At 45.0% G+C, this 144,179-nt stretch overlaps 2 protein-coding genes across 5 annotated transcripts; both read left to right on the forward strand.

Moving 5' to 3' along the window:
* The first annotated feature begins 8,168 nt into the window (after positions 1–8,168).
* LOC135244955 (uncharacterized) lies at positions 8,169–58,334 on the forward strand. Of its 2 annotated transcripts, XM_064317654.1 has the most exons (16): positions 8,169–8,317; positions 14,199–14,306; positions 40,632–40,720; positions 41,172–41,301; positions 41,507–41,580; positions 42,628–42,733; positions 43,932–44,090; positions 44,955–45,072; positions 45,756–45,817; positions 46,145–46,270; positions 46,712–46,800; positions 50,383–50,460; positions 50,782–50,978; positions 52,999–53,128; positions 55,832–56,016; positions 57,847–58,334. In XM_064317654.1, exons 3-16 carry the CDS (start codon positions 40,709–40,711, stop codon positions 58,061–58,063), a joined length of 1,683 nt encoding a protein of 560 aa, XP_064173724.1. In that variant the 5' UTR covers positions 8,169–8,317; positions 14,199–14,306; positions 40,632–40,708; the 3' UTR covers positions 58,064–58,334. The 2 variants fall into 2 exon arrangements, with proteins under 2 accessions (XP_064173724.1, XP_064173725.1); XM_064317655.1 differs by lacking the exon at positions 8,169–8,317 and having other exon boundaries at positions 14,193–14,306.
* A 42,367-nt stretch (positions 58,335–100,701) lies between these two features.
* btbd3b (BTB (POZ) domain containing 3b) lies at positions 100,702–109,554 on the forward strand. Of its 3 annotated transcripts, none has more exons than XM_064317685.1 (5): positions 100,702–101,242; positions 101,475–101,724; positions 103,552–103,642; positions 105,604–105,722; positions 106,563–109,554. In XM_064317685.1, exons 2-5 carry the CDS (start codon positions 101,588–101,590, stop codon positions 107,593–107,595), a joined length of 1,380 nt encoding a protein of 459 aa, XP_064173755.1. In that variant the 5' UTR covers positions 100,702–101,242; positions 101,475–101,587; the 3' UTR covers positions 107,596–109,554. The 3 variants fall into 3 exon arrangements, with proteins under 3 accessions (XP_064173755.1, XP_064173756.1, XP_064173754.1); XM_064317686.1 differs by having other exon boundaries at positions 101,064–101,404; XM_064317684.1 differs by lacking the exon at positions 100,702–101,242 and having other exon boundaries at positions 101,313–101,724.
* Positions 109,555–144,179: the final 34,625 nt, after the last annotated feature.

Raw genomic sequence — 144,179 nt, forward strand, 5'->3', positions numbered from 1 at the left:
TCCAATGTACCAGTGCTGGTCCAATTCATTTTAAGGATCTAATGAGTGGGGAATTGTTCATCCCTACAAACAACAGAAGAAAAAAATGCTCTGTAACATATCAAACATATCGTGTTAACCGCTCCTTTTCAGCATTTTCCACAAGAATATTTTTTTTTACATTTCTAAATAAGTACACTTCTATTTTAACTTCAACTTAAAAAAGAAAAAAAAGGAATTTCACAGTATAGAATAAACACAATTTTTGAAGAGGCATTTTAACAAATGTAGTTTACCCATGGGCACTGTTTTATTTCTCAGCCATTTTATATTGGTGCAGTTGGTATAAATACTCTCTCTCCCTGGCTAATGACATTTCTGCGAGACAGCATCATTGACACACATCCGTGGAGGTGCAACAGGAGTCAGACTATGGCTTTGAAGACTGAGCCGGTGAGGTAACTCAAAAACGTAGCACAGAATGCAGCTTCTCTCATCTTCTGCTGTATTAAGATGGCGGCAATTTGGATTAAAGCATTGGAGAATGAAGAGAACACACTGAGAATGCCGAAGCATCCGTGTGTTCAACACACGGAGATGAAAGGCCATCTCAGATACTCACTGGCACCTTGTTCTTAACAGGACACAGATCAGGTTCTCGCTATTTTCCCACACGTCCCTCAAAGCATTTTCAATAGCATGCAAAAATTCCTGCATTCCAGAGTGAGTGAAAGCTTTCCAGGGATCCAGTATTCCATGAAATCTTTTCCACACACCTCATCCTACTGACCTTGTAACAGGTTGTCACCAACCAAACACACTAAAAGATGTTTACCATTAAGCTGATGAGGATTTGAGTTAGCGTTTGCAAAGTTTAAGCGGTGACTGTGAGTCCTCAGTGCTACTTATCTCGGATAAACAGATATATTGACTCCATTCCAGGCTTAAGCATCATCTAATTCACTTCAGTTTAACTGCTTCACTTATCTTCAGGGCCACGGTTTCGGTCTGCCACGGCTGATTCCCTATTACATTTTTCTCGACATCAATTTGCTGCAGTGATTAACTTGACGTTTTTCGGTTTTGTGTATTTCAGAACAATCTGCCGATGCTGGGAAAGTGGACGATGCCTCCGCGTCCTGCTTGAACCGCACCTTTCCCTGAGCTGAGCGCTCTGTTTATTTATTGTAAGGTATTAAATTAACCAAACACATTTAACCGCTAAGCCTGAAGCATTCGGGCTATTGACCTGTGGAGATTATGGCGGTAACGTGATACCAGGCTGATAGGAAGCAGGTCATTTGACTTGCAGCTCTCTGTGTTTTCCGTCAAATAACTTTGTGGAGCGGTTCACATTCCAACCGCAGGCCTTCCGGACCATAGGCTGGATTTCTCATCCTCAATCTCCCTGTGTACTCTCATCGACTTCAAGGCTCTTTGTCTTGTACAATAAATCAGTTCACACAGTTGCTCCAACCAATGTCTTTGGCCTCATTCTCCACATCCAACTGTTCATGCAGGCTGTGGTACTCTATGGCCTGTAGGCTGTGAAGCAGCCATGGACTGTGTGGCCAGGTATCGTCTCTTCCTGTACTGCTGCATGGCCAGTAGGGTACATTTACACATCCCTACATGGCCTGTAGGGGTGTGTAAAACAGTCACACGTTCTTTCTCAGCTGGACAACCCTCCCAGTCAGTAATTTAAAAGCAGGATTTTAAAAACTTTTATATCGCTATTGAACTGTGTCTCGTCCTTATCGCACTGAGAACTGCGTTTATCTGTATCTGAGTGTCAGTGATTAGAACTCCCTCCCTGAATAGCAGGATCTCCCCCTTTACACAATGGTGTGATCTATATTTACTGTCACTCTGAAAAGCATATATTTGGTGAACAGCACTAAATGCATTATTATTATTATAATACACAGTACATAGTCTTATAACCTGGGGATCGTATATATATATATATATATATATATATATATATGGAAACTGAACTATAAAGAAACCAGTATATTTTAATTTAATGTAAAGCCCTTTTGAGGAGTTGCAGATGTTCTGTAAGTCATTTAATGTCAGACATCTCATTCCCCTAACTGCATGTCCTAAACAGAGGGCTACACGAATGTCTTTTCTCAGAGTTTCCCGGGCCCCTGCGGAATGCGGAATGTGCTAGAAGCTCACGGTGACGGGTGAGCACCAGTGAGCAATGCTCTGGCTCAGTCTCCCACAACCATGCCGCTGTTTTTGGAGCAGTTCCACAGTCTCGGCCCCGGAGGAGTGGACAGTGGACACTGAACAGGCCAAAGCCCCACATACCCCAGAGGCCAGGGGAGGGGAGGGTTAGGGGTGGGGGTGTGCGCCGGGCTGTTGGGGGATAATGGTGACCTGGCTATTCCTGCTTATTTACTGGGCACATTTTTCTACAGGGTTGACTCAGCCCTCCAGTCCACGTGCACGTGTAGTCTGGTGCAGTGTGGCTGGAACAGAGCAGTGCACGTGTAGTCTGGTGCAGTGTGGCTGGAACAGAGCAGTGCACGTGTAGTCTGGTGCAGTGTGGCTGGAACAGAGCAGTGCACGTGTAGTCTGGTGCAGTGTGGCTGGTACAGAGCAGTGCACGTGTAGTCTGGTGCACTATAGCTGGTACAGAGCAGTGCACGTGTAGTCTGGTGCAGTGTGGCTGGTACAGAGCAGTGCACGTGTAGTCTGGTGCAGTGTGGCTGGTACAGAGCAGTGCACGTGTAGTCTGGTGCACTATAGCTGGTACAGAGCAGTGCACGTGTAGTCTGGTGCAGTGTCGATGGAACAGAGCAGTGCACGTGTAGTCTGGTGCAGTGTGGCTGGTACAGAGCAGTGCACGTGTAGTCTGGTGCAGTGTGGCTGGAACAGAGCAGTGCACGTGTAGTCTGGTGCATTATAGCTGGTACAGAGCAGTGCACGTGTAGTCTGGTGCAGTATGGCTGGAACAGAGCAGTGCACGTGTAGTCTGGTGCAGTGTGGCTGGAACAGAGCAGTGCACGTGTAGTCTGGTGCACTATACTGACAGAGCAGTGCACGTGTAGTCTGGTGCAGTGTCGATGGAACAGAGCAGTGCACGTGTAGTTTGGTGCAGTGTGGCTGGAACAGAGCAGTGCACGTGTAGTCTGGTGCAGTGTGGCTGGTACAGAGCAGTGCACGTGTAGTCTGGTGCACTATAGCTGGTACAGAGCAGTGCACGTGTAGTCTGGTGCAGTGTGGCTGGAACAGAGCAGTGCACGTGTAGTCTGGTGCAGTGTGGCTGGAACAGAGCAGTGCACGTGTAGTCTGGTGCAGTGTGGCTGGAACAGAGCAGTGCACGTGTTGTCTGGTGCAGTGTGGTGAAAGTGCAAATACACATATGGTTACAAATTCTCAGCTTTTACTTAAGACACAGAACCTTAGGCTAACCAAAATCAACAGTTTGGAACATTATTAAAAAGGAAAGATAGCATTGTAGAGCTTAGAAATCACAAAGAACCTGACAAACTAAGCAAAGCCTCTACAGCTGATGAATGAAGAATCCTCACCATAATGAAGAAAAATCCCCACAGAGGTTTTTACAGAATACCGAGGCCACACTGCAAGATGCAAACCACTAGCCCACTGCAAGCCGTTTTACTGCATAGATGGTAATGGAACTGAAAGCACCTGGGCAGGCCGGCACCTGAGATGGGAATCAGTTGTGGCTGGCCTCATTTGCATAATTTAATCAACAGTTTTTCACCATTTGTCTGCATAACCATTATGTCTACATTTTATTTTTTTAGGAATTTGAATATATTTTCATATGGTATTTGATGTAAAAAAAATTGCAGCACACTTGAATTTTGTATGTTAGGTTTTGAACTTAAATGTAACAGTTTATATGCAAATACTTGGAAAATGGGAAGTAGATGCTTATAGTGCAGTTTTGCTGGTGGTTGGGTTCGCGTGAGAAAAGAATGAAAGAATTTTGAAAGCTGCGGTCATTCGGTACATTTAGCGTCAGAGAAACGAACAGTCATTCACAGTTTGGTCCACGTAGACTGCTGTCGTGCTGGCTGTGTGAAGGGTTTTCGAAAAAGTGAACTCGGCGTTGAGAAATGTTTTGTAACCGATTGTAAAGAGCTGAGATATTGCTGGCGTGGTGTCGGGGCGATGATGTCATCGGTCAGAGAGGCCTGTGGGAAGTGGAGTCAGGCGTCACTGCGGCCTGGCCCCTGGCCTGGGGTCCTGGCTGCGACCGCTCCCTCCTTTTGTGACGGAGGGGACGCGAGTGCAAAAAGGGCCCTGGAGACGGACTGTAACACGAAGCACACTACGTTAGGATTGTGTGCGTGGGTTTATATATGTGTGTGTGTGTGTGTATGTGTGCAGTGTGTGTGTTTGTAGGTCTCTATGTTTATACAGTATGTGTGTGGTGGGAGTTTGTATGTGTTTGTGGATGGGTGTGTGTGTGTGTGTGTGTGTGTTTGTATGTCTGTGTTTTTACAGAAAGTGTGTGGTGGGAGTTTGTATGTGTTCGTGGATGGGTGTGTGTGTGAGTGTGTGTTTGTATGTCTGTGTTTTTACAGAAAGTGCGTGGTGGGAGTTTGTATGTGTTCGTGGACGGGTGTGAGTGTGTGCGTGTGTGTTAGTGAGAGAGGAGCTGGAACAGTATCTTTCCCTTAACCGGCCTGTGGGATCTTGTCCCCCTTCCCCTGTGGTGCATTATAAAGTGGACAGGTCTTCACTTAAAAAAGAAAAACTGCACCTGCATGTCATTTGCTTAATAGACTGTGCTCATTCAGCAGCAATTAACTTGCTCTCTTTCTCTTTCTCTCTACCCCCCTCCCCTCCTCTCTCTCTCCCTCTCTCTCTCCATCCCTCCCTCTCCCTCTCTCCATCCCTCTCTCCATCCCCCTCTCTCTCCCTCCCTCCCTCCATCCCTCCCTCCCTCTCTCCATCCATCCCTCCCTCCCTCCATCCATCCCTCTCTCTCTCAGACTGTGGTTGTGGGACGCACAAGGCTTCTCCTCGTCAGGAAGCAGTCTGCGGGACGGCGCATGACTCACACCCCCGCCCAAATCCGCTCTGGCGCTGGGGCGATCTGGGCAGGGCGGACACGCAGGCTGGAGCGCGTGAACGCTGTAAAAAAAAAGGGGAGAGATGCCTTCTTTTCATTGTGTTCTCGCGGCGGGTCGAGAATGCCGGCTTTGGACTTCCTGCAGCACTTCCTGTCTTTGTGCAATGACCTCATCTCAGCAGAACTCCGCATGTTCATGGTGTATATACAGTATCTTACATAAATTGTATTTGTAGTGTAATGCCGATTGTATGTTCATGACATCAACATGTTTTAATTTTTAAGTATTACTGTTGAAAAAAGTAATTTTAATTGCAGTCGGATAATGATTCATAAAGAAATATGACATTGCCAAGTATCTTTCCAATGATGCATGTTTTTAAATTGTGTATAAATTTGTGGATAATTCAGCCAGTGGGTTGGTATTTCCATTTCCATTTACTGTGCTGAACAGCTTTAACCAAAGTGCCAACAAGATAACCACACAATGTGCCAAGCTCTTACAGATTCCAGCATCTGCTCCACGCAGAATAAATTCTAGTGGACAGAACTGCACATTGATTGATGGAAGCACCAACATCATTTTTTCACCTCTCTCTCCCTCTCTCCCTCCCTTCTTTACAAACTGTCTGGACGTGAAAAATCAAATCAGCACGGCGTTACAATTTATCATTTTTCCATTTCTTAATTTTTACCACAGTCTTGTGTGTTTTTACTGGTGCAACCCAATATTGCCTGAACTCCAAGACCCACCACAAAGATCTCTGTGTAAGCCTGTGGGGAAGGAGGTGGACAGACGGGAGGATGGGTGTGTGTGGAAAAAGAGCGCATTTTGGCTGTGTCATGCCCTTAAGTAACAACACATGGTGATTCTGCGTTCAGGAACGGCTCGCCTCAGTGAAGAAAGCCGTCCCACCGCGGCTCTGTCCGTCTGGCTGCTCCGGGCCTGTGCTGATAAGGGCAAGTTGACCTGGCTCCTCCCCGTGTTCTCGTTCACGGCGTCTCATTGGCCGGGATTCAGAGAGCTGTACTGCCAGCTGCTGACTGTTCCCACCCACAGAGAGAGGGGATTGTGACATCACAATCCCTGCCTCCTCCTGTTCCCGCCTCTTTCTCAAACATACCTCTGCTGGCGGAACCGGAGGGGATGAGGAAGAGGAGGGAGATGGCTGATACCGCCACCCCCGCGATGCGTGCCAGAAATGGCCATCGGTGCCTGGGATGCAGGCTTGGCACAGCCGCCGACTGCTGCATCTGGCCCATCATGCTGTTCGTCTCATGAATGCATCACTGCAGACCCTGACAAGCATGGGGGGGTGGGAGGTATTAGGTGGGGTTGGCCATGGGGGGTATTTATATCTCCATCTCTACATATTAGTGTTCACTGCAGTTTGCATGTTACATTAGCCGCAGTCAGTTGAAGCACCACAAAGCTCTGAAGTTGGCCAGGCTCAAAGTAGGTCGAGCTGCATCTGGACATGCCTGTAAATCAGAATACTATAACACAGCCCTCACCCTGTCCAGTAATCCCTTCCCTATCACAATTATCATTGGATTCACCGATCATTATGGTATCGTTTGATCTTTCTGATTACTGAGCACGTGCGTGCTTCATGCTTTTAAATTTGATTATCTGCCGAAATCATAATTTTGGCATTGTGTTATACAGTGGTTCCCAGCCCTGTTCCTGGAGATATACTGTCCTGTAGGTTTTCATTTCTACAGGACATTTTTAATTAGCAGCTCAATGAGATCGTTAGCTGTTGAATGAGGCGTGCTTTGTTAGGGTTACCGCTGGTGTAATATATCGTATGACAGGTACATCATTGCATTCGTCAAATGTGTTCATCTTAATCGTCTTTTGATGTCCGGATGACAACATGAAAAAGTATACACATGACGATGCAATACCGACACCCTGTGACAGATGCTAAAACATTTCACTTTAATGGAATACTTTTACATCGAACTTTCATAGCACATTCTGTGACAGCAGATCTGTGTGTGTTTGTGTGACAGCCATGTCTATGCCTTTCTGGGAAAAAAAGAGCAAACCATGAAAACTCAATTTGCAAGATATTTTGACTCCTGTTCGCACTCTCAGATTTTCAGAAAATTCTCATGAGAGAAACTCAGCTGACACAGAAATAACCCAGTATGTATTTTTTCTTATGTTAAAGGAAAAACATTTTTCTACACCAGCTTGAAGTATGTGGGGAAATATTCCCCAAAGCTGAATTAAATCATACTAAGGAACGCGTTCAACCCAGGCCCTACAGGGTTTTTTTTTAGGCGAAGACAAGACCATGAAATGAATGTTGCCTTTTCTAAACCGGTAAACCAGTGAAACAAACAGACAGACGGATGTCAGATTTACAGACGGTCGTGTGACCTCACCGTAAAAATCGTGAGATCTTGCAGTGCCAGATTCTGACCAATAAAAGCCCCTCTTTGGACAGCTCTCCACAGACACTCACAGGAGGAGGATAAACTGTGATGTCACAGAGCTGGCCCCGTCTCTGACACAGCCCACTCCAGTGAATGGGAGGCAGACGTTACTCACGACAAGAGCGGAGACCGCTTGTTCTCCAGGGCTAAAGCTCTGTGTATTAGCGTTCACTCTGCCAGCAATGTTTCTGCGTTTGTATCGCTCCCCTCTCTATCTCTCCCTCTCTCTCTCCCTCTCTCTCTCCCTCTCTGGCTCTCTCTCTCTCTCTCTCTCTCTCTCTCTCTCTCTCTCTCTCTCTCTCTCTCTCTCTCTCTCTCTCTCTCTCCTTCTCTCTCTCTCTCTCTCTCTCTCTCTCTCTCTCTCTCTCTCTCTCTCTCTCTCTCTCTCTCTCTCCCTCTTTGGCTCTCTCTCTCTCTCTCTCTCTCTCCCTCTTTGGCTCTCTATCTCTCTCTCTCTCTCTCTCTCTCTCTCTCCTCCTCTCTCTCTCTCTCTCGTCTCTCTCTCTCTCTCTCTCTCTCTCCCTCTCTGTCTCTGTCTCTCTCTCTCTCTCTCTCTCTCTCTCTCTCTCGTCAGCCCAGATGTCGACAGTGGGGCGAGCCGATAGCGCCCGGGCCCCCGCGGGCGCCGGGGGAGGGCCGAGGTGTCAATCACCTCGCGCTGCCGCGGCGACGACGGCGAGCGGGTCCAAAACCGCACGCGCCGCGCGTCACAGCCGACCCCCCGAGTCAGAACCGATCAGGGGCGCAATGTTTCGGCCGAGCCCCATCGTCTCTCCCTCGCCGCGGCGCAGGCTTGGCGCTCCTCTGTGAAGCCCCAGTGATTTATGGGTAAGCAGCGCAAAGACCGGGTTCACCGTCTCACTGAATCTGTCTTTAGTCTTTTTTTTGTTTTGTTGTTTGGCAATAATTTTATGCGAGTCTGGGATTGTGTTACTCCGTGTTATTCAGGGGAAGGGCTGTGGAAGCGGCTCAAAGCTAAACGATCTTTTAAAAGAGATATCTGACTGGACTAAATTGCATACTCATTCAAGCTTTGTTATTTTTTTCCTACACTTCAGTGAAAAACAAAACTCTCAGACGCTTTGGGCAGACAATATGCTGGCAGTAGATAAGAGGGAGTGCTAAAATATGAGATCCTGGGCACTCTATCAAACACACACAACACACACACACAAGCACACACCCCACATAAATGCACGCACGCACGCACACACACACACATGCACACACACACACACTCACAAGAATGCGCACACGCACGCGCACAAACACACAGGCAGACAACTCTTTCCAAAATATACATGTCAGAACAAGATTAATTAGGAAAGCAATATACTGGTTTCTTGCCTAAAATTCAAAAGATATATTTTTGTATACCAGCCCACAAACCCCCAATATAGACCCTTAATACAACATAATACAATATTTAACTTATTTCAGTTCTTTGAAAATGTGAACACATTCATACATCGCGTACACAATGTCACGTGAAAAGCAGTGGCAGGACGTCGCATGTCCAGATGTGTTGCTTGTAAGGAGCCCTCCGTGTCTGTTCTGAGTAGCAGGGCTGTTCTGCGTTGTTCTGTCCTTCCTCTCTCAAAGCTGAGGTTCATGGGAAATGTAGGGCCTGGACAGGTTGTGTGCTATACGGTTTCTCCAAAACCTGCTGCCCATTTGAAAAAGAGTGCACTGCCCATAAATATGATTAATTAATAACTCATAATTTAAATAATAATAATAATAATAATGTGTTTAATTACAGTAAATCATAAAATCTTTGTGTACTTTTGTACTATTATTATTATTGTCCTATTTGGCAAAAGCATCTAAACAGGGGAAGCCCATTTGCTTAAAATGGAAAGCTGCAACTTTGCAGGGCTCAGCTCAACTTGAATTGCCCAGAACCCCTCATTTTAGAGAGGGCCCCCTATTGAGTGGGGCAGAGGGCAGCAGTGGATCGCCACGCCGACCGGCAGCCTAGCTCCCCACTGGCCGCCTGTGACCCAGGAAGTGCTGAAATCAAAAGGAGCATTATGTCACCCAGTGTTTCTGATTGGGCCATTTCACGAAACTCTGAGGAACAGATAAACCTAGCTCACAAAGGGTCTGCATCTTTTACAGGACACGTCTCGTCCCCGTAATTGTTCTAGCCATAATAAGGCATTAAGCTGCAAATGGGCAGATTCTTCTCCGTGAACTGGAACTACACTGCATTAAAGCATTTGCTTAACCAAACTCACCACAACTTACTTCATGGCTGGAAAAAAAAACAGCATTAAAGCATTAAAGACATTTTAGGGAATGCGTTGTGCATTCAGTGCCTTAGACAAGCTACACACACTGAGCGCTACGTAAAACAATGCACCCTTTGTTTTCAGGACATAAGCAAGTGTGTTACATAAATCACCGGAGACTGATGTTGACATTTTCATTTCCTAGCAACTAAAAACATATAGTAAGTGGTCTCCGTGGTATCGTCAAGCGGTGGCGGTGACGGCGAAAAAAAGGCAGTCTGGGGTTTGGGGGGGCTTTTGGAGATGTTGCTTAATCCCTACGCCTCCTACGCCAGAGTTGGAGATGTGCTCGCACTGCGGTGACTCTGGAGGTGACAGAGAGTCTGCTGCATCGCTTAGCGTTTCCACTCCCCCCCCCCCCCCCCCCGTTTCCCCCCGCTGCTGCTGAGCGAGCCTCAGATCCCAGCATCCTCCTGGGCCTTATACACTCCGTCCCCGCCCGCCCGCCCAGAACATCCCACCCAATAAGGAAGACCCGAGGAGCCGAGGAGCTTCCTGCCTGTCAGCAGAGGCTCCAAATGAAAAATGCACTCGTGAAAACACAAGGTGTTAAACAGGATGCTTACAATGGGGCTCCAGAGAGTACAGAAAAAAATACTGTAAATCTGCTGTCATCGCAACACCTTGAGATCAGGGGCAGAGTCAGCCTGTCATACATAAGACATACAGTCCATTGTAAAGATACGACATCAACATCAACTGTGATTGGAAAAAAAAAAAATTCATTTGTTTTTAACACAAATAATTCACAATGACACTTGTGAACAGTCATTAAAATAAGTTGATAAGATTTTGTGCTATTGAGAACCAGCAAGGAATCCTTGTCCCATCTGACCAACATCATTCCCAAGTACATAGAAAGAAAATGCTATAACATTCTACGTGTTGATCATTAGCCTTAGGGTTATGGTTAGTGCTTAGACAGGGAATGCTGTAACATGCTACATATTTAGCGTTAGCCGTAGGGTTATGTTAGTGCGTTGACAGGGAATGCTATGACATGCTACATGTTTAGCGTTAGCCTTAGGGTTATGTTAGTGCGTCGACAGGGAATGCTATGACATGCTACATGTTTAGCGTTAGCCTTAGTGTTATGTTAGTGCGTTGACAGGGAATGCTGTAACATGCTACATATTTAGCGTTAGCCGTAGGGTTATGGTTAGTGCATTGACAGGGAATGCTATGACATGCTACATGTTTAGCGTTAGCCGTAGGGTTATGTTAGTGCGTTGACAGGGAATGCTGTAACATGCTACATATTTAGCGTTAGCCGTAGGGTTATGGTTAGTGCATTGACAGGGAATGCTATGACATGCTACATGTTTAGCGTTAGCCTTAGGGTTATGGTTAGTGCATTGACAGGGAATGCTGTAACATGCTACATATTTAGCGTTAGCCGTAGGGTTATGGTTAGTGCATTGACAGGGAATGCTATGACATGCTACATGTTTAGCGTTAGCCGTAGGGTTATGTTAGTGCGTTGACAGGGAATGCTATGACATGCTACATGTTTAGCGTTAGCCTTAGGGTTATGGTTAGTGCATTGACAGGGAATGCTATGACATGCTACATGTTTAGCGTTAGCCTTAGGGTTATGTTAGTGCGTTGACAGGGAATGCTATGACATGCTACATGTTTAGCGTTAGCCTTAGGGTTATGTTAGTGCGCTGACAGGGAATGCTATGACATGCTAAGTGTTTAGCGTTAGCCTTAGGGTTATGTTAGTGCGCTGACAGGGAATGCTATGACATGCTAAGTGTTTAGCGTTAGCCTTAGGGTTATGTTAGTGCGTTGACAGGGAATGCTGTAACATGCTAAGTGTTTAGCGCCCGCCCAAGCAGGCCGAGCAGGATGCGCACACGCCCGCCCGCCCAACTGTGCAGAGGAAGCCCCACACCCATCTGGCCCACTTTATAATCAGCTTTGGCGGAAATCTGCGAATGCGCTGCTGGCCAAGTCCAACCCAGCCCATCCGTGTGCCACGTGCCAGATGCCACTATGGTCTCACACATGACCCAGTAGTGACTAAGTGTGCGATTGGGTTTATACAGCCACACTGCACTATGCCCTGAGTGAGTGAGTGAGTGAGAGAGAGAGAGTGAGTGTGTGAGTGAGTGAGTGGGAGAGAGTATGTGTGTATGAGAGAGTGTGTGAGGGAGTGACTGGGAGAGAGAGAGAGTGTGTGTGGAAGAGAGAGTGATAATATAAGGTTCAAAAATATATTTTTTAACTCACGTAGTTAAAATGTCATCTTTCAGCATTTATTTATGTAATATTCAGGGTTTGCGCTCTTCTGTATTTAGTTTAAAGAGCAAAAACCATAAATTAATAAAAGAGATGGGAGATGTTGGTGCCCTCAATTTATAGGGGACATGGTGCTGAGGAGACACACCCACTGATTGTCCCTCAGACAACAGGGCATTGGTGGTTCATTCCACAAAAAAAGGAGTTACAGAGAGTCAGGATTTTAATTTGGTTTAAATCAGAACTTGATGGTCAAAACGTGTATCTCTGTACAATCTCACCCCCCCCCCCCCCAATAGAATCCCCTTATTTTAATGAAAATATCTTCCCAGGCGTCGAAACAGACATCAGCTATTTCCAGGCCCAGGGAAATTTTCTGATCTGTGGGGACCTAAAAAAATGCCAGGACTGGTGAAGAGCCAGACCTCACCAGCACACAAGGAGACAAATTTATAACTGGCAGCCACAAACCACAACCAGAACTAAAACCACAATGACAAAAACAAACAACATTCATACACAGCCCAGTAAGCTATATTATAGCAATGAACTCTACTGATGGTCTCAAAACAGCATAGAGGAATACCAGAATGTAATTGCCAAATCATAAATCCAATATCTCTTGGATTCCTTAAAGTTCAACACATCTTCACAATAAAAGAGTAAACTTTTCTGGACACCATATAAACAACATATTTGACAATTTGGCATCTATATCTCATCTGACAAAGAATGAATTGCAAAATAATTAAAATAAGGATAAAAATGAAAAAATGGTTTGAATCAGATTGCAAACATGAGAAAAACTCCAAAAATGATCCAACCAAAAACATCCACAAAGGCATCCACAAAGTCAGGAGCCATGCCTTGTGAAACACTAAAACAATATAAAAACACTCAAAACCAAAAAAGAACAGCATGTCCAAAACCAACTACATGGAGATTCATTGAAGAATAAATTAATTCAAATAACTTCTGGGACAATTGGAACTATTTAAGCAAACCACACCATGATGAACTGGCCTTCCAAAATGGATAACTATGGAAGAATCATTTCAAACAATTATATAGTCAGACGATGCAGAACCCAGAACATAACAGTCTTTCACATAACATGTCAAAAATTAAACAACCTAATGAAAAAAATAATTAAAGACAATCTGAACCCTCTAGCATTACTGAATTTAATTAAGTGAGTGGGAGAGTGAGTGAGTGAGTGGGAGAATGGAGATTGAGTGAGTGAGTGAGTGAGTGGGGGAGTGAGTGAGTGAGTGGGAGAGTGAGTGGGAGAGTGAGTTAGTGAGTGAGTGAGTGGGGGAGTGAGTGAGTGAGTGAATGAGTGGAAGAGTGAGTTAGTGAGTGAGTGAGTGGGGGAGTGAGTTAGTGAGTGAGTGAGTGAGTGAATGAGTGGGAGAGTGAGTTAGTGAGTGGGGGAGTGAGTGAGTGAGTGAATGAGCGGGAGAGTGAGTTAGTGAGTGAGTGGGGGAGTGAGTGATAGAGTGAATGAGTGGGAGAGTGAGTTAGTGAGTGAGTGTGCGTGAGTGTGTGCGTGAGTGAATGAGTGAGTGGGGGAGTGAGTGAGTGAGTGAGTGAATGAGCGGGAGAGTGAGTTAGTGAGTGAGTGGGGGAGTGAGTGAGTGAGTGAATGAGCAGGAGAGTGAGTGAGTGAATGAGTGAGTGGGGGAGTGAGTGAGTGAATGAGCGGGAGAGTGAGTTAGTGAGTGAGTGGGGGAGTGAGTGAGAGATTGGGTGAGTGGGAGAATGAGCGAGTGAGCGAGTGAGTGAGTGAGTGAGTGAGTGGGGGAGTGAGTGGGGGAGTGAGTGAGAGATTGGGTGAGTGGGAGAATGAGTGAGTGAGTGAGGGAGTGAGTGACTGAATGGGGGAGTGAGTGAGAGACTGGGTGAGTGGGAGAATGAGTGAGCGAGTGAGGGAGTGAGTGGTCATAAGCTCTTGAAACATAAAGCTGTTAATGTGGCCCTGGCTCTCCTGCCCCATGTCTGAGCATGCCCCATTGAGTTCAGTGTATAACAGGCCTCTGGATGACCCATCTGTACATGCTCCTACATCTGTATGTTCTTAATACTATAATCCCTCCCCCACCTCTGTGCCCACCCCCCACTCACACACTACTCACACACATACACTCACACTCTGCTCTGTTATCCTGCAGAGTGAGGACCACTTTCGCTGCTGTGGATTTTCGTGGCTGGAGACCCTGTGGATGCACTGGAGAGGGGGCCAGGTACCCGCGTGCAGGATGGGCACAGGAAGTGACAAGGTAGGTTGGGAACTGAGCATTGTGGGTTTTGCAGGCGTTCCTCATTCCAGTACATTCCGCCCTGCGCACTGCGTACTTTACGTGAGGAGAGACCCTTGTGTTCTAATTCACAAGATACAGACCGCAAAGGGCAAACTACCTTTACTTTATATTCGTGTTACTGTTGTTGTACTGTTAGATCTACGACTGGAAGTGGCATTAGTAGACAATACCAGGAGATGGATGAATGCTAGGACATTCAATGGTGGTCAGAAGGGTGGTTGGGTGATTGGTAATGACTGGAGAGGAGAAGACATGTATGTGGTTTTTCCTTCCAAACTTAAGATGAGTGCTTTGTGAAGCTTTCTTTGCATGTGCCAAATTATTGAATGATTGGAGGCGTGAATTTCTGAAACCTGCCCATGTGACATCATCCAGATGAGGGCTATTTGGTAGTGTTGTGTAGTAGTGCTCTTCATTACCAGGTATGGCTAAGAAAGTGCTGAAGACTTGCATGCAGAATCAACTGTGCTGTGTGATTCAGTCTTGAATGAATTTTATAGACCACCTTTCGAAATAAAATCTTTCTTTTACTAATCCTTTTGTTAATAAAAATTGAGCTATTCCATAATCAATGCTAAATGTGCTCAGAATCTTTGAAAAAGTTGAGTTATTTGTTAAAGGAAGACTCATAATTGTCTGACACATATACAAGCAAAAATCCTATGTGTGGATGTAGGTGTAAAATGTAGATTTTTAGCAATTTCAGAAAAAATGTATGGAATTCCCCACTTGAAATGAGCTAAATATTGAATAGCAATGGCTTGCAATTTCAACTAAATTCCCTAAAATAATTGTACTAATTTAGAAATAATTTTTCATCCTGAAATTATCATATTTAAATATATAACCATCATAGCATAGTGTTTCAGATTATCTGTTGGGTTTGTTGTATGAAAGCTTGTGTCCCACTGAGGGACACTCTCTCACTCCATTTCAAAACAGATGATACTGCAGACAATGGCGAGCACCTATGTGGGGAACGAGGAAGAAATGAGCTTTGAACCTAACTGAAAGAAGATTACCATCTTTTGAGGATTATATCTTAAATATTGGAAAGAGGGAAATATAGAGACGCACAGCGACAAAGTAGACTGAAATAGTATTGTAAGCAAATGTAGCTGAATGCGTTTTTTATTTTTTAAGAAGAAAATTCTCAACATTGCTACTTTCAGGTAGCCCTTGTTCAGCTTTGTTCAGGCCTTTTGTATTCAAAAATGACATTAGTTAGAATAGCAATCCATTTCTTTTCAGTAAATGTACGTGTATTGTCATTGTGTGGGTGCGTATAAGTGTATGAATGTGCCCATAAATGTGTGTGTGTGTGTGTGTGTGCAGCTCTATTAGATTTCATAAATCTCTCACAGACCATGCTCGTGTTTAGTGTGAGTCACGAACCTCGATGCAATGCCTGACAGGCTACTTTTGGTCAACCGCACCACTCCGCGATCCCTCCACATGCCTTCCAGTGCCGAGCTGGTGTCATGTGACTCTGTGTTTATTCGCAGGGCAGTCAGCCTGGGCAGGAGACAGCTTCTCTCCTGGCCTTGCCACAGAGTAAAGTGCTGTCAGACTCAACAGTCTCTCACAGGGTAGCATGAAATATGAAAGCACTTCCTGAGTTTTGTCCCATATTAGTGTTGATTTTTCCATTACAAGAAGAGCCAGTCCTGTGTAACAGCCCTTGCTGTCTGCCTAGCTTCTGACGATATGATATATTGACTGATTTGCAATGGGCTAAGAGTTATTTTTGATGATCAATCTATCCAAGCTTATGTTGATAGGTTGCAGCAATGCTGGTTTGACATACAAAACAAGTGCAAAATTTTGTACTTCATAACATAATTCAGACCCACAAATAAAAGACTGTAGGATGTGCATATGGTTAAGTGTATCTCCCCCGTTGTGGGTAGAGCATCAAATGCAAATGCAAAAGTATTTCTAAAGTTACCTTCTGTATTTCTATAAATACCAAACCAATGCCACCATTCAATAAACAGTTGGATGATGTATTTCTAAGCACGTAATGCTGTGATTGAAATCACTGATGTGGCCACCGTTTTGTTCAGGAGTTGCAAATACATGCACTGGCATGATATTTTAACACTCTATTGCAAATCTGTATGCATTTGAGGGTATTTTCATCGATTGTTTCACAAGTAGCCAACAAGAAGCTACTGTACAGTCAGCCCAATCAGCCGTAACATTGGTGATTGTCTGAAAGGCTAAAATAAATCTTTAGAAATGCATCCTTAGAAGTGCCAGGAGGTTCTGGGATGTGGGAAGGGCTCTAGACAAAGTGGCCCGCTCACTCTGCGGTCTGACAGAACGAGCTGAGGCGCACACGGACACAGACGGCGGGGCGAAAGGGAGATTTGCGTGAGGAGATCTCTGCGGCTTCCAGCCAGGCAGGGCTCACGGAGGTCAGGGAAAATGGGTGCCAGACCAAAGCGAAGAGTCTGAGCGGTGGGCCTGTGGAGCGTAAACAAACAGGAGCTGCCATGCGTAGCTCAGGGAGACGGTGCGCTTCGAAGAGAGATGCCATTTCAGAACAGAACAGCCTGAACAGTTTAGAGTCCAGCTGTTGGGTAATGTGAAGAACAGCCTGGCCAGTTTAGAGTCCAGCTGTTGGGTAATGTGAAGAACAGCCTGGCCAGTTTAGAGTCCAGCTGTTGGGTAAAGTGAAGAACAGCCTGGCCAGTTTAGGGTCCAGCTGTTGGGTAGAGCGAAGAGCAGCCTGATCAGTTTAGGGTCCAGCTGTTGGGTAAAGTGAAGAGAGCCTGGCCAGTTCAGGGTCCAGCTGTTGGGTAGAGTGAAGAGAGCCTGAGGTAGGAGTTGCTGGCCGTTTAGATGGGCAAGGCGCCCGACCGACGCTAGGACCCCAGAGACTCAGCCAGAGGACTGCAGAGAGAAAAGAGACGACAACACACTACACAGGAGGTATCAGTGATGGGATCGGCCTAAAATGCATCTCTGCATTCCACACTGAGAGAAAGATGAAAAAAGAAAGCGACAATGAGACTAGTTTTTAATCCCTGCCATCAGTCTGACAAAAAGCAACCACAGTTCCCTGATTTTAAAAAGGAGCCAGTGGTAGGCTAAGCTGTAGAGCTACAAGTGGCAACAATATCATTCCCTCTATTGTACTTGGACTTCAGTCCAACTGGCCGCAAAGAACCGTCTCCCCCAGCCTGTGCCCAGCTGAAGCGGTTTGGTCCTCATCTGGAGCAGTTTGCATCTCTCTGACTCAGATCGACTCGATTCTGGGGAAGCGGATGGAGGGTTAGTTCCAGTCAGAGAAATTGCTTTTGTGTTGTCTCCATACAAATGTTCACATTCCAGAGAGGGAAGCAGAAGATTAATCCTCTGCGATTTCTCCCAAATCTCAGTGTGCAGCCACATCTCTCTTTAGAGAACTTCCTGTGGTTCCTGTGGCTTTTTCTATAGTACAAAGTCAATGGGACTGTGACTGTAACACATTCTCTCGCTCTCTCTCTCTCCCTCTCTCCCTCCCTCTCTCTCTCTGGCCTGACTCATTCACTTCCATTTCATTTGCTGAGGTCATGTCCCTTTTTTCCTGAAGGTGTCGATTCATTCTTAATATTTGTTTTTCAGTAATTTCAGTCAAACTGGGAAATTCATGTTTAGCAAAAACTTCAACCGCCACTAAAATTCACAGTTCAAAGTGAAGTAGACAGAGCATTTTTGTTTTCATCTTCATTTACATTTTCAGTAGCACATATGTAGCAATGCACTGTCTGCACCTCATGCCACAATAATAGGATGACAGAAGGGATCATAAACTCAAGTCCCATAAAATAATAGAGAAAACATACACTGTACAGCCAAAAGTATGCGGACACCTGACATCCAATGTCTCGTCTAAATTATTGATATTAGTATAGAGTTGGTCCACCCTTTCCTGCTACAACAACCTACACTCTTCCGGGAAGGTTTTATACTAGATGTTGGATGTCATCTAGATGTCTATACTAGATGCTGCAGGGATTTGCTTCAATTCATCCAGAAGAGCGTTAGTGAGGTCGGACACTGATTGGGAGATTAGGTCTGGCTCACAGTTGGCTTTCCAGCTGATCCCAAAGGTGTTGGATGGGGTTGAGGTCAGGGCTCTGTACAGGCCAGTCAAATTCTTCCACACCATTCTCGACAAAACAATTTCTATATGGAACTTTCTGTGTGTCTGGGGGCATTGTTATGCTGAAACAGGCAAGGGCCTTCCCCAAACTTGTGGTCATTTAGTGTACCTGACAATCATGATAGTAAAATTAGAGTTTGATTATGCTAATAATTCCCCAGGCCACAACAGGAGCAAACCTCACGCTTTCACCATTGATTGGCACTGGCCACCTCCGCCTGAGAGCATGGCTGAAGCCGTAAATTTATGCAGGTGCCTTCTGCATAATGCACCCTCCACAAAACTCTGACAACTGACTCAACAAAATGGGCGCCGTTAACTGTTTCAGAGCACATCAAAAGGCCTCTCTACCCAAAACACAGCTGTATTTTTATATGCTGCTACATATAGCCTGTTAGCCCATCCGCTAGGAATGGCAATGCTACTCTGCAGGTTACTACAGAGTGGCAGACACGGGCAGCTATTAATTGTAAATTTGTCATGTGTTATTAAATAACCAGTCAGCTGTTCTAGTTGGAGTACAGAGCGTGCAGATTGGGCATTTCCCTGCTGGTTCTCACCCAAAGCCTGTACAGTAAGTGCTTTTTCATGGCTCAGACCTCTGCAGGTTGGTCACGGTGGGATGCCATACGCACATAATAACGGTGTAACACAACGCTCCGTAACGGAAAATCTTCTTCGTAAACCTTTGTGCGTTCCATTAAACGTTGGCATGGAGAGGTGTCCTGAAATCCTGGGAATGTGGTAGGGAGCCACCATTCTGATCCAGCCAGGAGATAACACCACCTCTTAAAAAAAATTCAAACAAATTTAAATTAAATTTTTTTTAAAAAGCATAAATTTGATGGATTGTTGCTGTCTGTTTGGTGTACAAGAGAACCAAAGCTATATCATGGCTACTTCGCCCCAATTAGTAAACTTTTATCTCAGATACCACAATACGTCTGCCACAGTCTCTCATCTTTTTTTACCAGTCACACCATCATTGTCTTATCAAATTAATTGTGCCATATTACCACTAAAGCCTGGTCTAATCTTCTTTAGAATGGTGGATTAACAATACTACGAGTCTGTTCCAGGATATGTATCAGTAAACTAACGCATGTGCACAAACACACATGCACACACACACACACAACACACACAACACACAAAACATGCGCGCGCACACACACACACACACACAACACACAAAACATGCACGCACACACACACAAACACAAACAAGCACACGCATGTACACATACAGATACACATACATACTGAATGTACACACATACAGTACGTGCACACACAAACAGACGTAATCACAAAGACAGTTTACAGTAATGCTGCCATTGTTGATAGTTCTCAGAGCGTGAGATTATGTTTAAGAGTTAAAACTTAGTTTCCTGTCAGGTGGCAGAGGTTGGACAGATATGATTACGGAAAGTGAACGCTGTATGTACAATCCACTGTGATTATAGCTGCCGAAACAGAGTCACACTTGATCCCAGTACTATATTGTGTTCTCTGCTATACGAAACCTCTTAATACAATGAACTACCTGCTGATTAAATGATCCTGTTCCAAATAATTTTATTCCCTGTTATTCTATACCTCATAATACGCTGACTTTACCAGCAGATTAAGTGCTCCTGTTTCCACCGAGCACTCTATATCAGCTTTGTAAGCCAGAATTTTTCCCCCTCTTATAATCTGAACTGTGATAACTGTAATTTACCAGAACAGACAAAAAAACAAAAGAAAAAACAGCTGGAATGGAACCTATAGTAGCACTTGTCCCTCCACTTTCTCACAGACAGGTTTTTGTGGAGGCGTGGCATGTAGGGTCACAGTGTGTAAATGTCCAGTGAGGTGGAAGTGGGGTTTCGGCGCTAGATACAGTAGACGGCGTCCTGCAGGAAGCAGATTATTGCCGATGCGGCAGATTCCCTTCCCGTGCCTTCCCGCCGGCGGAGGAGTGTGGCGAAACACGTCCGCGGCCAATCACACGCCATCGCCCCGGGGACCCCCGCCCCGGGGGGCAGGAAACAGAGGGGTCTGGCTGCTCTCCTGATGGGGCGAGCGACTGCGTCTGCTGGGGGGGTGTACGAGATGGGGGGGAGGATGACGATGGTAATTTACTCTTTGTGTGATGAGCAAGCACAAAGACATGTCTGACATCACCCCTCACGCTGCGGGAGCAGGGCTGCTCTCTAAAAACGTCCTGTCATCTGACCAATTTTGTTGCAGGGGGACAGAGATGGGCTCTCCTGGGCTGGGGGGGGGGGGTCTTAATAGTCAAATTACAGTTAATCTCATTTTGAATTGTAGCTTTTTTTCACAGTAGCCTCTTATGAGATCATGAAGTAATTAAAAAATTTTATTTATTCTGTTTTTAATCATTTTTGTTATGGATTTGTTTTTCTCCCACAAAGTCTTGTTGGATTATGTCTTTTTGGACAGCGCTCATAATGTCATTGCATTCCAGTGAACAGAGCCATTCTGTACACTGGGTGTGCTGCAGGAGGGCACTGGCTCAGGGTTAGGGCACTTTCTCACTTTATCTGCTGAGGCTAATTACTGGGAATAAATGACTGTGTGGATTATGAGTACGCTGTATCATTACTAGCCGCTGGTAGCACGCAAAGTATCTCAGGAGGTGAGAGAAAGAGGGAGGGAGAGAGAGAGAGAGAGAGAGAGAGAGAAAGAGAGAGACCCCGATGGGCTGAAATCCCACCCATATCTCTGCGTGGTGGATATCTGTTGGGGGTGAAAGACGAGCCCAGTTCAGTTTGGTGAGGCGGGGTGGCTGAGGAGAACAGGTCATGACAACAGACCGTTGCAGGGGGAGGGGCGGGGGTGTGGAGGGGTGTGGAGGGGGGGAGGGGGGCGGCCGTAAAGGTGGCTTCAGGGCTATCGCGTTTCGGGAGGGTCACGGCAGCTCGGGGACCTTTAGGAACCCGAGCATCCGGCCCGGCCGACGCTCACGGAGCCGCAGGGCACCGCACCACGGAGGCGCCGCCGCCGGAAGGGGAGGAACGCCCCCCGGAATACCCCCGCGCGCCTCCCACAGTTGCCCCCGTCATTCCTCCAGCGGGTCCGCTGCCACTCGCGCCCCTTCCCCAAAAGAGCTTAAGGCCTACGTTAAAGCAACATTTTGTCCAAAACAGTGAGTTAAAAATGTGTCGTTCTTTTTCTTCGTACAGATTATTTTTGGGAACAGCTGCTGAACACAAACTGTGAAAAATAAAATGTACGCATTTAATTGTGATTCGAAGTTGAGGGACAGATTTTGACTGATGTCAGACCTTGAGCTGCCACTTTTCTTCCAGAAATGTTCCCATGACACCATGTTGTGTATATTATGCCATTTCTGCTTAGTTTAGGATTAGTTTGTCTCTTTAGTTTGTAACTCTTTAAGTGCCCCAGTAATGTGCCCCAAGAAGTCAGATGGCTCATGTTGTGATTATAATATTATGAAGTTTGTTCATTTACATTTTCAATTTCTATTTTCTTCCATAACCCAAATTCTTTTAATGAATATTTAAAACTTCCAAACACAGCTGTACTTGTGAATACTGGTTCAGTGGCATTACCTTTCGGGAACATATTGTGCTTACGAGCTGGTTTGTCTGGAGATGTAAATGAGACAATGAATACAGCGACAGAGAGACAAAGAGAAAGCATTTCCTGGTGTGCAGTGGCCAGACCATAAATAGCTTGTGCTCTGTATTTCCTGCCTCTTGATTGCATTCTTCCATGGCCACTTGAAAAGCCATTGATGAAAAGAGGGAAATAGTCTGCCATTGTGCTCCTCTTCACTGACGGAGTAATTCATGACTTTATTATTTCCTCAGTTTCCCCCGCACTGTAAATTTCAGTCCCTTGCCTGGCGGAAGCCTGAGGTGTGTGTGTGTGTGTGTGTGTGTGTGTGTATGAGTGTGTTTGTGTGTAAGACCCTGCATGCGTGTATGTGTGTGTGTGTGTTGTGTTGTGTTGTGAGTGTTGTGGTTTGTGTGTAGTCTGTGACCTGCATGCAGTATGTGTGTTGTGTTGTGTGTGGGGTGTTGAGTGTGTTTGTGTGTAAGACTGTATCATGCGTATGTGAGTTTTGTGGTTGTGTGTGCCTGCATGGTGTAGTGTGTGTTTGTGTGTAAGTCTGTGTATGCATGCCCGTATGTGAGTTTGTGTGTGTGTGAGTGTGTGGGTATGTGTGTTTGTGTGTAAGTTAGTACATGCATGTGTGTATGTGTGTGTGGGTGTGTATTCATGAAACAAAAATGTATACTTTTTTTCAGGAGTTTGTGTGTGTTTTAGGTGACTGTGTATACGTGTTTCAGCTGGTGGTGTGTGTTCTAGGTGACTGTGCATATGCGTTTCGGTGGTGGTGAGTAAATGTTTGTCTCAGTGTTTGGTCCGGTTCAGTGAAAGCCCTCGTGGCTGGCCCATGCCAGGCCGCACATTTGCCTCTGCCAGCCTGTGCCAGCCCAGGCTTTGCCCAGGCTTTGTTCCAGCGTCTATGACGCTGAATATCTTCGCCCACTCGCCCAGCAAACAGAGAGATCCGGCTGTGCTGCTTGCGGTCAAAGAGCACATGATCTGACTGGTTTGTGTTTTTTTAATGCGCATCTTCACCAGTGCAGAGGGAAATCAGTGCTTGTCCGAAAAGCACGGACTGGCCAATGGCAAAAGGAGTGCCCTGTGTGTGCAGCAGTTCAGCTCTCTGATTGGTCCATCCTGTTGCCTGGCTGTACAGCTACAGGAAACAGCTTTATTTTGTGTTCTTTATTTTCAAACCCTATGGCCAGGAATAACACAGCAGAGTGTCAAACAGGTGCACAAATAATTACCCTCTCTGCTGAAGGGACAGGCCTGCTCACGGCCCTCTGAAATATATCTGGAGCCTGTACAGCATGCCCAGAGCAGATAATGGGAGCGCACACACACACACACACACACACATGCACACACACACGCACGCACACGCGCACACACACACACACACACACACACACACACACACAAACACACACAAACACACACACACAGACACACACACACACACACGGAAGATGGTATTCTTGCACACTGCTTACGAAGAGTTAGACTGTATATCTTGAGCAGAGATGATTGTCTGCGATTCTGCTGTTAACTACAAAGCATCCCCTACAGTACAGAACACACTGATTTGCCTTTTCTGCGGCTTTGGAATCATCAGCAGAGCTTATGTATGTTATGTTCTTGAGGGGGGCAGACAGAAATTCCCCAGGAGCCCCCCACTGTGTGTGAGCCACACTGTGACTACGGCAGCCTGTTCTGCACTCAAATAGCCATTCATGGGTCCTTTCTCCCTTTGTCTCCTCAAAGCCAAAGACGTGTTGGCAAGTCCCCTCACACGCTCATGGTGTCCCGACAGAGCCCATGATTCTATGGTGAATTTGGCAAGAAGAAAAGAGACCCAGAAAACATTTACCCCTCCCCGCATTGGAGCCATCTGTACACCAGAACCTCTGTGAATGGGATAATTGAGTCTTAAATAACTTTTTTTGTTCTTTTGTGGTGGGGGGGGGGGGGGGTTAAGGGGCGTGCGGGGTGTTGCATGTTGCACACATAATAGAGGAGACCCTGACTCCTGTTCCCTCCCCCTCACTGACTCACACCACCTGCTCCCGATCAATATTCAGATACCGATCACTTACCACGCTCAATTAAACTCCCATAATCCCTCTCGCAGCCTTCAAAATCCTTCAAAGGGGCACGATAAAGAGACTTTGGCAACTCTGTTTTTCGATGGCGGGGGGGTCCTGTCCCCCCCCCCCCCTTCCTTGGACAATAGAGAGTGATGGCAGCCTCATTGGGAAAATGGGTCGCCCGCAGAAAGGGTTGGGTGGTCGCGGCAGCTGCCAGTACGCCGTCCAGGACGGGCTAGCCTAGCCGGCGCACGCGCTGTCCCATTCACCCGCCATTATTCCACCGCGCCGGCCCGTCACAAAGCGCTACAGTTACTTACGCTCTCTCCGCGGGTGATCCGCCGCGCTCTTCATTAGGAGCCCCGTTAGGGTCCTCCGAGAGGACTAACATGCCCGCACTGCGCCATTGTTCCCGCTGAAGGTCCCCCTCATTAACGCGGAGGCACGCGGCCAGACGTGTGAGCACAGGCCCCCAGCGCCCTCCGCTCACAGAAACACCCGGCCCCATAGCATGCTGGGAACTCCTCAAATAAGCAGTGCGCTCCTCAGCGCATAACAAAAGCGCTCCACACCTTTTCTTTTTTAAAAAGAAAACAATTCAAATAAACCTTTGTATGAAAACATCTCAATAAAATGGCAGACAATGCCTGTTTTTCATGTAATTGTTCCTCTTTAAAATTTGGCCAATATAAATAAGACTAAGAGCAAATGAATTGTTCAATTACAAATGGTTTCTGTGAGATTACACAGACAGTAAAGTATAATATAATCGGTTTGAATTTTTGAAGAGCACTTAAACAAATGTTTAGCCGCTACTGTTGCCTGTTCCCTCCATTTATGCGATATTAAATCTGCTTAAGCCGCGAACGCAGTACTGGGCAGACGATCCTGCTTTTGGGGTGGGGGGGGGGAGGAGGAGGATGGCATTATTTGTGACCTTTCAGTCTTCCTCCCCCTCCCCCTGCAGTGGTGAAAGAGCTAATAGATTTTTCATTGGCGTGTAAAGTGAAGCAGCGAGGAGAGCAGGGGGCCCTGCTAGCTCAGCGTCAGACCCGCGCGACCGATCCGGACGAGCGGACACGGACCACCGCGGCTCTGACACCGCGGCTCTGAGACACGCGCGCTCTGAGGACACGCCGCGCGGCTCTGAGGACACGCCGGCCTGAGCTTCGCGTCTGAGCCGCCGTCGAGCACGCCGCGCCGCACCCACCTTCTGTAACTCGACAACAGCGCGAACGCGGCGAACGCGCCCTACCACACCAACCGCATCTCTGGGAGAAGCGCTCAGGGACTTCCCCGCTCCCGTGGAACCCGACTGCCAAAAAAAGGAAGGGCCGAGAAATTTCAATCTGGATTTCAGAGTCCGTGCTGAGCTGTTGGGGCCTGCAATAAACAGGGTGTTCCCACGAGAATTGTTTCACACAAACCGACCAACCAACCAAAAGCTCCCAGAGTATTCCACCATCAGCCAGGGATGCAGTGTGCGTGTGTTTGTCTGTGTGTGCGTGTGGTGTGTGCGTGCGTGCATGCGTGCGTGCGTGTGTGTGCATGCGTATATGTGCGTGTTTTCACTTTAAGGTTTTCAGTGGCAGAACTGAAGTGGTTGTATGGCGGTTGCTGGGTTGTTGAAAGCCTCGTTTGGGAGAGCCCTCATGCTGTAAAGCAGCCCGCTGTGTTCCACTGGTCTGCCCTGGTCTCTGTTCCCTGCTCTCTCCCCTCTCTCCACTCCACTGACTCCTGGCTGGCCTGGGTGTACAAACTGCGCGTATTAAAGACATCACCGTTCTGACGTCCACAACAGAACCATTTTCTTTTCAAATCTATAAACAGATAAACACAGGGAACAGAAACCCCAAAATCTTCTAATTAACTTGACATGTTTTTGTGATAACATTACTGTACTCGGATTGCAGGAAGCCAATCCGCCAATTTAAGACAAATGGTTCGGTTAGGTTTATTCAGCCACACTGGGCGTGAGAAAAGCACAGTTACTCAGCGAATGATTCCCCAGCTTTAAAGAGGAGTCACATTTAAAAAAAAAAAAACTGTGTGTGTACTAGAGTACCGTCTGTCTGCTTCGTCAGACTGCAGCTCCTAACGAGATGAGTCAGTCGACGGAGTGCTTTGTCGAAGGACCACCCGCACAATTCCACAGCAATTACCAGCCGCTAACGACTACTGTGCCTCCTGTACCTGTATCCTGTGTTTATCCGCCATCTTTGTCCTGGGTTATTTCATTACATTACATGTAATCTGTTTGCCCAGGCAGGTGTATTTACTGTACTAACATAAGCTGCAGTAAGTTGAAGATGGCAATTGCCGTAACTGTCCAAGGATTCAAACTGGGAGACTTCTGCAATTGCAATTGTTTGCTCTCTGACAAAGTCGATTGGTGCTGTAATACACCAAAAACAATGTCGACCTGACCCCCGAAAGGCTTTCTAAAAGAAATATTGCGCACATGCGCACACACACAAACACACAAAACTGCACAAAGACACACGCATTTGCACACACGTACACAACACACAGACACAGTCACACACACAGACACGCACTCACTCACTCATCTACTGGATAACGGATTGACAGGCTGAGTGACACGGGGGCTTATTTAACACCCTGCTGCAACAAAGCAGAAAAAAAAAAAACTTACGCTCCACTCAGGCCTGAAATAACACCCCATTAACCTTCCATGTACATACAGTACAATCCTCTTGCACTGTTTGCAAGAAGGAAACAGAAATCAAGTTCTGAGATCAGTGGTTATTCATCCAGCCCTCTGAAATCAATATTCTGATCAAAGTAACGCCCTGGATCTCTCAGTTCCTATCGGGTAAGCGCTAAGCTTTGGTGGTCTGCAGCCTGACCGCCGGTAATTGATTGGGGAATAGAGGCGACCGTGGTGCCGGGGGGCGGGCGGGGTCAATGGGGTCCCCAAGGTCACCGGCTTCCCCATCCCATTAAAACACTTTTCTCAAGATATAGTGTATCAGGCACCAGGGGGGGACTGGGGAGAAGGGGGGAGGGGAGGGGGGGTGACCTCCAAACGTTTGGCAGGCTTAGTCTCGGCTTTCGGAGAGTTTTCCGTAAACACGGGACACCTGTAAAGGGGTCCGTCGCTGGCGGACAGAGCGCCGCTGGTCCCCTGGGCTCGCCGCCGTCCCGGGCTGAAAGGGAACCGGGATCAGCCAAGGATCAGCCGAGGATCAGCCAAGGCAAAAAAAAAACCCTCCGTCTTCTCGCCCCCATTGTCCCGGTTCTAACTCTCTCTCTCCCTCTCTCTCTCTCTTTCTCTCTCTCATTTATTTATTTGAAGCGCTGCCCCGCTCCCTTTGGCGAAACCCGATGCGAATAGCTGTCTGGAGATGGGGAGAACTGAAACGGGAAAAGATGCCGATTGGCGCGTCCAGGCGAGCGACGAATTGGCCGATTGGTTCAGCTGTAAATCTGATTCCTGGTCCCTTCGCACTGCGCTAGAACAACGGAGCATTGTAGCTCCCCAGAAGAAAGGAATGAAGAAATGGATTTCATTCAAGGCCCGACATCTCTCTCTCTCTCTCTCTCTGGTAACTCAATGTTCCAGTTTCCTCTCGGACAGTCCCCTGCTTGGGGCTGGGCTGTTTATTTTGTTAGCGGTTATGATTTTTATCTTGGCTGACTATGACACTTCATTAATGAAACTTTGTAATTAGGTTTGTGATACTTGTTTTTACAGCTAAAATGATTTTACACACGATAAGGGTGGAAGAGAGGTTGAGAGGTTAATCTCGGTCTTAGTATCAGTATCTTTGTGACAGGACCAAATACGAAAAGAAAAAACAGATCAAATTCTGGTATGCTTCACCTGAAACCTGTCAATATAATATCAAGCAGTGTCAAAGTGTCAGTGGAGAATATGTACAATATAGGTTCTGCATCTGGGATAAGGATTCCTGCCAAGTTTCAAACTATTTGCTAAAAGGAGGTGAACAGAATGCAATGGACGGTCTGTTAGTCATTAGTCACTGAACTCACTGCATTCCCAATGGGATGTAAGTCACATTTAAATGACTTTTGATTAAGCTCTTATATCTTCAAAGCAACACTCTGTCCAAAAAGAAAGGCTGAATTGTTAACGAATGTGTACACAAACATGACAGTACACGCGGACATGCTGACGGGACCACAAGCTGCAGGAGATGTTCTGTTCTGGCAGCCAGACCGAGGCCTTGCCCCTGCTCAACCCCACTCAACCTGGCGGCCATTGCTCTCCGCTAGCAACGCCAGCCGCCACCTCAGCTTCCGCATACTGAGCATGCTCAAGACTGGAATTCACGCTTCATTGCTATTATTATAAATGAAGTTTCAGCTAAAGGTTGCCCATGCCCTATGCTTATACATTTTACTACGGTACACACTGGGCAATGCGCCATTGTGGATTTAAGCACCTAATTAATTGATCCGACTGATTAAGCAAGGCTAATTGGTTTGAACAGAAAACACCACAAGTGAAGGCTTTGTTGACTTTCTTCTGAGAGTGAAAATAAAGGAGACAAAGGAAAGTAAGCAAACCATCTCTGTTGAAAACTGATCATTTCCGTTAGTACGTGCTGATATTCCTGAGGCATTTGGCTGAAAATTGATAGTCCTGCAAACACACAATCAAGGCGTCATTAAACTCTGGCTCCCTGAGCTGTAAATCAAAAGCATTTCTGTGGTTCCGCTTTCAAAGAAGCACAATTTCCAGTGAAATCTCTTCTTTTCTGAAATGCTGCCTGCTACTGCGTGCCAGTAAGCTCCCCTGCGTTGTAGTGACACCTAGTGGCGACTGACAGAAGTTCAGGTCAATGCAGCGTGCCAGATCCCCAGTCAACTGCTATGCTTTTTTGGATTGAAGGGCTCTATCACTTTTTAAGGCTCAATATACAAATTCATTTTCATATAAAGTAAAAACAGTATTTATTAATGTCAAATAGAAAACATGCACAATATTAAGAAAGGCATCAACAGTCATTACAGAGCCAAGGCCTAACCACACAGCAGGACTCTGAAGAGAAAATGTCTACTATAGAGAAGACTGGTCAACTCCTGGATATCTGGAGCTTAAAGAATGTAAATAGCCATTACCAACATGAGGCCACCTCGAGAAGAAAGTGACAGTATGCTTACAGTGATTATATGCATTAAACCACCTGTCCACATTTACTATATTAGTATGCCCCACCCCCCCATCCTCATGACCCTTGTCCAATTTAATGTCTTCTCTCAACCCCGCACCCCTCACTCAATCTGTTTAAGCGATCACACACTGCAGAAATGTGTGTTTACTGTAGATTCATAAAGGGGTCCATAAAGGAGGTACTGTGGGGCTTTAATGAAGTCCTATGCAGTCATGTGTCTGACAGTCAGTTCATATCCTCCTCTGGCCTCCTGCTGCACAACACTCTGCTATCTAAACAGGCCCGAGAGTCTTTAATCAACCCCAGAACACCCCCAACCCCCCAACCATACACACCCACACACACACTTACACACATGCATGCACACACACACACACACACACACGTACACGCACGCACTCGCACACACACACCTACACAGACACACCCGCATGCACACACACAAACGTGCACACATACACACACACAATCATGCACACACATGCACACACACACAAACACACGCTTGTGTGCACACACACACACACATACATGCATACACACTTTAACATGTATACACCACATGACATTATTTTTTTTACTCAAAATTAAGAAAAAGACAATGTCAATTGAATCTAGGCATTAAACAAATTTTGTTGAGATGAAAAATAATGAATAAATTGTATCAGTGAAGAAAACCAACTTGTACAACAACACCGTTGAAAAGAGAATAACATTTGCATGTTGAAACTTTAATATCTCTGGATGAGACTAACAATGCACTGAGATCATTAACACCCACGCAGTAGTGAAACTGGCCTTCATCAGGGTATTAGCACCCTCCTTTGTAATACAATCTCCCTTTTTATGCACACGGGGATTCATTACATGCCTGCACCAGATCCAAACAGCCTTCCCAGGCACAAGCTTTCTGCAGTTCACTCACCGCCAGCTTGTTTACAAAGCATGCAGACTCTCTCTTAAGACAGAATGTCCCTTTGAAAACACTGGTGAATTGCTCAATCACAAATTAAAACAGAAAAAAACCCACTCTCTTGACAATTTAGTACCGACCGTGACAAACAACTGACAAACGTGTACGTATTTAGATCCGTCCTTACGGCGGATTACGTTTCATGAGGGCTGCTGGAACCGCGGCGAGTTATTTTATGGTGTTGTGTGGAATCGGCGGGTCAGGTCAGGCGCCGCGCGTAAACGCGTATAGCGTTACACGCGCAGGACTCTGGCGGCGGCGGCGGCGACTACCAGCAGCTGCCGTCCGGGTCTGAGCGCCCTGTGTGCACAGCCGGTGAGAAACACGCTCGTATTCCATCCCATTACATTACATTACAGGCATTTAGCAGACGCTCTTATCCAGAGCGACTTACACAACTTTTACATAGCATTTTACATTGTATCCATTTATACAGCTGGATATACACTGAAGCAATGCAGGTTAAGTACCTTGCTCAAGGGTACAACGGCAGTGTCCTTACCCGGGAATCGAACCTGCGACCTTTCGGTTACAAGCCCAGTTCCTTACCCACTGTGCTACACTCTGTCCGTTCCTGTTCCCGACCCAGAGGGAAAAAGGAGCCACAGCGGCCTCTCTGTGCGGGGGGGGAAAAAGCGGCCTCGCTCTCGTGATTGTCTGGTAACCTTTAGTTTAAAAGGTTTAGGGGGTTTAGAGTCCCCGTTGGCTGTTTCCGTGAGAAACGGGGGCTGTTTTAAGCCTGTGCGCCTGAAACATGGCCTCTGTCTGGGGCCGAGCGCAGCCTGTCCTCCCATTTCCATTTTCCCCTGAAGAATGCAGGACGTCTGGAGGAACCGGGATCAGCAAAGGTCACCGAGGCCAGGGCTGTGCCAGGCTGACTCAGAGAGCTGTGTGTGTGTGTGTGTGTGTGTATGGTGCATATTTGAGTGTGTGTGTGTGTGTGTGTGTGTGGTGCATATTTGAGTGTGTGTGTGTGCATGTATATCATGCATATATATGTGTGTGTGCATGTGGTGCATTTGTGCATATATGTGTGTGCGTGTGTGGGTGCATGAATCTGTTGCGTGTGTGTGTGCATGTGTACCGTGCACATATACGAGTGTGTGTGTGGTGCATATACGTGTGTGTGCGTGTGTGCAGGTGTGTGTATGTGGTGCGTGTGTGTGTGTGTGTGTGTGTGTGTGTGCATGTGTGTGTGCGCAATCAATGCATGTGTACACACTTGGATGAGACAGCGTGCGCATAGTATGTGTGTGCATGCACACATATACATGGATTTGTGCATGTAATTAATAGCACACATAAATTGGGGTTAACTTTTTTTCCCGATTATCCGTACAGTTAGTGCACATGATTCTTGTGCGGCTCACAGGAAGTGATGTGTGCGATTTGCATACGGCTCACAGGAAGTGATGCGCAAACGTGCCCAGGTGCAGGCAGCCTTTCCGAAAGCAGGGGGGCACACGGATCCTTTCCTGCTTCCGGCACAGAGACGCGGGGAACAGGAGCAGACAGAGAGGGAACAGGAGCAGACGGAGAGGGAACAGGAGCAGACGGAGAGGGAACAGGAGCAGACAGAGAGGGGGAACAGAGACGCAGGGAACAGGAGCAGACAGAGAGGGATCAGAGACACAGGGAACAGGAGCAGACAGTGAGGGAACAGGAGCAGACGGAGAGGGAACAGGAGCAGACGGAGAGGGAACAGGAGCAGACAGAGAGGGGGAACAGAGACGCAGGGAACAGGAGCAGACAGAGAGGAATCAGAGACACGGGGAACAGGAGCAGACAGAGAGGGAACAGAGATGCAGGGAACAGGAGCACACAGAGAGGGAACAGAGATGCAGGGAACAGGAGCAGACAGAGAGGGGGAACAGAGACGCAGGGAACAGGAGCAGACAGAGAGGGGGAACAGAGATGCAGGGAACAGGAGCAGACAGAGAGGGGGAACAGAGACGCAGGGAACAGGAGCAGACAGAGAGGGAACAGAGATGCAGGGAACAGGAGCAGACAGAGAGGGGGCACAGAGACGCAGGGAACAGGAGCAAACAGAGAGGGAACAGAGATGCAGGGAACAGGAGCAGACAGAGAGGGAACAGAGATGCAGGGAACAGGAGCAGACAGAGAGGGAACAGAGACGCAGGGAACAGGAGCAGACAGAGAGGGAACAGAGATGCAGGGAACAGGAGCAGACAGAGAGGGGGAACAGAGACGCAGGGAACAGGAGCAGACAGAGAGGGAACAGAGACGCAGGGAACAGGAGCAGACAGAGAGGGAACAGAGATCCAGGGAACAGGAGCAGACAGAGAGGGGGAACAGAGATGCAGGGAACAGGAGCAGACAGAGAGGGAACAGAGACGCAGGGAACAGGAGCAGACAGAGAGGGAACAGAGATGCAGGGAACAGGAGCAGACAGAGAGGGAACAGAGACGCAGGGAACAGGAGCAGACAGAGAGGGAACAGAGATGCAGGGAACAGGAGCAGATAGAGAGGGAACAGAGATGCAGGGAACAGGAGCAGACAGAGAGGGGGATCAGAGACGCAGGGAACAGGAGCAGACAGAGAGGGAACAGAGACGCAGGGAACAGGAGCAGACAGAGAGGGAACAGAGACGCAGGGAACAGGAGCAGACAGAGAGGGAACAGAGACGCAGGGAACAGGAGCAGACAGGGGGAACATAGATGCAGGGAACAGATGCAGACAGAGGGAACAGAGACGCAGGGAACAGGAGCAGACAGAGAGGGAACAGAGACGCAGGGAACAGGAGCAGACAGAGAGGGGGATCAGAGATGCAGGGAACAGGAGCAGACAGAGAGGGATCAGAGACGCAGGGAACAGGAGCAGACAGAGAGGGGGAACAGAGACGCAGGGAACAGGAGCAGACAGAGAGGGAACAGAGACGCAGGGAACAGGAGCAGACAGAGGGAACAGAGACGCAGGGAACAGGAGCAGACAGGGGGAACATAGATGCAGGGAACAGGAGCAGACAGAGGGAACAGAGACGCAGGGAACAGGAGCAGACAGAGAGGGAACAGAGATGCAGGGAACAGGAGCAGACAGAGAGGGAACAAAGATGCAGTGCAGCATTTAACACCGCGGGCTATGGTCCCTGGAACAGGGATGCACTGGAAGGGTACGCTCAGGTTCCACCTCCCACAGCGGCGTCTGCAGAACGGACAGCGTCACGCAGAGACGAATATTGATTTATTTACGTTTCAGCCATTTCATATCTACTGCGCATTCTTCTAAGAAGCAGATGTCAGGAGTTCAACTTCTGAATGCCAGAAATATCATTCTGGATAATTTCCCCAAGGAAGTGTCTGCATTTTTCCGACCCTCTTGGACGTTTTTTTGTTATGACTAACATAACAAGGCATGGATGTTGGAACAATCAAACTGTTGCTGAGTTAACAGGGAAAAAGTGAACATACTGCATGTGTATGCAGCGTTGGGGAAACTATTCTGAAACCATAGTTGTACAGAAAAAATCTGAAAAGATTTTGTAAAAACACAAATGGATCAAAATGAAAAAGTTGTAATATTCAATATTTTCTCTGAAGTAAGTATAGTCAAATTCACCACTGGACTCAGATGGCAGTGAGAATGATAAGGTGATTTAGTTAAAACTTTAATACTAGAAAAAAAAGACATTTTAGCAAATGACATTCTAGCTGAATCTGTTGTTCACATTTGCCACCACATTTGGCTCATAAATCAGTTGGCAAGCAGCAGGACCTGACACCACTGTTGCCCCTGATCAAAAAGCTCAATTTTGGTCCCACTTAGCCAAGATAAACCAAGAAGCGGTCCACAATGGCAGACTGAAGGAGTTGAAGAAAGATTTTCTATGGAGGAATGGTCAGAGTTTCCCTCCTAATATGTTTGCTAATCTCATAAAATCACTATATAAGACCACTGAATATTGTTATTTTTGTGAGGAGATGGTACCCACAGTACTGAAAACAGGGGGTGCCAATCATTTTTAAACATTTTTTTTGAGAAATAAAATTATTTCTTGCTAAAATAAAATTTCTCTGAGCAGGTGTATCAGCATGAAATTATATAACACCCGCATTTTTATGTATATATAATAGTATATAATCTAGTTAATTATCTGTGTTGATTTTATACTATTTTGGCAATAATTACCATTACCGGTTTTCATTGCCAATAATTTCAGTGCTGAAAGCCATCATTTATTTAATGTTTTGGTTCATTTGCTCTGGTTGGTGAAGGTGAAGCGTTTCCCATCACGCCCCTGTGAGCCCTGCGGCGGTTGATTGGGTGGGGATTCGGCGAACGGCAGGGCCCGCCTCTGGCCCGCCGCGGAGCAGGACCGGGCCTGCGCGGCACGCGGGAGGCGTGAGAACCCGCCAAAATCATTATTCTCCGGTTGAAGCGCCGGGCCGGGGCGAGCCAGGAGGGGCGGTCCCCGTCCCGCCACGACCAACCGAATCGAATGAGTCAGAGCGCTCAGAGCGCTCGCGGGGCAGAACCACAAGGGCATGAGTTCGGAATGGAGATGGGGAAAAAAAAGCCTTCTTCACAGATACTCTATGTGTTTACCAGATATTCAACTTTCAAATTCATTGGCACATTATAAATATTCATGAATGAGTTTAAAAGCGCATACGTGTTATTTGATAACTGCCGCACACGATTTCCCTTCCAGAAGGTCAACGCCTTGGTTTGATTTTGGGATCCGCGTAAGAGACAATAGCCCCGACGTCCCGCTTTGCATTTGAAAGGCCCTTAATTAAAGCAGCGTTCGCTTCGAGTGTTTTGCCCGACTCGAAGCGCGGGTCCCGCTCTCTCATCCCTCGCCTCACTGCTAGGCAACACGCATCCCCGGGACGCGCTCTGCGCTGGCGGCGGCGGCGGCGGCTCCTCTCCTCGCGCAGCAGCTGACGGCGCGGCGGTTAGACCCAGGGATCCGCTGAGGAGACCACAGAGTCGCTCGCTTCCTCTTCCGTCCGCCTCGGACCTCTCTCTGGGGCCCCGGTTGCGAGGCGCCTGCCTCATGGCGCAGGTGTGTGCGCAGTGTTGCGGGCGCGGCGCCCATGGCGACGGAGGGGCGGGGCGCACGCGGGCGGAGGGGCGCGCGGCTGATCCGGAGGCTGCTCTGCTGCGCCTGCGTCCGGCCGGCGGAGAGGCAGCCCACCCCCTCGGCCGCCTGCGGGGCGCCAGCCCGCCGGGAACGGGAGGAGGAGGAGGACTGGGGGAGCGTGCGGATAACGGTGGAGGACCTGGGCACGGTCAACCCCGGCTTCGTCCCCACGGAGGACGGCGGCCCCGCGACGGTCAGGACGGCAGTGGGCCGCTCGGCCAGCCTGGTGCGGGCGTGCCAGCGGGCGTGGCAGAAGAGGAAACTCACGCCCCTCTCTTCTCTGCCCCTTCAGCCCGAGCTGAGCGTTCCCGACGGGGAGGAGGAGGAGGAGGAGGAAGAGGGGGGCGATGCCCCAGTTTTCGAGGAGGGGGAGGGGCCCGGAGACGAGGCCGACGGCGCCCTCCTCACCCTGCCGCTCATCAACCTGATCCCGCCCACGCCCTCTGACGTCATCGAGGACGACCAGTTCTTCGACGTCAACTCGGAGGAGGACAGCGCGGCGCACACGTCGGGCAGCGAGTGCGTGGACAGCGTGAGCAGCCAGGGCCTGGGGGACCAGGACAGCGTGAGCAGCCAGGGCCTGGGGGAGCAGGACAGCGTGAGCAGCCAGGGCCTGGGGGGCCTGGGGGAGCAGGACAGCGCCGGCCAGCGGTCGCCCCCGCCCGAGGCCTGGGACGGCGGGTCCGAGGGCCCTGAGGGCCCCCCCGAGGAGGGGGTGACAAAGGGCCCCCCAGCGATCACCACCACAGAGGACAACTACACCACTGGAGACAGTTTCCACGGCAACCCTGACCAGACCAAGGAGCCAATCAAAGATGCGACCAAGGAGCCAATCAAGGAGCAGGCTAAGCAAGACTTCCTGAGGAGCTCCTTTCAAGTACCTCCCCTTCCTGAATACCCAAGGAAGAGTAAGTCCCCAGTCGTCAAAAGCGGGGCAAAGTGGGGTGTCCTGGCTTGGAGGCCCCATAAAACAGAGTCTTTAAACCAGCACTGCTCTGGCAAAATCCCAGCCCCTTGCTTCTACATGGCCTCTACTAACGGTTCGTTTAAAAATATACGTATATTTTACAGGGAGCTTCAACACTGGGATAAATCTGCTACAGTTCACGGAGCAGAACTTGGGTGAGTTTTGCACGATCTCGGGGTCAAACGTGGTGTGTAATGAAAGAATCCATCATTAAACCAGAGAAATATTTATCGTAACCCATATGGATGCTGAAAGGCTCTTCACTGCATCGTACTGCTAGTGTGTCGCCAACCATAACCTCTGCTTCTAAAATAATTATAATTTTCAATGATTTTGCAATGACCTGACTGCGAATAATTAATTTCATATTTCGCTATTCTTCTCACCCTTCTTTGATTCCTGCAAGCAATTATTTTTACGAGCTGCTTTTCCTATTAGGTATTCTACATTCAGGTTAATTGATGTGGGGAGATAACATTTCTCCGACGGAAATAACGGCGAGAAGCCTTTTTAAAATAACAAGTAATATATTTTTCGACAGTGATAAATTAATTCCGTGACTGATGCAGGGCTTGTGAGCTTTGGCCGATGTTACAGAGGACAGCGACTGGCTTCATGTTCGACTCAATGATCCACATGAACAGAACCCTCCGTTCTATCCCTATCCGGGGAGAGGGAGAAGCAGGTTCAGTTAGACACGACTGGCAAGCCTGGGTCCCCTTTTGTGGTGCTGGGTCTTTCAGTGGAGCACCCTCTCCAGGGCACCCATTGTGTGCAGCAGTACATATCCTCCCTGGCTGCCTCCACCAGACTGACACCTGCTTGCTGCTCGTATACACTCCATATTACTAAGTCTGTGATGACATCATAAACTGAATTTAAATGTTGCTGAGCAACTGAGATTCGGTTCACTGGCCTAAGGAGATATACTTAGGCCTTTGCTTAGTTATAGGCTGGTGAATTGAATCATATAAATAAGCAGGATACACTCACATTGGCAAGCAGTAACACTCAATCATATTTTACTTCTGCACTACACAAAAGTAACACTGGGTGCAAAATGCACTATTTCTTCATCAGAAACCATCACAGCCAGGGCATAAAGTATCATTGGGCTTTACGTAGTGATGCAGTTGTAAGCACGGGAAATACTTTTGGAAGCTACACTGCTCCATTCAGGTTCAGGGGTCCACTGGCCCCTTTCACTTTCTGACATCAAAGGCTGCATTCGGGATAGGGGGGGGATGGAGTCTGCCCAATTCTCATATTTTTCTCCTCCTCGTCAGGGAGGATAATGAGGCTAATAAAAAGGAGCAAGGCATAATCTGGACGGACGCACACGCGCACACAGGCACACCCACACACACCCACGCCGGGCAGCTTGTAGGACGCCCCTGGCCCTCTCCTCCGTGGTTCAGGGCGCGTCTCTCAAAATTTAATACGTTGGGGCCCCCTATCAGCACCCTGTGGATGAGAACCTCAACTCCAATGAACAGTCAACAGGCCAACAACCACAACAGCCCGCAGTGCAGCGGCCATTTTGACACACTTAATCTTGGATGTGATGTCATTGTAACCTGGATCAATATATAGACATGTAGCTATATGCCACATTTCAGAATATTGTGATCAAAATGTTGCCAGAAACAGACAAGGCTTATTTTATCGAAAAGTCTAAAATATATATGGAAAATATTGTTTCAGTCTGGATGAAAACCTCACCAGGGACCCCATTCACAGACACTTTTCTATTTTTATTTAACCTTTATTTACCCGGGGTAGGTTCGCCCCAGACCCTAGCCTTGAAACCCCTTAGGAACTCCTCAGATTCCTGCAGCACCAGTCATACAGCGATTAGGGCTGTCACAAATCTAGCCAAAATCTTTCCCCTTCCACCCTTCCACCCTTCCACCCACCCCCCTGAAGGCTCAACACCTGTCTCTGCTACAACACGTACCAAATAAAAGTGAAAGCTCTCTTTGCGGGGAATCTTCATCAAAACATTGCTACGCTGCCACTTTTTTGTATGGGAACTGGAAAAGGCCAAAAGTACTAGTGTGGGAAACTGTATGAAATCGTGTGGCACTTGGGAGAGAGGCACCTGCTTGTCATATTCATATCATATTCATATTTACCTCTGTATACACATTGTGCGTTTGTTTCATGTTGTTGTTTGAGTTTCAGTAATTATTTGTGGCCAAAGTTTTTATTTTACATCGATTTATTTTAAAAAATAGGTGCAGAATTATAGTATATCAGTGCTGCTAATTAATGTTATGAAACTGTGACAATGGCAGTTGTTCCAGTTACTTTGTCTAAAAGCGTTTATTAATTAAAAAGATAATCAGATGAATCCAGTGGAAAATATAATCAAATTTTGGGGAACCGTGGAGTGTGTAGGGGGGCAACTCACAACCCATACTGGAATTTCTCCAATTTTTATTTCCAACCATTGCTTTCTGCACTGCCATCCCATGTATGTCTTTAAAGCCCTCTGCTTTCCACTGTCTGAATAAGGTGAAAAAGATACATAGGTATAGTGGGCTGTCTGTCTGGAAAAACACAACAAAAACCTCATCATAAGCGAAAAATACATTGTAAAGGTACATAAATACCCATGTGTTTATTTATTTATTTACCTCAGCATGACACAGAGTGAAAAAATGGTGATGACTTATTCTTTTAACAGAGAAGCAACTAATGAGATGGAAGCTGAAATGTGCAAGGAGAAAAGTGAGGGTATTTTTTTTTTAAATGTCCAATAACTGTACGAATTACAAAACACAAAAAAAACCTCACTCTGACCCCTTGTGTAAAACAAAGTTTCTTCACTCGTATGTATTTTTACCACGTTAAAGTACGTAAGGTGAGGTCACTAGTGAAAGGCCTTTTCTGAAGCCCGTGGCGAAGCACCCTCCGCAGTCCTGGTTCACAGACGAATCTTGTAAAGCGCAGACAGAATTCCGCAGCTGACACAGCTAAAGCAATTACAGCTCTTATCCGATCCTGGCTCCGCGAATTCCCCCCCGATGTCAAACGGGGCTTTCAGAAATCCAGCCAAAAATGCAAACCATGTGGCAGAGGAAAAGACACCGAATTCTGCTAATTAAACAAGTTTGAAAGGCCTTTCATTTATTGGCAGTTTTATTTATTTATTTGACTTATCTCGTTTTCAAATTTCCCTGTTTGTGCGTTTCATGACTGGTTATTGAGAGCAGTACGCATATGAGCGAACTGGATAGGCCCTGAGTCACATGTTCTAATGCTTTGATAGACACTTTTAAAGTGCCTATCAAGCTTTTTTTTGCCTCAGTTCTTCATAAGCAGTTCATTCTCTGACAATGAGTGATACAGAAAGTTGAAACCATTGATTTTTGGAATAACAATTAAGAACAACAAGCTTTGGAATTCTCACCGTCAGAGACATAAAGAACATTTCCAGACCAATATATTTATTCCATAACGATCAGAAATCAATACATAGATAATTATATCAGATAAAAGTTAGTCATTGCATGCCTGTGCTAAGAAAAGGACACCAGCTACTGACATATGGAGTGACTTCAAGCTCGGACAACATGGTGTGGGAAAGCTATCAGCTTTCTATCTGTGGGAAAGCAGTCTGCGTCAAAACTATTTTATCGGCCAATCAGAGCTGAACATGTCCGAGCAGCCAAAAACGGCGACAGTCCAACAATATCAAGTCAAGGCCATGTCAAGTGCCACCTAGCAGTCCCACCATGAGTGAGCAAGCCTGCATGTTAGATGTCATGATCCCATGATTAGACCCTGTATCAGAAATATTAAAATTAGGACACTGATCATTGGTGTTCCCTTGAATATGAGCTTTTCTTTTTTAGTAAAGATAAATACAAAACTGATACAGAAACCAAGAAGCTTTTCACATCCAAGACCATGCTAGCGTCAGAGTCAGTGATCCTCGCAGTGTTTCTTTCCATACAGAAACATTCAGAAAATTCCCAACCAGAAATCTCAATAATGATGTTCCTTATTAGGTTTCTTTTCCAGATCTGTCAAAAAATTTCAAGCATGTTTAGCTTCTCAGACATAAGCCCCCTGGGGGGGAAGTCTTCATGGGAAATCTTTCTGAAGCCGTCCCTAAAATTCATTTCAAGGCTGTCGGGATGGGTGGGGGTTCGGAGGTATGTTTTTTTTAATCACTGTGCTTTTGCCAGCAAGGAAAAAATCGGCTCTGTTTGAATTGCGATTTCTTTCCCTCTCCCTTTAGATGACCTGAACAACAAGGATGTGAATAACCACGAGCTTCTGAAGGCCAAGCTGCGACTGCTGCCTCTCGACGCCAAGATGGAACTTCGGGTGAGTCAGGAGCCATACATGTTTAAACAGTCTGACCCTCTGTGCTTTGCCTGAGGAAAGAAGGGGTTTGGGGATCTCGGTGCCCATCCACAACACCATGTACTGAATCAATTACTCCCAGAGGGCATCAAAACATGAGGCAGAGTCTGGGTTCTGAAGTAACTATCTATAAATGTCAGACGAGCAAGGCCTCAGAAAACGCATGACTGAGCTGTCAGTTACAGTACCAACTGGGTACAGCTAATCAAAAGATTTTTGTCATCGCAGAACAAAGGCAAATATGATTGGATCAATTTAGTTAGTCGGTGATGAGGTACAACAGCTTCCCCCATTTCGGGGCCCAGAGCGTTCATTCTCTATTCACTGAGAATGGCGCTCATGTTGATGTTTGAAATGCTTAAGTGGGTGACATTAAACAGAGCATAAACAGCTCGCTCTGGATGACTCTCAGAAACCAGCTGCTCGGACGTGCAGCCTGGGGGACAACGTCACCAGAAGCCACACCTACCACTCCGTGACCACGCGGTCAGAGGAGATGCCAGAGGAGGAGGGATCGCCGCGGCAACGACGGATAACCGTTGGTAAGGGGGTGGGGGGGCAGCACTGTGGCAGATCTTATACTATAGTTCTTATTGTTTAAAGCCCTTTCTGCACTGTATATTCCATAACCTGCCTGTATATGCCCACATATTTATGTTTGTTTGGTGCGTCCCAGTTGTACAGCCATACTGGAGCAGCAGTCAGATCCTGTCCTTCCAACTTAATAGTGCGTTGTCTCTGTTTCAGCCTCATACATCCCTCAAACCAAGGACAGGAACGGAAACTTCGCAGGAAAGGCAAACTACGGAGACTCAGGCAGGGTAGGGTCTTCCCCTGCGGCTTAACTATGAGTTTATCATCGCATAATTATCCAGCGAAGAACAACAAAGTTGTGTTCAGATTTCAGAACTACTCCAACCTACTTAGAATAATGATCCCACAAATCTGCTTAGGGGTTTTCTGTCCAAGTTTTCTTGTGTGCTGAAATTATACTGTCAGTATCCATGGTGATGTACGTTCAACAGGGAAAAAGGCAGATCTCGGGTGAAATCTGTTGTGACAACATCCTGTTCAATACAGGAACCATAGTGGATATTGTATTACTGTACATCCATTATGTCCAAAATGGGTGTCATATCGGATCATAATTTATTCCTCAGCAATATATGCGTTCATTTCCTTCAGGGTAACGGTTCTGTTTAGCTTTTGATGTCTGAAATGGGGACACACAACCAGTAACCCAGTGAGATACAGTAACGCAGTCTGTCCATTATAAGAAGAATTGCTTTCTGAAAGCAGCCGCATGCTAAATGCTGTTTGATTAGGGATAAAGGTCAGGATGTCAGGAGAATGTCCATTTGCACGTCAGTTTAAATTAAGCGATGCGTGCGGCCCAGTGCCTCTTGCCAAGGATCATTTGGCAGGAAGGAGTCCTCTTGAAGTTGCAGGAGTTCAAGACAATTACGATCAATTTCAGCGTGAGTGAAATCTTTAAGAAAACCGAGCTCCCCTGTAATCAAATTTCTTCAAAACAGTATTTAAACGTTTACACACAATTATATATACACACTCAGACGCACATGCACACACATGCACAAAGACACTTACAGTGCATTCCTAAGTCATTCCGCATCAGGAAAAATGAAGTGTGTGTGTGTGTGTGTGTCTGTGGGCATGTGCGTGTGTGTTTGTGTGTGTGTGTGTGTGTGCGTGTGTGTCTGTGGGCATGTGCGTGTGTGTTTGTGTGTGTGTGTGTGTGTGTGCGTGCGTGTTTGTGTGTGTATGCGTGTGTGCGTGCGGGCATGTGCGCGTGTGTCTGTGTGTGTGTGTGTTTGCACGTGTGTGTGCGTGCGTGTGTGTGTGTGTAGCACTCAGGGGGAGATCGTGCCAAGCCTTTGGTGGAGCTGGACACAGAGGGGGTCTGTCGATGGTTCGCCAGCATTGGACTGCAGAAATGCCTTCCTTTCATCAGAGGTGAGGCAGCAGGCCCTGTCAGGCCACCCCCACACACATTTTTATACAAAACGCTGTCTCAAGTCTTCATCCACTCACAGCTGTTGCTTTTTTATCTCTGCTATTTTTTTTTTCATCTGTTGTGAATGATCTCTTAAACTGCAAAGAGAAAAGCCAGTGTGGTACAGACATAGTTAGTGCTTAGAAGCAAACACTGAAAAAGTGAATAATTGAGTGCTCTGAAAATCAAAAGCTACATAGTAGGTCTAGGAGAGTGAGCCATCGATTCCTTAGTAAAAATTAACTGTAATAGCAGAAAATGCACAGGCGGGGAAATGTACGTCTTTCTGGGCCTTTGCTAAGGAGGATATACAGACTTACTACCTTTGGCTCCTTGAAGTAATAAAAATATAATTGGGCAGATATTAAAACTCATTTTTAGTGCTTGCACGCATTTCATTAGGCTACATAGATGGAAACTGCGCAGGCTGTTGAAGGAAAGTGGTTGTACGGATCTGATACACGCTAAGCATGAAGGCAGTCGTCTCTAACTGGAACCAGCAGCTCTTTTTTCTCACTTCGTTGTACGAAATGGAGACAACGGTTTCTGTCCAGTCAAATGAACCTTTGGGTTTTCTACAGCAAAACGATCTCTGTGGTGATGAAGTGTAAACGTCACATGTGATAATGTGTTCTCCTTATTTTGTGGGCGGTATAGTGGTGCAGTGAACATTACTGTCGCCTCGCAGTAAGAAGGTACTGAGTTTAAATCCTGGCTGAGGGCTTTTCTGTGTGGAGTTGGCTTGTTCTCCCCGTGTCCATTTGTATGCCCACTCCTCCCACAGTACAAAAACATGTAGCAGGCTAATTGGAGACTCTAAATTGCCTGTAGGTCTGAGTGTGTGAGTGTGTTGGCCCTGCGATGGATTGGCGACCTGCCCAGAGTTCATTTCTGCCTCTCCCCCACTGCATGCTGGGATAGGCTCCAGCCCCTGCGTGACCCTGACCAGGAGTAAACGGTTAAAGAAAATGGATGGAAGGATGGTTGGCCTTATTTTAAAACACTTCGGCAGGTTAAAAGAAAATTCTTGTCAGAAAGGTTTATAAAGCTTATTCTTTATAGTGGTTTGTAGGTGAATCACTACCTAAGCAATCACAATTTCTTTTCTTTTTTTTTTCCCACAAAGCTCCAAGAACATTTTTCCATTGTGTTTCACAGGAGCCAATCTGTGCGGGTCCCATATTGCAACCGTTGACCCCAATATCCTGGAGGTCCTTCACGTGTCGGCTCTGGAGGAGAGAGAACTGCTGCTCTCAGCGATCTATAAGGAACTCCATCCCCCAGACAGCACCACAGAAAAACTGGACACCCTACTAGGTAACATGACCCCCAACCACCTAATTTTGTTAAAGCATTCAGTATTAGCTGCAAATTTTTACAAACACAGATATTAATGGTAGCTCCCAACATACATTTAGCCGACACTCTTTTCCTCCTTACACTGCTTACATTCTAACATATCATCACTTGTAATTGCAGCTAATGTGCTCCTCTGACTTATAAATGATGGTGCAAACCACATGGAAATTTTACTTACATCAGTACATGAACATACTCCAAATGTCTCTCAAAATCAAGCAGTAATTTATGAACACAAGCCATTCTCTTGAAACATGATGTAAACACACCAGCTACACCGTCTGAACAGATACAAATAAAATCATAGCACAGAATAAAATTATGAGGCGAGCCTTGTTTCAACTTTTAATAAAATCTATCTGGTTGTATAAAATATAAAAAATTTTATACAGCTGGATATTTACTGAAGCAATTAAAACTACGCATCTTGCTCAAAGGTGCACCTGAAGTGCCCCAACTGAAAGCCTAGCTCTGGAACAATTATGTTACACCACCGCAAAAATATACTTTTCCGTTACTATTTTCACATGATTTCTGTAATGAATACAGACAGTTTAATACGGATTTAGATTTCAAAATGTATGGAAATGTTGCAAGCATTAATTTCTTACTGATTTTCTACCATTTTACTTTTTATAATCTGCCCTTGACTCAAAAAAGAGTAATGAAACAATTTACTGGAGCACTTCAGTGTTTTACTAACACTATTAACACTGAAGGTGAAGGTCTGGTGATCAAATGTAAAATATTTTCTAATATGTGTGTGTGCGTGTGTGCGTGTGTGTGTGTGTGTGCATGTGGGTATGTGTTTTTGTTTTGCAGAATCCATTGGTCCCCACAATGTTGAGAAATTCACTGCTGCTTTAGTCTCTATGAGCAAATCCAAATCCTCCCCTCACGTCAACTGCGTCAGCTCTTCTCGCTCCTCCTTTAAGTTCAGGTGACACTCTCTCGCAGATGTCCCAATTTTAGTTCAATTTTACGCAAAATAAACAAATAAATAAAAAGAAAATTCTGAAAGAGCTGACAATGCCAAATAGCAAGGAAGTTCAAGTAATAATACCATGACTGCTGACTTGTACGAAGTTTCTTGAGTGCTTTCCAGCACTGCTTTTAAAATAATTTTAAAAATAATATTTGTGCTGCTTCTAAAAATAATACTTGAGCTGTACCATACATGGATTTTTTCCAGACAAAATAAATTCAGTACTTCACAAAATACCTTCAGAATGCAATATTTGCAGCTATTTTAAATTACTCAATTTTGTTTTTACCATAGCACGCAAGCACATTTTCTACTGAGCTTTTAGGTAGTCTAAAAATAGCTGATAACAGATACAATTATTTTTATTTGTATTCAACAGAAAAGAATCTAGAACTGGCCTATACTTTGTCATTCTATGTCATTAGGAAGCTTGATCAAAGGCACCATTCTCTACAGATTTGGCCTGTGGCTAAAACTTTGAACATATTTATTCTACTGAAGTGTGGTTTTTGAATTATTACGTTATTACGAATTATGTGAAGGACAACGTTTTGGAGCTCAGGTTAAATTTGTTTTATTAATTTAATTTGTTTATTCATGCGAAGTTGCTTGAAACTCCGTTATCTTTCCCCTCAAAGAGACAGGAGCCGACTTTCCACCATACAGAGGAGCTCTCACCTGGTAGAGATAACCATACACGGTAAGGCTGCACTTTTACAACACAGTGCCTTTAAGACATCAAAGACATCACATTTAGTTCGTATCGGATGCTAGCTTCTCATCATTATTGAGTCAAAACAAAATTTGTCACAGTCTCGCAGTAATTAAATTAGGTTATTTTTATTGGCCTGCTTGTTATTTTAGGCTGCTACGGGACATTATAACCAAGCCTGGTGGATTAGACATCATGCTGGGATAATAATAATTAGACGTGGCAACAAAAGGTCACAGTCCGCAAGAACTATGGAAAATCACGCTCGAATGTAAAACGCGCGTAAAACACGGCCCGGGTGGGCTTGGGTTTCAGCTCTGGAGCAGATCGTTCACCTGAGAACGCCTAAGGACACCACCGTGGGGAAAGTGATGGAGTCCTGCCTGAAAACACTGGGAGTGACAGACAGCAGAGAGCTCTTCAGCCTCAGGAGCAAACTGGGTAACTGTAGATTTGGGCTTCGGGTGAAACATTTCCGTTTTTAACAACTTTGCGCTTCTCTTACAAAGCTGGCGTTCCCTAAAGACGTGTCAGCGCATGCACTGTTAACTGCGTGTATCCTGCTCAATGCGGAATGACGCACAGTAGCATGTTCTGTAAAACGGACTGTGAACAAGTCACTGAACTCGAAGTTACTGACATAAGGTCAACCCTCTGAATGCTCTTGTACACTGGTTTCTGAACAATTTAAAAGAAGTGGATTTCTAAATATCTTGATAAAGACGCGCGTCTTTGGAAATGTTTAAATGTTATGATGATGCACATATATGATGGGACTTACACAAGAAGGCTTTCAAAATGCGCTTTAGATAAAAAGTGACCGTGTTCAAATTTGAACCATTTTGAGTTGACTGAAATTAACAGACTCTTTTTTTTTTGCAGGGCCGTTGGCTGAACTCTCATTCGACCAACAGATTGGGGATCTGCTCGGCTCAGAAAAGAGACTGCTGGAGCTAAACTTGTTTAAAAAGGTAAAATATGAACTGTCACCTAATTTTCTGAGCATATTCACAAACAAGTGTTTCATTACATTACATTACATTATAGGCATTTAGCAGACGCTCTTATCCAGAGCGACGTACAACAAGTGCATAGGTTTCATGATGTAGAGGCGCAAAAGAAACACTAGAGTGAAGTAAGGATCGTAGTGCCAGAAGTGACCACATCGATCAGGACTCCAACCCTGTAGAGTAAGCTTGTTCAGCAAGCAAGAATCCTACCAAGTACAAACTAGCACTGGAATCACACCTAATCATACAAAAACAATCCTGCCAGATACACTAACATAATCAAATTATCCTAGCTAGATACAGTGAGCTGAACTATAGGCTAGAGAGGGGTGGGGAGAGGTGCAGCCTGAAGAGATGAGTCTTCAGTCTGCGTTTGAAAGTGGTGAGATTCTCTGCTGTTCTGACCGTCACGGGGAGTCATTCCACCAGCGAGGGGCCAGGACAGACAGCAGACGGGAGCGGGAAGTGCAGACGCGAAGAGGGGAGGTGCCAAGCGTCCAGAGGTGGCCGAACGGAGAGGTCTGGCTGGTGTGTAGGGTCTGATGATCCTCTGAATGTACCCTGGTGCTGACCCCTTAGCTGCCTGGTATGCAAGCACCAAGGACTTAAATTTGATGCGAGCCATAACAGGCAGCCAGTGGAGGTCAGTGAGCAGGGGGGTGACATGGGAATGTCTGGGGAGGTTGTAGACCAGACGCGCTGCAGCATTCTGGATGAGCTGCAGGGGTCTGATGGCGGATGCTGGCAGACCAGCCAGTAGCGAGTTGCAGTAGTCCAAGCGGGACAGGACCATCGCTTGAACCAGGAGCTGGGTTGCGTAGGTGGTGAGGAAGGGGCGGATTCTCCGGATGTTGTACAGGAAGAACCTGCACGTTCGACTCACCGCCGTGATGTTCTGGGAGAGGGACAGTCTGTTGTCCATCACCACTCCAAGGTTTTTTGCGGTGGGTGATGATGACACCACAGTGTCCCCCAGGGAAATAGAAAAGTCGAGAAGGTTAGAGGATGGAGCAGGGATGAAGATCATCTCCGTCTTGCCTGGGTTCAGCTTAAGATGGTGGTTATCCATCCAGCTCTGGATGTCCCTCAGGCAAGCAGAGATGCGAGCAGAGACCCGAGTGTCAGAGGGCGGGAAGGAGAGAAAGAGTTGGGTGTCATCGGCATAACAATGATCTTCCCATTTTACTACACACTCATACTACACACACCCGGGAAACATACAAAAAATAAAATAAAATTATTGGCAATAGCTCGCACAACCTGTCCTTAAAGTCTAGTAAAAAGCTCAAGTGTCCCACTTTGTCAAGTGACCAAAAATCCCCAGACATTTCACTACACAAAAACACAAGTGGCAGTACAAAATAACTTAAGATCACCAAACATACAGGTGAACATGCTGCATGTTATAGGATATTTTAGTTTTCTGTGTGAATGACCAAAGCCTGCATGAAAAAGCTAAAAGAAAACAAATGCTGCCGGTCCTCTGTAACACACACGACACAAACAACTAGAGAAAGTAAAAGAACACACGAAGACTAAAACTTAAACCGATTCAGCAGGCTGCAGCATGAGCCAGCCAGCTGATAATTCAGTGAGTCACCATGTAGCCAGGGATGGGCTTTTCTAGGTGCAATCCACCAACTAACGAGCCTCCTCCACAGTAGCTGCACCCGGATTTCAATTTTTGGATTATTGGACCAAAATAATTTTGGCTGGGCATGTTAATTGTAGAAATTAGGCTAACTGTTTGCACACTCAGTGTCCTTTATTTCATTCATTTACAGTTAGTGTTATGGTTCTGTCATGCCAAATATGCACCGTTTGCCATTTTTGTGCTACTAGTGTCACAAACAGCTGACCAGCTTTTCTAAACCGTTATTGCCGCATGCATTCTACACAGATGGAAGCCGATGCGTTGCTATAGCGATATAGAACGCTGGGTGAAAAAAAGACCGATTTCTGAGCAACATCGCAGCATGCAACCCTGGAGTAGCATATTCAATATTTTGCTAAATAGTTTTTTACAAAATCGATACCAATCTTAAATGATTATCTGGATGATTAGGGCAGTTGATTGACATCGAATACACCACATTTCCAAAAGTATGTGAACACCTGCACATCACACCCATATGTACTTCATTCCAAAACCATGGTCATTAATATGGAGTTCAATGTGTAACATCTTGCTGCTGTAACAGCCTCCATTCTTCTGGGAAGGCTTTCCAGTATATTTTGGAACATGGCTGTGGGGATTCGCATCCATTTGGAAGATGTTGGACGTACAGTAAGCCCTGGCTTGCAGCTGGCATTCCAACTCATCCCAATGGTGTTTGATGGGGTAGAGGTCAGGGCTCTGTGCAGGCCAGTCAAATTCTTCGCCACAAAACCCAGCAAATCCTTTCTTTCACGGACTTTGCTTAGTGCACAGAGGCACTGTAATGCTGAAACAGGAAAGGGCCTTCCCCAGCCTGTCATTGTATGGTGTAGCATTAAAATGTCCCTTCACTGGAACCTAGGGGCCTAGCCCAAACCATGAAAAACAGCCCCAGAGCATTATTCCTCCTTCACCACACTTTACAGTTGGCACTATTCGGGCCAGTACAGTTGGCACTATGCATTTTGCCAAACCCAGATTTGTCCGTCAGACTGCCAGATGGTGAAGCATGATTAATCACTCCAGAGAATGCATTTCCACTGCTCCAGAGTCCAATGGCGGTGTGCTTTACAGCACTCCAGCCGACGCTTGGCATTGCGCATGGTGATCTTAGGCTTGTGTATGGCTGCTCGGCTATGAAAACCCATTTCATGAAGCTCTTGACAAAAAGCTCTTCCATTAATATTATTTCCAGATATAGTTTGGAACTCTGTAGTGAGTGCTGCAATCAAGGACAGATGATTTTTGCACGCTTCAACACCCTGAAGCCCTGTTCTGTGAGCTTGTGCCGCCTACTGCTTTGTGGCTACCACTCTGTTGCTGCTCCTATACTTATAACACAATAACAGCACTTACAGTTGACTGGGGCAGCACTAGTAGAACAGCTCTTGTTGCAAAGGTGGCATCCTATGACAGCGCCACGTTTCCCTCCCACAGTCTAAAGACATGCAGGTAGGCTAACTGGAGACTCTAAATTGCCCATAGGTAAGAGTGTGTGAGTGAATGGTGTGTGAGCCCTGTGATAGACTGGCGGCAGAGTGCATTCCAGTCCAGGAATCCGGCCTCTCGCCCAATGCACGCTGGGATAGGCTCCACCACCCCCCTCCCCCACCCCATGACCAAGCCCAGAATAAGCGGGCATAGATGATGGATGGATGGATGGACTACAGCTTGAATCCACCCTCTACCTTCATGTGTCATAGTGACTATAGAGTGAGAAAATATGAGAAGCTATCATTACTCTACAATGATTGGAGGTACTATCCACTGTTTAGCTGCTAACTGCATGTTTATGTTAAAAACCACAGTGTGGTTTGCCAACACCACCCAGGGGAACCAAGACATCTGTCACCCAAAAATAAATGCTTCCCATCAAAAACCTGCAGGGTAACCACAGGACCAAAGAGGAGAAGATCCGAGAGCTAAACCAACATGTGGACTCACTTCAAAATGTCATTCACCAGGTACAACTGCACTGTAATCCTAAGCACAGCATAAGTATGTTTTAGTACTTGTGCCAGCCTGTATAAACTGTCACAAGCTGTGCTGTCACCAATATACAAAACCTCATCATAAGTACCATGACATCCTGATCTATGTGGTAACGTCATTTGTGACAGCAATTGGGACATAATAATAACCTAAAGCAGTTAATGTTAGTTGACATAAGAGCTTATGAATATTTATACTAGTGCTTTGTATGTAGGAACAAAAATATACAGTAAGTTTTTTATTGCCCTATGCCAAATTTTACTATCCTGCTAACCTGGACTCTCTTCCCAAAGGTCCAGGAGCTCCACCAGAGCCTGGTGTCCTTCTGTGGGGAGCTGAGGAACATGGAGAGCGAGCCGAGCCCGGACGCCGCGGGCCCCAGCGAGGTGGAGGCCCAGCTGGAGCTGGTCCAGAGCAGGCTCCAGGAGAGACAGCAGAGCGTGCAGGCCGCCCAGGACAGGCTGAGCAGCTTAGAGACGCGCAAGGACAGGTAGCCTCGCAGGCACGGCGCACGCTCAAAATGCACCGCACGCACGCCCACGCCCACGCCCATCCCAGTCAGACTCCGCGCTTTCATGGAGGTTAGGGTCGTTAAGAGTTGGCGCCCTCTAAAATACAGTACAGCACCTTGCCGAAAAAAAAAAAAAAAGAAAAAAAGACCAAACCCTTTGGCAAAGTGGTATTTCAAGAAGTATTATTTCCCAGCCTTGTTCAAGCTTGTTCAAAAGGGAAGCTGCATTAAAAAAAAAAAAAAAGTCCTATGTTATTATAATGACAAGATTTACAATGCAAGTCAGAGCACGTGACACAGGATAAATTACCCACTTGTGGAAACTAAGACGCTAACATTAGAATAGGCTGCTTCTGCGGTCACTAAGTATACATTAGTGAGATATCTTTGTCACATAAATCAGCCAACTATCTTGTTTTCCTGACTTTCAGCATCGGCCAACGAAGGCGCTGAGCTAGAAGCTGTCAGCGGCAAAATTGGTATCCTGTCTTATCAAGCGAAAATAGGAATACAAGTTTTGACACTTTGACAGATTTTGACAAAGTGCGTCCTGACCTGTTTGCGCAAGGGCTTCCTGTCAGAGACAAGATCTTGTGGTTAGATAAACATGTAGGAGATCAAATCCTTCAACTGCGTGCTACTCGCCAAACAATTCCAATGTCCAAATACGGCTTCCCTATGTTTGGTTATCTGGCAAACATACACTTTTGTATTGATAAAAAAAGAAAACATTCTTTGGCATTATGACTCATATCCAGAAAGCAGCCAATGATAAGGCCTTATCCACATCTCTCCCCTCACTAAAGAGCCTTCATGTTATTTTTCTGTGTCGATGCGTGGGCAAATAATAACAGGTGCTGTCGCTTTCTGTAATAACACAGTTGAGCTTGAAATGCTGAGTTTCATCCCAGAAGTGTTGTTGTAAATGCTATGCTTCCTTTAGAGTGAATTTATTTGACCTTCAAATGTCGATGTCTATTTTCATATTACACCCCAAATATGAAAAAGCATTGCTCATCAAACAATTAGAGTTAGTTGACTTAGCATAGACAAGACATTCGGCGACCTAAGTTCACCTAATATTATATTACTTTGGGGCAAAAGCAATTTTATGAGCTTTTCACACAGGAGAAAAATATGTTGTTAGTTGTCCAAGGTGAGTTCACATCAATATTCTAATGAAAAAATAATAGTTCACATAAATTGGCATTAAATACGTGAAAGATTGTCACACAGCCATGTCACAGAGTAGCCATGCCTAGATAAAATATTTTGTGAAAATATTTCCTCGAAAAGACAGAAGAGAAATTTATTTTTATTTAATAAAAATTTGAGCGTTTATTTGTTCTGGCTTACAGCTTCAGAGTTCATATTTGCCATTGCATAGTTTGAGTACAAAATATCTGTTTAGTTTTAAAATGCTAACTTCTAGCCCTATTCAAGCACTACTTAAAAATGAAACCACAAATCGACTGTCCCAATGACAATAGATGTGAGCCTATCTGAGAACTCTAATGTCCATTGGCTGAATCTGACGTTTTGATCATGCTGGCTATAGTCAATATCATAAGCTGTTGGCCTCCATACAGAAATGTTGGTGGTGTTCTTACGTGTCCAGTAATACTGATAATTTCAATTTAGAGTATTAGCATATAGTTACTACACCTGGAGTGATTGGACCCCTAATAATAATAATAATAATAATAGTTCCAGCAACTGTAGTGCTAGGCTACATCTCAGTGTCTCAATAACATGGGCAGCATTGATCCCTGTTTTTTATATTTTAAGGACATGCTACAAGCAACGGATATTCACATTATCTTCACAGACTGTTCTCAAGAAGCAGTGTATAGATCAGTGTGAAGTTGATCAACGCAGTGGCTTAACGTCTCATTAAAGGATCACCATGCACTTAGACTGACCACAGCTGTCACATGACCATCATGTGGGGTGTGTTTCCCCTCGCTGTCCCTGACGTGAGATGCGGTTTCCCTTGCAGACGCCCAGAGGTCCACCTGCTTGATAAGATGAAGCTGGATTGCCAGATATTCAAAGAGGAGATCACCATCATTCACCTCAATCGGCAGGTGGCCAGACTCAAGACTACACTGCAGGAGTTCCAAGCCAAGGTACGCGGAGGCTAGCGGCGACCTGGATCCAGGCCCAAAGCACATCTAGAGATTTCCACCCCTCTAGATCCAGAATCCAGATTCTGCCTGGATTGGGGCTTGTGCTCACTGGGCTTCCAGTCTCAGAAAAAGAGCATGAAAAGGTGCCTAAAAAGGTACATGGCTTGTCACTGATGTGGTAGCCAATAGGTAAATACAACTGTACCCCTAGCCACGGGTTTAATAATGCATTTGTACCTTTTTTTTTGCTTATAAAAGGTACTTACTAGTACCCAACATTATTGTACCTTTTGTTCCTTAAAGAACACAACTGTACCTGCACTGTACCTTTATTTCTGAGAGTGTCTGTATAGTTCTCTAGACTTGGTGACAGAGTTCATTTATACTGGGGCTGGAATTATGATGGCAAAGGCCCGGTGGGAACGTGTCTGTCTGTGTCCGACGCGAAATGAGGCTGTTCCCTGTCCTTCCGCCTGTCTGCACCGGGACGGCCCAACGAGGGGCTGGCTTTGGGCAGCCCGTGTCGCGCCTGTGTCTCCAGATGTTGGAGTTTATGGGAAAAGCACGGGACGCCGATGTTTATCATGTGACCCGATGGAGGGGTCAACTCCGGGGGCCAGGCCTAATAAGGAGCGGGCTGATGTTTTTTCCTCTGAGCGCGCTCAGTACAAACAGCGAGGAAGCGTCGATTTGCCTCAGTAATCCCGGCGCGTTATTGCAGCTAGACAGTGTGGGTGACGGCTTACGCTCGGAGCGGAGAGGCGGGGGGAGGGAGGAGCTGGAGAGCAGGGGGAGGGGCTGAGGCAACTGGAGACCGGAGGAAATGGATCTAAGTGGAGCTTTCAGATTTATAAGATGCTGCAGGCATTCCTCCCCTGTACAACTGATGGGTTCAGGTTTGCGGGTTAAAAGGGTCAGAGAAAAGTGTCTCTCCCATCCTACTGCACTTTCTCCACCCTGATCTCTGGAGGCAGACATGCTTCGTAGGAATGGCCTGGTTCTGGTCCTGTGGCAGACCTAAACCAGGCCGCTCCTGCAAGCTTAGGAGCTGCCTGCAGTCTTCATTAAAGCACGACTTTCTGGTGCTCGTTGGCGCGGTGGAGATCTGGCAAGGATGTGGTTCGGACTGGGTGGCTGCGGCTTGGTTTTTGGCGTGGAACTGCAGTGAGTGGCTCCTGTTTCTGCTGATGCATCGCATCATAAAGGGCAGCCCTGAGCTGGCCAACCCCGTTGCTGTGCATGACAGTGGGTCCATTATGACATCACTGCTGACACCCTCATCTCCATGGTTACCCTGGAAACATGTTTTTCCTCTACTGACCGAAGGGCTGTTGACTCCCTGAGAACATGGGCGCTAGCTGCGTCTGTGCTAAGAGGAGAATTAATTATGACAACATTCTGTGCCTTAATGGAAATGATGAACAACTGGCCATTCATAAACCATAACCTTTTATTGCACCGTCTTTGCACTAGCCAACAGCCACTCCCACAGGGTTGCATTTTAGGCCTCTTCCTAATAGTTAATATCAGTGTGTTCTTACCCCTTCTATGATTATGGTATTTGACAGGGCATGTATTTGCCAGTTGAAATATTAGTAAATGTACGATATGCATTGCATTCTCTGCTCGCTCACTCTTATCTGGAATTTGATGACAGGCCTAATCACAGTGCATACCAGTACGAGCGATCCAAAGGCAGTTTAAATCACAGTACGCGTGCGTTTATTTCACATGACCCAACATACCAGCCAATCAACAGCTTCCTTGAATAAACAGCCAGTATACTGAGGGTTCACGGAGTTGGACGGCAGGCTTCCAGACTGGAGGAAATGAAGGACTGGGAAAGGACGGCATTCGCTGCCGTGTGCTTTACTCAGAGGTTCCCAGGCCCTCCTCCGGCTTCGCTAGGACTATCTGGAGCGCTCCTCTTCCCTTTCATGTATCTGGGGGGAGCCCCGGCGGTGACCCCTCACATGGGCCGCCCCCCTCCCCGGCCGCGGCGCGTCGGATCGCCGCGGGGGAGGGCAGAGGGGCGCGCTGGGATTCGGGCGCGGGTCCAGACGGACAGCTTTAATCCGGCGGGCTTACGCGGCACCCTCGGAGAAATGGCGGGTCTCACCTGGCCCCTCCCCCACGCCCCCCCCCCGCTTTCATGTGTCCCTCTGACCCTGGCCTGTCCCTGTGAGCCCTGTCTGTGTGCCTCTCCACAGCACTGCCCTTTCGTGAAAACAATTACTTTCATAAAGAGGAGGCTGTTTGAGACTCCCCTGTGAAATGCTTCGCTGGCACAAAAAAAGAAAATGGTGTCTGCTTTGTCTGAAACTCTGGAGTCATTGCTATGGAGAGAATTATCCACGTCTGGTTGTTGTTTGCCAGGAAAATATTTGCACTTAGTTTTATCGCTGTGTTATTTTAACACTGGAAAAAAACAAAACAATGAATTCCAAGAACAAACTTTGTTTGCCATTCAATTCTGTGATTTATTTGTCCCTGATTGTGCATACACATGTGTCTGTACATCTGTCTGTGTGTGTGTGTGTGTGCGCGTGTGTGCACGTGTGTGCACGTGTGTGCATGTGTGCGCGTGTATGTGTGTGCACGCATGTGTGTGTGTGCATGTATGTGTGTGCACACATGTGCGTGTGTGTGTGTGCATGTATGCGTGTGTGCGTATATGTGCATGCGTGTGTGATGTGGTTTCAGGAGCAGCCTAAGAGGCAGAGTCTGACTCTGGGCCAGCTGGTCTCGCCGCAGTGCCCCGCCGTGCTGCTGATGACCCAGGAGACGCGGCGCGCGGACGGCGGGTACGGATTCACCGCCCGCTTCTCGCAGGAGGCCGGCCTGGTGGTGGTCACCGCGCAGAACACACAGCTCTGCGTACATGACAGGTAACTGCCTGCCCAGCAGCTCATAATAAACATGCAATCCCTCTGTGTAATTACAGTGTAACTGCTGTGTGATTATGACGCATGTAAATTCACAGGTCGATGGTTAATGTTTGTCTTGGTTCACGAGCTGCCACATTTTAACCCCCAACACCCCCCCGCCCCCCCACCTCCACCCCCCCACACACACACACGCACACGCACGCACGCATTTATCCATGACAGGCCTCAACCTAACCGACTACCTCGACTTGTTTATGAATCTTATATAACACCGTACAAATATACTATTGCATTTACACAGTGGTTATTCCTTAACGGCCTATGTGCAATTATACAGATATGTTCGCCAAGTGAAATATTGAGGTTAAGTTTCGAAAAGCTCCCATGCGGTTGTGAATGCCAGACTGGTGTGCTGCCGTGCCACCCCAGGCCTGGCGCTCTCTCCGCACGGTTCCGTAAACATGGGCACGAGGCATGGCGGAGTCTCTGTCGCTACCCGTTTCCGGACCTTTCCGACGGGAAGCCAGGAAGCGCGGCCTTTGGAATCCCATCCACTCGTTCTCCCAGCTCTCTCAATCGTCATCAGATGGGAGCATAACAGGAAGGTTCTGAAACGCTAAACTCGATGTTGACGCGATCGCGGGGAGCAGATAGCGGGAGAATAACACGCGCGCGTCCTATTCCACCGCGCTGTTGCCAGGGTATTACGTTTACGTTTTTATTTTTTTGTACTTCAAACATCATAAAAGAAAATCTGTTATGAAATGGATTTTAACTTTGAGAGGCCTTTGGAAAGATTTGTGTCAGCATTTTTTTTTTCTTTTCATTTTAGGCAAAATGTTAAAAAAAAAACAAAAAAAAAAAAACTCTAAATCTTACACTGGCAATATAGCTTGAAAATGGATTGTTTGAAAATGTAATGTCATTGTTGAGAGATCTTTGTGTGAGTAGTTAATACCTTGTATTTTAGTTTATTTTATAAAGGTCTAGTGTAGGTGTAGCAAGAGTGGCTTTTTACTGTACCAATTTGAGTGGGAGCCAGATTGTCTCTCAGGTTATTCGCTTTCTGGTAGTGACCCCTTAGAGCTGAGGTGACAAAGCAGGCATTTGTGTAGCTGGCCAGCCTCCAGGCTCATTACAGGCTTGCTGTCGCTGTGTGAATTGCTTTCTGTGACCGCCCTTGCTCTGGCTTCAGAAGCAGCCGCTGTACGGTGAGCGGGTCAAGTGGTCCTCGTGGCGTGCGGCTAAATTGGCGCGCTGTGACTCCGGTACTGCGTAATGTTGTAATTAATGCAGGCGGTCAGGCGCAGGTACAGTGGCATATGAAAAGTAAAATGTCACAGTGTGTTTTATGCTCAGAGTTCGCTTAGCCAAATAGATTTAGGCTAAATCGTTGGCAATATTAAAACTGGGCTAGGTCTTATTTTGTGGGTTTCCAAGCCAAGATTTCAAATTTAAATGCAAAATTCGACCAAAAACAAAAAAATAATAATAATAATAATAAAAATGCTAAACAGGTGAGGCCTTGCTTTGTAAAATAATGTTCCAAAAATTCAAAGAAAGCACTCCTGATGAGATTGTTCAGAAGAACGATGCTGTAAAAATTATTTAATAGAAAAACCACCATGTACATTGGGATTTATATTTGCTACTGTGTAACAATAAAAAAAAATGTATGTGTGATTTCAAAATAAATGATGCATACATGTCCAGATACTTCTCCACATCAACTGAGAAAGCCAGTTGAGTAGACTCAATGAGATGGCGGTGAAATGTTTGATGGGAATTGTAGTCATCCTACACCTGTGGTTTCCCCTGTTTCGGCTCCAGGCTGGTGGAGGTGAACGGGGTGAGCGTTCTGGAGAGTGGGGAGGATGAGCTCAGTGACCTCCTCTTCCGCCGACCCAGCGCCCGGATCGTCGTCCTGCGCAAACCCCCTCCCCTGCCCCCCAAGCCTGGGCGTGTTCCTGAGCCCGTCCACACCCAGCCCCAGGGTGACCACCCGCCTACCACCACCCCTCCCCACCGTCAGGTGCTAGCAACCTGACGCGTCACCCCCTAGCACGCTTCCCTTGCCATTTTCATTTGAAATTTCAAACAGTTTGGAGACTTTTGTTTTGTCACATCTACAGTAGGGGAATTGAAAAAATGCTGTTTTAAGAGGATAGCCTGCTTTAGAAGACCTTGTACAATGTGCACAATATGTGTACGATGTGTACAATGTGTCTATTCCCGTTTTGTTATTTAGCATTTTCATGTTCTTATGAAATGTAAGTAGATATTTGCCGTGACCATTCCTTAATAAACATACTGCTAAATGTTTTGTGATACACTCAATGTGAAACCTACGGCATCTTTAACACATGTTGGCACATTACAATCTGCACACGATCCACTGTATCATTTGTGTCCAGGGGAGGGGCTAAAGGTCTTCTCTGTCCCATAGCTGACGCCCTCTTCTGAACTTCCCTGGCCGTTGCTAATGACCACAGCTACCACAGTTCCACCGTCTGCATTCAATCAACATTTGTTCTTAACACTGATTTAAAAATAAAGACCAGTTTTAGTATTTTCATCAAAAAAAAAAAAAGGTTGACATTCTTATTGGTGATATCTGGGGCCTAAATAATAATCCAGGCCTTGTTTTTTAAGACCCTACACCATTTTGTAAACAGTTTTTGCTGTGTATAGTAGGATGGTGCTTTATAAGTATCCATAGTAGCAATATTTGACATATGACATTGATGAGGCAGCTTCATCTGTATTTTTGGTTAACTTGTTTTACTTCACTCATAATGTGTATGCGGGTTTGTGCATTAAATATCCTTCAAAAATAATTGTATTTTTTCTTATGTGGATTTTTTGTTGACAGTTTTTAATGCGTTATCAATGTATTATGTTGTCTAGAAACCAATAATTTATTTTTAAATAGTTTGTCATTTTGAGCTGTGTAGGAGCTAAACATCAGGATCTTCCCTCCATTTTGGTTATTTTGTCAAATAAACTGCTTTGAAAAAGCTGGCCTTTGTTCTTTGTTTTATGGTTGATACCTAAAGGCTGTGGGTGCAGACGTGGATGGAACATTGAGCGATGCACAGTGGCACACGGACAGATGTAATCACTGGCCAGGAGGAGGAGTGCTGAAGACCGCCATCCAATCAGGGGCAGAAGTGACTCATCACCTGGTGCTAAGCACAGAAGGCTACATGCCGTGTCACAATGAGAGAGACTGTTCACAGTGTCTGTCCCCAGAAATGTGCACCTATCTTAATGGGATGAACATGTACGGGCGGCAGTGTAGTACAGTGGGTAATGAACTGGTCTTGTAACCTAAAGCTCGCAGGTTCGATTCCTGGGTAGGACACCCATTGTACCCTTGAGCAAGGTGCTTAACCAGCATTGCTTCAGTATATACCCAGCTGTATAAATGGATGCAATGTAAATGTTATGTAAAAGTTGTGTAAGTCACTCTGGATAAGAGTGTCTGCTAAATGCCTGTAATGTAATGTAATAGATATTGACAGGGGCTACTTTCTCTGTAGAAACGGGGTTGTCATTTGACATGCTCACACGCCAGGAAAGGCCTCATGTTTATCCTGTAGTCATACAGGCAACCCTCTCTGTCCTAAGAGGCAATACGGTAAGGCTGTCAGGAGAGTGCAGGGGCAGTAGAGACTGTCAGGCTGGATTCAGAGAGAGGACGGAGTCCACCAGCTTCACACAGGGAGGTGATTAACTGCTGAGAGACAGTATTCCATGCAGCGGTCATGACGGATTCTCATCTGTCTTTGGCTTATTAATTAGATCCATAAGAATGAAGCATTAATTAATTTCATGGAACGAGACAGCGAGTAAAAGTGTCTTTGGCACTTTTGGAGATTGTGTAAGTACAGCGCCCTGGGTGACTGGGTAATATAGCAGTTAATTAATCAATTTGTGGCTGCACTGATTCACAATCGATCAAGCTCTCAGGAAGACTGGAGACTACCAGTGAAACGGGAAATGTGGAGATATCGGAAAGAGAACTGGACTAGAATCCAGACTGAATCCACACACCATGTAAATAGGAAGTTACAGGGCGAAAGGCCTGGTAGAGGTCAGCTCATGTGAACTCTATGCCTCTGACTTACTGTACTGTTAGGTAACTATGTTTGGGGGTATGAGGCAGGATCCTTTTGATAAACCTGAGCCTGGTTTGACAAAATGGCGCCCAAGTTACCAGTGGCATTCACCGTAGCCTTTCGATTAGGCTACTCCCTGCGTGCTGCTGCTTTAGCACAGTGCGGGGACATGTAGCATTGCCACTAACACCATGGTGTCTGTGCTTTATCACCCTGCTGTGACATGAAGCTTTGCCACTAACACTGGCGTGTGTGCTATGCAGCGTCATAACAACACACTGACCCCAAGACTGCCGCACACCCCGGATCATTCCGGAAGCCTTCAGTGCAGGAAACGCGAAACAATTGCCAGGAAAAGTCCAAAAGCAGGGAGCAGTTCAACAAAAGGAGGGCAGTTGTCAGTTAACAATCAGGACAGAGGGCAAACCCCAGACTGTTCCAGAAAGAGAAAGGGATAAAGAAAAACACAATGAAGAGGAGACGATGCGTAATACATTTTTCTCGGTGGGGAGAGAGAGGGCGAGAGGCAGTCAAACCCAGTTCCATAAACACTGGCTCTGGCAGAAGTAGAAAGGGTAACTGTGACTCTCAATACCCCCTTCTGCCCTGTTATATCTAAAAAAAATATGTATATATTTCTTTTTGAGAAAATAATCTAGCGCAAAAACAACTGCGGTTATGGGTCAGCAAGTGTACAAATCCATTAACAATTCCGTGGAAAGACTGCGCAAGCCTCAAAAATAATATCAATAATACTTCCTCCAGTGGTTTAATTATTAAAATTTTTTATGGGAATCTACTGTATGTTCGGAATATTCTGAATTGTTCATTATACAAACAGATGGGATTATTATGATTCAGAAACCCCTGATATAAAAAATGAATGCCAACTTCTCCACTTGAGCTTTTTCTTTGGAAAAGAAAGAATTCTCCATTATTTATTCTTCTGGTTTGACCTTCTCACCAAGGCCCATCCATACATCTGGTCTACCTTAATCTGGATCACACCCACCTCCTGCACAGAGATAAGCCATGCAGGCAGGGACACTGGCACCCCCCACCCCAACCCCCCCCCACTCCACCCCCACCACATTCCCCTGGAATCTGTTTGAAGTAGGAAAGGGGGTATTAAGTTTGGTTTCCTGTGAAAATCCCAAAGAGGACTATAAAATTTGCGTATATATGAAATCTCCCAGAATATACAGCGCTTTCATAAAGTTTTTCTCATTTTGTTACAAAATAAAAAAAATTGGATTTTTTTTCTAGTCATAAGTAACCAGAAATTAAAAATGAAATTAAAAATTTTAATGTGTTCAGATTTACAAATAAAAATAAAAATAAACATTAAACATCAGCCACAATATCATGAAGAAAAGTGACCTCATAAATTTGAGATGAAGTTGTTGAGGCAAAAAGCTGGAGAAGTTTTTTAAAAGATTAGCAATGCTTAAAACCTTTTTTGAGTAGCACTGTTAAGGCTATTGCAACAATTATTTTTTAAATCTCAGATACAACTGAGATCTGGTTGTCCTACTAAACCAAGCAACCAGACCAGAAGCTTATTTGTAAGAGAAGCAATCATGAGGCCAACTGCAACGCTGACAGAGCTGCAGAGCTCATTGGCTGAAATGAGAGAAAGTATCTAGAGATAAAAAAAACCTCTTCAACACTTCACAGATTTGGCCTCTATGGGAGAGGCTAGATGGAGTCCACTTCTGTGAAAATCAAACATTAGCCTAAATCATGCCAGAAGTTTGCTATAATCCATATGCCAGACCCTGAGACCTTCAGGTCAAAATATTGATCAGCGTTTTATGTTTGGAGCAAAACATCACCCAAGTAACACCATCCCAACCATCAAGCATGGTGGTGACAACATCATGCCATGGGGTTGCTTTCCAGCAGGAGGGACTGGGAGGCTTGTTCCCATCATGGGCAAGACGGATGGAGCCAAAAATAGAGGCAAATCCTTGAGAACCTGCTTCAGTCTGCAAGTGATTGGCGTTTAGGGCAAATGTTATTGTCTCAAGCACACAATGACCCAAACCACACTGCACAAACTACAAAGAAATGGCTTAAAATCAAGAAGGTCAGTATTCTGGAATGCCCCGGCCAAAACCCAGCCTTAAATCCCCTAAAATAACTGGCATGACATGAAAATTGCTGCCCACTGATGCTCTCTGTTGGTCTTGGCAGACTTGAAACATGGAGGAATGGGCAAAAATTCAAACTGATGGTTTTTGAAGGGCGTACAGTGCAGTATATGTCAATGGACCTGAGGGAACAGTGCTACTTCTGATGAAGACCTTATGGTTGAAATGTTAACTGTCACAGGGTTAAACAGAACCATCACTTTGTCTTTGGAGCAAACGTAAGTGCGAAAGTTTACCTTTTGCATATGCATAATTAATTCCCTGGCTCTGGCTAGGCTGGTTATTTTAAGTTGAAAACCAAGACAATAACAGCAGACCTGGGTCGAGAACCACTTCTAAAAGGGTCGAGGGTTTTGGTTGCTCTGATGTAAAAAGGAACCATTTGTGAGGCTGAAGTGTAAGGTACTGAGTGGCGCTGTGTGGCTTTACTCGCGGTGGACGTGCTTGCTGGATCACTCTCAGTCTTCCTCAGGCCCGGCGAACGAATGGAAGCAAAGCCAGCGTCTTTCGTGGACTAAACATAGGATGTGGTTTGGAGGAGCCGCGGTTGACTCCAGGGGATTTAGAGGAGAATTCGGAAAATTCACACACTGAATTTAAGAAGCAGATCTTCCGAGGAGCCAGCGACCGTAAAGTAGAGAGGAGCGGGGGAGACGGTTGGCATTCTCACCGCTGTTTTCTTTTCTTTTGCTCTACCTTTCATACCCAGCTCTGGAAGATTCACAGACTGGGGTTAGGAAGCGGATTTGTGGAGCCAGTGAGCCGTACCTTTTAACACCATCATTTATCAGCTGCCAGCCTGGGTGCAAGGGGGCCAGACATGGGCATTAGTGCCCCACGTAAAGGCACCGTGCCAATAAACAAGATGTGTAATTTCGACTGCAGATATGACAACAGTCCAAATGACACATCCCATCGCCGTGACATGAGTGGGGGAATCCGACAGTGTTGTCCAACACCTCCTTGCCTAAGCCACACTTCACTGCCAGGGTCCCCTACTCTCAGCTGAAATCAGTTAGTCGAATTGAAGTGGAGGGCTGGAGAGAGGTTGGGCTTTGCGGGAGGGTGAGACGGTCACTCAGGGGACTGGGAGATCCATGTGATCTGTCACCCCCCCCTGCACAGCTCCAGACAGCGTTACCGGTGTCTCTCAGCCACTTGAAGCCACTTGTTTTGATTAAGCCCCCCGTGGCGTGTTGTGGTGAGTGAAAGGGGGAGAAATCCCCAGGGGTTTTCCCATTTCAGAACTCCTGGCTGAAGTGGGGGGGGGGTGGCTGGGGAAATCGAAATCTGTAAATCTCACTCTAAGAAGACGCAGCAGACACTTGTGAAAGTCCCAAGGATATTTGGGTCTTGACCCCTTCCTGATTGGCGCTGATCCTTTGGCTGCCTTTCTCTTCACAGACACAAATGAGAGGGGGTGGGAGCCGGCTGGTCGTCAAGCACAATGGAGCTACTGCCATCTCCTGGTTTCTTCAAGTAGCAGATGACACCAGTGGAATGCAGGATAAGCTGTCGCATATATGCAAAATCACCTCGCTTTTTAACTTTAAAGAATACTTTCAATAAATAAATACATGCTGCTATTGCTCCATGTTTTGAGACTGTAAAAGTGTTACGTCTTTATGAAAGTACACACATGTGCACGCATGCACACACACATGCATACACGTGCGCACACACACATGCATGCATCCAGTACACACACACACACACACAGACATATGCTAATTTCAATGATCACACATGCTATAACATGTAAAAACAGCACCGTATTATGGTTTCAAACTATCCTCTTAATTCGTGCCACATACTGAAATATTCACGTCTGGACACCACAGCATGTGGCTCCTCCGTGTTAGCCTTGAGACTAAGAGTACTTCTACAAACAAAAGAATCATTATTTTTCAGTTTAGTCTGCAGCTTGCAACCGCCCCAACCCAGGAGAAAAATAAAAGTAGAACAAGTCTCATCTTTCATTGTGCTCTAACACTGAACAGAGCATTTGCCTGCAGTTCAATTTTGAAATGTTCATTGGAAAATCAGGGCTAATGTAAGTTACCTCCTTGGCAAGGAACGCCGTGCGTCGTGTACTTAGGAGAACAATCATTTAAGAAACCGCTTAGGGAAGATAATGATTGATGACTTGTCAAGCAACCTTATACAAGTTTAACACCACGGCATTAAAATGTTTGGCCCCGCTGAGCTACAGTGCCAAAATTCTAAATTCAACAGCGCCACAGGGACGTTACACTACTTTCACTGAACAATTAAAAAGTGAATTAAATGAGCATTAAGATTAAAAAAAAGATTGGTTTTCAGCCACCGCTAAAGCTCCACCCACTGAGACACTTTATGATGGCGTCGTAAAAAAAAAAACGACCCAACGAAACAATGCTGAGAGCATTACTGGTCTGAGGCCCTCACCGCTAACCCCCGTCATGAGAGAGGCCAGGAGTGAAGCTTAAAAGCCAGAGTTAGCCTCATTCCTAGCCCATTAAGCCCTGAGAAGCCCTGCTGAACATGTAGGTGGGCCATTAGCCCAGAAGCCTGCCCCCACTCTGGGGAAAGTGGCTAAGCTACATTGCAAGCACTGCTGTTCTGATAAAAAAAATAATAAAAATTGCGAGAACAGACTGTGATATATCGACATTATTACCATGTAAACACATAGTTTAGTTTGGTTTCGACACTAATGAGTAAATACACACGCCACTCTGACCTAACACCATTTGAAAAGCATTGAAGCACACGTGTTGTACCTGTTCAGGACTGTCCACCTATGGAAGAATATCTTTGGCTGAAGATGGCAGTTATGATGTCCTTAGGTAGGTGTGTGTGTGTGTGTGTGTGTGCGCCTCATAGAACAGAAACAGGGTCCCACACTCTCTCTTTGCGGTTCTATTTTAGCCCCTGCTCAGAAAGAGAGAGAGATGGAGTAACCGAGAAACAGCGAACGAGTTTAAACGCCTATCTTTTGTCACGCGCATTATCAAGATCAGAATGGTCTTCTCCTCCTTCATAAAAATTCTTCCCACACTCACACTGGCGAGCACCTCATTTATCTGTCCCCGCAAATCACCAGGCTCAGCGCTCGCTGTGCTCTAGTCCGACTGCCGGATTAGAGGAGAGGCGGACCGAGGAGGAGGGCCGGGACCGGACCAGACTTGGTGGTGGTTATTGCAGGTCAAGTCCGCTGACATCCTCGGCATCGTCATCTCAAAAATGCACAATTCGTCTTTTGTGCTGACAGAGGTGAGTCCGACACGCGCTTCCCATTCCTGCTTTGAATTAAAAAGGCCCGAGAACAAAGACCAGAACATTTTCCATTTTCATTTATCAGCTTAAATATTTAAACGTGCCACAAATGGTCCGCAATGCGAAATCTATTAATATTACATAGGACAGGAAATTCTCCCTGGCTATTTGCAGTTTTATGATGTAATGCTGGAACAGCATACATAGTGGAATTGATGGGCTATTAGCTCCACTGACAAGAAAAATAAGATTTAACTACTGTGTATTTTTCTAAAAAATTTGACACATCCATCTTCTAATATAGAATTTATACACAAAGCAACTTTACAATTGCCCCGTCGAATACATTTATTTTTCTCCATAGTATTGCCGTCTACAATTTCGTGAATATCTGATGTGCAATACTGACACTCGGCACCCGAAAACAAAACAATCTGACAAATTTGATATACCACACAATAAAAACAGTAATTTCCTTTTCACTTTGGGTCAAATTCCCTTAAAACCCATTTTTCACTAATCAATAATTTAAGGTGTGTGCGCTCTGGCGCTCTGTGGGTAGGTTGTATTGGATTTCACCTTTTGCTTTCGGCGAAAGCATCATTTTTTAAAGGCAGGTTTCTGGGAGCTGAGGGCTGTCAGCTTGATATGGGGGCGTGTGAAGGGATGATATGGGCCGGGCGGTAAACTGGGCTGATCTACGGGCTCGCGGCTTCCTGTACGTCCGCCACAGATGGAGCGAACAGAGAGAGTGCGGCAGAAAACGAGTCGTCCGATTTTCACACCCGTCCCTCGACCTCCAGATAGACGTGCTCGTCTTCTACGACCTCACCCTCCCCTGCGCTGTCTCCCCATCGCCAATAGAGGTCAGCAAAGTCATTAGTGTTCTTGGCTGCCAGGGCCACCAAGGTCTGCGCTTACATGAAAAGCACCAGATTTGCTCATTTTCAGAAAGAAGCAATTTGCAGAACCAATCTGCTAGATATCGGAAACGCAGTAAATTAACAGCACCGAGGAACATCACACAGAAATGCAGTTTTAGTCGCCTTCAATGGTCAGCATTAGCAACTATCCCTCTAATTCAGTTACTAATTAATGTCATGTACACATCTGGACCTTACCATATCTCAAAAGGCCTATATTTGAAATGTTTTTTGTATCGTTTAGTTTCTATGCTGTGTTTGCTCATTAATTGCAGTTAGTCTGTTGGCATATTAAACTGTGCCCAAAACAGCACACCACAGGGCTTTTCCTTCTGGAGCTCCCAGCTCTATAATTCATGATGTGTGTGTCATTCCCATCCCTGTTCAGCAGATGATGCCCCTACATCATGTCCCGTAAGGCCTGTCATATCCTATCCCTGAAGAGGCCTGTCAATCCAGGTTTGATTCAGATTAAGTGGCATGTGCCCCTGCCATATATGGCATTGAGATGAGAGACTAATTTGATTGGGGGGAGGTGGGGGAGGGGCATAAATATAAAACTAAAATTGAGCTGGAGGAGCTTTTCTGACACACATTCACCCTGTGGTGCTACAACGTCCTCATTCCAGAAGACAATCAGTCTGTCATGTCAGTCAGTCGGTTGTTCAGTTGGTCGATCAGCCAGTTATTCAGCTGGTTAGTCAGTGAGTCAGTTAGAGTTCTTCATTGTTTGAGGGGAAACTGCCATCACCAGAGCAACCGAGCTCCCTCCAGTCTAAGCCAAAAGCACCCAGATGGCAGTGTGTGAAAGGGGTGATGTATGACAGAAATCACAGGGGAAGTGATGGGATGATGTGCTGAAGATGGGTGATGGGGTGAGCAGGTAGGGTGTGTTCTGGATCTCTGTGACCTGAACTCCAGCCCCCACCGCCACCCCCCCCCCACCCCTGTCTGAAGTGCTTGGTGAGCAGCATTAGAGCAAACACACCCTCCAGGAAATTGTACCGTCCAATCACTAGTCTGTATTCTGCATCGCCGCACTGCCATGAGACTCCTCTGTCGGTAACACAGTCTGTTAGTCTCCTACAGCCTCCCGCACAAGGGCAGCAGTGTAAACTGCCAGCCCTGCTCTCGCCCCAAAGGCTGAGCCACCTGGTCTTATATTGCCCGCATTTATACTGCAGTATAAGTCTACCATGACCAGAAACTTAAAGCAGCAGTAACCCACTTTCTTTCCAGTCATAATGTTGTGAAAACGTGCAAACGTTAGCAAAACATTTTTATACATGCAAACTGCCGGTGATGCAAGAGTGGATTGCTTGTCCACCACTGGACTCTCTCAACATCTGCATCTAACTATGTGAAAGCGCAAGGTCAATCTTACTGTTGATTAGTTTGATAGGAACCACTCTATTCTGAAAGCAAGAACTGCGACCGAATCCCAGGATTTAGAGCACAGAATCTGAGGGTAGATACAGTGTATGGAGCTGGATTTCCCTCACTGCCGCTCTTTCTATGATTGCTACCAATTAAGCATGACCATTCCCCGGTATCTTTCTAACAAAAAAGTCACTGCTGCTTGAAGCAGTGCACTTTTACAATGCACAATGTTAGTTACCTTCTATGCAGTGATACCACAGAGTTTTCATGATTACATCTCTATGATTTATATCTCGGCCAATCACCAGGCCCATCCTATCAGTCAGCACGCATGAACATAAATGCCACAGTGATGGAACACAAGGAGACACAGATACAGATTCAGCATTCTGGGCAGGGGAGGGCAGGGCAGAAATAGAACCTCACAGGTGATTCTGTTGGCTTGAAAGGTGAGGTGAGGTGAGGTGAGATGGGGGGGGGGTCTATAAATATTACAAGAGAGCAACTTGAGCAACTGCATCTCACAGCTAATGTGTAGATTTCCATTACAAAGCCCAGGAGGGTTGAGAAGCTTCCCCACCCCAAACAGCCGCGCCGCGCCGCACCCCCCCCCCCAGTCTTCCCTGCCCAGTGTGTTACACTACATTCAGATTATTAGGCTGGGGTTCCCGAGGCTGATGTAAGAATGAAGGGGATGAAATATGGTTGTTGGGGTCGGAGTGTAAAGGGATAAGGGTGTGTGTGTAAGGATTAATGGGAAGGGAGGTGGATTTTGGGGTCCCCATGTTACGAGGGTTGAACAGCCGGCCAGACAGGGGCTCCTCTAAGGGGTTACAGCCCTAATTGCTCACACTGCAAACCCTTACAAAAAAAATACACAACAAATGTCACTCAACGATCCTGAATCTTTTCAGATGTTCACAAGTTTATTGCCAATTAAGAACTGTGTCTTACAGTCTGACTAATGTTTAAAACATTGAGAATGTCACTCTTTATCCTATGCAGCCTGAGAAAGGTTATCTGACAGAAATTTATTTGCTCGAGAAAATACTTCCTTTGGCATGTGGAAATTTTTAGTTCACGTCTGAAACGTGAAAATGTAAATTTAAACGTGATTTTTTCGGAAATTACCCAGCGTGAAGCACAGCTCCCCTCACAATACCCGAGGCGCAGAAGCCACAGCGATTCCGGAAAGATCCCGGAAGCGGCAGTTGCAAGCAGGAATCTGCCCACATGTCCTCCCACTTAACACTGCACGGTGTTCAGCATCGCTTGCACAGGAGCGACCCAGTGGGAGCGGGATAGCGACGCTGTCTCAGGTTACTACACCTGCTTACCCTCAGGTGCATGGAGTAGAAAACGGAAAGGTTGCCGTTTGGAGCGTTGCTTTTGAAAGAGCAGACCAAACTGACGCTGCGCCTCAGGAATTCTGGGGTGCCCGTCCGAGCCCTTGGCTCCTTTACTGCAGAACGCTTTGCTTTGCCTCTCCTCCACTTGAGGACCGCACACACACAGAGAGAGTCTGGCTGCATTACCCCCGAGGTGAAAGGCCCTCTTTTCTCTGTGAACCTGCAACCCCTCCCAAACAATGCCGATTGCTCTGCCGTCGCCATAGGAACGAGCTCCGCAGCCACCACTCCCCCCACTCCCCGCTTTCTCCTCTTCAGCCACCAATGATCACAGAGGACCGGGCCACTTCTTTACGCTCCTCTTCAAGTCTTATCCATAATTTACAGAAGCAGCTCTGGATTCTGTTTTATGTGATTTACGCAGTATGTTTATAAGAAAAAAAAAAGCTCTATTCTGAACTGTGTGAATATCATTATGCCGTAGCACTTACAGTAGTACTCAAAGTCCATACACTTCAATATACAAGTAGAAAGTCCATCATTTTCAATTCTGTTGTCATTTTAAACATCTATCGTATCAAAAGCATAATTTACATAGCGCTCAGCGCTGGGTCGGGCTTTTAGCTTTTCTTCTTCGGGCTCGCGGGCGATACGAGTCGAAAACGGCGACCCCGTTTCTCGGCGCCGCGTCCTCGCCACACCGCGCCCGGCCCCCTGCGGGGCGGCGAGCATCGGGCTGCGCGAGCGACGCGCGCGCCGTCAGACTCCGTTCCCCGCGGAGGCCGAGTCCGCGGGAGGCTCCGAGGTCCGTGACGGGCTGAGTCAGTGCGGCGGGCTCCGCCCCTCGTCGTTCGCCCCGTGGGGGAAAGTGCTTCAGATGCCTGCGATGGCGAGGCGATCCTTTTGGAACGCAGCCCGCTAATTAGAGTGCAGTGGGTCCATGATAAACTCCCGCCATTTTGTTCATCTCCTTTTTTTTATCACACATTTCGGCTGCGGACAAGCAATGGCACTCAAATTAGCCTTTGAGCTGTCTGAAAGGATTCACACAATGTCAAGGATGGATTTACTTTTACTCTGAGATATGACCAACATTTTAAAAAGTTCAGCCTGTGAAAAAATTGGAACTGGTCCTATTCTTCACTTAAAACTCAGCATTGTCATTCATCAGAACAGAATAGAGTAGATTTTTTCAGTAATTGGTCTGAAAGACTAACGAAATACAATCATTACAATCATGGTCCATTTTTGCTCTGGGAGGGCTGGGAGTGATTGTATTTGTCACAGAGGTCTGTGTGTCTGTGTGTGTGTGAATGTGTGTGAGTGCATGTGTGTGTGTGAGTGCCTGCATGCACACGTGTGTGTGTGTGTGTGTGTGTGTTGATGTGTGTGTAGTGCATTGTGTGTTGATGGTGTGTGCGTGTGCCTGTGTTTGTGTGTGTCTGAGTGAGATTGGTGTGTGTGCCTATGTGTGAGTTTGTGTGTGTGTCTGAGTGAGTTTGTGTGTGTGTGTGTGTGTCTGTGTGAGTTTGTGTGTGTGTGAGACTGTGTGGGTGTGTAAGTGAGTGCATGTGTGTGTGTCTGTGTGTCTGGGGGAGGGAGTGGCACGTCTGGGAGAGGGAAGCTCAAGCGGACTGAAAGGATTCTGTAGTGAAGTGGAAAATCAGGGACGCTTTCATATGAAAAGATTGCGGTCCCTTGTCGACGTCGCTGGCATGAGGCCGTGGTGATGCTCCTGGACGGGACCGTAAACAGAGGGCACATTGTGCAGAGAGCATGAAAACGGCCTAGCCCTGAAGACCCCACACCGCGGGGCTACCTGGGGAGACACCACAGCCCACAGCCCCCCCCTGTGCTGGACAGACAGGGACTGGTCCACTGGCAGAAGTGGGGGGGGGCGTTAGTGTGGTACAGGTATAGAGAGCGCTTAGACGCCAGCATCCCATCATACCCACACTGGCAAAATGTGCTGTGCTGTGATACATTTGTCCTCAGTCCACTTCAGGCACCACTGCAGAAGACAGGCTGACATGAATTGTGCTACTTTGTTTAAGGTCGGAATGAAAACGAATCCAGTTTATTTTCTGAAATGCCTTCACAAAATGACTTCTAGTATTCAATTCAAGATTGACACTTAACAGCTTACCAGCATTGACACAGATATACTAGACTGGACATAATGTAATTATTTATTATTATTATTTTGTAGCTGTTGTTATTATTATGCGAGCCAGGCAATTTCACTGTCATTTAAAGGCATGCTTTTCTCTTTGCCATTGAAACAAGAAGCCAGTGAGAGAGAGAAAGACAGAGATTCATGGAAAAACAGAAACTGCTTATGCAGTTTGGGCTGCTGGGAGGCGGCTTTTCCCTCTTCATTATGCAAAGACATGTTTCCCCTGGACATGGTGGGGGAAACACGGAGCACCCGCAAACTGGAAGTCGAATAAGGACACATTTCCTGTGATTGGCTTCCCCACCTCACACGGTCCTGCGATTGGCTTCTCCATATGACACATTCCTGTAATTGGCTTCCCCACCTCACACGGTCCTGCGATTGGCTTCTCCATATGACACATTCCTGTGATTGGCTTCTCCACTTCACACGGTGTTGTGATTGGTTTTTCCATTTCTCATATTCCTGTGTTTGGCTTCTCCAATTCACAACGACCTGTTATTGGCTTCTCCATATGGCACATTCCTGTAATTGGCTTCTCTCTTCGGCTATACATAATAAGCTCAAAAATCTGCATACTAATACAAATTGAAACAAATTGACCCATTGACAAGGGTCAACATTACTTCTGTGGTGGAACTTCTTGTTCATTAAAAAAGGATTCTACATTATACGAAACGGACACCAAAGCTCATCTGCTAATCTGCAACCCTGCAGATTTCAACACCACATATCAGAAAGCCTGTTCTGAAGATGGCGAAAGCAGAAGGACTTGTTCTGAATTGTTATGAAAGCAACCCAACTTACATGAATTTATTACAACAGTGGACTGGTTTGATAGCCCTATCCAGCCGTCAACTGATTCCCAGTGGTTTTGGTTGTGTGGTAGCATTCCAGCAAGTAAATGGTGGCTATAAAGTTCCAGTACATAGCTAGCTAGCTTGGTAGGTGGTACGCCTGGCTAGTACTTGGGTAGAGAACAGCTGAGGTAGACAAAGTAGCCAAGTGGTCTAGCTGGACCAGCAGCTGTTACTTTTCTATCCGGACCAAATAATAATGCATGTTGTTAAACTGAGGTCCTGAATAATTATACTGTGAGCTATGCTCAGAGTTGCCCCACCTGGCTAAATAATTGTACACCAAAACTGAAATAAAAATGATGGTGTGTAAAAATATGAAACCATATTTTTACATGGCTGGGGGAGGAAACTTCAGCAGAGAATGAAATGACTGAGAAGTTAAAAAAATTTTTAATTTTTTTTATGACGTTTGGATATAACTGGAAATTTAATGTACATTGTACTTTAAATCTACATCAGCCTATCCCTGGAATGCTGAGATCCTAACCCCCTCAATGATTTGCAACATTTCTGTCCATGACAGTATAGTCACAATTTACCGACTGGGAAATATATTCTATTTCTGTCAGGACCACTGTCATCAAGTAGAACTTTATTGACAATAAAGGCAATACAGTTATGTTTGGCGGTATGGCTCTGTTCTGGAGCTCTCCCGCCAACCACGCAGCCCGTGTGGATAAGGCCGGGAGGCCAGCAGCCAAACCCCCCCTAGAGGGGTACACACAGAACAGATCCAGCAGCAAAGCAGTTTTTAGCACATATGAATGGAGCAATGCAATTTCTTAACGCATAGGGATGGAGCAATACAAATTCTTAACACATAGGAATGGAGAATGCAAATTCTTGACGCATGAGGATGGAGCTGGGGTGGTGGAGGGGATTTACAAAGCAACGTGCAGCGCTTGCATGCATGAGGAGCAGCCGAATGAGTAGAGGGAGGCTGTTTAAGTAGACCGCTCTGTTAGTGAATGTACTGTGATAGGCGAACATCACTCAGCTGAGCCATCAGCTGATTCGGCCGGAGCGCTTGACTCTCGTGACCTGCCAGAACTACGCGATGCTCCATTGTTTGTAACTGAAAAGCAATGCAAAGGTAAGCTTGTGCATTACTTGTGGCATGATTTCTTGAGCTATGTAAAGTCACAACAACAGATTTTTACAACTGATTTGCTAAAGGACAGCCACAGCTTTGACAAAATTAAAAATGTACGGTACACAACTTGACTAAAATTATATGACTTTTTAATTTACTTATCATTCCCATGTTTTCCCGAGGATAGAAGAAACCCATAATGCCAAAATTTGATCTGATGTTCTGCAGAAAGATAAGGTTTGGTACAGTCACCACCACATCTCCATTAAAAGCATCAGCTCTCAACTGTCCTCGTTGACTAGAAGAGCAAACTAACAAGGTTTATATTTAAAGAGGTTATTCCACTTCCACAAACACACATGAACCCAAGCAAGTGTGCAGTCATGGCTCTGCAGTCCTTTTTATAGATAGAAGGATGTAGACCAGATGGTACAGTGATATATGTGGTGGAAATCAACATACGATCTAAACTGACTAACTGGAAAGCAGCATACAAAATGTTATTTGTCCCATTATGGGTTTTAATTCGATATGGGTGTCAGCAAGTCCTCTGAAATGTATTTTCAGAACATATCAAGCCAAGTGTATTACAATTTGAAAATGCGCCGATGCTCAACAGTGCTTATTCGGCGTCAGCTCATTGTAGTTGCACCCATGAGGATGTTCATGAAACTTCAGTTTCCCTTTTTAATTGGTGTTTCTGACGCTTCAGTCCAGAGTGACTTACACAAGTGCAAAGACCAGAGCTCAAAGTGCGGTGATTGCCCAGAGGAGGGGAAGCACGGTCCGAAGACAGACAGCTAAGTGCTGAAAGCGCGGATTCGATTGACAACTCGTCAATTACCCTGCGTACGTGTTTGCAGAAGTGGAATGACCTTCCTGGTGCAAATGTAAACCTTCTTACCACATTCAAAAAAAAAACAAAAAAAAAAAAACAATTTCATTAGTTTTCTCTCCTAGTCCAGGGTCCGGTCGAGAGGTCACATGATTGCGTGCCTGGGTGCAAGTAATCAGCTCCCTTCCCAGACTGCTCTGCATGCGGCATTGCCAGGAACGGGCGAAGGGCTAATAGCCTTATCCGCGCGGTCCTGTACTGAATGTAAAGTGGTATTCAAAATGTGCGCATGCGAAACCCACAGCTTAGAGAACGGGCGGCTTGGATACTGTATATAAACAAACACGCCGCATGAAAGCCCACGAAATAAATACATAAATTATAACTCAATTGGGAGATGAAAAAGCTTTCACTTTAGGCCAAACATGATTTCCCCCTTTCACATCACATGATGGTGCAGGGAGCACTAGCAGGGGAGAGCCCTTTGAAGCAGACCCATTGTTGTTGTCTTTTGTTGTTCTGGTGTTCGTGCGTGTGTATTATGTGTCATTCCCAACCTCTCTCATGTCTTTGCCCTTCTTATTGGGTTCTCGATGGATGCAGCAGGCATCTTAGGGAGCAGGGCTCGGCTGGATGAAAGGCAGAGGCTGTATGAAAGGCAGAGGCTGTATGAAAGGCAGAGGCTGTATGAAAGGCAGAGGCTGTATGAAAGGCAGAGGCTGTTCGTCTCTTACCAAAGGAGAAGAGAGCTTTCTCTATTCCCCAGAGAACACCCTGACAGGACTTGGATGCCGGAGGGAAAACCAGATCCAGTCGAACAAGAAAGGATGAAGAAAGATGGCCAACCGCACCAACACAACGACGAGGACAAGAAGCCTTCCAAAATTGGCCAGCGCAAAATATCTCACAGGTTTTTGTATCCAGTCTTAACAATACTGGTATATAACACCTCAACACCAGACTTAAAGTAAAAGGATTAAAGAAATAAAAGAAAAAAACTTCAACAAAAATGAAAATTAGGGGAGTCATAAACAAAAAAAACCAATAAACAGTTGTTACTCTAAAAAAGCACACCCAACAAATACATTCACAAGACCTGCATTGCTCTTATTGTTTATTTGGCACTCAAATAATAAAATCAAGTGCTGCTAAAGGGGCTCATTTGGTTAAGGCACCATGCTGTGCAGTGGTATGCTGTAGGATGTGGTATGGGAGGGTATGTACCCAGGGTATGGGAGGGCTCAGTCGGTTAGGGGTCCACGTTCATAGCTATTTAGGGAGCCGTGCTGGTTAACTGGATGCCAGTGGACTGTAGCCTATGCCAAGGCTGCATAAGATAGGCCTTCCTCTGACTCCGCTCTCTGCAAGCTTAGCTGTGGTCTTCTGATTGAAGATGAGAATGCTGGTGTGTTTTGGAGGAGAACCACGTGTTGTATTCGCTCTCTTGATTGGGCAGCAGGGACCACTGAGTGTGACTGTGGTTGCAAAGTAGGACATTCCAAATTAGGGTGGGAATTTGACATGCACAGCACCACATTGGGTGCCAATATTTTAATTATTTTATTATAAATAATATAATACAAATGAAAAACTTTTCAGCTACAAAGCCTTATTCAGAGTGTGTCCAAAAGATTCCATGTTAATCTATATATACACATTACAAACCAGTCATAGCTGAGAATCATTCCCATTTTCAAAGCTGAAGTCCCAATCATCAATACTGTCCTGACCCAAATGAGGCCTGAGTTTGAACCAGGCCTTTTAGAAGTGCAGAAATGGCTGGAGCCAGAAGAAGACGAAGAGGAAGAGGAGAGCCGCTGGACGGAGCCATGCAGGCAGCCGAGGGCGTGGACAGGGCAGCCTGCCTTGCTAAGAAGGATCTCGACAGCGAGGGTGAACAGAGAGGGGGCAGTGTGAAAACAAAGAGCCAATGAAAGGGTGGCAAATAGAGGGGAGGAGAAAGAGGATGACGGAGGGAGCAGGACCGCCACGTGCTACATGAAGGACCACACATCAGAACACCAGCTGAGAAAGAGCAGGTCAAAATGTCAGGAAATGAGAATGTGAGCATGAATCAGAAAATGGGTCTATTAGAAATGAATGGGGGAAGAGTATGAAGGAAATGAGGGGGATGAAACGGATATGTTTTATGTAAATGCAGAAGTTGATCCTGCCGTCGTAATGGGAACGTGTGAATGAGCCGGAGGGTGGGGTGGGAAAACAGATAGAAAAGGCTCCGGGTATTGCAGTACTCTTGCAGAACTGCAGGACCACACAGTGGGACCAGACGAGACCAGAATCAGAAGGATGAATTTGGCATGTAGATTTTTTGTAAGAGCAAACTCAGGGGACAAACTGAAGAGTTTTCTCTGAGTAACCACGCTTTCCTCCAGTGACACCACAGGAAGGTGAGGGGAGTTTTTATCTTTAAAGTGTCTGCTTATTCATGCTTTTATATGATCAGATTCTTAGTAACCTGCTTAGCTAAAGCCTAACTCCCGGGGCAAGGGGCACACATACATACCCTGCAGAAGCAATAAGCCACATCTTACCCACCAAGCTGAGAACGCGTGATCGGAACTCAAATAAACTTTGCTCGTATTTCTAACCAAGAATTTGGGTTGAGAGCTCTGTGTGAAATCCTTTGAACACTCGAACGTGGACAGACTTCACAATAACCCGTAAGGTTTCAGAAAGTGAGCCCCAGCAAAGACTGCACTAGGGTACTGCACTGATTTCTGCAGAGCCCACACTTATCACCCCTAATTAGTCCCCGACGCCCCAAAGAGCAGGGGAGATGTGTTAGATAGGACCTCAGGAGTAGGCTGGTAAGTTGGCTTTTAGGGAGGTCATTCTTCCAATGAGTTAAGGACAGGGACTTCAGTATAACACACTATTTGGAGAATGCTTAACTACTGAACCTCTTTTGGGCCAACCAAAAGCCTGCGGTGCATTAGTCCTTTGAAAAAGCAGCACCTCAATGCAATAATTAAATCTCATAGCACAGTCCTCCATACCTTAATGACATTTCAGATGTTGAGGTACTTGATATTTTACACAAAGCATTTCAAACTAAAATAATCAATCATTCAGGACCATGTGGAATCATAGATTTAATACACATCGACAAACACAGGACGTGGTTCATTAAATTGGCACTACATGGCAAACGCACTGTAGACAAAGACAGTACTGTCAGAGACAGACAGCTCCAGAGAAGCATGGACAATAAAGAATTATTCTTTCAATATGATGTGTATATCCTTTATTGTTAATAATCTCTTGTGTCCCATTTCAAGAGGATTCCTCCCTCCCACGCACCCCCCCACCCAATCCAATTTACCCCAAGCCCTTTCTCCAAACAGATAAACTCTCCCTCTCTCTCACACACACACACACACACACAAACACAGGCACAAAATCATTTATTCATTTATTTGTACTGAGAATATAGGTCACACGTTTTAAATACTTTCTATGAATTTTTAATAGGCCGGAGCTTTTCTTCAAACGAAGCGCAGCCTTTTCACAGTGGGAAGCGGCAGCCGCTTCAGAGAGAGCTTCCGTGCGAAATGAAAACTGAACAGAAAGGGTCAGAGGCGTGAGCTTCTCCTCCTCTTAGGAAATACAGCTCCTCCCCAGCATTACACGGGAGCAAATCAACAATGGGACTGTTTCTCCGTCCTGCTTCTCTGTGAGAGAAAAACGTCTCCATAACAATCCACCGGTCGCCACGGGCTCTCGCTTTAATCCTGCGTTCATTTTGTAAGCATTTTGGGGGAAATCTCAGCGATTTGTTTGTGATCTGGCACACTTTCAATGTGAGGTTTGTAGTTGATTTTTATTTGTGGCCAAAACGAATTCTACTAATCCATGACCACAAGAAACCCTCTTTATCTCAGTAGATGCTTTCTTGGAAATTGACCGCATTCATTATGAATGTTAACTGACAGCGCAAGAATAAGTGTAAGAAGGCTGCACTTTGTTTTCCGTTTATGCAGAGCCAGGTCATCCAGAGAGACCGTTTCACGCAGAAGCATGGCAGAAGGACTGAACCTCCCTACTGTATCTGCAATGGCCTGCTTCCTACAGAGCCCCAAGAAGAGCCACAGAGGACCGGGGCCTGACTAGTGGGGTCCAATCGGAAAAACGTAACAGCATTATCTTCAGACACTGCGGCTCCTGAGTGACTCAGCTGGCAGAGTTGTTTGTCACGAGTGCAGTTTGAGCTTACGCCGCGTTTTTAACGGTGACCTGGGCTTTGCAATGGCGAGACACAACTGGCCTTCTTGCGGAAGGTCAGGTTTAAGTTACTCAGGATTCCAAGGGGGACCGCTGCATTTGTCTCCAAACATGCGGGTGCCACAGACTTCTCAAAGAGGTCACATTTGTCAGAGACATGCACTGGTTCCATTTAGAGCTAGATCTGCTGTAGTACTGCAGCACGGAAAACTAGCACTGGCTAATGCACTGGCTCCATTTAGAGCTATCTCTGCTGTAATACTGCAGCATTCCTTTCAAAGAGCTTTTATTTCATTATATTTCTTACAGTGAAATATTCACTGACTTTTGTTTTGTGAAACAAAACACCTTGAAAATGCACAATAACATAATAAAAACAAATACTTGTGCAACATTTAAAAAAATCATCATTCCATGTTGCATCACAAATGAGCTCAGCCTTATTGCTAAACTTTGGCTTCACTTTCCTCCAAAGCTCAGGATGAAGGAACAATAAGAGGGGCTAAGAGGTGAGGTAATATCACAGAGCAGCAGAGAACGGCTTTCTGCTCAGAAACAAAAAAATGAATTCAATTCATTTCAATTCACGCTGAAGTGAAATGAAGTGCGTCTGTGTCGGAGCAGTAAAATGCTTCATGGTAGAGAGCGAGCGCAGAATGTCTCGCGGCTGCAGATGCGATCCTTACGCTCGAGTAAATTCTGTCTGCAGTGGCCTGAGTCTGAGCGACACTAAATCAGAGGACGCCAAATATTATCCTCTCCCACTTTCGCAAAGACCTCCGCGCGAACGCGGAGAATAAGCTCGCTCAACCAAAAACAGCAATAAAGGTGTCATCCGTCGTCGTCTTTGCCTTCGGTAGTCGGCAGTTTTCATTTTTATTATTTTTTAAAGCAAATTTCAATCCCCGAGTCAATATTTTTTTTTATAGCCAGAAAATTAAATGATAGACAGACTGTGGAAGGATATTCCATAATCTATCAACGTTATATTCAATGGGAAGGCACACCTGAGCAAACATAATTTATGATATAACGCGCCCGTTTCCTGATATGAAAAAGCTCCTCCTTTAAACATATTCTCACATATTGTGTTTACATTGCCTTTGACACAAAAACACCTTTTCCTTTTTTAAGGAAAAGCTACACAAATGACATTCTTCAAAAGAATCGCTAGTACAGGCATTACGTATGTAATATATGACTGTTATTTTGAGATAATTCTTCTCCGAAGCCTGTTTCATCATAACTTTTATGCTTTGATATATTAATCATACCATTTTGCTTTTTTTTTTTTGTTTAAATGGAGACCATGAAATGCTATTATTCACATCCCCGGTTTAATCTGCTCTGCTCCTGTGTCAATGCCCTGTGATTATACTATTGCATAATGGAAAAATGTACCTATTCATAATGCAGCCGGTAAGATTTCATTATAGTGCTTTCAAAGGGGCCGTACAGCAGACACTGCGGTGCAATATCTGTGCCCCACAATAATGAACCAGCCTGTGATCTCTGAGGACTGTTCTGCCTCTCCGCTGAGGAGATGCATATAGATGAACCAGCGTGTGTTTAGGGTTGGTATGGTTTAGTGAGCTGAACAGGCAGTTGTGTTAGGGTGGGTTATGGTGTTAGGAGCTGAACCAGCAGCTTGTGTTAGGGTTTGGTTATGGTAGCAGCGACAGCAGCGGGTTGTGTTTAGGGGTTTGGGTTATGGTGTTAGGAGCTGAACCAGGCAGCCCGGGGTTGTGTTTAGGGGGTTTGGGTTATGGTGTTAGCGAGCTGAGGAGCCGGGTGTGTTGGGTTTGTTGGTGTACTGAACAGGCAGCCCGGGGTTGTGTTTAGGGGGTTTGGGTTATGGTGTTAGCGGCGACGGACCCGGGGTGTAGAGGTCGGTATGTGAGCGAGCGAACGGGCAGCCCGGGGTTGTGTTTAGGGGGTTTGGGTTATGGTGTTAGCGAGCTGAACCAGGCAGCCCGGGGTTGTGTTTAGGGGGTTTGGGTTATGGTGTTAGCGAGCTGAACCAGGCAGCCCGGGGTTGTGTTTAGGGGGTTTGGGTTGTGTTGAGCTGAACCAGGCAGCCGGGTGTGTTTAGGGGTGTTATGCTTCCTCAGGTTATTGTGCTATAAGCATTCATTGCGGCCCCGGGGGGGGGGGGGGGGGGGGGGGGGGCTGGCCGGGAGTGCACTCGTTCCCCAGCCTTGCGCATGCTCGCCACCGCCTCGTTTGCGCAGTGAAAAAACAGCGGAGGAAGTGACACGAGAGCCGCAGAGCGCCGAGAGGGCGCGCAAGCGAAGCGGAGCTCACGCTCGGCGACGGCATACGCGGCGCGCAACCTTCGCCGTTTTTTTTACAGGAGCCGTAAATCTGTCCGTAATCGCCCCCCCTCCCCCTCCCCACGCTGGGCCGTGTCTGCGGGAGACCCTGTCAGAGCGAACGCGGCGCCCGCCTCTCTCCGATCCATTTAGCACGCTAAACGCCGCGCCCGCCCCAATAACGCAGCCTCCGATTGGCCGATCAGCGCGATTACGGGGCCTCTCCGGCACTTACCGCTGAACGACGGCCAGGCCGCATCACGGTGCTCTTATTAGCCTGGAAACGCAGGGCAATCGGATTCGCGTGCCGGCGTGAGCGGGGAGCTATCCGCGAGAGGACGTTTCCGTTTGCCGAGTGTGTTTTTTTTTAAAAGCTCCGAGGTGATTTTGACAGGAAAGGGCATGATCACGCTAAGGCGCGCTGCGCTACAAGCATTCCGCTCACGCTGTATATTAATAAACAGGAAGGCCATCATTTATCCAACCGCCGCAGCGCCCGCATTACGATAATGGACTCTTCATCAAAAGGAAATAAAATCCTTACGGCTAAGCCTGTAAATAAAGCACAAAGTGGAACTGAACAAAAGCCCCTCTGGGGCATACGCATACACAGCCTCACGTGAAGGACGACTTAAATGAGATCAGGCAATGTTCAGAACCGCGATGGGCGATTCCATAAAACCCACGCCCAAGTTTCCGAAGCTCAACTGTCCGTGAGCTAGACAGGAGCTGAATTACACGCGGTCTGCCTTTTTTTAAAAAGATAATCATGCATAAAAATTCATATGAAGGACAGTCGCCATGTTCCCACGTCCCCGTCGAAGGTGCGGGCTTTATTGAGCACGGAGGGCCGCCGGATTTCACCCCTTCATTTACATCTTCCCCGACACCTCCCCTCACCTCCTCCAAGCCGGCGGTAACGCGCTGCTTTGATTACCTTTATGCCCTGATTGACTGAGTTTATTGCTTCCATTTCCGGAGGGAAAATGGCGGGAGAGCCTTCGCGCGGCTCCTCCGGGGAAGGGAGGTAAACTTTGCGTACGAGAAAGCAATCAGATCCTCCGTCGATTCATTAACGCGGACAGAAGAGCTCTCTAATGAAAGCCCGGAGACTCCCCGTGTCATTTTAATCTGATCTGTCTCTTTCTCTCCCCCCCTCGCAGTCCTTAGCCGTAGCCCTATTAAACAGTGGATTAGCTCCGGTGTGTAATCTGCAGTTCCGTCTCCGTTTTTTCCTTTGAATTCCATTGATTAGAGGTGTTAGCGTTGATTCCAGGAAGGCTGCACTTTGTGGAGCTCTCGTGCCTGGTACGGACCATTCGGTAACTGGGATTGATTGAATGAGTCTTAATGACTCCAGTTTAGCTTTATCTGTCCGCCAGTGAAGCGCCCATGGGCTCCTGCTGAAAGAATGTGGGGTTTTCTCTGTGGGACGGAACCATTTGTTGTCACACAATCCTTTGAGCTGTAGGTGAAGTCATGACTAATAAAGTTTGAAGTTCCTCTGACTTCTCCACGTTCCAGCTCTTCCTTGTTTTTCTGTTCCATATAGGCCAATAAAGGTTAAATGCGGCTGCAAAATTACTTTTTTCTTCACTAAAGAAAAGCAATTGACAGCATTTACTTTAATTCATGTATTGATTTATGCATTTTTACTGATGTATTGTTGTATTACGTTAACCAATATATAGCTTGTGTAGTTTATAAAACTTGCTTTAAAAAGGCATTGGTTTTCCAATTTGGCACTGCAATTTCAATGCAATTCCAATCAATTTCATACAATTTCACAGACATTCTAAACAAAGACTTTCAAATGAACTATTGGAAAACAAGGCAAATATGGAAATTGCTGTATAAACTACTCTCTTTCAAGATAGGAACATCAGTTTGACTAACTGTTAAATTTCTTTATTGACAGGGAAGTCTGTCAATCCCAATCTGGGAAAATGTTGCGTTAATTTTCATTCAAAGACCGAGGCCTTCTCTTATGAAAAACATTTTTCCAAAAAACGTACTCCGCTGCCTGTTTTTAAATATTGTTAAAAAAGCAATTGTAGGCAATGTTGTTTATTTTGCTTGCATTACAAACAACAGGTCTATTAGGCCTATATTTTTTGAAGTAGTATTCCTCATTTATGTCTTCTTTTTAGCGATCATGGAATTCACATAAGCATGTTTTATTTAATCATGTGTCCTTAGTTTAGGAGACATGCTAAACATAAGCGATAGGCTACTTGAATAACAAGGATTTTACATTTCTTTTTTCCATTGCCCAGATACATTTTAGACAACACTGTATTTTTAACGCAATATTACTCAATTGCATGTTTTATATGGAGGGAAAGGTTTCAGTTTCATTGTCTGCTGGATTTTTGAAAATACAGATATATTTATTTGAATAAAATGAAGTTACATTTTTGCAAGACAACCAGTTGCCCTTGCAGTTTTATTCAGCCATCACCAGTGTAGCAAAAAAAAATAAAAATAAAATATATATACACAAAAATTAAAAGAACCCATTAGAGATATAAAAAATATCACCATCCTAGAAAAACCAGCAAAAGTAGCCTTTTTCAAAACAGCACATTAAATCATCGAAATTAAAAGACATTTTCTGGATTTCGGTCTTTTCGCGGGATGCGAAATGAAAGGCGTTAGCCTGAAAAAGACCCTCAAGTGAATAAGAGTGATTGAAGAAAAGCAATAAAAGCTCGCGCAAACACCGAAGCGATTTACTAGGCCGTCTGAAATTCCTATTCCAGCGGTTATCAGATGTGGCTGTAAGCAGCCCGTGAGATGGAAATGAAAGCGGGAGATATTAAAGAAGAGATATCCCCCTTTTTCGCGAGACGGGACGTATGGCGACCTGCTCCAGGGCTTGGCGGCTCGATCGTTTTATCTGCCGGGGCTTTTTGAACCAATGCTCCCAGAGGCACCCGTGAGGACCGAGCGCTGCCATGCGGCTCCTAATCTGGACATCTTCACACGGTGAAAAAAGATTCAATTCTGCCCAAACAGGAATATGTAAATAAGTGTTCTGCGAGGCACAAAAGCATATCAGTCTCAAGCCAGGCACGAGGGGACAGAGCAAGTGTTCTGGAGAGAGAGAGAGAGAGAGGGAGAGAGAGTGTGTGAGAGAGAAAGACAGACAGACATACACACAGACAGAGAGAGCGAGAGAGAAAGAGAGAGAGAAATAAATCAGCCTTTCAAGTTTTCTATCATTTCTAAATGTCATTTCAGTCAGGCCCAGTCAGCCGGCATATTTTTTAAAATTCTCTGATTCTATTTTTGAATGAGTTCAGAAAATAGGCCACCCTTTCCATCCAACACAGCGCAGCAAACACAAACACACACACACACACACGCAAAAGCACACACACACACACAAAAACACACACAAACACACACACAAACACACACACACACACACACACACACACACACAAAAGCACATACACACAAACACACACACACTCACACACACTCGCCCGCACACACACACACACACTCGCACACACAAACACACGCACACACACTTGTTACACATTTCTCCATACTGAATTCCCTTTTTCAACTCTTCACATTTAACACAACAGCAGTCTATGTGGACCAAACTGTGAATGAATTTTCATTGCTTTGATTAAAAATGCATTGAATGACCACACCTATCAAAATTCTTGAATTCTTTTCTCACTCAGACTCAACAAGCAAAACTGAATATATCGACTGCCCATTTTTCAATTTAACAGTTATAAAAAAGACAAGAAAATAGTGGACAGAAATTTCCTACATCACAAAAACCATATTGAAATATATTCAAAATTCTTAAAAATGTAGATATAATGGTTATGAATACAAATGGTAAAAAAAAACTGTTGATTAAGTTATGCAAATGAGACCAGCCACAGCTGATTCCCATCTCAGTTGCAGGCCTATGCAGGTGTTTTCAGTTCCATTACCATCTATGCCAGTTCTTTTGATCCAGTTCTTTTGCTTTCACATCATGAAATATTTCACTTAACTTCTCTAACAAATGAGCACATTCCCTCACATATTCCAGTGTCCTTTCACGCTCCCCCTCTCAGGTCGCACCTGCCACAGCTTTAGTTTGGCTTCAAATGACTTCACATGGGAAAGCAGTGAGACCAGGAGCTGGTTTGGCCCTTGCAGTTTAACACTGAGCTCTGATAGATGGCTTGTAATGGCCACCGTGTAGGCAAGCTCACAGAGCCACCTGCTATCACTGAGTTCCTCCACACCTTTCTCAGCATGGTTGCCCAGTTTAGCCATCACACCTCACAGTAGTAAACCAGATCTCCATACTCAGTTTCAAGGCCTTTCCATAATTCCCTGAACTGGCGATTATTCAGCCCTCTGCTTTTAATGAACTTAACGCAGGAAACAACCCTTGTCATCGCACTGTTCAGACATAGTGACTGTGAGCACAGATTTGCTTAGTAGAATAATGCAATGGCATGTGACTACATCACTTAGATCCAGACCTAGAAGTGCCATCGCTTTTTTGAGGAGGGTCACTAGACCCTTGTGAGACCCCGCCATGGCGGGTGCACCGTCAGTTATCACACCACTTAGTTTTGCCATTGATAAACCCTAAGACTGCATTGCCGTTTCTGAAAAATGTCCTAACCTCTGATAGTGTCGTGCACGTGCATAGCCAACAATGAAAGTAAAGCAAAATCCGTTGTAATCCCACGCATAAAAAATTGCTAGCTGGCTAGTGTACGTTTTCTGTTGTCTCATTCATAGCAACTGAATAAAGCGCGAAATTGGCGGCAGAATCTTGCACAGACATCTCAGAATCTCGTGCCACGTCACTGATACGATCAGACACAGTCCGGCGAGACAAGTCAAGGTTCTGAAACAATTTCAGTCTTTCTGGAGCAAGTATTTGCGCAGAAGCAACCATGCACACCTTTACAAATTCGCCTTCGGAATACGGCCTCGGTCTTTAGCGATCAGTTTACTCACCACGTAACTTGCCCCTGTGTCACTGCCCAGCTCCTTTTTAAGACGCAGGGAAGACGCTCGCTGCCCAGCAAGATTATTCCCCAACACCTTGATTTTCTCTGCTCGCACCGTTCCTTGAAGAGTGGCACAACTTGCATGTCTGCAGGTGTAGCCTAACGTCTCTCAAGATTGCTCTTTTTGAGAACGGCAAGAGCTTCTCCACAAATTAATGAAACGGGCTTGCCATTCACTTCCACAAAACGCAATCCTCCGTACAACTTCTCTTTAAAAACGCGACCTTCAGTGCAAACTTATCTCGCGTCGCTACTTTCCCAATTAAACCGTACACCTGATATATTTTATGGTTCGCAGGAGTGACGTTGCTAGATTTTAATTGGATGATGAAACTGCCGTCGTACTGTCTTTCGTATTTCTTAATCTTAAGAATCAAAGTTTCATTTTGTCTTGCAAACTGCTGTAATGTTAGAATCGATTTATAACCGAGAGAGAGAGAGAGGAGCTAAGTAGTGTGTTGTGGAAGGCAATAGAAGAAGTGGAAGACCATACTGTAGTCTTCAGATGAGATCAGGGACTACAATTTATAAATTGATCATATGTGGTATATATGGATCGGTGTAGTGTAGAAGAGTTCTAGGTCTATGATTGGCAGTTAACAAAACAGTGGCATCTATTATGAGAATTTTCCAGTGAACCGACAGGTAAGATATGCATTCTGCAGGCCCATCTGCCTGCACTGCATATTAGCCATAATCTATGTTGTGCATTTCTTTTACTATCAACAAAATAAATAAAAAAGCACTAATATATGGCTATATAGTCATATATGAAATAAATGTTTTCTAGTGCATGTAGAAGGTGTGTACACTCATGGTATCATCTGTACGTGATCTGGATTTTCTCTGTTCGCCTCTGTCAAAAAATGACACAGATCAAAGCTCCTTGGAAAATACATCTGAAGACCGTAGAGAGTATTTTAGGCGCAGCGAAGGTGGTTTAACACCTCGCAACATCAGAAACTCCCCGCGACAGGCATTCCTCCTGCTTTCACTTCAATCTATTAAAAAAGTCTACTACCCTTAGGTAAATATCTGTATTCCCAGAGTCTGTAGTGATTTTTTGCTTCCGCGTTTGATGCTCTTATGTTTTTTTTCTTTTCCTTGATCTCTTCTCAGCACAAAATATAGATGTTACAATACTGAGCTTTGATGGTTGTTGTTCGTTCTTTTTGCCTGAATTCACCTATCCTTCCAATCCAAAACTCTAGTAGCATTTTTGTCATTACTTTCTCAGAAAAAAAAAAGAATGAGCATGTTTAATTGCATGTAAATGAACTGTATATATACTGTTTTACTGATTTTATGTAATTAGACAATTTAACCTAAAATTTTATACATTGCTTACAAAAAAATGAGACAACACTAATTGTGCTTAATTGTCAGGACACAGTTGCCGACCTCTTGGAACAGCTAGATCTTTATCTGGCCAACAGTAGCATCCTCTCTTCATTCCAGAGCTCTGGAAAGTTGATTATCCTTTTAAGGGGTGATTTCGGAACACCTCTTCCAGATTATGGCCATCCTGGCACCTTAATCCTCTTTTTAGACTAATAAGTAGAAATGCCAACAACACAATCTTCCCACAGTATGTTTCCAAGCTAGTGAGTGGTTGGTTGCTTATAACACAAGGAGCCTAAAATGAACCTAAATTAAATCATCCATCTATTCTCTATACCCGCTTATCCAGGGCAGGGTATAGAGAATCACGGGGGTGCTGGAGCCTACTCCAGCATGCATTGGGCGAGAGGCAGGAATACACCCTGGACAGGCCACCAATCTGTCGCAGGGCACACACACCATTCACTCACCATTCGCTCACACACTCATACAGATGGGCAAATTAGAGTCTCCAATTAGCCTACCCTCATGGAAACCCAGCGGGAGGAAACCCATGCAGACACGGGGAGAACATGCAGACTCCACAGTGATGAAATCATATAATGAAATCATATATTTGCTAATACGGAGATGAGTTCTGTAATGTGTATTGGGCTTCACACAAGTTCTGCGTGAGTGTGGACTAATTAAGACTGCAGTGTCCCAATGTGATTTTCAGAAGATCTGCGCATTTCTTCACAAATAATATGATTCTCCCTCAAATTTGGTGGGCTTCCATTCAACTTCAACATGAGTATGGACTGTATGACTGAAACCTGCAGGGTCCCAATATGATTTTTGGAAGTGTTGTGCAGTTTTTTTCCAGCTCACAGCCACACTGGCACGAGACAGAAATAACCACGTGGTCTCCTGCTTCCTCCAGAGCGTTTTAACAGGCTATCCAGGACCACGTCTCGCTCTTCACACTTTTAGAGGACACTGGTATTAAACTAAAAAGTGGTTTCAGAGCCACTGAAGAGTGCTCCCGGCCCACAGTCTATCAGCACGGCTGATAAAAGCATAATCAGAAGTGGGCCGAAATGTTATTACTGCTTATCTCGCGCTGTCCTAAACGTTACAGTTCTAAATATGAATGCAGTTCTGTTCCCCTTTGTTCTCATATTAACCCCAGAATATGCCCTGAGTAATATTTTACACCGGGAATTCAAAAAGCCCAGGTCTGTGATTTGCCCATCAATGAAATTAATCACAAAAAAATGACAGTTTAAAAGAGTATGAATTAAGCTATTTGAGACATGGTTTGAATCTTAAGCAATTTGTCCAGTGGTGAGTAGATGTTGCTTGAGGTACAGTACGCATATACAGGGCTGTTGCTGTTGTTCTGATACGCGTTGATGGAGAGCAGGATGATGTCAGTGTTGGGGCTGATCAATTTCATTCATTTTAGCGAATGCAAAAAATTTCACTAAAAGTGTAGTGTTATGCGATTAATTTCTTTAGTTTTTGAGTTTTGTTAATGCTTGGTATTATCATGCACACTTCACTGCTTCACTGAAATTCAATACATCATCCTAAAACAAGTACAGTGCAAACACCCCCCCTCATTTGTTTATTCTGGTTTTCGACGTAGAGTGCTGCTCGAAACGGGCTGTAACTTTTCTGTGGTTTACGCCGACATTGCTGGTCTCGTTTAGAGCCACCCTTGCGATACTGGATCCAACGCGTTATCGCTAATTGAGCGCATGACAGCTTGTCTGGCTTCTGTGTGCGTAGGCACTGGACATAACGGTCCTTCATTGATCTTAAGTTCATTTAGAACGACAGAACCAGTTAAACTTAGAGAAGTCAGCCTTATTCGTACATTAACATTTTGTCTCTCTTAAATCTATGGACAATTTATGACCAGAATTTCAGAATTTTGGGGTCTCATTCAAATTTAATGAAGTGTACAGCCATGAAAATATAAAATGCAGGCATGTCTGTCTCAAAAATAATTGGATTTAAATGGAGTGATGTTTGCTGAAAAAAGGCTCCATTTTTAATGCTAATTATTAGAAGCTGTCCAAAACATGGTAATGGCATAAATTGTAGTCCAGCTGTGAAATAGCATTGAGTCTTGTTTTGAAATGGCAGGGATATCAAGGTTCAAAAATGGCTGTCCAACACAAACATGCCCCCAGTGTGGTCACATGTACACCAGTCATTGTCACATTTATTGTTATTAAATTAATTTCTATGGTGGGGTAGAAACTAGATCTACATTTTTTTTTTACATTGTGTCCCTCTTAAATGACCCTCACAATCCTTCTGTAAGGGGGGTTACATGCATAGGCCACGAGACCAGGTTGTTTTCTCCTGTTTAAAATTGTTGCCTCAAGCCTCTCCCTACCCCCTCCAAAAAAAAGAAAAAAAGACAATATATAATATTTGAGGAAAATTGGACAGTGAAGGTCAGCTCTGACACAAAACTGTCACTTTACATCCATAGGCTGAGGACTGATTATAGGCATGAAAGGGAGAAGACTGGATGGAACAGGCACGTTGTCACCTTGTTGCTTAGTGTGGGAGGAACAGCTGGGTGTTGTCAAGAATAAAAATGTCGTGTTCCATCACTTGCTTTTGACCTTTTAAGTGTTTATTAAAATTAATCACACAAAGAATGACCCAGTTCCAGGGGTAAACATAAATGACAAAGTGCCTGGATTTAAAATGGATGAAGCATCCATAGGCCTTTGCAAAACAACCAACTGCTGCATGCAGTGGCTCCTATATAAAGGTTATTATGAGCCTTATTTTTCCAATACTATGCTGTAAGCCTCCTGCATCGACTCTTAATTCTAAATGTGTTCCCTCATAAATTGAATCTTCCTGAACTTGACCTTATTCAGAAGTCTCATTGTTAACTTGTCTGGTTTCTTCTGGTCCTGCATTTTCTCAATTCAGTGGTGGACTTTTTATATCCAATCATTCTCAGGCAGTCGGCTCAGAGTCAGCGATAAGCCACTCACAGGAAACTAGGGACTGCCCTCGTGGTGCAGCTGAGTCCGCGTGCCAGTGCACCTATGTGTTGTTCCAACTCATTGTGACCATGCAGTGCAACTCCGCCCAAGCTCCAGGAAGCTGACATTTACCCAAGGCTGCATAGGTGAGGGTTGTGAAGATGCATCACTCACTCTTCTGAGGGGAAACCCCTCTGGGTCATTGGAGGATCTTGGTCTGCCCACCAGCTCAGTTGCCCAGGGCAATAACGGGCTGCACCCATCAGTGGAGAGCAGACTCCCAGCAGCAGAGTAGCAGCGTCATCATGTTGGTCATCTCGTTGACCGGACATGTGCAATCTTCTCCCGACCTTTCCCGCTTCCGGAGTGAAAGACTAGTTTAGGCTGAGGTCTGAGGGAAGAGGGAGAACACTCGGACTGGCGTGTCTGATGATTCGGGTTGATTTATGATTCCAATGTACTACTATAGCCTCAGCTCCACAATTTAAAGAAGTTTTAAGCTTGCAATTAGACACAATTGTTTTGTCATTTTCGGAAATCTATCCTAGCGGTCATACTACATTAGTGCCTTCAGGTTAGCTTCTGTCAAAGCAGAGTATAGAACATCAAGATGCATTATTCGTTACAATTAGTGTCTTTGTGTTCCTTGAAATAATATCAGAAAAGGTCACATTTGGCTGACAGGTTAAATTAGGCCATATAATTACTTTGTTTCAAACGTTTATGAATGCAATCTCCACTGAAATGCCTGGCAAAAATATGTTATTGTGAAAAATGGAAATTAAATTTGGCATAAACTGTTCCATTTTGTTTGTATTGTAGGCAATGTCTTATATTCTAAATAATTAGGAATAATTGTTAGTTCTTAAAAACCAAAAAGTGTTTCCTTAAAATAATTTAAACATGATAAAAATTCATTATCAACCAACTTTAAATATCATGAACTATATTCTAACATATATCATGCAAATATTACGTACATACATGGCAGTTTCAGGAATGTATTTTTGTAATACTGAGACAGCTGGGGAAGATAAGGAGGGGAGAGTGCTTCTTCAGGGCTCTGAACAGTGATGGCCTCATCTACAGTCACTCGACAACACATAGGTCGACCTCTTACACTGGAAGCCTGTTTTATTTTTTGTGTGTATTTGTCTGTTTTGTTCTATGATTTGCACCCCAAGATGGGGAATAAAACAGCCCTCGGTGAAATTACTGACAGAGCCAAACTTCACGGTGGCCCTGTAGTGACCTGTGCTTCGCGAACTCAATTTTTCTCACCCAGAACAAGATGGAACAAAATCCCAAGCCTCACTGCTTCTAAAAGAGTCTGTCTCTCCACACACAAAATAACCTGCACCAAACACCTGTATCTAACCAGATACTGCCATTCCATTTCCCCTTAAAAAGTAATAATAATAATAATAATAATAAATAAATAATAAATAAATAAATAAATAAATAAATAAATAAATAAATAAATAAATAAATAAATAAATAAATAAATAAATAAATAAATGAATGAAACAGAAAGCAAACATAAATCATTTATAATCAGTTGCCTTTATTTCAGGTCAATTTGCATGTAGCCTGAATAGGGAAATGAGCAGGCAGGAAGAACAAAAAAAAAAAATCTCCTCAATCTTTTTCTTGACTTGCTGTTTTTTTTCCCTCTCTCTGTAAATGCCAAGAAGAATGTCATAGACATTGGCAGACACCTCATTACTGTTATGCTGGCAGTGCTTTGTTAAGCGGGAAGGAAACGCTCCCTCCTCCTGCAAACAAAGAACTCTCATTACGTTCCCCTCTCCCCCGCCGTAAGTCTCTGTACGATCCTTATCGTTTCAGCCCTGCTCTGCTCGCCTGTCTGTCGCCTATGGGGCCGAGCAGAAGCGCTGGTAACTGGAGACTGCATGGGGTGGGGGTGGGGGGTACTGGAGGTGGGTCTGCTAGGGTACACAAACATCTCCGCCAACATCCTCCGCCTGAGAGATGTGTTGCTCCCAAAAAAAAAAGGTCAGGGAGACTTTGTTTTGGTACTGTAATTACCTCTGGCACAGAAATGTACAGCGAGGGTGAACTAGCTCATTAACACAGATGCAGATCAGTCGCCCCACTCCCTTCATTCACCCTCACACAGTTACAGTAGGTGCGGACTCCACGAGCAGCACAACGGCGATGCACACAACATGGAGGTGGCCAGCCTGTGGAGGTCGCCATGGAGGTTGCCCCTGGAGGGTGATTGGGGGCCCTTCTAATGACTCTTCCTTCCTCTACCATCAGAGTTCCAGCAAGGGTTACAGCAGCCAATCACGGCCATGCTTGTGCCACTTTGAGGTGGACTCCTCTGAGAACAACATCAGAAGGCAGTAACCGTGGGTGACAGGGCGAATATCGTGGCTCCGCCCCCACTCTACACACAAAAGCTGCGCTTTTATTTCCTCTTCTGAAAGAATATCGATTAGACGGAGACAGAGAGGTCACTCTTTCTAATGTGTATTCTAATACTCTTTCTAATATAAAGTATGGGTTGAGCCAGTTTCTGCATAATATTTTTAAAGAAAACCTTTTCTTTTTGATCATTATTTTCACACATGCTGTCGTGCTATACAAAGCATTCTGTAAGAATGTGGACAATGATGCAGTTTTTTGTCATTTCCAGCACATTTGATTTTAAATGAAACAATGAATATGAGATTGAAGTGCAGACTGTCAGCTTTATTTTGATATGTGATGTAAACCACTGGTAAGCCTCAAGAACAAAATGGCGAGGTTAGATTTTGCAACAAAAAAAAGTATATAAAAAGACTGTAGAGTTCTGGGTCAAAGTCTTAAGGACAGATAAGATAAGTATTAACCTGTACCGAAGTGACAGAAAGAGGTAAGCGCGGGGAATGTATGTCTTCAGTATGTATGGCTGCCACTGAAAGTGGCTGACTGGTCTTTATTGATGAAGTGACTGCTGGATGTAGGATTAATTCTGAAGGGTACAGAAACATCTTATCTGCTCAGATTTAACAGAATGCCTCAAAGAATATATACATTGGATGGCACTGCATCTCGCAGGACAATGACCACAAACATACTGTTAACGCAACCAAGGAGAGCCTAAGAGCAGAATGTTCTAACTGGCCAAGTCAATCATCCAACCTGAATCCAACTGAATGTGCGTTTCACTTGCTGAAGATAAGGCTGAAGGCAAAAATCCCAGAAACACTCAGGAGCTGAAGATGGCTGCAGTACAGGCCTGGCAGAGCATCACCAGGGATGATACCCAAAGTGTGGTGATGCTCATGAGTTGCATACTTCAGGCAGTCATCAAATTCAAATGATTTGAAAGCAAGTATTTAATAAGACAACTTAATTTAAGATCTTAATATGTCCAATTGCTTATGGTCCCCTAAAATGGGGACATTAGTTATACAAAGGGCTGGAATTCCTAGACAGATCACCTGATATGCATGTAAATATTCTGAAATTAAAGCTGACAGTTTGCATTTCAACTTCATATTCCTTGTTTCATTTGAAATCTAATGTCTTGTAATGCAGAGCCAAAACAATAAAAATGGTGTCACTGTCCAAATACATACAGACTTCACAGTATACATTTTTTTTAAACTGAGAAAAATGTGAAAAGCGTCCATTGTGTCCATTTAATTCTTTACTCATTGCTGTAGTTAGGTGATAAAAGACAATTGCAGTCCTGCAAGAGTGGGAAAGAAAGACAGACTTGTGCAAGGCAGGAAGCAGATGTGCAAAGATACGGTTAGAGTTTGAGTCCCCCCCTCAGGCAGATTCGGATGAGTGGGTGTGATTGAGTCCTCAGCTTCACCCCTCTGACCTTCTCGCTGCTCAGTTTCGACCTGTGGCGCATTTATGAAATCTTGTTCTTTTTGCCACAGCAGCTCTCGAAGGAGGTCCCCAGTGGTCGGCTATAGCAGCGGAAAATGCACAGGCTTCATCACGCATTCCAACGCGCAATGCAAATGGGCTCAACAAGACGCCACGGCAACGCGGTGGACACATTTCTTCCGTTGTGAATAACAAGTGAATAACCGCATCGGAATTGTGTTGGACACCCCTCTGTAGATGCAGCCTTGTTTCATGTGCCCATTTTATTTCATCTTTCATTTTTTTCAGGAAGTAAAGTATGTATGAAGGAAAGGCTAGGCATTAACTATTCCGTCATTCATTTAATGCGCTTGGCTATTTGTCAAACCAATGTCATTCAGCTAGACCTTCTCTGAGAACTACGTTGTAGTAACTTACACACATGGAACACAGATCACTGCGGTATTAATGAACTCTTCCATCAATTCCACCATCTCCCACTCACATAACTAATGATAATCCTGTATTTATCTGGGTCAATAGCATTCAGACATGATGGTGCCAGTAATTATTGTCTAAACAAGCCTCTGTCTAAAACACTAAAGGAAGTATGGAAGTAGGTAAAGAGAATAGCAAAGACATATTGGTACAGTGAGCACAACGGTCACAGTTAACTGTCTTACTAGAACATTCGCTAAAAAGCTTGCTAATGAGGAAAAAGCCAATCATAATAGCTATGTGCGTACACCTATGTGTATTACAGACATGCTTTTATAATTTTATGACACAGGCACAAACAACGCAGCTAAATGTATGTGTTTATGGCTTTTTTACACCATTTTTGACAGGGAACATTTTCATAAATGTTCCTAAGGTTTGAGCCTATTTTCCGACTCAAAAAAATTATTTTTTGGGAGCGAATGATTTCAAAAGCACCGCGTCTGAGCAAACCGAGGTCATTTGATAAATGAGATAATTACATGGGTTCAAAAATAAAAGCCTCTCAAGTTTCAGATGTTTGCTCCTTGTCTGCAATTGGGCCTCTGTGTTACACTGGTGCAGGGAGACAGAGAGGAGTCTGCTCTGTAAAAACTTAGTCAGAACCTCAAATTCTGCCTCATAAGTCTCAATTCAACTCTCCCCAGGACCCGATTTCACAGCAGGTGCCTCTTGGCAGACTGGCTGTCTTCCATCAAAGACCCTGAGGTGGGCCAGGTTTTCCATCTCAATTAGAGAGAGACTCACTCAGTCACATAGCCTGTGATCAAACAATTCCTGAGGTATAGTGACAAACTCCATTCCTGAGGTGTAGTGACTAAAAAAAACTACATTTTTTGGCTCTGCAAATGGCTGTCATTCCAAATGCGTATCTGAATTCCTACAGAGTCAGATCATGACTTTGGTGGAATTTGGTCATTTGAAGATTTATTTGAAGTACTTCGGAGATTTCAGTTAGTGTAGGTCACAATCAAATGCACTAGTCATATTAATGTGCACTGCTGCCTAATCATAGGACCTATTGAATGGCAATGTATTACATTGATTTGTGTCTGTGAGCGTATGTGTGTGCATGCGTGCATGAGTGCAATTTTGTAATTGTAATTTACCTTTTCCATTCTACAATTCCATGGGTCAAAATTGTTCATAAAAATAATAGCACTTATGTTGGGCAGCAGCGTGGAATACTGGTCAAGGAACTGGATTTATAATCCTAAGGACACAGACTGAATTGTCAAATAGGGCACTGCTGTTGTGCCCTGGAGAAACAGACCCAGCCGGAGTCCAGCGGCATAAATGAATACTGTGTAAACATAAAAAAAATAGGTTACAATCACAAAATTTCATTCACACATACGCACACACACACACACACACACACACGCACTTTTGCATGGGTTGCTCTTGAAAAGCGCATCTTAAGAATTCCACTAATGTAATGTACATTATGCAGTCTCAAACAATCAAAAGAGGCCAACCACATCATTGTTCACAGGTGATTGTCCATACCTCTGCAGGTACAGCATTGAGAATAATGGAGAGGTCCTGTGTGCATGTTCTTGGAGTGCTCCTCATCATACTGTAGGCCCTTTCAGGAAGATTTAACTTCGGCAAGCCCTTTCCTTATTCACAAAACTGCCATTATGCAAAAGAATATTAAATATTAAAAATTAATAAAACATTAAATAAAGCCTCTGCTTAAATCTATGGCAGTTTTCTATCTCTCATCCGAACTGAGAATCATTTTTTGGCATAGTTAATTTATATGCTGAAATACTGACTTCACACTAGGAGACCATTGAAACAAATATTAATATTTAAACTACTTTCAAAGAGGCAATCCGTTGCACTGCAGCCACTGTAAAAAATAAACAAATAAATAAATAATGAAACCGCAACAGACGAGACAGCCGGCTTACGTCTTTTTCTTTTTTTAAAATTTTTTTTCCACTAAAAGCACATGAGCCTCTGGCTCCATTAAGTGGTATGACATTTGTAAGGGATAATTTTAAGATTCCTCATATGGAAAGTAAATATTCATATTTTCCCCTTTTTGAAGTTGGCAATTAAAGATGAGAATTTCTAATGCAAACAGTGGAATGTCAGCACGAGCTGAGGAATTTGTCGTCTGGAGGCTCTGCTCTGCCATTTACACAAAACTCGGTTTTCTAAAACCTCACAAAGGGCCTTATTTATGTGGTAATGCGGGGCGCTGGCGAATTAAGGCATGTCCAAATATCAGGAATTTCCGGACACCCAGCTGTGGGAGTTACAGCAGAAGCTGGTTTAAGATGAATAAATGACCTGTGGGTGTGGTGGAGCTTTGCTGTCATTACGGCCAGTCGGATTGGCCGCTTTCTTTCGTTTAATGCCACTGACTCAAGGCAATAAGCGAACTGGCAGTTTAGTCGTAAACCAGAATTCCATTGGCAATTTAAGCATTCAAATTGTTAAAATTAGTGTAAGTTAACAAATAAAAATCAGTTTTTTAGAACATTGGTACATTTAAATTAGCATAGTCTATACTAGTTTATCTCTCTCTCTCTCCCTCCCCCCCCCCTCTCTCTCAAAAAGTCTTGTGTGATAACTTGTCTGTCTCGTATGTTAAACTTTCATATGTGCAACACTGGAGAAGAATGCTAAAGATACATCAAAGTATCACAATGTGTGAACATTAGTGTTAAAAGGTAGTCTGGGTTGGTAAAGGTGGGACATTGGGAAATAAGGAGCAACATCTTAACACAACTGACTTCTTGCCATTATGAATCCATCACAATTCTATTTGTGTGTTCAAAACATAGTAATGTGTCATTTCTCAGTCACAGTCATGTCTCAAGTGTTGCTGTTTGCATGCTTTGAAGCCCCTTTCTCCACTGGATGTACAGTGTAAAAAACAGGAAGTATGAAGCATGCTGAAGCATTAAAATAATAAATACTGTAAAGTAAACATTCTGACCTGGAAGATTAGTCAGCGAGGTCTGGCGCAGTTACTTAGAGAGCAGAGATTTATTAAGGTTTGCCTCACTCACAGAACACATTTATTAGTGTGATAAAACTATTGCGACCCTCTGCAGGACTGAACTGTGTGAAGCGTCCTCTACATATGAGTTTACACGCATGAGGTCAAAGGGAAAAGCAGCGTAATTCCAGATGATTGATGAAACTGTCGTCACGATCGTTAGTGTAATCGGAGGAACCATTTTGTTCCGGGGTCATGCCGGTTTGAATCAGAGGCTAATTCCGCACCATCTGTTTAGTGAAAATCCGTGCGTAATAAATATTAGCTGTGCCCCACCCACACATGATAATTCACACTGTCAAGGATGTTTTTGCTCAAAGCCAGTTTTGATTACAAAATGACGCTGTTTTTCTAATCTGAATTTAAATTCTCAATGACTGAAAATTGTCTCTTTTTATACAACCTAATTTATTGCAGAATAAGATCACAGACAGAAAAAATGTCTTTTTTTTTTACACTTTTAAGATATTAAACTTAAAACAATTATGGAAATATCTTCCCGTATGTTTCATAAAACACCTACAGAAACAGGACTGGGTTGAAATAGAACATGTTTGGGCCACTGGTTCGTGTTGCCCACCATGACCTGTCCTGCTGGTTTCTGAGTGTCAGGTTGCCAAGGGAACGCTTCCACAGGCCAGTAGCAGAGAATGAGTTTTGTGCGGCGCAGAGTATGGAGGGGGGCTTCGATTCGACGCTCCGAACAGGGGCGGCTCGCTGTGCTGTTGATTAATATTATTTTATTTCTCAGCTGAAGAGGACCTGGAGCAGGGTATCTTGTTAAAGATATTAGACAGGTACGAGAGGAGTGAGAATAAGGAGTGAATATTGAATGCTGTTAACGATCCGCCAACGTAACAAAACACATCTGCAGCTGAAATCTACTTTGAGCCTCCCCGTATACGCTTTATACTTCTGTAGGGACTGCAGGCCTATTCATAATAAAGATAAATAATGCACACAAGAACATCTGTTCTCCTTTAAAGAGAATAAAAAGAGGACATCCATATAAAGTGTCTACATATGTACATAATGACCGTGTTCCTAATTCGCTGCTAGTCATTTCCATGTTTCATGCTATCAGTGGGAAGAAATGAAACGTTATGAACTGGCAGTCATTGGAAGTAATTATAATGGGTTTGCAGTGTTATGTGCAGGCTGTGTGACGTCTAAATTGATGACTTATGTCAATTACACAATTTAATTAAACATGCTCATCCAGATAATCCTTTGTTTTTTCTCTCTTTTTAAGAATCCTATTCAGTAATTTGCAGGACACACAATGGATGTACGAGGCAATGGTAATCAATGAAAGTAGGCCTATGCTTCCCCAGCAATAGCAAAAAAACATGCCCTTTATAATCTAGAATTTTTAAAACACACATTTATACAGCTGCATATTTTACAGGAGCAATTCAGGTATAATATATTGTACAAGTAGTTTCCCAGCTGGGAATGAAACCCTCAGCCTGAAAGAGGTAGAGGGCTTTGTTCCCTAACTATTATAGCCTACCGCGCATTTTAAAACGGATGGTAATGCATTCCCTACATGCATGCAGCATATGCTAATATGCGATACAGATTGGCCGCCCGTGTTTCTCAGTCGGCCAGGCGGTTTCACGCCGACGGCCAGTGTATTATTGGAAACGGCAATCTAACGGAACTGACTGCGGGCTCCTCGAGGAAAGCTTCAAGCACTCCGTCATATTTTCGAACATTAGAGGGAGCCGGACTCATGTAAACCTGAGTAAAGTTTCCGGGATGAGTTGCTCTAACATCTACGTCAAATGCTTCGGTAATGAACATGCTTCGCGACCCATAATATTTTCAAATCCAAAGTAAACCCGCAAAACTGCGATCATTACATGCAGTTTACAACCGCTTCGCCTAGCGACCGCAGTACGATGGGGGACAATTCTAGTCCGACTGACAGGTACAAGAAGATCCTAAATTTTACATGTAAGCAAATGAAATGCGGTTGGTTAGTGACTCTTCTATCCTTAACATTACATTTTTATATAGGCTATGGAAGTGCTTTTGTTTCAGTTCACCACATTGACCGATTTATGACAGGTTGTTCGCGCTGTAGCAGCAAGCAGTCACGTATCTCCTCGTAGTGCAGCCTACATGTTCGTTTGCCTTGCATAACAAAACAAAAAAAGTTTCTCTAGTTCTGAAGTAACAATGACGCCCGAATGGAGTGTCCAGAAATGGAACAGGACGCATTTCCCTCAGAATTATTTATGAGCTATAGACTACAGCCTACATCGCTGTTGCGAGCTGCGCCGTTCGTCGCATAAAGCTTTTTAAATATAAATGCACACCGCTCGCTGAAATAAATTGTCTGTGTTGAAAATGCTGCAGGTGGGACTGACGTTGTGGTTTAAATGCAATCTGTATTTTCCAGGCGTTTATGAATATGCAACCAACATCTTACAATGCCGTCAACCTCACTGACGTTTATGTGAAGGTGGAATTCATTTCTGTCTTGAATCTGTTTGGACACGTTGTGGTAGAAGCGTCTCTTTTTCATTAAGAATCGAATGGCAGATCCAAGTGTGTAAAATGCAATTTGTGCAACAGATTTGCTGTGCACCTAACCTATAGCTACAGCAACAGTAGACCGTCATGTCATATGTATGGAATTGTCTATTTTTGACATTTCATATCTATACCGAGCATATTGACTTCTTACTGCATGGCAGTGTTTGTCCCACTTTGCCATTTAGAATAGGATGTTAGTAGCCAAATTAGGGGCAAAATTGCAGTTCCTTAAAAGAATTATGTGAATCTTGTTCATTTGCTAAAAATAAAGGGCATAGAACATTTTGTTTTTGCTACAAGTAAAACATGTTTATTAAACAGCTCAAATATGTTGAGAAGCTTTTAAATTAGAATTTTTATTTAAAAAATGTTTTTATGCAGCTATATGATCCCTAAGTGGGTGTATAAATAGAACTAAATTCCAGCACTGGCATTTGCATTTTCATTGATTTTTCTTGAGCAATATGTGGTTCACCTAAAGGAGGAAAGAATGGCAAAAATAAACAACAGATAAATATAATATGATTGCAGAGTAGGGGGGCGGGGGTGACTGTCACTTTAATTGAGGAGATTTGCATATTCTAGTAGGTGCTACACAGGTTTTGCCACAGCCAATCACACACCCCGCCTGGCCCGATTGGCTGAGTTCCGCTAGATACTTTGGCTCCGTTTGCAGGGGGGGGGGGGGGGGGGGGGTTTACTCCGCTCATCCATTCAACTCCTGTAGTCAGCAAAACAGCCCGGCAGAGTCCGCGGCAACCGTGTGCCTGAACGAAAGCAGGGCAGCCAGCGCCACTGCAGCAGCGCTAAATCTAGGTCTGTCAACACTGCGAGAGAGAGAGAGAGAGAGAGAGGCGGAGAGAGACAGAGAGAGGGAGGTAAAGAGAGACAGAGAGAGAGAGAGACAGAGAGAGGGAGGTAAAGAGAGACAGAGAGAGGGAGAGTGAGAGAGAGGGAAAGAGAGACAGAGAGAGTGAGAGAGCAACAAACAGAGAGAAGGGAGAGCTCGGGAACGATAGGACGAACAAACAAAAAAAATTATCATTTCAATAGCTCACAGTAATGGAGACCCAAAGAGGGTATCAAGCTCTGGATCAAACTTAAAAAGACCATAAAAAGCACCATCGCTGCGTCGAGAGTGCTCGGATCCCCCAGCGAGGAGAAAACAACGGCAGGGGGGAAGGAGCCGGAGGAGGAGAAGGCAAAGTGCCGTACGAAAAGAAGGAGCTTGTTTGCTCACAGGAAAGGTGATATTAAGGAGGACTTGACTGACCACGCTAAACTCTTCACCTCCTCTCCTCTCCTCTCCACTCCACTCCCCTGCTCTCCTTCCTGTCAGAGGGACGCCGCGTTCACCTTCCCTTCACTTCGTGAATGTCTTCTCTGCGCTCTCCTCCACTGCTCAGCAGGTAGACTCACTCATGGTGGATGCCAAGGGACGGAACATGAAATGTCTCACTTTCTTCTTGATGCTTCCAGAGTCGGTGAAGAGCAGGTCTAGCAAAGGGGCCAAGAAGGGCAGCCCCACCAGCTCCAAGCTGCCCCCCGTCTGCTATGAGATCATCACCCTGAAGACCAAGAAGAAGAAGAAGATGGCCGCGGAGGTCTTCCCCGCCAAGAAGCCGTCGGCGACCACCACGGTCCAGCAGTACCAGCAGCAGAACCTGAACAACAACAACACCATCCAGAGCAGCAACTGGCAAGGGCTGTACCCCACCATTCGAGAGAGGTAGGCAGGAAGGGGGGGGTGAACACTTCCCAAATTCTGCTCCAGTTTTGGAAGTTAATCCCAGGATCCCTCTGGATTCCAGTGATGCTGGCTAAGTTTGGTGGCGGTGGGGCAAATACTCAGGGTGACCCGAGAAAAGTGATTTATGATTCGACTGATTCTGTTGAAGTGAGTCATTTATGCAGCCAGTCACTTTCTATTTGTTTACTGGAGCACGTGTGGTAATTGAGTCATTCTCTTTCTCGGGCTTGTAATCGAGTCCTGCTCTGTATCAAGCTTGTAATCGAGTCGTGGTCTTTGCCGGGTTTGTAATCGCGTTGTGGTCTTCATCAGGCTTGTAATCGATTTGCAGTATTTACCAAGCTTGTGATTGAGTTGTGGTCTTTGCCGGGTTTGTAATCGCGTTGTGGTCTTCATCAGGCTTGTAATCGATTTGCAGTATTTACCAAGCTTGTGATTGAGTTGTGGTCTTTATCAAGCTTGTAGTCGAGTCGTGGTCTTTACCAAGCTTGTGATTGGGTTGTGGTCTTTACCAAGCTTGTGATTGAGTCGTGGTCTTTACCAAGCTTGTGATTGAGTTGTGGTCTTCATCAGGCTTGTAATCGATTTGCAGTATTTACCAAGATTGTGATTGAGTTGTGGTCTTTATCAAGCTTGTGATTGAGTTGTGGTCTTTACCAAGCTTGTGATTGAGTTGTGGTCTTTATCAAGCTCGTAGTCGAGTCGTGGTCTTTACCAAGCTTGTGATTGAGTTGTGGTCTTTACTGGCTCCTGGAGGTGTGAGCTGCCCTCAGAGGACGCGAGGGGTCATAGACGTGCGCTTCCTGCCTGATCCTGTGCCGAAAGCGTTATGCTGTGACGGGGGCGGCGGTGTCCCCCGTCCCCCTGCAGTAAGCGCAACCTCTTCCCTGTCCAGTCCTGGGAGTCTATCCGTGAACCCCCCAGCGGAGGGTCAATGCAAACGGGGGCACGTAGGGAGCACACAGAGGGCTCTGCGGTAAACAGGAGTACTTACTCTCCCCCCCACAGGAAAGCCCCATGGCAGCATGGTGAATGTGTGCGCTTTCTGCCCCCCCCTGTCCGTTTCACTGACACATCAGTCTTAACCTGTCACCCCCACTCATCCGAGTCAACACACTACTAGTCTATGTGGGACAGTTATGTTATTCATTATTCGAGTAACGATATTTGCTATTTCTGTGAACTTTATGATAAGGAATGTCAGCTTTCTAGTTCCTATGCTACATCCGGATGTTACGGGCTGTTTGCAAACACTGCGAATTTGATGGCTGTTGAAGCTAACCCTTTAGCATGAATCTCTAGCTTATCTCTCTTACTGCATTCTGGCTGGTTATTTTATTGGCTTATGCGTCGGAGAAAAGTGGCGGGCTGAAATGATGGGCTGTAAAAAGTTAATGGTCTTTGGAGGCAAATGAGCGGTGTACTCCCTGGCATCAGAGCTGCATTGTGTTGAAGGGATTACTAGAGAATGAGGGACTGTTCCAGCAGCACACGGTGCTGATGAGCTGTATGTCTGGCTGTGAGACACAGTGGCTGTGGCTCCCAACACCCCCCCCCCTCCCACCCTCCCCTTTTATAGAATTAAGAACAGGCTGTCACACTTTTCAGACAAGGTATGGAGAACTTACTGTATGTATTTTTACTATTTCATTGTATTTTTTCAGTTCGTCATCACCTTTGATAGTTGGTAGCATCTCCTCAGGTAGCAGTAATGTCAACATGGGAAAACCTGGGTAGATGCGCTCCGTGCGTGACCTCTGACCTCTGGCGGCTGTGCTGAAGTACTGCGTATCGCTTTCGTTGCAGGAATGCGGTCATGTTTAACAACGAGCTGATGGCAGACGTTCACTTCGTGGTCGGGTCACCTGGGGGAACGCAGCGGTTGCCTGGACACAAAGTAAGTCAGCCCCCCCCTCCCCCTCCCCCTCCCCTCCCCCTTCCCCTCCCTCTGTACAAACCCTCCCTTTCCAGTCATCCTCATAAACCGGGGCAATAAAATAATCGCTACATGGGAGAGATGGACGGCAGACCGGTCCTCGCCTGAGAGCCATTGCCCGTCAGGATCGCATGAATGATCGGGCGTCTCACTCGCAGCAAAAGCAGCCACCCTTTGTGTAGCAGGGCTGCTTTTGAGCCACGCGGCCTTCGACAGCTACACTTCATAATTCATGTAAATTAGGTTCAGGAATGAAGAAGAGCAAGAACAAATGAACTCAAAATTAGAACTGCCCTTATTTTGTGCAAGGTGAACTTCTGTTCAAGGTGAATCTCTGATATTGATTTCTGATATTTTTAAGGCGTGCTCTTGTTTTGACCTTCCGGAAGTGGTTTGGCATGAGTAACCATACTGCATATGAACTGTGCGTCTACATGAGGCTGGGGGGGATGTGCTGGCCGTTCCTGAATAAAGCCCATTGGTCACAGGGTTGAGCCTGGCGGGTTTCCAGCGAGGACGCGCGGAGCTGTGATCGGTTATTTTGGAGGGTAGGGAGTGCCTCGTGTCCTCTGGAATGTCATGTCGCTTGAGGCAGCCCCAGGCGAGCTGACTGGCCAAATGCTTCCACTGCGGCATCGTAAATTTGTCACATGGCTGACGACTGATTAGTTAGCCAAGGAAGCCCGCGGCTCCCATTAGCGCTAACCTTGGAGTGCCTGGTGGTAATTTGGCAGAGTCAAGGACTTACCCCCCTCCGCCAAAACAACCAGCGTCTAAAATCTCACCCTACTGTATTTTACAGACAGATGAGGTTATCAGTACCTGTGTCTGAAACTGTCATTACTGTTTTTTCGACGATAAACTAGACCTAGTTTAATTTGCCCCTGGCTGCGCTGACAAGGCTACAAAACAAAACTGAAAGGTCGTGTTTATTGTTTTAATTTTCCCTGTTTAATTAACTGTTCAAGTGGGCAATTATCCCCAGTCAGCGCGGTCAGCAGTCATGGTCAGGAATTTATTCATTTTTTTCTATTTTCAAGGGAGTAATCTTTACCATTTCTAAAAGGCAAAACGTGTGGCTTGGTGGTCGATTCCCTAAAGAGCGCTTTGCTTCTGTATTCGTTATGAAGATACAAAGATACTGAGCATGTGGTACAAAAAAAAACACTTTCTGCTGTATGTCTGTATTATTTTGTTGGTGTCTGCTATTTGTACAGATTAATTAAGTTTGCTCGTTGCAGTTCACCATATAACGGTTATATTATTCGTGAGATGGCACTGCCATCAAATGGGATCTCGGCCAACTTTGGGGTCGGGGAGATTAAAAAGCCACAAGGACACATTACTGTGTACGCGTGAAGCTGATGTGCTCAAGCTGATTTTATGGTTAGATGACCTTTTGGGGAATGGGCAGATCAGGAAATAAGAGCAATAAAAAAACAAATGTTGTATCATCCCTGAGAAGAGGATGGAATTTAAGCAGCACGAGCCCGGTGTCTCAGGGTCTGCAGCAATATTTGGAGAAAGTTGAAAGTTGATGATGTTGATGATGCTGCTGCTCCTGCTGCTGCTGCTGATGATGATGATGATGACGATGATGATGAAGTGAAACCAGCTGTGCCAAGTGGCCCTTCTCAGATCCACCCCCTCAACAGGCCTGTCGACAGAAAACAATTTTGGAGTGCGCGTGAGTGTGCGTGTGTGTGTGCGCATCTAAATGTCAGTTAAAACAATCAATGTGAGGTTAAAGTGTAGACTGTCAGCTTTAATTTGAGTGTATTCACATCCATATTGGGTGTAGGAATTACATGTATATATATATATATATATATATATATATATTGCAGTAACAGTTCACAGTAATGCCAAAATAAAGGGGACCACAGTTTGTAAAAATCTGTCTCTCTCTCCCCCTCCCCCAGTACGTCCTGGCCGTGGGAAGCTCGGTGTTCCACGCCATGTTCTACGGAGAGCTGGCTGAGGATCAGGATGAGATCCGTATTCCGGACGTGGAGCCGGCGGCGTTCCTGGCCCTGCTGAAGTAAGGGTCCTCCAGGCGCAGTTAAAACCTGAAACCTGACCGCTTTCCCACACTCCACCTCTCTCTCCACCAATGTCACTGGAAGGATGGCTCTTAGTAGTTAGCAAGCGAGCATAGAAGAACACCGTCTAAAGGTTAACGGTTTTTTGCTTCCTGTATGGCATTTTTACGGTCTTCCCTTCTGAAGGAGGCACTTCCCGTCGTTGTAAGTTATGATTCTGCATTAGACACAGTAGGCAAGACTGTCCCTACTCATGGAGCAGTCCTTAGAAAAGACGTTTTAATTTGTTGAGAACTTGTCATGACAGAGTACAGAGAGGATGTGTTGTGCAGAGGTCAATCGTTCTCGTGAAGAGGAAGAGAGAGTTTCGGTGCCTTTGAGAGTTTAGCCTGGACTCACTGTCCTTGATACTGAAGTGATCAGTTTGTGCTGTTGTGTAACATACGTACCTCTCCACACAGTTCAGTTTGAATAAGCTTTTGATTGGGCCTTGGAGTTGCTATTCAGATGGTTTTTTTGTTGTGAACTGTTTTGTTGAACGGGACTGGAGATACTGATTCATGTAACAGATGCTGCCAATTTCAAATAACAAAGCAGCTCATGTAGGTACTTTCTATGTTATCAGATAAGGGTGCAGATTTTCTTTGATGTTCAGAATGGACTCATATTATGGAATCTCCATAGCGAAACGCCAGAAATGCATGTATTTCAGCCCTGATCTAGAATTCAGCCCTGATAGAGTGTTCATTTTTGATAACTGCTCTTACAGGTAATGAGATATCTGTGAGGCCCAAAGAGAAAATCCATTTTTGTAATTTTTTTCGCTGTTGTCCCATCAGGTACATATACTGCGATGAGATCGACCTGAGCGCGGACACAGTGCTGGCGACCCTTTACGCCGCCAAGAAGTACATCGTGCCCCACCTGGCGCGGGCCTGCGTCAACTTCCTGGAGACCAGCCTGAGCGCCAAGAACGCCTGCGTGCTGCTGTCGCAGAGCTGCCTGTTCGAGGAGCCCGACCTGACGCAGCGCTGCTGGGAGGTGATCGACGCCCAGGCCGAGCTGGCGCTGCGGTCCGAGGGCTTCTGCGACATCGACGCCCGCACCCTGGAGAGCATCCTGCGGCGGGAGACGCTCAACGCCAAGGAGCTGGTGGTGTTCGAGGCGGCGCTGAGCTGGGCCGAGGCCGAGTGCCAGCGGCGGGAGCTGCCGGCGTCCATCGACAACAAGCGCAAGGTGCTGGGCAAGGCCGTCTACCTGATCCGCGTGCCCACCATGGCGCTGGACGACTTCGCCAACGGCGCGGCGCAGTCGGGCGTGCTGACGCTCACCGAGACCAACGACATCTTCCTGTGGTACACGGCGGCCAAGAAGCCCGAGCTGCAGTTCGCCAGCGAGCCGCGCAAGGGGCTGTCGCCGCAGCGCTGCCACCGCTTCCAGTCCTGCGCCTACCGCAGCAACCAGTGGCGCTACCGGGGCCGCTGCGACAGCATCCAGTTCGCCGTGGACAGGCGCGCCTTCGTGGCCGGCTTCGGGCTCTACGGGTCCAGCTGCGGCTCGGCCGAGTACAGCGCCAAGATCGAGCTCAAGCGGCAGGGCGCGGTGCTGGGCCAGAACCTCAGCAAGTACTTCTCGGACGGGTCCAGCAACACCTTCCCGGTGTGGTTCGAGCACCCCGTGCAGGTGGAGCCCGACACCTTCTACACGGCCAGCGTGGTGCTGGACGGGAACGAGCTCAGCTACTTCGGGCAGGAGGGCATGACCGAGGTCCAGTGCGGGAGGGTCACCTTCCAGTTCCAGTGCTCCTCGGACAGCACCAACGGGACGGGCGTCCAGGGAGGGCAGATCCCGGAGCTCATCTTCTACGCTTGATCCCGCCCCCCAGCCCGCCCACGCCACGCCCCGCCCACCGCTCCCGTTTCTCATGTCCATCGGGCTTTGCGCTAAAAAAACTTCCGGATTATTTTACGTTGGAACTATTCCTGGGAGTATTCAGGCCGCACTGGGTACCAGGCAGGCCTAGTCTGGTACCCAGAAATGCTGAAGTTCTTTTACAATCACCATTCGGACCAAATATTGTGTTTTTTACCATATGATACAATGGGCTGAGTTATCCCTTAAATTCTACCAACTTTAATTGTATGCAATGTGATGAGCAAGTTGGCAGGATTGGTATACACTCATTTGACCAAACAAAGTGATTTTCTTACGATTGAAAAAGGCATTGGAGTATACAAAACGCTGGTAACTATTCTCAGCTCAACAATGTCATTGAAAGATGGTGTAAGACATTATTTGCTTTTGATTCAATATCAGATTGTGCATTTGTGTACATAGATATGAAAGGTTTAATGTGTGCAACAACTTTATGGCTGCTTGTCCTGAATTTGTAATTAATGTTCGATATAGGCAAACTTGTAAGATGATGGTCTATCTCCTATGTGTTAATGCTTACAAGGGAAGCACATGTTTAGTGCAGCAATACCAAACAGCAGCTTTAAAGACTTCTCATCGCTGTGCTTATCGCATATCCATAAATGCTGTTTTAATGACTTTGAAAAAGCAATCCTGATATTTAACACCAAAGTGTTCGCCTCTGAAGTCGCAATTATGTTTCTATTTGCTCCCTACAAGAACACAAGGCGCATTTTGATTACACACATATTGGATATCTGGATTATTACCTGCAATTTAATTAACAACTTTGAGAAGTCATGAATGGGTGAAAATTGGCTTGTGTATTAGAGTTTGAACACTGCAGAAAATGAGATCTGCAGATGGAATCTGTGCCCGCCGCTAACTGGAAAATGGCCTGCAGAAGCGTGTGACTGCCTCCATCCACACAAATTGATGTGTTAAGGTCCACTGTGCTTCCATTATAAATCTCTCCCGTGGCCAGATGCTGGATGCTGTTTATCCGTCTCCATTCAAGGTTATCTCATTATACTCATATTAAAATCTTTATTTATTTATTTATTTATTTATATTTACTTTTATTTATTTATTTATTTATTTATTTATTTATTTTCCAGGTCTTGGTTTGTTCAAGACTTAAGTAATCATTCATTGCTTTTTGTCACATTTGAATATTTATTTCTGTTCAGACTTTTAGCTAACAGGCTACAGTTTTAATAATTTAAGCTTAGAAGGCTGTGAAAGTGTTCACACGGTCCATGTGTCTTCTTCCTGTGTTGGTAAAGCTTTAGTCAGCTTTATGCATTTTTTCATTTCACCTTCGTGAGGTGCAGTTACAAAGGCTGACACAACTTAAGCTCTTTGTGTATTTATTCTTGTCTCTTTCGTTTTTTGTTGTTTTGTTTGTTAAATATGCAGTGGATTGCCATTCTCTCGGACCCGAAATGAATATGATTGACAAAACCATAAAAGTAATCGACTGGAAAATGAAAACAACTGTGTGTACTGTTTACAATGGTTTGGCTTGTGCATTAACATGTAGTGTTTTGCAGCCTAAGAATGAATATTTTGCACTCTATAGAGTATTGCTTCATGGCTTTAACACTCTTGATGTATATTTGTCCAATATATCAGTATGTACAGTAAAATGTTGCTTATATTGTATGTATGTTTTTTTATTTCATTTGTGAAAGTGAAAAAGCAGCTTTTTGATTTTCTCCTGATAGCGCATCTCTCTCTCTGAACCGGAGAGTCGTTCGTCATCAGCGGTGAAGAGGAGGAGGAGGAGGGAGATGGGGCAAGGATGAAGGACACCGCGGCGAATGTTTCCGTGCTGCACGTCCGTGTGCTGCCTGTAGACCCTTGAATGTGTACGACAGTTGCAAACGAAAATAAAACCGCTGGTTACGTAAATGATACTGTGTTCACGGTCATTTGAAAGGAAAAACAAGTGGACTGCTGTTCGTACGTTTATCTGTAAACCGAGTGTCTAGACGGCCCACTTTCTGTCACCAGAGGCGGGATGTGACTGCGTCGAAGTAATCCCCGCTGTGGGATTGCCTGTTTCTTTTCGCTAAACTGTCTTATGTCTATGATCTAAACCCACGATTAAATCGGAGGATACTGAACGCGTTTTCTTGCTGTACGTTCTTTTCTAGCTGAACAAAGTTCTCCGAATGACTGCGCTGCCGTCTGTCAGTGTCCTAAGAGTCGACCTCCAGGCTCATCTGGTCCTGTGAATCTGGAGCAGTAGACTTATTGCCCCTGGGAAACAGCATATGCTGTGTAAGATTATGGCTGAAAGGACCGATATTCCTCAGAAGCGCTTCTTCAGTTGCAGTAGCGCAAATGTTTACGGTTTAGCCGATGAAGCCCCAGATGTGAGAGATGGTATCGGTCTGACATTTGAAAGCTAGTCTGCACATAATCCCCTCCCTTATCAAGGCAATAACTGTTTTGTCCCATGCAATGATTTATGATATTACTGTGCCATTTAATTATTTAATTTTCAAATTATTGGTGGGTATTTACCATCCCTATTCCTGTCAGTAGTGGCCACCATGAAATTGACCCCAGAGTGTGTGTTGATGTAAACACTATGGTTGATACCTATAATACACCTGTAAGGTGAATTCAGAACATTTATTATTCAATACTATTTTAACTTTTTCTCTTCCAGAGAAAAGAACCGTCATCATCTCATTCAATGCAGTTGTTTGAAACATAAAACACTCGACTAATCATGGTCAGTAATTCTATCTCATAATTTTTTTATCTGTGTCTGTTGTAATTTTGGTATTGATGGATTCCTGTAATCATTTGTTAAGATTAATTCATTAGCTGGTGTCCCATGTTTGACAGAAACCCTTGATCCAACTCAGATAAGATTACAGATAAATTACAGAGTGGTCAAATTCAGTGGGCAACGCCGCTACCCAGTAAACTCAATGATAACCCCCTTTCATGTGAACTTAATTACTAACTACCTACCCAGTTCTCAGCAATTAGCTTGTAGGGGAAAGAAAAGCACAGAAACAATAGTAAATATTTGGCGTTTCCATTAAATGTGTTTATTCTTCAGAAAACCTCTAAATCATCTTTGAAAACCGGTCTCTTTGGAAATGTATTCCCGTCAATAATTAAAACATTTCTGGATAGAATCGTGAGCGGGAAGCCTGCCTTTCCTTGATAAATTTAGCCCGATGTGTTTTGGGACCCGCCGTTTCGACGGTGGTTTTCCACCGCGCCATTGTTAGCGTTGTTAACTCCATCATTAATTGCAACCTGGGGCCTCGGAGCTGCCAGGGAGTCTGCGGGATTGTCTTCCGCGGCGGCACTTCTGCGCCTCTGACGACGCACACGACTTCTCTGGTTAGCAATTACCGCTCAGACGGCTGACACCGAAAGAGAAAGGAACTCGAAACTTTTTATTTTTTGAAGAGCGGGCCTTTGACACCGCCATTGAAGCAGCGTGTGAAGAAGAATTAATTGAGTATCAGAGGGCTGTCAATTCAGAGGGGGGGGAGGGGGGGGAGGGCTCGCTCCAAATTTGCAGTCAAACTGTACACAGACACCCACGCACACTTCTTTTCTTCTGTCTCGGAATACGTTATCTCCTGCCTTACATGGTTTGAGTAAAGGCTCATCAGCATGACTCCTCGTACCTTCTTTTATAAGCAACACCTTTGGCGGGAATTGTTTTGCATGTAGTCTACCTGATGAATGGACATGTACTCTGTCAGTTTGGACGAGATCCCCTCCTTGCCTCCCAATCTTAATAATGGTTTTCTGCGTAAGCTGCCATTTAAGTGGTTATTTATACACTGCCACTTTGACATGGACGTGATCATATCACTGTGAGAAGATTATGCTAGATGTAAGTTAAGCTAATGCAGAGGTACTGCACGTTTGCAGTCTGGTCACGCATCCCTGAAGAGGGCCCAATCATAAGATTGTCATTGTTGATGAGAATTAATTTGAACCTGGCCTTTTTTTTTTTCTAACCCCACCAATCTTCAGAGTATTAATGAGTTTGTTCTCTTTTTAAGCAGTACTATGAAGCACATTTCCATTAAATAAATAATGCAGGCCAACGAGTCGAGTTCAATACTCCAGACATCCAGAAAACCGGTTGGAGCCCTTCGCAGTTCATTCCTCTGTGTGTCATCCACCGGAGACACGAGAGGCTAGATATACTCGGGGCTCAGTGGAGAAGGCACTCATTTCAGGCCTGTCAAGAGCTTCCCACGGAGTCCATTTTGTGCCTATTGCAGCTTCAGCCAAAGTGTCCCTTAATCTCCCACTTCAAGTGTTCTTCTCATATCTGAGTGGGGATGGGAGGTTTGGAGCCGCTGAAGGATCTCCACCATCTTGGCTCCAGGCGGAGGGAACCATCGTACGCGCTGGAGCCCCTTCGGAGCCGTTCTTCCGTAAGACGGGCGCTATGGCCTGTTTATTCCGGCTCAAGTGTGGAATGAACGTCTTGGTTAGGCCGAAAGAAGGTGTTCGGTCATGAAGAAGCCAGAGACGTGAACCTTGTGTCAGTCCGAGCGAGATCACGTCACATATCAGTGACTGCGGTCTCAGGCCTTTCCATTTTTCCACCTCTCCCCAAAGCAGTGTGTGAGCAGTAAGATGTCTGGTGTTAAAGCAACTCTGACAGTGTTAATTCAGTTGGAATATGGGACCAAATGTTATGTGTTAAGACTAGAATTAACTCACCTGTTTCAGATAAATTTTGTATGGTAATGTTCAGTTGCAAAAAAAAAAAAAAAAAAATGAAAGGAGGAAATTAGTCCATTTTTAGTAATTATGAAATGTGAGTCATCTGCACTACCAATTCATTTTTTATATGGCTTGGAAAACAATATTTTGCTGGTACATTGCATACTGACAGATTCTATTTATTTGTACATATTGGAACTTCTATTTAGAGCACAGGACAGACATTACAGACTGACACTTAATGACAAAAAGACAACAAATAACAGCCCGAGAAAAACACAGGTAAGGGTGACAGCTGTCAAAAAGCATAATGGACAAGAGAGCCATGAGAGGTTTAGTTTATGAAGGTGAAATTGGTCAGTTCAAATGTTCTTACTGAAAAAGCAGAAATGGATCTATCAATGTCACAAAGTTTTAAAGAAGTTTGTGATGAAGAGAAGGTCATATCAACGGCTATTCAAAACAAGTATTCACCACATCACTGATTTGCTTAAAAAGAAAAATCAAAGAACTGACAGAACCTACAGATTTAAACGATCATAATATTTGGCACATTTTATTTCGCAAGGGCAACAAGTCATGGTTAAACTGAGAGTCATCATAGCAGATGTAGTGTAGTCATCTTCAGCTCCTGATGGTTTTGGGGGCTAGTTGCTTTAAGTTCTCTATAGAATATGAAATGCGTGGTCAAGTCAACTGGATTCAGAGCAGGTGATTTATTTGGCCAGTCAAGAATTTTCCTGTTTTTAGCTTTGAAAAATTACTTTGTTGCTTTAGCGTGTATGTTTGGCATCATTGTTTTGCTGTAGGATGACGTGCCATCCAATGAGTTTGGAAGCATTGGCTTGAACTTGAGCAGATAAGAAGCTTCTGCACTCTCGAGAACTCATTATGGTGCTGCCATCAGCAGTTGTATCAATGAAGACAGTACAAACACTTCAACCAGTATTACACAGCAAAATATAACAGTGGTATCATTTCACAAGCAAGTGACTCACTCCACCCAATTACAAATCTGAAAATATCCTAAAAAGTACAGGGAACTTGCAACAGAGCCTGGATAAATACACGCCAATACATATCGTAGTAATAAAAATTTTAAATACAACCAAATGAACTTGGATCACTGCTTGCACCTCCCTCCCAACAGCACTATAAGTACCACAGAGAAAGACAAAGTAGCGCTACAAACCTATGCATCTTGGGACTCAATTTGAAATATCAGGAAGTGACACACTCCCTCCCACAAGCCTCACACCATGGGAAACTCTCGTCAATAAACTTACATTCACAGGCCGCTTTTTATAAATACTGTTCCTTAAAATACACTTACCTATAAGCTGCTACCAGCTCTACAGCAATAGTTATCACAGTTTGAAATAATATCATAGTACAAGCAATCACTCACATGTCTCCCAGTTCGCATAGACTTCAGAAGAAAGGACCTCCTTACACAACCAATTCAGTGGAATTTAAAGGACAGCCTCCCAAATGATCACACACTGATTGGTTAAAACGATAATTGGCTATATGACAAAAATCAGTCATCAATCATCCACTGTGATTAGTAAATGCGGTGCACCTGGACTAAAGGGAAAGAGTTCTTCCAAATAGTTTACAGCTATTAACAGTATAATCTCATTGAGCTACAAGACACTCCCCAAAGCACACCACTACAATCAGAAATGACCTGCTCCAAATGACCAATTTTTAAATGACATGCACACATCCATTACACGTTATAAAATGAATCTGTTAGTCTGTACAGCCTCTGGAAAAAAAGCAAGCTGCTTTTTATTTTCTTGCTTTTGACCACAATGCACCTGGCCAATCAAAAACAGGTACTAAAATTGAAATAGTGTAAAAAAACTGAAAGTGAAATATCCCTTGAAATGCAATTGAGGTTGATTATAAAACAAACGACAGAAACAGATTGCATTTTCTTAAATGTGTGGCTCTCACAGCTGGCTCCCATGTTTATGTGCCCCAGCTGCAAACAGTCTGTTTTCTCTTCTCGTTTAACGCTGGTTAAAATGAAAAAGCAGGTTTCTCATTTTAAACCATTTCCCACTTCAATAAAAAAAGATAATTTACACATTCTTGGTGGACATTTTAATTATTTTCCAATTATTTTAATATTGTTGTCTACGCTGAATCTGACACAGCACAAGTGTTTTTGAATATAAACATTATAGAGTCATTCTTCTTATGTGCCTTATTATGTGTTAACTGAATGACTCATTGTTTGCCACATGACTTGAAATTAACCCCCACTTGCTGGTGGGGGATGGAAATGTGTACAAGATAACAACCATACATTTTTCCTGGCCCTTTTGGCATAATAGACTATTCATTACTCCAGGATAATAAGGCCGTATACACGTCTACTGTACTTCGGTAATGAAGATGCATAATAATTGATATACACATTCAGCTTTGTCAAAACATAAAAATGATGCATCATATAATTAGACATTTTCATTGCAACCAATTATTGTATTGCATCATTCAGCTGCTGTATGGATCAAATCAATTCCACTTTCATTCATGATCCCACAGAAATGTAGACCTTGTTACAATTTAAGAGCGGGTAATATGCTTTATTACTTTCTATTATATTTTCACACACTCCACAGAATGAGCATTCGGTCAGATAATAAGTACACTTGGATCATGCGGTACCTGTTCAAATCCAAATGAGACAGTGGTACCTCATCCACATAAACATCACACAACCTTTATTCAGCAAAGTACCAGTTTCAGCTTTCTGGTGGAGGTTGATGAATGATGTAAACTGTTTTTGAAAAAAAGAAAAGAAAAAAGCATTTTTCACAAATTTGTTCTGATTTCAAGAAACAGAGAAGGACAGCTAAAACAGCTAAATCTAAAAATAATGTTAATCTCTGAATCCAGCCAAGTGTGACAATAGTTCATTTCTGCACTTGTAATTATTTATCAGCAAGGCACAGTGGAATAGAGCATGATGACAGAGCATCAGTATTACCAATCGTTCAGTTGGGCTGAAGTAAACTTTGCTGCGATGTATGACTGCATGCATCTCAGGATCATTCATTTTTGCCTGGTTTTGGCTTCCCCAGTGTAAGTGTTTTCAGCGCGTCATAGCGTATGCATATGTTTTTCTTCAATTGAATGAACCGTCACTAAACTCTATGAAACCCATGCCATGACTGGTTGCCAAATGGTTGGATTCCATTACAAATACAAGCCTATTTATTTGTTAAATGCTTTATTTACAATAAATATTTTTTAAATTAATTAATTAATTAATTAATTAAATTAAATTTGGTTCTCCCGGGGGTTCTGCACACGCTAATGAGTAGCATGAAAATGGCCAAGGTTGGCCACTGAAGCCAGGTTCCAACTGTCCTTGAATACACTGATAGTGCTCATCTGGTAGCAATGACCCAGAGCCCATGGGTATAATCTTGGGAAGTATTTGAACAACCGAGAATCAAATCCAATTACTCAGCAGGTGAGCGCTCTGTTCTGGCCTGGTCTTTCTCATGAAAAACCAAAATTTTTAACTGTTGCATCATCAAACACTCGACTCAACCATGTACTATGACACTATGGCTTTTATATTTACTGTATCCCTCTCCCCAACAGAAGAAGGCATTGATGAATAAAACATAAGGATTTAAACTCGGGCATGTGGTGAACTTCAAATAAAATGGGACTGACATATTGACAGGATTTGAAACACATTAATATGAGCTGCTGAACTTAAGGGTGATAGTAGCATGAGCGTACACTCCAGGGCCAATTCAGAAATTAATGAGTGGATTGAACAGGTCTGAGGTTTTAAAGGAGGCAGTAACATATGGTGTTCTGTCAGCTCAGAGGTGTAAAGTAGCACTTGATTTATAAGATGAGTGTTCTTGAGAAAAAATTAGATGCAAACAATAGTTTTTTTTTTTTTAGCTCGACCAAAATGAAATCTGTTTGAGACCCATTCTGTTACATAGTATGAAACAGAATGGGTCAACCTCCAGGTATTTATTGGTTCTACCAATTGTTTGATTTTTACGGTTGGCTTGACCTTGACAGTATGGGGTCTCTGTTCTCCCTCCCACCATCTTTGATGCTTGCACACCATTGTAGACCTCTATGCATTTATTTTTGTCTTCAGATACCCCCTTTGCTTACACACATACAGATCTTTCACCTTGTGTGATGCAATGCTGTGGCCAAGATGTCCCCATTTAATTAACTTGGATTTGCAAAGCTCCGCAATTTTATAAGGCACGTATAAAATTTATCGTCGAGAGGTGCCTGCAATTCGAGAGAAAAACATTACCCTGGAACGACGCAACTGGCAGACACAATATTATGGCCTCTTTTTTTCTGAGGTTAAACCATAAAGGCTGTGCACGCGGCTCACCCGCCGACCATAAAGCCGGTCCCTTTCATGCCCATTACTGTGTCTGCAGCCCGACGGGACCCTGAGGACTCGCAACAAGCCCGGCGCGGCCGGCGTCCGCGCGGAGGAGGCCCGGCCGAGATCATTATCGCGGGGGGGTTACCGCGGCGCTCCGAGCTGCAATTAATCATACCTGCAAACGGCGAAAGGTCTCGCGGGTCAGGACCGAGTGGGGCAGGCGAAGACGCGGAGCGGACAGGGCCGTGAGCGATCGCGTCCCGGACCTCTTCGTCACCTCCGCGACCAGCCCGCGAGCCGGCTCGGCTCGGTCCTCCTCCGGGCCGGAGCTGCGCACCGAACGAGCTCGTTCGGCGAACGGGTTATTCTCTCGATCAAACGATCTCCCCATCTCCGAGCCCCTTCTTCCGGGGCGAGATGGAGAGGATGATGACTTCTTTTGTCTATTTATTTATTCGTCGCTACGAGGCAGGGCTAAATCGCTTCGGCACGCTCAGCTTATTTACGCAAATGGCTCTTATGTCAGATTAGCTCGGTTGTTTCGACGCTGAAAGGGGAATAGATCAATATGCCTGGAAGTGTGCGTGGCAGTCATGCCTTATGCCACACTGAATTATGATTTCTATTGGTACGGAATTTATTAAATAATGTTCGGAAGGACTTTTTGCGCTGCTTTACATAACCCGACGGTTATGCAGACTGTAGAGACAGAATGTATGCAGTCATCACAAACAGCACATACCATAGAATCAGGAATTTTTTTTTTTTTTTTTTAATAAAATAAAGGTTTATTGAGAAAATAAATATGCCCAGTCATCACCATAGCAAGCTTTCACCAATTATTGACTTTGTCATGGACTCCATACATTTTCTTTATTTTTATTTACATACAGTTTACACCTATTGTCATACCTGTAGTTTCTGTACCTATTGCTAACACAATCCAATGAATAATAAACTAATTGAGTCCTTTTGTCTACTTGTCTCAATAGTTATGGTGGCCTTGACTACAAAGGAGCTTGGGGAAAGATCAATGTCATTTCATTTCAATTAAGTCAGGAAACTAAATAAAATTCATTTTATGATTTAACTGAATTAAAATTCAGGCTTGTCTTTATCACGAATATAAAAAACCACAGGCTAATCTGAATCCAAACGCAACAGGTTAATTAAAGGTACTCTTTCTTTTTTATGATATGAAGTAGGCTGTCTGAATGATATATTTTATATGAAAGGTAATAGATTCTGCAACTGCGGTGTGAAAATATAAACATGTCATCACTACTGTTGACAGAAATGTGAAAATAAATTTTGGAAACACAAGGTCTGATGAACGAGCGGTTTCCGTGTTTTATGGTGCAACTGCAGCCCAAAGGCAACAGTGGAAATTCACGGAAGGCTTCGGGTTAGCAGTACTCATGTAGAATAATTACCCTGAATAGAGAGAAACTGAGGTTGCCAGCAAAGAATGCTTACATTTTATTTCTTTCTCGTTCTGCGCTTATCTTTATTAATTCAAGTTATCTGTTTGGCACAGGGGTTCCCGGTTATCAATGGGACAGACAATAAACTATGTCTCTGTGTCTGTCTGTAGGGGAAAAACAGAAATATCACTTACAGTTTGAGTCAGCACAATTTGACAATGCTGCTTTAATGCATTTTTTGGTCTTCCCACGTGGATTCCGTGTAGCGAATGCGTTTTTGCTGAATTCATGTTTTCCCCTCCCCGCATACCTTATAGAGAACAGGCACCATCTGCCCTTGCAGTCGCATCAACATCCCTGTCTAGTTCTTTTGTTTATCAGCGTTTGAATGGCTGTAGGTGTAACAGCATAACTGGAAGTGCCTCCGCTGACAGGTACTGCGCCGGCAGGTTTGTCCTTCGTCCCGAGTGTTCTGCCTCTGTCACATGCTAACTGTCCCTCTGTGGGGAAGTCACCCTGATGGGTCTAGTGGTGTACATGCCGTGCTCTCACCATGTACATCGTCTCACTGCGATGCGGACGTACATACTGTGCTCAGGTTCATGCTGACTGACATACTGTGCTCGTCTCGATGCCACTGTAACATACCGTGCTCAGGGTCTGCGATGCCCTGACTGTAACATACTGTGCTCAGGGTCTGCGATGCCCTGACTGTAACATACTGTGCTCAGGTTCTGAGATGCCCTGACTGTAACATACTGTGCTCAGGTTCTGACTGCCCTGACTGTAACATACTGTGCTCAGGGTCTGCGATGCCCTGACTGTAACATACTGTGCTCAGGTTCTGACTGCCCTGACTGTAACATGCCGTGCTCAGGTTCTCAGATGCTCTGACTGTAACATAACGTGCTCAGGTTCTGACTGCCCTGACTGTAACATAATGTGCTCAGGTTCTGAGATGCCAGGAAATGTTAAGGTCATGGTGCCCTACCTGTTCCATATTTTGACTTACCGAGGAACCTACTCCCTGCTCCATTGTGAATTTAAGAGATGTACCTGCCTATTGCTGGTGTCCTCAAAGAGGAAAAAAAGAATAAATAAACTAGGTCTGCTATTCCCTGTTTCTGTAAGGCTTTCTCCCTCACTACCCTGACAGAAAAATCCATACTGTTTAGACCTATCAAATAAAATCACCATTAATTCTGCCTCCATTAATATTTTCCATAAGACCTCTCCCCGGAATGCAGCATCAAATAATATATTGTGCTATTTAATAAAGAAAAGCTAGCCTTTCTTCATCATGTCGGTCTTGAGGCATGCTCTTACGTGATTGTGACTTTGCGTTCTTCTGTTGTCGGGTTGCCATGTGAAATGCACTTTTGTAAGTCACTTAAAAGCATTAAAAAAGCAACTAAAAGATTACAGTGTAAAATGCCCTTGCCAATAAGGAAACTGCCATGCAAGCAATTTTCTGATATGAGGTCTTGGTTCTTGATGCAAACAATTGTCTTTTTAGCTCAGCCAAAGTGAAATCTTTTTGAGGTGCGTTCTGTTTTATAACACGAGGCCTGTCAGCCGGCATTAATTTATCTATTTAAAAAATATATATTTTTGTGGTTGGTTTGCCCCTGGAGCCCAATCCACCCCTTTAAAACTCAAACCCAGTTCATCTCAGCAGGTTGTCACTCACCCAGGTGTAGCTCACCCCACATTAGATATATCAGCACATTTTCTGGATTGATACAGTAATCTCTTGGCTTGGGATGAGGAGGAAAAGCTATGAGCTCTGGGAAGTGCACAGTCCTGAAGGGTGGTTATGTCTCTTTGCTTAAACCGTCAGCAACCCCCCCCCCCCATCCTTTCCAGGTTTCCAGGATGAGTTCCTTTTTTTCCCCCCTCCTTTATGTTTCTATCTTCTTTCTTCTTTCAAAATGAAGGGTACATTGTGGTAAATGCGCGAGGAATTACCATGGCGATGGGGAGGAGACAAACGAGCGCTGTCTGTTCCTTCGGTCGCCTCTCCTGGCAACCGCTCGGTGTTCCGTCAAACGAGGAGGCGCGCGTTCTCCTCTCCTCCGCGTCACTCTCCGTGTCTCATCATTGCCGAAAATGCTCCCGAAAGGCTCGCCCGCGACAACGGTCGCACCCGCCGAACCAGTCTTTTAGAAGTGTTAATTAGCGCAGAAGACAACAGCGGCCCGTTCCAGGCAGGGCGCCAGAGTGACACGCAGAGGTGAGGTCATTAACAGGAAGTGAGCATCGGAGCAGACGACACGCAAAGACCTTCATACGTGCATTACATTCAGCGCAAATTTAACATGTTCAAATGCCAATTATTTATGAAATGTGTGTGCGAGGACATAATTCCTTTATTTCTGCTATATCTAGCTCGTGGGTATTCACCCTCTTTCACCCGTAGCTGGATTCGATTAAATCGTGTTAATTGCGGTGCACCTGAGTTTAAAGCCCGGTTACCTGTTAAGTAGGTTGGCTACGCTGTCAACTGTTGCCAGCTTTGCCTTTTCTAACCAGAATGGTTTGTTCGGTAGTGATTTTGCACTGAGACGACGATCAAAAAACAAACTGCCCTTCATTGGGCTGTCTGGGATTTTAATATCATATGCAAATTGTGCCAACTGGTCAAATTAAATGTTAAAGCTCAGTTAGATAAAATGCTCAATCATACCTAGGCAGAAGTGACAGCTGCATTTTCTTAGTGACTAGTTTATTGTAAGAAGCCAGTTGGCACATTGCTTTGATTTAAAAAAAAAAAAAAAAATTAAATAAACTTCAAGGGCTTTTCTTTTGGCAACACTACATTTTTGTTGTTGTTGTTATTTTCCAGATGAATTTAAGTGTACTGTTTTTGGTCGGTTTAGATTTTTAAATTGACCTGGCTATCTGGATCCTTGACCTCTGTTCACGCTGGAAGAAGAATCACGGAAGTGTTGCTGAAACACCTAGCCAGTTCGCTATCACTATTGTATCTATTTGTTTATTGACTTACTTATTTATGTTTAACTGTGCTCTGCAGGAGACGCGATTTAGTGGAACATAACCCTGCAGTGAGACTCCTGCTAAGGGGGAGTCATTAAAACTGGAAGAAAAACGTTCACTCCTCACATCTCCACCTCACAGGCGATGCAGCTACCGCTAAGGAACCCAGCACAGGGAAGAGTATAGCCCTAAGGCACGAACGGACTCTTACTTCTTGAGTAGGCTTGCGGCATTCTATTGGCTGATTGATATCATATCCGCCGTAATATCATGTCTGGCAGAAAGAGGATATTTTGGGATGTGAACTGAACACACGCACTGCCGAAGGTTTGGAGCGGAGCATCTCAAATCGACGAGCAACCGGTGTGCGCATACAGGGCTATGAAAGGAGAGAGCGTGATTTTCATAGAGCCAGAAGCTGTGAGAACAGGGATAGCTGGTGAAACAAGCATGGAACTGGCTGCTGGTTTAGTTTAATTGGTTGGTATAAATTGTGGCTTGCAGTCGGCACTGAAACCCAAGGCAAGAGACAGACCAGAGCAAAGGCTTTACAGTACAAGTTTTTTTTCACCCCGCCCCACCCCACCCCTCGTTCCTCTACCCCATCTGTCTTTTGAAACGGCCGCAGTTCTGCAGCTGGTACTTCCTATGCCACTGAGTCCGTCACAGTCTCCTTCATTATTTAAACCCGCCCCAAGGCTCCGCCCCTCGGTTTGCGTTTCCAGAGAAGACAAAAGCCTTAAAGTCTGATTACGCAAAACGGCAAGGTGAGGCGAATAAAAAGTAAGCCCCTCCCCCCTCACCCCAACCACCATGACTGCTACCCTGTCCCGTGTTTCCCCTTGTGTGAAATTATTATGAAACTAATGGCCATGTAACGATTGGCTTAACGGTTCTCACAACATGTGGAGCGCTGAATATTTGAAGTGAGGGCTTTAACGCACGCGTGCAGATGGGGATTTTCTCCCTGTCTGAAATGCTAGGCTGGGCCCAAGGGGAATTTCCTCTGGCGTTGTCATCGAGAGACGAGGGGAAGGAGCAGGTGGAACTACAGCCCCAACTGAGCCAAGCAATTTTCATCTTTTCCCTCTGCATAAAAAAGATTCATATTCACCATATACAGGTATAATGTGAGGCACTGCAGAATGAGAGGTATTGGTATAGCTTTAACATATTTGTTATTTGCTATTGCCAATCAGCGACGACACTTTCAAGGGCTGGATTGTTCTCTCTCACCACTTTGAAAGTTCAGAATGATAGCTTTCACCAGCAGTTAGGATGCCTCTGAGACACCAAGCTTTATAACTTGACGTTCCATAGCATGATATTGTTTTGTTATTTTTTTTGTTTTGTATCTAGCATTAACCAATTTATTATTTGATAAAACTTGAGTATAAGTTATTTCAGTCATTTAATGTGTAAAACAACACAGCACAGAGAATTCTGTCTTAATAACATTTTCGCATGATACCAAAAAAAAAAACGGTTTAGTGGGTAACCATGTGATAAAATGGATGCTGGAATGAGAATTCTCAGCACCGCTGTAAAGAAAGACTGAGAGGCACAGCTATCTAAAGATGAAGCTAAGATAATGTAGCATCGGATTTATGGGTCTTCATTGAAATTCTTAGGTGAGAAACCTTCCTCTTCTTGACAAGCCCGATGCAGGCAGGTCTTATCATTACAACCATTTCCTCAGAAGGTAATGCCTGTCGTGTAGAGGTCAATGGAACAATGAAAAAGATGTAGCTGGCTTTCATTTTTCTGACAAAGGAAATAAAATAAATATCTATTCTTCTAACAAAGTGATCCGGAAATAAAATGCTTAGGAAGCTGAGAATGTTATGGAACAGTTACAAGCCTGCGCTGAGAAATGTGTCTTATCATTCCTTAGTGCGGAATTTTCAGAAAAGGGAGTGGTGGGCATATAATGCATCTATCAGAGGCTGTATGATAAAACTAATAAAATAGCAAACCTGTCTTTCTTAAAGCTACTTTATTGCCCCACCTTTGTCAGTGAAAGTTTAAAAATCCATTAGCACTTTATGAAAATAAATTATTTGTCACTGACAACATAGTCCAGGAAAACCTACAGTACAAGCTCTGCAGACACATATAATGTGCAAGCTCTGCAGACACATTTTTTTTAGCTTTTCACCAAATTAAAGCATTATCTCTGTATGAGCACACAGGTATTACATAATGCAGTACAACCCAGAGTAATCAACTGTTCACATACAGAAAAGAAATGACTAAATTGAAATGACTGAAGGTTCATCCTTAGCGTCAGTCCAGGGGGTTCTCGAGCTGTCCCTGCATGCACTGCAGTGGTGTCCCCTATGGGCCAGATTATTGTGAATGCAGATGGTGTCAGCATGAACTGCATCACATTAGTTTAGCAGATTCTCTTAGCCAGAGTGATGTATAGTGCTGTAGAACATAAGTGCATTCATCTGGTTTATATGAGTAATAGTGCCAGATCTGGTTAATAAAGTTCCCAGACCAGTAGTATGTATAGTGTGTAACATCACTAAAGCATGAATGCAAATGAACTAGGCTAAGATATAGGTGGACAATGATTCTTCTGTCCTGGCGACCGTATGCATTTTTCCCTCCCCCCAGCGGAGTGCCAGTAGAGATAAGCATTGTGACTGGTAGGAGCAGCTATGGAGTGAGGGGCCCCCAAGGTTCTGGAGCAGAGAGATCGGAGGTGAAGGGTCTGAAGATTGATCGAAGGTCCGGGGATTCTGATGCTTTAACCGCCCTGTAGGCTAGCACCTAGATTTCAAACTTGATGTGAGCAGTAACAGGCAGCCAGTGAAGTGAGATAAGGAAGGTTGAGACATGAGCGCTCTTGGAAAGACAGCAGGCTTGTTGAGTACCAGGCCCTGGACTAGGAGCTGTGTATTGTAGGTGGTGAGGAAGGGGCAGATTCTTAGAATGTTGACTAGAGAGGATCTAGTAGATGCGTATAAAGAGAAAGAAGCGGGAGCATGATACAGGGCCTTGGGGGACACCCATTAGAGGGTATTGCGTACAAGATTAGCCACCATCCTATATTTCGTGTGAATCTGAAATATATCAAGCTATATTACCACGGCTGTGAAAAGTATTAAACTGAAATAAAATAAAAATGCTCCCCGTTACCACTGGTTTGACTATTTTCTAATGTGGACAAGGGTGTATACAAAATGATTGGCCCATTTGAAATATGGCTACAGTAACCTATGTAAATAACAATTGATAAAAATTCATGAAGGGCTTTTTTTCCTGAAACATATTTGAAAAGTTCTGAGCAAGCTCAGCGCCTGACGCATTCGGGATTCATTGGCTTACAGCTGGAGGCAGTGTCAGGAGAGATCTCAGGTGGAGACCTCCCGAGACAGCCAATAAAGTTAAGTTTCACCTGAAGGGCAGTGCAGAGCAATGAGAACACAGTGAGGATTAATGAACCCTATAAAACCCATTCCACCCATTGTAGCCTTCCCAGAGACTGCACAAGGAAAGCTGTCACATTTACACCGACGCCAATGCAGATATGTTGATCTTGTGCTTCGGTTAACTGTTACAAAATATAAAATTTATGGGTGCTCTTAATACTTTGCTAAAATATTATGATTTGAAAATGATGACTCCACCCCTTCAAGGGTTCATGAATTTTCATCCTCCCAGTATAGGGAGAGAGAAAGAGAGACACAGCAGCAGCATTGGTGTGTGGGGGAGAGGTGGGGCTGAGGGGTGGGGGGGGGGTTGGCGAGGGCATGGAGGAGAGTGTGGATGTAAAGGCTGTGTGTGTGTGTGTGTGTGTAGGGGCAGCGAGGGACTTACTTGGAGAGGTCAGACATTATCCTGTGTCTCTAAGTGCATATTTGAAATTTGCACATGCACACAATGAAGAGTGCCCTAAGCCATCTATGCATTTTTATTATTCTTTTTTTAATATAGGCTCTACTTCCATCAATTCTGACAATTATTGACAAAGCTGCTCTCAGCGCACTTGCTTTGAGCAGGAACGTCATGGACAACGGCCAGCTAATTCCCGCTAACTTCGGCAGTGCCGTAGAAATGGAAAACGGCCAACTCCCGCTAAATTTGACAGTGCATTAGAATTTGACATTTTACTTGCTGTGCCTGCTGCAGCAGAAGCTTTTGTGGTGGGAAACGGGGATGTGATCTTATGGATCCACCAGGCGTTTTAATAGAATGAAACCTGACACAGGCAGATGCATTACATAAATTACCCTGGCTGGCCAAGCACATATTCAGCGCAGCACTTCCTGAACCTGCACAAAGACTTATGGGATTGAAGGCAGTATCCAGGCTGGCTCAATATATTGATTTCCTGCGCTAGGACTGCATTCAATTTCCCACCAATTAGATGTTCCTGAAGGTTAATATGCTGCTTTGTTAATCCATTGTGTGGAGGGTAAGTTCCCTGCCTCCTCCTCTCCTCCCACCTGTCTCCCCATTGGCAGTACAGCTGTGGGGCACGGGGGTGGGTGTGGCCAACCTCCCGGATTGTGCGTTGATAAAGAGAACAACAGTGACCACCATTTCTCGGCCAATATATGGCCATTTACTGTACTTCACTTTGGATGAAAAAAATGAAGATAAATGATGAATTAGCAGCTGAGAAACGAGGGAAAGGGCACGAAATGGCTCTCCCAGAGGAGCAGCGAGCGGTGCCTTTATACATGGCCAATCGAAGGCACTGAGCATCAGCTGAGCTGAGTGCTAACTCTGCAGCGAGCAGGTCGGTTGCTGTCCAAGGCCCTGCAGGCCTCCAGGTTTACGAGAGGGGAACAGGTACCCATGATAGCAGTCAAAGAGGAAGACCCCTCTTTTTTGAGGGGTTATGCAACCAGTCTATTATGTGGCTTAGATGAGTCATTCAGTGTGGTGCTTGAGAGGAGTCACGTCATTAGCTCATGGTCCTATGCTTTCTGGTTCTCTAATAATAATAATAATAATAATAATAATAATAATAATAATAATAATAACAACAACAATAATAATAATAATAATAATAATAATAATACATAGCATGGATATATTTCTTAGCTACAGTGTCTGGACTTCTTTCTTGTGGATGAGAGTACACTGGGGATTGGCTGTCAGTGAAATGGTCCACCAACCAAACTGTAGGAGCAACCTCATTATCCGAGGACTTTCCCCGTGCTGCTTGTTAGCCAGGTCAGTTCCCCAGAGCGGACTAGTAGAAGGGCGGTATGGCTGTGGTCATGGGTCGACTTCTGTTAATTGCTAAGTAACAAGTATGCGGGGGGGGGGGGGGTCATGCTTGTGCTAACTCCTTAGTGGCAAGTGTTGCCTGACTTTCATTACATTACATTACATTTACATTACAGGCATTTAGCAGATGCTCTTATCCAGAGCGACTTACACAACTTTTGTACATAGCCATTTATCCATTTATACAGCTGGATATATACTGAAGCAATGCAGGTTAAGTACCTTGCTCAAGGGTACAAGGGTACAACGGCAGTGTCCTTACCCGGGAATCGAACCTGCAACCTTTCGGTTACAAGCGCAGTTCCTTACCCAGTGTGCCACACCCGTCCCCTTTCAAATCCATTCAAAATATATCTTTAGAACCACTGGCATCTTAAAGTTGGACCCATCGTTTTGTCTTTTTCATAGTCGTGCACTGTAGTTCAGACAGAACAGGTGGCATCGCTGCAGATACCATAGATGTGTTATTGCACATCTGATCAACAGCTCCAGCACTGAGCTCAATTATTCATGCCGCATCTGTACCTGGTTAATGGCCTCGCCTCGTGAAAAGGCGGCAAAAGTTGCAGGCGCATTTCGGCGTGAGAGAAACAAGTGCTCAGAGCCAGCCGCTCAGTGGGATCAATTGCCACTTGACATTTAGCTCTACTGCCTACCCCCCCCACCTCCCCAAATCCCCAATAATAACCCACACCTCTTCCAGAGCAGAGAAAATGACACACGTTCAGGCAAAGCAGAAAGAGGGGATGGTCTTTGGGAAATTAAAAAAACTTTTTTTTAAACTCCACAATTAGCTTCCTAGAAGCCGTACATCGCATTAGATTTCCAGTCCTGACTATGCAGGAGGAAATGACATTGAGGAAGAGAACTGGAAATAACACTTCAGTCGGGGCTCCAAAATGCATTAAGTCATCGATGCTTTTTCGCTATCCACCCGGTAACGAGGTGCAATTTTTCCCGATGGTGGTTAATGCATTCTAGTCCTCTTCTGGGGGGATTTTACTCATGATGAAAGGGGTGTGCGCTGCCCTACTGGCACTCCAGAAGAACTGCGGGAACTTCAGCCCAGGATTCACGCAAATTCGTCGTCTTTTGTTCCTCAGTGGAAGCACGTGCCTCTTGTGCCTGTTGCACACAGATGAAGCAGAGCGGGGCAATGACCACTGGATAATTCTTTGTCTATGTTTATTGTTATGGTAGTGAACCAATTTTATATACAGTATGCACATATGTGACATATATTGCTAATTAGCATATTTTCATTTTTTTTGGTATATTTTTTATAGTAGAAATAAAGCAGCCATAAAAACGTGTGATCTGCTCACACTATATATATTTTTTTTTATGTCTAGTGTATGTTATTGTCTAACGCCATTTGCTTGCAGGCAAAAACGCTTGGCACGAAAACGTAGGTACTACACAGTGCCTCTTATTAAAGCAAAACCGCCCTCGGAAGGCAGATTAAAGCAAGCCGACGTCGTACCAGAGGACGATTTCCATCTGATACCGAAAACCCGATGCCTCAAAACCTTGCCCCGCATATCCTGAGGAGGTAATAACTCCCTGCGCTCATAGCGCGCTACCTCCAGACCACTGGCGGTAAATTACCCAATTTATGTCCGGGCTGCGGTGCGTATTCATGGGATTTTAAAGGAAACACGTTGGGCCGGGACCGCGGCTGTCTGAAATGACGGAGTGCGCAAACCGAGCCGAAATGGCGGCGCTCCAAGGGGAAACATGCAAACCCGCTCAGGAAGGTTAATGAAGGCCGAGGAAACACAATCAGGCTCTTATCGCCGCGCGCTGATGGAGGGGACAGGCCGAAGCCTGGTGTACCGCTGGCACGTTTTCACGCGCGGAACTTATTATTACTCACTGTTTTCACCTCCGTGGTCAGATTCGGTGGCGTGATGCGTGTCACCTCTGTAACTGCTGATTCTGCAAAGTAGCCACCGGGAGGGGCGGGGCCGGAGGGGGGGGAGGGAGCTCGTACTGCAGTAGTAGAGACAGGGGATATTAACCCTGTGTTATACAGCACACAGACATACCTGACAGGGTCTATGCAAGAATCTGTGGTCAAAAAAAAAAGGGGAAAAAAAATTTCACTGGTCATTTGCCATACAACTGGCCGCTCGTTCTTGTGACTTACCCATGAGCCTTTGCTTTCTGTGGATTCTCTGGGGGAAAGGGGGCGTTGTTGCGGGGGGGGTCCTTCAGAATAACAGCGCGGCTGTGAAAGACTGCAGGGAAACGAGAGGATGGAGGCGAGTGTTTAAAACCTGTGGTTCCCTGCCTTTCACACGCACGGCGTGCGGGCAGGGGGAGGCACAAACGGCCATTTTGAGAGCCCTCGCTCGGTTATTACAGCGGTGCCCGGCGGCGCGGTCCTGGAGAGGGGCCGAGCCGGCCCCTAATTAACCGCCAGCGCCTCGGCAGGAGGTCCCGCGCGGTCCCGCCCTCAGGTAGGAAATTAAGCGGCTGGGGGGCGCGCTGCGGTAATTGGAGGAGTTCAGAAACATGCAGATCGGGGGTGTGAGGGAAATGGGAAAGAGGACGGGCGGAGTTTTAACGAGCCTTCCTGTACGGTGCTGCTGCTGAACGCCTACACCCGGGGACTCACGGAGGGGGGGGGGGGGGGGGAGAGGCGTGCTGGGGTCTGGGGTTGTGGTTTGGGTTGTGTTTCGAGCCAAAGTCAGAGTTGATTCTACATTCATTTTCAGAAGAGATGTCCTTGTATGCAAATGTAACCTGTTTTATTATCAGGCACCGAAATATAAACACTGCGTTGAATAACACAGGACAGGAGAGAGAAGCAGCGATGGTTGGAGTTTTTGCTCAAGGATTCTTTACTGATCTAGAAGGTTCTATTTCTCCTCAACTGAGATTCTACATTGAGCCCCCCACACGCACCCCCAATACAAAATGTCCCTGTGTCATTTTCAAATTACACTCGTAAGCCAGAATGCTTGCCCCAGTGGTTTTAACAGCTGAAGTTGTTGACATGTTACATAATCCATGAGCTTGGCCCAAACTGATAACTTTTTGACTCACACCATTGCTGTGATACGGCAAAACTTCAATATTAAACATTTATCCGTTCAGTACCAATTTCTGTAATAGTTTAAACCTTCTACTCTAAAATTGGAACCCAAAGTGTCACATCAAATAAAGATCACATTAAAGGTGCCGCAGGTCTTCACTAAAAATATTTAAACATTATATAACAGCACTATATTGTCAAAATGCATTGCATTAAGAGTTGACTAATTGTTTAATAGTACAGAGAACAATGTGTGATTGCAGTGTCTAATTTAAACCAGAACATAAATAAACCTTTTCATTTAAAAAAATGAACAAGAAGCTGTTCATAAAGCACCTAAGAACAGTATACAACAGGGGTGGCCAATACGTTGATCGCAATCAGATGTCATGCTGATAGATCGCATTTAAAAACGCATCAGTTAAAATTTGAATTCTTCTCATTTTCATCCCTCTTCTCTATGGCTTCTGCCTGACAGGTAACTAAGGTAACACCTGATTGACATGAAATGTGGCCAATCTGCTGCTGTTGACAAATGTGTTACATTAAGCATTCCTATTCATGATATAGACACGATTTTGCATGCAAAATTTTGTGGTATGGTCACATAAATATCCAACATCACATGATCGTAACATGATGCCAATGCATTTTATATAGCAGAACAGTCGTGGAGGTAACAATTCCACTATCTATCTGCCGGATAATGGTGTAAATATAAAGACAGGATTTTGCCTAGATATGATACAGGTCTTAATGATTAAAATGTATTCCAATACAGGTTTCTATACAACCTGACTTAAATATTTATGCGATAGTATAAAACTTTGCCAATACAAATGGTGCAGGGAAATCGTGATGGCAAAAAGGAGATCGCAACCCAAAAATGATGTGGGCACCCCTGGTATAGAGGATCGTATTTCGTACAATTATCTTCTATAATTTGTAGAATAAGGTCTCATTGCAGCCCCATTATCTAAGAGTTCCTGGCACAGTTAAACTCACTTAACTGTGTCAGCGACTCTGGGAGAAACACTCAGAGAAAGGACGTCTCCTCCGTAATAACGTCTTTGCTCTGAAGAGGCGCGCGAACGCTCAGCCGCGCGGGCTGAAGGATCTCTCTAACGGGCTGAAGGATCTCTCTAGCGGGCAGAAGGATCTCTCTAGCGGGCTGAAGGATCTCTCTAACGGGCTGAAGGATCTCTCTAACGGGCTGAAGGATCTCTCTAACGGGCTGAAGGATCTCTCTAGCGGGCTGAAGGATCTCTCTAACGGGCTGAAGGACCTCTCTAACGGGCTGAAGGATCTCTCTAACGGGCTGAAGGATCTCTCTAGCGGGCTGAAGGATCTCTCTAACGGGCTGAAGGATCTCTCTAACGGGCTGAAGGATCTCTCTAACGGGCTGAAGGATCTCTCTAACGGGCTGAAGGATCTCTCTAGCGGGCTGAAGGATCTCTCTAACGGGCTGAAGGATCTCTCTAGTGGGCTGAAGGATCTCTCTAGTGGGCTGAAGGATCTCTCTAACGGGTTGAAGGATCTCTCTAGTGGGCTGAAGGATCTCTCTAGCGGGCTGAAGGATCTCTCTAACGGGTTGAAGGATCTCTCTAACGGGCTGAAGGATCTCTCTAGCGGGCTGAAGTATCTCTCTAACGGGCTGAAGGATCTCTCTAGTGGGCTGAAGGATCTCTCTAGCGGGCTGAAGGATCTCTCTAACGGGCTGAAGTATCTCTCTAACGGGCTGAAGGATCTCTCTAGCGGGCTGAAGGATCTCTCTAACGGGCTGAAGGATCTCTCTAACGGGCTGAAGGATCTCTCTAGCGGGCTGAAGGATCTCTCTAACGGGCTGAAGGATCTCTCTAACGGGCTGAAGGATCTCTCAAGCGGGCTGAAGGATCTCTCTAACGGGCTGAAGGATCTCTCTAACGGGCTGAAGGATCTCCCTAACGGGCTGAAGGATCTCTCTAACGGGCAGCGCGGTCGCTGGAGTCCGTGGCGGTAAGGGCCAGTCACGCCCCCAGCGTTGATCTCCTCCAGCGCACCGCGTTAGCAGCCCCCCCCCCACCCCCCACCCCCCGCGCGATGCAGGCAACAACGATCCCAGAAGTGGTCATTATAAGGATGAACATCAGCAGTGGTGTGTGTAACAATGTGATGGGGGGGGGGGGGGGCAGGGGGCTGTGTAGCATGGCTAAAATGTAACAGAACACGGAAAACTTGAGCCGATTCCCAGTCAATGTTTTCATTCCCTTTACAGAGGAGGCAGAAGAAATATAAATTTGAATGCATTTTAATATTTCAAACCCCCGTAGCGTGCCTGAGCGTGCTCTGTGGTGTCTTTTGCAGAACTTGGAAAATGTATGTTTAATGACAGGTAAAATATGTTTTATCAAGGTGTGTATTTTACATGGGATTGGCTGTCTTTCTGCCATTAGTCCGCAAATCAGATCCATGTAATTGTAATATTGCTGGAAAAATCTGGAAAAGTCATGGTCAATGGGACATAAAACAAAATAATACAGCAAAAATATATAATAAAAAAATATAATTTCTGGGCATAAATAATCCAGATTTCTGTCTGTAAGGAGACTGTGCTTGTGACACATTCATCTTACTAAACTTCAATTGCTTGCGTTCAATTGTGAGTCAAAATGAAGGAAAAATGTCTAATTTAGTCTTGACCATAGCCAACTTCAAGAAAAGGGAATACTTAAACCAGATTTTCTATTTATAAAAGGTCTATTTTCTGAGCTGTTCTTGGGTGGGTGGGTGCGGGGTAAGGGGGCTATCCTCATTCTGGTTATATGGTGGAGGTCTACCACAGCATTTCTCACAGCTTCGCTCTTCTCGTATACACAGCCCTTTCCCTGAGCCTAATTCCCCCTGTAATGATCCCCGGAGCGGAGGGGAGAAGCTGACCGTGGTTAAGCCCTTCTCCGGGGCCCGTGATTGGAGGGGCCCTGCCGGCCTTATCGGCCGCAGTAAGAGGATTGGTCTCCAGCCCGCTCCTCCCGGGCAGCCTGGGTACAGACTCCGCCACTTTCCCCCTAGTCATGCTGAAAAGAACGAGGAGGGCAGAGAGGGGGATGCTTTCCTCCGTCTGTAAATAGTCCCAGCTTCACTAAATTGCTGGCTTTTGGTGTCAGAGGTGCACGAGTGGTAGATTTCTAGCAGCCGGAGAGCTCTAATCTTGCCACACATTCACAAACACACACACACACATACACAAACACACACACACACGCACACATACTCAGACATACACGCACACACACACACACACACACACACACACACACACATACACAAACACACACACACGTACGCATGCATGCACACACATACACAAACACACATACACACACGCGGGCACACACACACACACACACGCACACACACACACGCACACACATACGCACGCACACACACACACACACATACACACGCACACACATACGCACACGTCCACACACACACACACACACGCACACGCCCACACACACACACACACGCGCACACGCCCACACACACACACACACCAGAACATAAACATTAACGGAACAGCAGGTCACGCTAAAGTGCCCTTCACCCTTCAGAAGGAGCGCGTGCAATTTCTCCTCCTTCACACTGCGGCTTTTCCTCCACGCTTCTTCCTCATGGCGCTCGGAGGGGAAAGTAAGGGGTGGGAAATGGCAGGAGCAGGATGGAGGGGCGGGGCAGAAGGGGGGGGGGGGGACACTGTGGGTTTGACGGAGAGCCGAAATGCTTTGCTTTTGGGCCCGCCTCAGCGAACGCCCCTGTTTAAAGCGATCTTTCGGAGATTAAATATTGATTTTTTAAGGTTAAAAATTGATACACTGATGATTTGAAATCAGACCCTTGGGGTTCAGGACTAAATAATGCTTTGGCACTACCACCCACACCTCTTCTTCCACCCCTATAGTCTTTATGAGAAATATGCTGGAAGAATCTCGCACATCACCCCAAGGACAGTGAGCGCTCTGATTAATAACCAGGAAATTGGGGAACAAGCAGCCAGTGATGGCGGGGAACTCATCCCCATCACCTGAGAAATGAGCAACCCAAGGCTGGGGGCATAAGCATGTGATATCCCATCATGCACCAATGATGGCCAATCGCTGGAAGTTCCACTCCGACCAAGACTTTGCCCTTTCGCACCTGTTTGACGAGCAGCCGTATGAGATGGATCTTACCTTTCTAAATACTACGAACTTCATTTCAAGAGCTGCAGGGTGAATATGCTGAACTTCATCTAAAACACAAACGATCCTCTCATGATCAATCAACATGTGCAATTTCATTCTAGTTTCTGAATTTCACTGTTTTCATTCAGTTTTTCTTAATATTTTACACACTGTACCTAAACCTGCAGTCAGAGTTTAAAAACAAAGGTTAGAAATTCTAAATTATTTCAGTAAAATGACAAATACTATTTTTTCCATTCAAACTGCAATTTAAAATCTCCCTTACTCAAAACACTTCAATTGATTTATATTTTACCTTGGAAGCAGGGTTTAAAAAAAAAAAACTGTCAGAATCAGCTGTCAGAACATCATCATTCATTTTTGGTAGAAAATCGTTTTTTTGTTTATTTGTTGTACAGTGAAATTATGTATGTGCACAAACTATATTGTAGGTTGATAAGTAACAGTCATATTTGTCTATTATTTTTACATTAAAGGTAAAGTAAAGCATGTGGAATGATTAAGTTGATTAGGATAAAAGCAGGTGAGCATTTCAAGCTTTCTGTTTTTTTCTGCACTGGTGACCAGTAAGACTCATTCATATGATGATGTACATGTTGATGACACTTTTTGATTTTCAAAAGTGGTTTTGAACGCAACGATTCATTAGGTAATAATTTTGTATATATTGCCAAATAAGGGAGTGTTTGTTTCATTTGGGTGCTGTCGATGTGTGAAAGAAGGAAAAGCAGCAAAGGACAGTGCGACTCCCTTGAGAACGGATTTACCTGAGCATCGGGCTCCAGGGATGGCACAGAATGACCCACACGCAGAAAGAGCGGCTTCATGTGGGAGGGGCTTCATGTGGGAGTGGCATAATGATGTTGTATTGCCATGCACGGTTTGCAGAAATCAGCGTGTTCTTCCTTAAATGGCATTGCTCTTCCATGTCTTTTCCAAACAGGCACACATATACGGACACCTGCACAGAGACACATGCACGCATGCCCGCATGCACACACACACACACAGAGACACACACACACGCACACTCTCAGAGAAAGAGGGAGAGAGAACCATTCCCTGCAGTAATGGTAGGTCATTCATCAATGCTCCCGGTAAATTTTACTGAGAGCAGGATTCTGTTTTTTTCATTGGGCCTCATCTTCCCATTGATTTCCTGATTAATCCTCATCAGGTAGCAGCTGGCGGGGTCTGCGGCAGGTGGGTATGAAGAGCATTCTGGGACACGGCGCGCTTCTCCTCCCGGGCTGAGGAGAGGTACCCGCTGCGGGGCTCTCTGACCCGGCCGGCTGAAGGAGGCACCGCCCTGCGAACGGAGGAGGCAACGCGGGGAGTGAGTGGGGCCGCAGTTAGGAGGAGGTGCACTGGGGAGTGAGCAGGGTCACAGTTAGGAGGAGGTGCACTGGGGAGTGAGTGAGGCCACAGATAGGAGGAGGTGCACTGGGGAGTGAGTGGGGCAGTAGTTAGGAGGAGGTGCGCTGGGGAGTGAGTGGGGCAGTAGTTAGGAGGAGGTGCACTGGGGAGTGAGTGGGGCAGTAGTTAGGAGGAGGTGCACTGGGGAGTGAGCGAGGCCACAGATAGGAGGAGGTGCACTGGGGAGTGAGTGGGGCAGTAGTTAGGAGGAGGTGCACTGGGGAGTGAGCAGGGTCACAGTTAGGAGGAGGCGCACTGGGGAGTGAGCAGGGTCACAGTTAGGAGGAGGTGCACTGGGGAGTGAGCGGGGCCACAGTTAGGAGGAGGCGTGCAGGGGAGTGAGCGAGGTCACAGTTAGGAGGAGGTGCACTGGGGAGTGAGCGGGGCCACAGATAGGAGGAGGTGCACTGGGGAGTGAGCGAGGCCACAGATAGGAGGAGGTGCGCTGGGGAGTGAGCGAGGCCACAGATAGGAGGAGGTGCACTGGTGAGTGAGCGAGGCCACAGATAGGAGGAGGTGCACTGGTGAGTGAGCGAGGCCACAGATAGGAGGAGGTGCACTGGTGAGTGAGCGCGGAGTCCAAGGACAGACAAAGCAACGGACAAGCCACATTTCCGCATCAGTGGAGCGCTAACCGCTAACCATCTCTTTCAGCGTTTACCTCAGTTCCCCCTCCCCCTGAGCTAAGCCACTATACCAGAGAGAGAGAGAGAGAGAGAGTTTTTTTTCTTTTAAAAGCAACTTTTCAAGCACCTAATTAAAATAGTCTTACTTTGGTACTGGTCAGGGCAAACTCATGTACATAAAAAAATGCATCCAGAAATTAAATTACATTAACCTGCTCTCCCAGACTAAAAATAAAACCCAAATATATATGAGAAAAAAGATATGGGAGAGAGGGGAGAGAAAGTGAGAACCCTCTGTCAGTATTACTGTTTTTATTGCTGTAGTCAGGATTTGACAAATTGCCTTCTCGTTTTGAAATCCTTCCCTTGCTAATGGTTATTTATTGCACTATTATGTCATGCTAAAAAAGCTTAAGCCGACAAAGAGAGAGAGAGTCATACAGAGAGAGAGAGAGACTACAGGTGTCTCCTTCCATCACGCTACTCCTGCTTTCATTTTTACATTGTTTATATTTCAATTCTCTTAATTTATGCAATTCTAAAAAACATTGAGAGCATTTCAGATTCATTCTGATGTAGCTTGTTGCTATCAAATAATGTTGCGAAAAATATTTTTCCCCCATCATCAACTCTGAGGAAGGCGTAATGGAGATGATCGCTGACTCTTCCTCTCTGCGTGTGACCTGACGCAACGTCACTCCCCTTTGAAAGGAATGTCATTGAGCAGTCTGCATTATTTTAAGGCCCGGCTAGATTCATGAATACTGTAACACTGAGGGACAAACCTGATAGCCAACCATAGACTCTACACCCTCTTATCTTACACTCTCATGTGCATGCATGCGGGAATTCTGCATGTGCTCAGCCACAGCGATGGTAAAAAAAACATTCTTGTGGGATCTGTGGTACAGTCCATAGGGCGGCTCTCAAGTCATATACAAATTTAATTTAGTCTTGTGTTTCGGCAGGTGACTAATACATGCAGAATGTGAACAAACAACAATGCTTACTGGATGAACCTACTGGATGAGGGGGAAAAAACTCAAATTCAGTTTATGATCCGTGGAGGGTAGCCCGATTCTCTTTATTAAACTAATTATTCGGCATGTATCTATACGACGTTCAGAGAGCCCTTTCCTTCATTTACACGCTGTCTCTAGGGGCACAGAGTGATGGGAACCTGTTTCCCAGGCAGTGACTCATTCTGCGCCAGCATTTACTCTAAAGACAGAGAGACTGGTGCCCTCAAGCCACACAGTCATGACATCGCAGCGCTGCCCTGCCTGATCAGAATTCTGCGGTGGCGTTTGTGCCAGGGAGAGGGTTGCCCATTCCCCCTATTGCATTAGAACTGTGACGGGTGGTACTCCGTGGCTAAGTGGAACACAGTTACTGCATCACCACCAGGTGCAGGTGGGGGGGGTGACTTTTCTTCCTCAAGCTAACCCTCCTGAAAATCCACTTCCTCCAAAGACAAAGCCTGTTTAATCTGTGCACTGTCTCCTCACTGACAGACAGCCGGCCCTCGCCCTTACCGTGCAAACCTGACGGATCTCACCCCCCCACAGACCGCTCTCAGATACACAGACCTAAAAGAGACCCCCTGATCATCATCTCTTCCCATTCAACCCACATTTGAAGCTTTATGTGGGGATCAAACCTGTTCCTCTGGACAGAACCGCTGCTTATAAAAGGAAGGCAGGAGTAGAATTTAAATGCAGCAGGAAAAAAAAGTGATAGAATCTTTTTTTTTTTTTTGTAATTGCAAAGATAGTTCCCGCACATTAAACACTTAATTGAGGTTATAACAGAGGTCAGTAGATACTCATAGGCCGTGCTCAAATATTAGTCTGTTACTTTAATGAAAATTTATTCAAGTCAAAGTAAAAGTAGCCCTTCAAAAAGTACTTTTGTGAAAAAAAGTACTTTTTAAATAGGCACAATTTTATTTTTTGGAACCCTTTAACTGGCAAGTAACATATATATGTATTCTACACATATTTTCCATGCGCTCTGTCTCAGGCTACATAGGCTGCCTGGACATGTATTTCTCCCCATCAGATTAACAATGCCTGAACCCTCTGCTACAATAGCCAGGTTCAATACCACTGTAGCCTATGTAAGTTGATTCCAAAGATATCATTTCATTATCCTACCTTAGCAAAGTTGTATTTTTGTGTTACTCTAATCACAAGGAATTTACTAGAATGAAAATAAGCATTAATGTGGGCTCCTCGTACTGATAGCCAGCTCACTAATGCTTCCTAGAAACATGACAGTAAAAGTTTGATAACTTCTGTTAGCATATCATGCTGTCCACTAGAAGACCTGATGTTCGTTATTTAGCGAGCAACATGCATGCCTGTGCATTTACTGGCAGTCAATATTAAAATATAAAGCTTCTACAAGTCTCTTCTTTCACCTAGCAAGCTAAATTAATGTTCCCTCAGAAGAGACATTAATTAAAAGGTAATTATCTGGCTGGTTCTTAAGTTACCCAAATATGTTTCCTCAAACTGACAGGCTATAAAATGTGTTTTATATGGAGTACATGAGATAGTCACTGTAAGTCACTGCCTTATTGCAAAATAAAAGTCTGAAATGCCTACATTTTATTTTTCTATATAAACACTTAATATCTGCAGATTGGACGATGCAAATTCCTGTGTTGCACCTGCACAAATCAGGTGGCTCCAGAGGAGCAACATTTATCTCAAAGAGAACAGGCCCTTATCAACAGGCAAGTGAGACGAAAATGTGCACACCTGCAAAATATAGCCCAGTAAAAAAGGCATTTTTTCTATTTCAATTATTTGAATAAAAGTAGTGTATAAAATAGTCAGAAAAACAGACATCTAAAATCTACTTAAGTACTTGTAGCAGAATACTTGTAGCACATTACTACCCAACTCTGTGTTACAATAAAACCAAACCAACCATGTTTTCCTGCATCGTGCCACCTCTAACCAAAGCCAAATGCAAGGAGAACTTTTGCAAGGGGAACGTGATCGGCAATAATTTTCTAATTATGAAAAAAGATCACACTTTTGCAAAAATATTTTGGAGTGCCGGTCACTGTGGAACAGCGAACCCACACACTGGATGAGTCAGCTCACAGAAAAGCGCTTTCCGTGTGCTAGTACGGTGGTTGTTATTTAGTGCGCTGGTGCTGGAGGAGGTGCAGACGCAGGTTTAGCATTCAGTGCTGCCGGGAGGAGCTGAGTGGGCATCTTATGGGGATTTATTAGAGGGAGCCCGCAGCATTATTGAGATCTATTGCCGGGTCATTCTCGCTGATTGTGCTTCATTAGCAACAGGGAATTAATGAGGTTTAGCAGAGAGACATCGCTTTATCTCCCAAAGACAGGGATCTCCTGTTCCCAGATGCAGGCAGTGAGTGATATCCGGGGATTTCTTAAAACGCAGGCCCCTCCGTTCAGTCTAACTGCTGCAAGATTTGCCCTTAACTGGACAATTAAAAGGAACTGCATTTTTGTTATTCTTCACGGGCTTGGTGACCGGTGGAACAAAAGCTTTATGTAGGATATGAGAATAGCAACATGTTCTAGAGTTTGTTTTTCAAACATAAGGATGTACAGTGCCCTCCAAAATGTTTCACAGCCCCGATGAAGATGAGCAATGAAGGCTGCTATGCTATGCAGGTAATGAGCTATACTGTGTTTCAGCCTCTCCCGACCATAGCCCCTGGTTCCACAGGTGGACTTCATTTTGAAACAGGTGTTACGGTCAGATCAGACCAAAATTTGGCATTTTGTCCCTGCACACCAGTGGTGGGTATTGGAGTTGGAAGCAGGGCGTTTGTATTGAAAAGGACGTCATATCAATGGTGAACCATGGTGGTGGTCCAATCTTTGATGTCATGGGGTTGTTTTGCATCTTCTGGTCCTGGGGCTCCTGTAAGGGTCAATGGAGCCATGAATTTCAGCATGCACCGAGTACAGAGTGTGGTTCTTTGGGCCGAGTCTCTCAATGAGAATCAATCCAATCAACGCGAGGCGTGGTCCATTGTCCTTATCTTTCACATTTAAAAAAATGCCAGCAAAACTTGTGTCTTTGTAATCACAGTTTATCAAGTTCAGCGGTCTCCAAAATCAATGGTAAATGTATCGGCGCGTAGCATGTCAAATAGAAGACAAACGATGACTAAATCCCAGGCGCAGAGCAGCATATTGGAGTCCTCCATCTTTCGCGACTATTCTCTCGAGCATATTCGACGAAATTAAAAATCGTGTGTTTACACCTCTTCGATTGGTGCTCGGGAACGTAACTCCCGGCGACGTGTCGATAAAACACAATAAATCAATGCACAGGCGGCCGGCTGGTGTCCCTGCTGCTGGCTCCTGGAGGACAGCAGCTTCTGAAAGACCCCAGGTGCGTGGTTTTAAACCCGCGGGCGAACCCGAGAGCTGAACAGAGTCGTGTGTTCGGCCGGGGGCCCCCCTCCGACGCCTGAGCCGAGCAGGGACGATCAGCCACTCCGGCCGCTGCTCCAGAACGGCCCCTTCGGGTCAGGAGAGAATCCGCCAAGCGAAACGCCCAGCCAGTTACCTCCGAGGGGTGCGCGGAATGCCGAGAGACAGCGATGCTGGAGGACATGGAGCCTTGCTCTCCAGTGCAGCCATTTTCAGGACAGCGGCCACTTTGACTCGAATTTGCTCAACACTCGTCCTCAACTTAGAAATAAACGGAAGTGTCATTTATGTTTAATGCAAACATATTTTTTCTCTATGATGGACTAGCAACCCGTCCAGGGTATATTCCTGCCTCTTTCCCAATGCATGCTGGGATAGCACGTCCAGGAACCCGGACAAGGAATAAGTGGGTATAGATGCTTTGTCTGCATTTTCTTCCTTTTCATTTTGGAAGTCAATGAACTAACCAACATGTTTCAGTGAAGAAAACAGCTTTAATTGTGATTGAAAGTTGAGGACAAATTGGTTGCACCCAGGCTAATATGCACATCAGTGGAAGCTGACTAGGGCAGATGAAAGTTGTCTTTTTATTGGCCCTCCGCCTGTTAGCTGTTGCTTTATTGCTTTGAACAGTAATAGGGCCATTCACATTTTCCCTCAGCTGTAGAATGTTCCAGTATGTCCTGTTTTTTTTTCTATATCACAAAACAAGGAATATGTACCTTGCCTCGGTAATGTACTGTGCAGACAAGGTAATCTAACAAAATAGCAATCTTAATTTTCAGTGTGGCCTCATTTGAGTTCTATGCTTTCCTTATGGATCTCGTCTGTTTGGACTGTATCTGTGCCTTATTAAGCGAAAATCAATCATTCAGTCCTGCTTTGTATCTGACACGTATGCAATGATATTTTTAAGTCCCCAAACGGTTATATGCGGCGAGTGCTGTTATGTCTCTAGCATTTATCCTCACTTTCATTCATTTGATTGTATTAGTGCCACAAGAGGAGAACAGCTCTGGTCTGCTTGATTGATATCAACCAAGTCAGTCAGTCTCGGCAGCTTAATAATTCATCTGTTCATTTATATCCCGTTATTGAGATGTGTATTTCTGTTCGTTCCCTTTGCATTTCTCCGGCCGATTTGACAGAGCCAATGTATTCGGAGTCATGGTTCTCCATCAGCGAGCATCTATCGGGGATTGCACCGAGCAACGGCAACGGGGCTTCGGAATGAAATCATAAATATAAATACAAATCCGAAAGCTGTTGTGCTAACACGCTGAAGCAGGTGCAGATCTTCCACATAATTGACAGTTACAGGGGTACTGCGCTTGTATTCCAGTCAGAATGGTTCATCTTAAGGAAAGCATGGAGACCTTACTGTTTACCAAGAGCTATCGCCACGACTCACAATGGACTCCAATAGCCCTGTTTTTGAGTCAGAACTTTGGTATCTTTTTTCATTAAATAAATGAAATGATTATTTTTTTTAAAATGTGTTTTCTGTTTACTCAGCTTCCCTTACTTTCCACAGCACATCATCTATCTATATATCTATCTGTCTGTCTGCCTGTCTATATATCTATCTATGTATACATACATACATACTGTACATACATGCACATAAGTACCGAATGAAACAATTGAAACAGTGTAAAGTCTCATTCTGTAAGAGGTGCTCAGTTGACAGAAGAGGAAAAGCCACCATTTCAGAATGTCCCGTAAACGCTCGGTCGGGTTCAGATGTGGTGACTGAAAAGATCATGACATACGGGTAGCACTGGTGTCGCGCTCTTTAAACAATTGGGTCACTACTCATGTTCTGCAGACCTGGGGTATTGTCATCCTGAAAGATACCCCTCTCTGCAGGACAGGAAATGCTTTAACACAGAGTGAAGATCATCTCTCTGTACCACTAAGTCACACTGACATACTCTCTAAGGAGAATGAAAACCGTGCCCGATATACCATTATAGAAACCGACAGAAACCTTCACATTTTCATCATAATTGTTTTGTTGTTTTCCACCTGAATACATTTTATACGGAGAATTGCCTGTGATCTTTAAGCACTGCAGGAAAATTGGCACATGTGGGTTGGCTGGCTAAATTCAGCCACTCAACCCTTTCCACCGAGGCAGTAAAATCAGCCGGGGTAAAAATACAATTACCGCCCGTTAGCTTTTTGATTGCTTGTCTCAATGATCAACCGTGAGCGTTCCGCAATTTCCTTTCTGTAACCAATCCCTCTGCGAGGTAACAGTTCGGCTTAATTGTTTCCCATTAATCTTGTCTGTTTTTTTCCCCTCAAATCAGTAATTGTATCACGCGGGGGACGTGAGGTCTGGTCGCGCGCAAAAGCAAGAGCTTTTTTATTTGTCTGGAATAAAAATTGCCCTCATTAAAGCGTATACAGAGATAATAATATTGTGTGGCCCCGTGCTTACCCCAGGAAGTCTGGGACCTTTTTAGAAATCACCTCGGAAATCTATTACAGCTCTCTCTGCGCGCTCCTCCGTGGCCACCTGCTCACATTGGGACTGATTGTACAAGTTCTATTTCCTGTCATGCACCAGGGTTCAGGTAAATGGCTTCTCCCTCTCAATGAGCTGGCCCCACCCCACTTACACAGTACACAGTGAACCTACCCTGGGTAAATAAAGGTTAAATAAAAATAAAATAAATAAATAAATACACAGTACACACACACGTCACTTAACACACAAACGCAGGGGTTTCACTCGTTTGCCCTAACGTGCAATGGAATACATTTTTACCTGAGAGCAGCGTAGGTTACTGCAGATGACGGTTATGCCATCAAGCTTTGCTCATTAACGGCAGAAAAGTCCAAGTCCTCGTGCGTAAAGGTGCTTATTCCCTCATCTATTGGCTCAGCCGTCTGCTTCAGAGGCTTAGCAAAGTGAGCTCTCATAAACACGTCCTTGAACGATACATTTTTGCTCAATATAATATCTGAATTCTGGCCTTTGGAGGGCTAGACATCTCTTCACCGCGAGGCCAGTCTTTTCTTCCTGTGAGGCCGGGGTAGATAAAGAAGCTTGTGTCATTACCGAACCACTCACCGTGATAGAAAGGTTAAGTGTGAAAGGGGCTTTTTACATAAAAACACTATTGTGACCCTCTCTCGAAGCACAGCCAGATTAAAGAGCGCTGTTATGGGTGGGGAGAGCGGTCCTCGACTCAAATCCATTAGCTCTGTTAGGCTTCCATTACAGTTTATCTGGGGGGATGTCAGGATGATGATGATTCTATGGTTAAAAAAAAAAAAAAACAGAGAAAAATATTCTTGGTGAAAATATAGAAAGCGTCAGCTGCAGTTTTATCAGAGTTCAAAAGTTCAGTCTTTCGTGTGCCTCCGTATCATAGCTAAAAATGTGCTGATTCTTGGTATTCACAATGTCTTGCATTAAACACTGGGATGGTTGTACAAAATCAAAGACATTCTACTTTGCTTTGCTAACCTGTGCGTGAACTGCTTTTATTTGTCATGATTACATATTACTTTTGTCTCAGTATCTTTGAAGTTTCACTTTATGTGCTTAACGCACCAATCATAATGTTTTAACAAGGTACATATTTTTACCTTCACTATTTTTACATTAAATACAGCCAGAGTATTTAACTGTAAAGTCTAGTTCAGTAATCAGGTCTGTAAAGCAGTGTTAAAAATGGCATAGAAACTGGCAAACTGTATATTAACGGATTATACTTCATACAGTGTATTGTACTAAAGCTTTACTGAAGCATCTCTTTGTAAAGGCACCACCATTTTCATATCAAAACACTGATGTGACACATAACATATTACACATCATCCAGTGGCCTGTATCGAGTAGGTAAAAACTAAAACCAAGAAAAAGGAAAGATCCTGATAATGCATACAGACTCAATTGAGTTTCTCCGCTCATCTCTTCCATTTATGGAAGAGCAGAATCAACCTTTATGGGTGTAGCAGTTTAGAGCCACCTGATGGTACATTTACAGAGCCG

The sequence above is a fragment of the Anguilla rostrata genome, chromosome 18 (genome assembly GCF_018555375.3).
Source record: "Anguilla rostrata isolate EN2019 chromosome 18, ASM1855537v3, whole genome shotgun sequence".
In the NCBI taxonomy this organism is placed as follows: Eukaryota; Metazoa; Chordata; class Actinopteri; order Anguilliformes; family Anguillidae; genus Anguilla; species Anguilla rostrata.

Excerpts from the sequence above, each read along its gene's own strand:
- LOC135244955 (XM_064317654.1), top strand. Across the intron at positions 41,302-41,506 it reads GCAACGACGGATAACCGTTG|CCTCATACATCCCTCAAACC; the intron begins GTAAGGGGGTGG and ends TCTCTGTTTCAG. Across the intron at positions 42,734-43,931 it reads ATGCCTTCCTTTCATCAGAG|GAGCCAATCTGTGCGGGTCC; the intron begins GTGAGGCAGCAG and ends TGTGTTTCACAG.
- btbd3b (XM_064317684.1), top strand. The coding sequence starts at position 101,417 with ATGGTGGATGCCAAGGGACGGAACATGAAATGTCTCACTTTCTTCTTG. Across the intron at positions 101,725-103,551 it reads TACCCCACCATTCGAGAGAG|GAATGCGGTCATGTTTAACA; the intron begins GTAGGCAGGAAG and ends CTTTCGTTGCAG. Across the intron at positions 105,723-106,562 it reads GCGTTCCTGGCCCTGCTGAA|GTACATATACTGCGATGAGA; the intron begins GTAAGGGTCCTC and ends TTGTCCCATCAG.